This window comes from Oncorhynchus gorbuscha, linkage group LG05, assembly GCF_021184085.1.
Source record: "Oncorhynchus gorbuscha isolate QuinsamMale2020 ecotype Even-year linkage group LG05, OgorEven_v1.0, whole genome shotgun sequence".
Taxonomy (NCBI): domain Eukaryota; kingdom Metazoa; phylum Chordata; class Actinopteri; order Salmoniformes; family Salmonidae; genus Oncorhynchus; species Oncorhynchus gorbuscha.
In genome coordinates, this window is record NC_060177.1 from 86,566,509 (window position 1) to 86,710,687 (window position 144,179).

A 144,179-nucleotide genomic window follows, 5' to 3' on the forward strand; every position below is an offset into this window, starting at 1 on the left:
AGGTACACATTGGAGCAAGACAGTCCCTTTTTGCAAATACGCACCGCATCGATTATATGCAACGCAGGACACGCTAGATAAACTAGTACTATCAACCACAATGTGTAGTTAACTAGTGATTATGATTGATTGATTGTTTTTTTATAAGATAAGTTTAATGCTAGCTAGAAATTTACCTTGGCTTCCTACTGCATTCGCGTAACAGTCAGTCTCCTCGTGGAGTGCAATGTAATCAGGTGGTTAGAGCGTTGGACTAGTGAACTGTAAGGTTGCAAGATTGAATCGCCGAGCTGACAAGGTAAAAATCTGTTGTTCTGCCCCTGAACAAGGCAGTTAACCCACTGTTCCTAGAGCGTCATTGAAAATAAGAATGTGTTCTTAACTGACTTGTTTAGTTAAATAAAGGTGAAAAAAAATATATATATATATATATTGTCCAAGTCGGTGTCCAAAAATACCGATTTCTGATTGTTATGAAAACTTTCCATTCCGATGAATCGGTCGACCTCTAGTCTGGATACTGTAACGTAGAGACATTTTGTCCCCTCAGAGGGGGAAGGGCGTACGGACCCTAAGGCATCGTCTTGGCAGTTATTTCAAAACGTATAGGTTCATTATAATTTCGACATACTTAATATCTACTTTTACATGTTGAAGAGTGGCCTGGAGTGTTTTTTTTAGCCACAAATAATAATCACCCCCCACACAAAAAAATTAAAAATATCAAACCTCCCGCGGGCTATATGTTGCCCACCCCTGGCCAATGGGGAGTGAGGATTGAGTGGGGTCTATTTAGAGGGCTTATTATTGTGTATTCAATGTGGCCACAACGTATACAGATCAGAATGGTGTGAGCCGGAGTTCTTACCTGACATTCCAAGCAGTGGTGAAGTCTGGGTTGAGCAGCAGCAGAGTGCAGGTGATGTCTATCAGAGCTTGAAGAGGGAGAGACAGGGCAGTAGATCAACAGATGATTTTCAGTAAAAGTAAAGTCATTTATAATGCCCATTTTGTTAGGTACAATAAATTCTGTCTGTCCAAAATGGTAACGAAAGGATTTCCCCACATCCCCAAAAAGCTCATTTATACGAAGTAGACTGAGTTCATCCTTCCTCTAGAAACCAACATGTTTTAGGTATAGGCCAGAGCTGTGTTCGAATACTCATACTAACCCTACTATTTGTGGGGTAAATTGAGTATATAGTATTGCTTATTGGTCATAGTGTTGGTAGGCCAAAAGTTCCCGAATGTCGTACTACATTCGCCAAAATACGAAGAATACAAGCAGCGGACACTATTTTCGTGCTTTTAGGACCCATAATGCAATTCTTCGGAAAATGGGTGTGGCTTCACATCATTTTCAGATTTGAAGAAAATTGTGTTAAATATGCAGCCGAAGTCCAACGAGAGCCCCTACAAATTCATTGCTTTAACTAATTATGACAAATGTTAAGAAAACGTTGGGCAATGTAATAAAGTAATTACTTTTCAAATAAGTTACCTTACACGTTATGTTGGCTGACAATTTGTTAGCAAAGCTATCCTTACGAACCACAGAGCATTACAGCAGTATGTACCAGTATGTTAGCTAGCTACCTAACGTTAGTTGACTACTAATACATGGAACTTGCCAATATATTAACTATAGGCTAACTACCCAACTTTTATTTACTTGATTATTCCTGTTATTCTTAGCTAAGTGGTATAGTCGTTGGGCGTTCTCAATGGACATTCGGGTGCTTTCGTAAATTCGCTCTGGCTGTCTGACTTGCCAAGTTAAATAAAGTGTACCAGAGTGCAGAATAACTGATGAATTTACGAAGGCTCAACACCCATTGAATATGGCCTGTGACAGTAAACGTCGGCAAAAAGTGTCATTAAATTGTTGCCAGCAGCAGTTACAGTCACCAACGTTCTGGATAACATGAAAACAGCCTAACCAGCTCTGCTTGGGCGGGTAAAATGGTCAGAGTGGGGTGTTCTCTTATTTGTCTGGAAGTAGCTAGTAAGTTAGCTTGGGTGTCGTTGTGAGGTCAAAACGTTGGAATCAACCCTACTCCTCGGCTAGAGCATCCAGTTTGCACCCTGGACGCTCCCAAAGCGAAACACTATGAATTTACAAATGGACAATCTGACAATACTCTGAATTGACGAACGCCCAGAGTGCACTCTGGCACTCCAGATTGAATTGAAGAACACACCCGAAGTCATAAAATGTCTAGCTAGTAATTTGTTATGCTAACATGCTAGCAAGAGGTTGCATAGCAACAGCATCAACTTCCGGTAGACCGGCAAAGCGCTAGTACTCTCAACTGAAAGGATACCGTTTGTTTACAGTATACTAAAATGAAGTAATAGTTTGTGGTATATATTCATTAAGTATGTGGTATACAGTATGTTAGTATGGGTATTCAAACACAGCTCAGGACTTCAGAGTACAGTAAGCCTTGCAATCTACAGTGAGGAGTCTCCAAGCCAGCAGCTGTACAAAAGGTTACTTTCCCTGTCCTATGAAAACGTGTTGATGCCATCACCAACCGTTGAGCCCTTGAGCAAGGAACTTAACCTCAAACTGTTCCAGAGGGCCTCCCGAGAGGTGCAGTGGTCTAAAGCACTGCATCGTAGTGCTAGCTGTGCCACTAGAGATCCTGGTTCGAGTCACAGCCGGCCGAGACCGGGAGACTCATGGGGCGGCGCACAATTGGCCCAGCATCGTCCGGGTGAGGGTTTGTCCGGCCGGGATGTCCTTGTCCCATCACGCCCTAGTGACTCCTGTGGCAAGCCGGGTGCATACACGCTTGACACGGTCACCAGGTGTACGGTGTTTCCTCCGACACATTGGTGCGGCTGGCTTCCGGGTAAAGCAGGCATTGTGTCAAGAAGAAGCAGGGTCGTATTTCGGGGGGGACGCACGGCTCTCGACCTTCGCCTCTCCCGAGTCCGTACGGGTGTTGCAGCGATGAGACAAGACTGTAACTACCAATTAGATAGCACAAAATTGGGGAGAAAAAGTGGAAAAAATAAATAAAAATAATCACTGAAAAACTGTCCCAGAGGGTAGAGCTGCACCATGCCTGACCTGTGCTTCCAACCCCTCGGGGAAAATGTGTGTGTATCTTGGGGTGTTGAACTAAATAAAAAAAATTTAAAAAGACATTTCTGAGGACAGTAAGGAAACTGGACAATAAAGTTCTTACCTTCCCTATCCAGCCACTGTTTGCGCTGCCTGTAGAGCAGTAGCTTGTTGTGGACGTAGGGTAGCAGGTATTTGACACACCAGCTCTCCACCCCCAGCTTGTTCTCTACCAGCACGATGGGGCTGCGGTTATACCTGACCTCTGGACACGGGATCAGACCTATCTCATCACTGAGGGAGGGAGGGAGAAAGGTGAGTGAAAACCTGCATGCTAATTGCTAACACTACAAGGGCACAACACTCCACTCTCGTTGGGATAGGCAGAAAACAAATGTTTTCAGGGATACAGTATTTCAACGTAACTTCCATTTCCCCTGAAAAACTGGATGTAGAGGGGGGGCTCTGCTCAGGCGTCGTTTTACGGCTGCAACGTTAAGTTAGACAGACACACAGTAATAACAACCTCCAGCCCAGTCTAATGAGGGCTTTATTGACTGTCTGGTGTAGGGTTGTATTTAGCCCAAATGGGTCTCTAGTTGAAAGAGCTTTTATATGCACAACTAACACTGGTCTGGATGGGAGACAAGCCTTGTAGAGAGCAACCTAGTTCGCACACATGCATCTCCAGAGAGTCTACGCCGTGAGCACACAGCAAAACTGCAGAACGCACACACAGAGTCCCTTTTGCATTAGGGTCATGTATAGTAGAGGTCGACCGATTAATCGGAATGGCCGATCAATTAGGGCCATATTTCAAGTTTTCATAACAATCGGAAATCGGTCATTTTGGACGCCGATTTTCTTTACAACTTTATTTAATCTTTATTTAACGAGGCAAGTCAGTTAAGAACACATTCATATTTTCAATGACGGCCTAGGAACGGTGGGTTAACTGCCTTGTTCAGGGGCAGAACAACAGAATAACCTTGTCAGGTCGGGGATTCAATCTTGCAACCTTACGGTTAACTAGTCCAACGCTCTAACCACCTGCCTCATGAGGAGACTGCCTGTTACACGATTGCAGTAAGAAGCCAAGGTAAGTTGCTAGCTAGCATTAAACTTATCTTATAAAAAAACAATCAATCATAATCACTAGTTATAACTACACATGGTTGATGATATTACTAGTTTATCTAGCGTGTCCTGCGTTGCATATAATCGATGCAGTGCACATTCGCGAAAAAGGACTGTCGTTGCTCCAACGTGTACCTAGCCATGAAGACCAATGCCTTTCTTAAAATCAATACACAGAAGTATGTATTTTTAAACCTGCATATTTAGCTAAAAGAAATCCAGGTTAGCAGGCAATATTAACCAGGTGAAATTGTGTCACTGTCCATTGCACGCAGAGTCAGGGTATATGCAACAGTTTGGGCAGCCTGGCTCATTGCGAACCAATTTGCCAGAATTTTACGTAATTATGACATAACATTGAAGGTTGTGCAATGTAACAGAATTATTTAGACTGATGGATGCCACCCGTTAGATAAAATATGGAACCGTTCCGTATTTCACTGAAAAAATAAACGTCTGGTTTTCGAGATGATAGTTTCCAAATTTGACCATAATGACCTAAGGCTCATATTTCTGTGTGTTATGTTATAATTAAGTCTATGATTTTATAGAGCAGTCTGACAGTGATGGTAAGCACCAGCAGGCTCATAAGCATTCATTCAAACAGCACTTTCGTGCATTTTGCCAGCAGAGCTGCTGTTTATGACTTCAAGCCTATCAACTCCCGAGATGAGGCTGGTGCAACGATGTGATGTAAAATGGCTAGCTAGTCAGCGGGGTGCGCGCTAATAGCGTTTCAAACCCCACTCGCTCTGAGACTTTGAGTAGTTGTTCCCCTTGCTCTGCATGGGTAATGCTGCTTCGAGGGTGGATGTTGTCGTTGTGTTCCTGGTTCGAGCCCAGGTAGGAGCGAAGAGAGGTACGGAAGCTATACTGTTACACTGGCAATACTAAAGTACCTATAAGAACATCCAAAGGTATATGAAATACAAAATGGTATAGAGAGAAATAGTCCTATAATTCCTATAATAACTACAACCTAAAACTTCTTACCTGGGAATAGTGAAGACTCATGTTAAAAGGAACCACCAGCTTTCATATGTTCTCATGTTTTGAGCAAGGAACATAAACGTCAGCTTTCTTACATGGCACATATTGCACTTTTACTTTCTTCTCCAAACACTTTGTTTTTGTTATTTAAACCAAATTGAACATGTTTCATTATTTATTTGAGGCTAAATTGATTTTGTTGATGTATCATATTAGGTTAAAATTGTGCTCATAAAAGTAAGTACTCTTAAAAGTGCTCATTCAGTATTGTTGTAATTGTCATTATTACAAAAAAAAAAATATATATATATATATATTTTATTTATTTTTTTTTATAATCGGCCGATTAATTGGTATCGGCCTTTTTTTTGGTCCTCCAATAATCGGTATTTCGAAAAATCATAATCGGTCGACCTGTAATGTATAGTACGAAAAATGTCACAAATAGAACTGAAGTGATTTCTAATTCTATATGCTAGAGAGGAATGTTCTACACAGCTATATCTGAATGTTCCACAATGTTATGCTGAATACAGCCCAGCTCTGGCACAGGCAGAGGGACACAGAACAAGGGTGGAATTTTAACTTTTGAGGGTGTGTGTGCATAGTCTAGCTATGCATCAACATGAGTCAGGTGAATGGTATCAAACGCACACAGTCTCAAAGCACTGCACTCAGTGGAGCTGAGCACAGCCCAGGTCACTTCCAATAACCCCAGAGGGTTGGAGAAGTCTATGCAACATTATACACACTAACACTACAAATCAAGCTTAGATGTTTTTTTGCCTCTTAACCTTATCATATAAAGTAGAAATGTAGGTTATCAATCAGAGAAGTTCAGGCATGGTCTGACATCGTTCTACTTTTGATAATTATTTGGTGGTTGCTATGGTACTTGATATTTGTTCTATTTCATGGGTCTCAAGAGAAGACAAACTAGGTGCACACTGCCCACAAAATATAGTGGAAACTGAGCTGCACTTCCTAACCTCCTGCCAAATGCATGAGCATATTAGATACACATATTTCCCTCAAATTACACAGACCTACAAAGAATTCGAAAAACAAACCCAATTTTGATAAAACTCCCATATTTATTTGGTGAAATACCACAGTGTGCCATCACAGCAGCAATATTTGTGATCCGTTGCCACAAAAGGGCAATCAGTTAAGAACAAACACCATTGTTTATTTATATTACAATGGCAACCTACCCGAAACACGGGTCTGAGTGACGCCTCTAGCACGGAGATGCAGTGCCTTAGACCGCTGTGCCACTCGGGAACTTATTGTAAATACAAACCAGATTTATTTCTGTACTTTAATTCTTTGCACATCGATACAACACTGTATATAGATATAATATGACACCTGAAATGTCTTTATTCTATTGGAACTTTTGTGTAACTGTTCAATTTGATTGTTTATCTATTTTACTTGCTTTGGCAATGTTAACATATGTTTCGCGTCACAGCCAGGGTCTGGATAAACTAACTTAACTGTATCAAATGGAAAGTTATTTTTCCACATTTCATTGTGCGGCATACAGCATTCTCTCGCTTTCTTTTAAATATGTGTATAGGCTTGTTTATAATGAGCTCTGAGCAGACTGTTAAAACAAACACAAACAAAAGAAAAGGTCTGGGATGTTCAGCATTAAAGTAAAAGCATCCACACCCTGTTCTTAAATGAGAATGTAGCCCAGTTCTAATTTAGAACACTCACTCAAGGACGTTTTACACAGAAGCCAGTTACATTCCAGTTCTATTCTGCATTCTACATCTGGGTTCCCCAACTGGTGGCCAGCAGGTGATTTTATTGTCCCCCAAGTTTTCTGAGCAAAGAAAATTTTAAAAAGACATGTTACTATTTAAAATAATAATAATTAAAAACATTGTTGGACATAAGACTAAAAACACCACGAAATCAGCTCCAAGTGATTTTGATTGTGGAAATATGTTCCCAACAGAACTGAGGAAACACTGACAAAGCTACCCTGCTATGACATGTTAGAGTCGCCAGCCGAGGAAGATGTGACTCTTCCAACAATATTTGGCCGACTGGTTAAGTTACTTGTATGTGGTGAAAAGCGCTTTCTGATCACATGATTTGTGCATACCATTCCAGAAATAGGAACAACAACAAGGCTGTGTTATCCGTTTCTGCTAATCGAGCTAGTTAGCTATGGCCAATCGCCTAGCTAACATTATTTGGCTAACGAATAGCTATTGTAGATAGCTAACGAGGTAAATGGCAAACAAATTCAGCAGCAAAGTCAAATATATTTCCACAGCGATTTGTGGCTCAATGTAAGCAAAGACACTAGTTAGCTACCTTGCTATTTTTGCAAGCCTATACTGCCCTGGCTAGCCTTGTATCCTGCTAGCTAGTTAACGGTAGCTGACCAACAATCTGTGATGACTAACGCTAGCTAGCTTGCTAATGTAATGATATTGCTTGTTAGCACACCACGCAATGATTCACTTGATGCTATAGTGTAGCTAGCTTATCTTCGATAAAGTGGATATACTTACATATTCGGGTTTCTCTTGAAGGCGTTATTGATATCTTTTACAACTCTCTGAACCAATACCTCCACCTCGTTCTCCGTCTCTGCCATTTTTGTACACTGATGACGTCAACGGATTATCTCAAATTCATCCGGGTCATTAAAAATGAACACACTTGGCTAGGCAAAGTGCGCATGTGTAAAACAGGTTTCACCATGGTAACGTTGTTGCAACATTTGTAAAAAATTGAAAAGCCACTTCGCCTACAATGTTTTTACAGTCCACAGTAATTAATTAATTCATTGGTACATTAATTAATTAATTAATTAATTCATTCATTCATACAATTTGCGGGACTATGCTACACTCTTCCATCGATCGAATGTTTTACTGCTGTGGAATGTTACTCACGTTCTTATCGAACTGTCCCGTTCTATGACGTCACAGTAATTGGAATTGAATTTGGAAGCCTCTGAATTTTGTTCGCTGAGAATCCTGAGTGCAAAAGGCTTCATTCAGTTCAGTGGAAGTTTTATTGGTGAATCACGGTTCAGTCTTCAAACTCAGTCACCATGTCTGATACCAAGATGTATTACAGCAGACCAACTCTTATTTCCAATTGGTAAGTAGACAAGCCAACTATTCATTCTAAAATATCTCTCAACATCACAGCTATCTGCAGATCACATGAATGATGTACATATTATTTCCATCTAGGCATAAAAACAGAGAGGCCGAACCCAAAGACTATGACTTCACTCTGTGTCCAGATGGAAAGAAGAAACTCAGTAAATCTACCTACAAACACTTTGGAACCTACATGGATGCTGTGAGCAATACCTCTCATATGTGAAACAATAGGATATTATATATCAAGGCTTTTTATTTGATCTTGGTTGTTCATGAATCAGTTGGCCTTTAAAAAAAATATATATATATTGTTGTTGTTGTTGCTGCTGTAACATAATCTCTTTACCGAAGTTCCCTTTGGGGGAAAAAAACCCAATATATTCTAAGAGTTCTATTCTATTCTATGCTATTCTATTCTATTCTGTTTAACCTCCAGGATTGGAGCACAAGCACAGAAACACAAATGTCACAGTATCTACTGAAGAGAGATTATGAGCCCAAGAAGATTCTCAAGTTTATGGTAGAGGCTGACCACTTCCAGTCTGCAGACTTTGACAAACGTACCGTCAGGTAGGATGTAACTGTAGAACTGTAGCATGGTGCCATCAGGTACAGTAGCTGGCTATAGGAGGACTGTAGCATGGTGCGATCAGGTACAGTAGCTGGCTATAGGAGGACTGTAGCATAGTTCCATCAGGTACAGTAGCTGGCTATAGGACGACTGTAGCATAGTTCCATCAGGTACAGTAGCTGGCTATAGGAGGACTGTAGCATGGTGCCATCAGGTACAGTAGCTGGCTATAGGAGGACTGTAGCATAGTGTCGTCAGGTACAGTAGCTGGCTATAGTAGGACTGTAGCATAGTGTCGTCAGGTACAATAGCTGGCTATAGGAGGACTGTAGCATAGTGCCATCAGGTATAGTAGCTGGCTATAGGAGGACTGTAGCATAGTGTCGTCAGGTACAGTAGCTGGCTATAGGAACACAAAAAACACAAGCACTAAAAACTAAATCTACTTTGTCATTCTCACTGACCATTCAGGAGCACATTCTCACTGACCATTCAGGAGCACATTCTCACTGACCATTCAGGAGCACATTCTCACTGACCAATTAGGAGCACATTCTCACTGACCATTAAGGATTATATTTTCACTGACCAATTAGGAGCACATTCTCACTGACCATTAAGGATTATATTTTCACTGACCAATTAGGAGCACATTCTCACTGACCATTCAGGAGCACATTCTCACTGACCAATTAGGAGCACATTCTCACTGACCAATTAGGAGCACATTCTCACTGACCAATTAGGAGCACATTCTCACTGACCAATCAGGAGCACATTCTCACTGACCATTAGGATTATATTTTCACTGACCAATTAGGAGCACATTCTCACTGACCATTCAGGAGAACATTCTCACTGACCAATTAGGAGCACATTCTCACTGACCAATTAGGAGCACATTCTTCTCCTTCATGGGGAAACTCATAGCAAGGCTGCACCTTGTTTTTACGCTCACAGACTCTTTATTAAATTTATTTCAAATAACCTTTGTTTCCCGAGATTGAACTTCATGTGTGGTAAAGGATTGGTACGTACAAGACACATAACACTGAGTACAAAAACTTTATATACATGTATGCCGTTACAGGCTATACACCAGTGGAGGCTGCTAAGGGGAGGACGGCTCATAATAATATCTGGAACGGAGCGAATGGAATGGTATTTGATACCATTCCACCTTTTCCGCTCGAGCCATCACCACGAGCCCGTCCTCCCAAATTAAGGTGCCACCAGCCTCCTGTGCTAGACACATACAGTATATTCTTGATGTTGCAGTAGAATGTTGAGATGCTATGTATGCTATGTGCAGAGATTTACAAATGACATTTAGGTGTATACAATGTGTTGATCCAGTGTTGTTTTACTGCAGAGACACAGCAGGACATGTGACCGGTGTGACCAATAGCATCCTGCCACATCATCGCCCCGGGCATGACAAGATGTAAGAGGCTGTTCTCTGTTCTTCTTGCTTCTACACACACTCAGTAACCAGTTTTCTCGAGTACTAGAGGACAGTGAGAACGGTGAACTCACACTGTGTGAACTGTCGACTCCAAATGGTGTCGCTACTACTCTCTGCCAAAAGAGGGCGATATGACTGTTTGGTCGTTGAGGCCCCATTCTCCTTGTTGAATAAATCACATTATTTTTCAACAACAACAACAACAATCTCAAATGTTGATATTGACAGGTTTCAAATATGATAACAGCAGAGAACACAGTGTTATAAGCAAAGTTGGAGAGGTTTTGAACATCCTTTGTTTAGAGGGCAGGAGCAAACACTTGACTTTTTGCACCAATGGAATCCCTTTGTTTCCAACTTAAAGCGGTCAAATAGGCCTGTAGTTAACATTCATTTCAAACACAACTGCATAAGACATGGAGAGGAAACAGTGATGTATTCCTGATGTCGCCGTCCATCCTTACTGTGTGGGAGGCTACAGGGCTACAGCTCACGGCAACATTTGAAGTGTGTCTCACACACCACTCTGTTTTTAGAAGGCTTGGCAACACTTAACACAACATTCACTTAACAACATTTGAATCATGCCAAGAGACCTTTCATGAACATCTGTCTGTATTTTTTGGTGTTGGCTATAAATAATCTCCCATTCACACACAGTCTGGGCATAGTGGCAATTTTATTTTACATTTATTTTATTAGGGAGTCATACTGAGACCAATGTCTCTTTTACAGATGAGCCCTGAATTACATAAATGACTGAACATACACACATCAATATAAATAAAACATGTAAGCAGAAATAAAACAACAATACACTCAGTTGTTTATCAAATCAAACTTGATTTAAAGTTCATTTCAAATCAGAATAGACTTTACAGTAGAACAACAAATTGAAGGAGACAAGATGCATTAGTAATGGGCAGCACATGTAACAGATGATAAACACCATGTTGACTAGAGCCTGGGAGTTTGCCTCTGGGGGTCTGCCTAAAGAGAGTTATTCAGCAGTAGATTCTTTCAGGTTTTCCTGTGAGGGTACCCGTAGACCGATGGAGACTGCTGAGGGGAGGACAGCTCATAACAACAGCTGGAACGGAGCAAATGAAATGGCATCATGTGTTTGATGTATTTGATACTGTTCCACTGATTCCCTTCCAGCCATGAGCCCGTCCTCCCCAATTAAAGTGCCACCAACCTCCTGTGCTTTAGACCTAATAGGATGTAAATGAAATCATATCAATCAAATGAAATGTTATTGTTCACATACACATGGTTAGCAGATGTTAATGTGAGTGTAGCAAAATACTTGTGCTTCTAGTTCTTACAGTGCAGTAATATCTAACAAGTAATCTAACAATTTCACAACAACTACCTTATACACACAATGTACGGTGATGGAATAAGAATGTGTACATATATATATATGGATGCACGATGGCCATGCGGCATAGGCAAAATGCAGTAGATGGTATAAAATACAGTATAAACATATGAGATGAGTAATGTAAGATATGTAAACATTATTCAAGTGTCATTATTTAAAGTGACTAGTGATACCATTATTAAATACATTTATTAAAGTTGCCTCTCTATGTTAGTGATGGCTTTTTAACAGTCTGATAGCCTTGAGATAGAAGCTGTTTTTCAGTCTCTCAGTCCCAGCTTTGATGCACCTGTACTGACCTTGCATTCTTAATGATAGCGGGGTGAACAGGCAGTGGCACGGGTGTCCTTGATGATCTTTTTGGCCTTCCTGTGACATCGGGTGCTGTAGGTATCCTGGAGGGCAGGTAGTTTGCCAACGGTGCCCGCGGCCCGCCAGAAAGTCCAGGACCCAGTTGCACAGGGCGAGGTCGAGACCCAGGGTCTCAAGCTTAATGATGAGTTTGGAGGGTACTATGGTGTTTACTGTTGAGCTGTAGTAAATGAACAGACAGCATTCTTTCATACAGTTGAAGTCGGAAGTTTACATCCACTTAGGTTGGAGTCATTAAAACTCATTTTTCAACCACTCCACAAATTTCTTGTTAACAAACTATAGTTTTGGGAAGTCGGTTAGGACATGTACTTTGTGCATAACACAAGTAATTTTCCCAACAATTGTTTACAGACATATTATTTCACATATAATTCACTGTATCACAATTCCAGTGGGTCAGAAGTTTACATACACTAAGTTGACTGTGCCTTTAAACAGCTTGTAAAATTCCAGAAAATAATGTTACGGCTTTAAAAGCTTCTGATAGGCTAATTGACATAATTTGAGTCAATTGGAGGTGTACCTGTGGATGTATTTCAAGACCTACCTTCAAACTCAGTGCCTCATTGCTTTACATCATGGGAAAATCAAAAGAAATCAGCCAAGACCTCAGAAAAAAACCTCCACAAGTCTGGTTCATCCTTGAGAGCAATTTCCAAACTCCTGAAGGTACCACATTCACCTGTACAAACAATAGTACGCAAGTATAAACACCATGGGACCACGCAGCAGTCATACCGCTCAGGAAGGAGACACGTTCTGTCTCCGAGAGATGAACATACTTTGGTGCAAAAGTGCAAGTCCTTCCCAGAACAACAGCAAAGGACCTTGTGAAGATGCTGGCGGAAAGTATCCATATCCACAGTAAAACGAGTCCTCTATCGACATAACCTAAAAGACCACTCAGCAAGGAAGAAGACACTGCTCCAAAACCGCCATTTAAAAAAGCCAGACTACGGTTTGCAACTTCACATGGGGACAAAGATTGTACTTTTTGGAGAAATGTCCTCTGGTCTGATGAAGCAAAAATAGAACTGTTTAGCCATAATGACCATCGTTATGTTTGGAGGGAAAAGGGGGAGGCTTGCAAGCTGAAGAACACCATCCCAACCACGAAGCGTGTGAAAGGAATGAGGCCTACAAACCTGACTCAGTTACACCAGCTCTGTCAAGAGGAATGGGCCAAAATTCACCTAAGTTAAAACCAAGTTAAACAATTTAAAGGCAATGCTACCAAATACTAATTGAGTGTATGTAAACGTCTGACCCACTGGGAATGTGATGAAAAATGTGCTGAAATAAATCATTCTCTCCACTATTATTCTGACATTTCACATTCTTAAAATAAAGTGTTGACCTAAGACAGGGCATTTCTACGAGGATTAAATGTCAGGAATTGTGAAAAACTGAGTTTAAATGTATTTGGCTAAGGTGTATGTAAACTTCCGACTTCAACTGTAGGTATTCCTCTTGCCTAGACGGGATAGGGCAGTGTGGTGGCGATTGCATCGTCTGTGGACCTATTGGGGTGGTAAGCAAATTGGGGTGGGTAAAGGGTGTCAGTTAGGGTGGAGGTGATATGGTCCTTGAATAGTCTCTCAAAGCACTTCATGATGACAGAAGTGAGTACTTCGGGCGATAGTCATTTAGTTCTGTTACCTTAGCTTTCTTGGGAACAGGAACAATGTTGGCCATCTTGAAACATGTGGGGACAGCAGACTGGGATAGGGATTGATTGAATATGTTCGTAAACACACCAGCCAGCTGGTCTGCGCATGCTCTGAGGACGCGGCTAGGGATGCCGTCTGAGCCGGCAACCTTGTGAGGGTTAACACGTTTAAATGTTTTACTCACGTCGGCCACGTTGAAGGAGAGCCCGCAGTCTTTGGTAGCGGGTCGTGTCGATGGCACTGTAGCGTCCTAAAAGCGCGCAAAGAAGTTGTTTCATTTGTCTGCGAGCGAGATGATGTCCATGACGCGGCTGGTTTTATTTTTGTAATCCGTAATTGTCTGTAGACCCTGTAGACTATACTTTGTCTATATACAGACGCTTTGCTTGTTTGATTGCATTGCGGAGGGAATAACTCAACTGTATTCGGTCATGTTTCCAGTTGCCTTGCCCTGATTAAATACGGTGGTTCGTGCTTTCAATTTTGCGCGAATGCTGCCATCAATCCACAGTTTCTGGTTAGGGCAGGTTTTAATAGTTACAGTGGGTACAACATCTCCGATGCACATCCTAATAAACATACTCATCGAGTCAGCGTATACGTCAATGTTATTGTCTGAGGCTACCTGGAACATATCCCAGTCCACATGATCGAAGCAATCTTAAAGTGTGGAATCCGATTGGTCAGACCAGCGTTGAATAGACCTAAGCACGGGCGCGACCTGTTTTAGTTTCTACCTATAGGAGGGGAGCAACAAGATGGAGTCGTGGTCAGATTTGTCGAAGGGAGGGCGGGGGAGGGCCTTGTATGCATCGCGGAAGTAAGAGTTGCAGTGGTCCAAATTTGCTTTGTTAACATACCCAGGTACAATAAACGCAGCCTCGGGATATATGTTTTTCAGTTTACATAGAGTGCAATGAAGTACTTTCAGGACCGTCTAGGTGTCTGCTTGGGGGTGGGGGGGGGTATACACGGCTGTGACTATAATCAAAGAAAATTCTCTTGGAAGATAATTCGGTCGGCATTTGTTTGTAAGGAATTCTAGGTCAGGTGAACAAAAAATCTTGAGTTCCTGTATGTTGTTGTGATTACACCATGAGTCGTTAATCATGAGGCATACACCCCCGCCCTTCTTCTTACCAAAGAGATGTTTGTTTCTGTCGGCGCAATGCATGAAGAAACCCGGTGGCTGCTCTGACAACATATCCTGAGCGAGCCATGTTTCCGTGAAACAGAGAATGCTACAATCTCTGATGTCTCTCTGGAAGGCAACTCGTGCCCTAATTTCATCCACCTTGTTGTATAGAGACTGGACTTTGCAGAGTAATATGCTCGGAAGCGGTGGACGGTGTGCTCGTGCTGTATGATGTAATGAGTCCTTTCACTCTGCAACTTTCAAACCTGTTTTAAAGTGTCGGTCTCCAATTCCAGGAAGTTGGACTCCACATATGCAGTGGATTACCTGCCCCCATGGGACTCCAGCAAAGAGGCGGTGAGTTTGAGTGTCAAACATAATCAGTGGACACCCCGTTCAAAACTCAAAAACACCTTTTCAAACGGACATCACCATTTCATAGTCTTCTGCTATTATTATTCGATTACTATTCCTTACTTCTTCGCCTCCTGTACATACCGTTTCCACTCATCTGACACACATCAACCATGTGATGAAATATACATTTTCGTGTACCGTCATGCATAGAATTTTATTAGCCGTCCCAGAAGCACTCGTGATAGGCTGCTCTGTCAGCAGTGGCAGGTTTCTAGTGTTATGTGTTTAATGTGTGGTTTTATTTTTTTCCTCAGTATAACTGTTCCCAGATGTGTAATATAGTGTCTAATGCTCTACAGGAGGACTAGTCTCTAGGATTCTGAGCTCTGGGCTTACCCTGCAGGGAGCTGCATACGTTTCATATTCAACTTTTCATTCCATTATTATTTTTTTTTACTTCTCATTTTCAACAGGAAATAAAAACAAAGTATGGATTATAGTGCAATAGGTTTCCCATGTGGAGAGATTGTTGTGTGGATTTCTGATTCCCCTATTTTGTATACTTTTGTGAACTTTTTTTTTTGAGATGAATACATTTGAGGACATGTGTGTGCTGATTTCTGTTATCAATGTCCACCTGTTGCAGAGGTTGGCTACCTGTTCTTAGAAGACTATACCGTTGTTCAAGAATCTTGACAATACTTTGAAAAGGGACCAAATCTGAAACTTTTATGTTTTAAGCTTTGATAAATGTAACTCCATAGAACCATGTTGAGGCCCACATTATTAAGCTAGTTTGCGATCAAAGCACAACATTTCCACAACTCTTTGTCTTGGGCAAAGAACTAGTGATAGACTCAAACCTTGTCACATTTATACCCCAGGGTTTTACACTGGTGCCTGGTCTACCCACAGGGATTTACACCTGTGACTGGCCTACCCCCAGGGTTTTACACTGGTGCCTGGCTTAAAGCCTCGATCCTGTGAAAAAGCAGCATCTACATCCACACATTGTGTCTCCCCCTCCAGAGGACCATGAAGGGCCGACCAGCAGACAGCATTCCTGACTACAGGAAGCCCCAGTCCCAGTTCACAGACACCGCCGACTACCGTCGCGGGGGAAGGAACACCTGGCAGGATGAGAGCGGGGTCTATGGTACACTGGGGGCCACATCCAGGGCCCAGGCTCAGCCATCCAACCCTATCTGCCCCTAGAACCCTCACCCTCCCTGGGGAACCACCACAGCATGGCCTCCTTAACCTGGTTCTCACTGACCAAGACTATTCTTCTCACTACAGACTTTACTGTAGCAACTTTTTACCTCAGTATTTCTCTGTCTTTCACCTCGAGCTATTGCTGTTTTGTCATCGTTACATGAATAAAGCAAGTATTGCATGTCCAACATTTATGTTTTCCTACAACAGTGTTTCATAGGAGTGGTGTCAGTGGAAATGGATACACTGCTGTGCTCAGTATTGGTGTTGCATCCCTCAGTGTTCAGTCTTTTAGCATCTGGTGTCTCTCTGTGAGGTTTATAATATGTATCTCCTGTGTTTTCCCCTCCCATCTCCCAGGGCTAGGGTCGTCCAGTCATTTATAATGTGTATCTCCCAGGGCTAGGGTCGTCCAGTCATTTATAATGTGTATCTCCCAGGGCTAGGGTCGTCCAGTCATTTATAATGTGTATCTCCCAGGGCTAGGGTCATCCAGTCATTTATAATGTGTATCTCCCAGGGCTAGGGTCGTCCAGTCATTTATAATGTGTATCTCCCAGGGCTAGGGTCGTCCAGTCATTTATAATGTGTATCTCCCAGGGCTAGGGTCGTCCAGTCATTTATAATGTGTATCTCCCAGTGCCAGGGTCGTCCAGTCATTTATAATGTGTATCTCCCAGGGCTAGGGTCGTCCAGTCATTTATAATGTGTATCTCCCAGGGCTAGGGTCGTCCAGTCATTTATAATGTGTATCTCCCAGGGCTAGGGTCGTCCAGTCATTTATAATGTGTATCTCCCAGTGCCAGGGTCGTCCAGTCATTTATAATGTGTATCTCCCAGGGCTAGGGTCGTCCAGTCATTTATAATGTGTATCTCCCAGGGCTAGGGTCGTCCAGTCATTTATAATGTGTATCTCCCAGGGCTAGGGTCGCACCGGTTCCGGTTGGAGCGAGTGGTCGCATCTGCACGTCGCTCCAACGGGTAGTATAACTTTTTCATTATATTTCATTATATCACAACGGTTTGATTTGTCTTATCTTAGCAATTTCTTCTCAGCTAGCTACATAGCCGTCTTTGTATCAAAGATAATTGCGTAATTATCGTATTTCGCCGTCCTAACGTAGTCTTCACTAGCCAGCTAGCTAACGTCCACTGATTAGCTGCACTGGAGAAACTATTACACTCAACTGAACGACTTGATTAGTTTAGTGTTAGCTAGCTACATAGCTGTCTTTGCTGTCTTCGTATCATCGTATCCAAGATAATTGTGTTGTTTAGGTTTAGAGTGTGTAGTCTTAGAGTGATTATCTTAATTTACCGAGGTTAGCTAGCCAGCTATTTGTCGTCCTTAACGTAGGTGACTCTGCTAGCTAGCCAACAGCTAGCCAACGCTAGCCAACGTCTTCTGTATAGAACTCAACTACCCGGTCGCACTCACAGGTAGTATCACATTTTCACTTCATTTCATTACAGTACAACGGTTTGATTTGTTTGATCGTAGCTAGCTACTTAGCTAGCTACATAGCCGTCTTTGTATCAAAGATAATTGTGTAGTCTAGAGCGATTTTCTAGGTTCGCTAGCCATCTATTGTCGTTCTTTTAACGCAACGTAACGTAAACAACACTGCTAGCTAGCCTGCTAGCCCCGAATAGCAACACTGCAGAAACTATTACACTCAACGGAACGACTTGATTAGTGTAGTGTCAACAACGCACCCACTGCCAGCTGGCCTACTTCAGCAGTACTGTATCATTTTAATCATTTTAGTCAATAAGATTCTTGCTACGTAGCTTAACTTTCTGAACATTCGAGACGTGTAGTCCACTTGTCATTCCAATCTCCTTTGCATTAGCGTAGCCTCTTCTGTAGCCTGTCAACTATGTGTCTGTTTATCCCTGTTCTCTCCTCTCTGCACAGACCATACAAACGCTCCTCACCGCGTGGCCGCGGCCACCCTACTCTGGTGGTCCCAGCGCGCACGACCCACGTGGAGTTCCAGGTCTCAGGTAGCCTCTGGCACTGCCAATCTGCGGTCAACAAGGCAGAGTTCATCTCAGCCTATGCCTCCCTCCAGTCCCTCGACTTCTTGGCACTGACGGAAACATGGATCACCACAGACAACACTGCTACTCCTACTGCTCTCTCTTCGTCCGCCCACGTGTTCTCGCACACCCCGAGAGCGTCTGGTCAGCGGGGTGGTGGCACCGGGATCCTCATCTCTCCCAAGTGGTCATTCTCTCTTTCTCCCCTTACCCATCTGTCTATCGCCTCCTTTGAATTCCATGCTGTCACAGTTACTAGCCCTTTCAAGCTTAACATCCTTATCATTTATCGCCCTCCAGGTTCCCTCGGAGAGTTCATCAATGAGCTTGATGCCTTGATAAGCTCCTTTCCTGAGGACGGCTCACCTCTCACAGTTCTGGGCGACTTTAACCTCCCCACGTCTACCTTTGACTCTTTCCTCTCTGCCTCCTTCTTTCCACTCCTCTCCTCTTTTGACCTCACCCTCTCACCTTCCCCCCTACTCACAAGGCAGGCAATACGCTCGACCTCATCTTTACTAGATGCTGTTCTTCCACTAACCTCATTGCAACTCCCCTCCAAGTCTCCGACCACTGCCTTGTATCCTTTTCCCTCTCGCTCTCATCCAACACCTCCCACACTGCCCCTACTCGGATGGTATCGCGCCGTCCCAACCTTCGCTCTCTCTCCCCGCTACTCTCTCCTCTTCCATCCTATCATCTCTTCCCTCTGCTCAAACCTTCTCCCACCTATCTCCTGATTCTGCCTCCTCAACCCTCCTCTCCTCCCTCTCTGCATCCCTTGACTCTCTATGTCCCCTATCCTCCAGGCCGGCTCGGTCCTCCCCTCCCGCTCCGTGGCTCGATGACTCATTGCGAGCTCACAGAACAGGGCTCCGGGCAGCCGAGCGGAAATGGAGGAAAACTCGCCTCCCTGCGGACCTGGCATCCTTTCACTCCCTCCTCTCTACATTTTCCTCCTCTGTCTCTGCTGCTAAAGCCACTTTCTACCACGCTAAATTCCAAGCATCTGCCTCTAACCCTAGGAAGCTCTTTGCCACCTTCTCCTCCCTCCTGAATCCTCCGCCCCCCCCCCTCCTCCCTCTCTGCAGATGACTTCGTCAACCATTTTGAAAAGAAGGTCGACGACATCCGATCCTCGTTTGCTAAGTCAAACGACACCGCTGGTTCTGCTCACACTGCCCTACCCTGTGCTCTGACCTCTTTCTCCCTCTCTCTCCAGATGAAATCTCGCGTCTTGTGACGGCCGGCCGCCCAACAACCTGCCCGCTTGACCCTATCCCCTCCTCTCTTCTCCAGACCATTTCCGGAGACCTTCTCCCTTACCTCACCTCGCTCATCAACTCATCCCTGACCGTTGGCTACGTCCCTTCCGTCTTCAAGAGAGCGAGAGTTGCACCCCTTCTGAAAAAACCTACACTCGATCCCTCCGATGTCAACAATTACAGACCAGTATCCCTTCTTTCTTTTCTCTCCAAAACTCTTGAACGTGCCGTCCTTGGCCAGCTCTCCCGCTATCTCTCTCTGAATGACCTTCTTGATCCAAATCAGTCAGGTTTCAAGACTAGTCATTCAACTGAGACTGCTCTCCTCTGTATCACGGAGGCGCTCCGCACTGCTAAAGCTAACTCTCTCTCCTCTGCTCTCATCCTTCTAGATCTATCGGCTGCCTTCGATACTGTGAACCATCAGATCCTCCTCTCCACCCTCTCCGAGTTGGGCATCTCCGGCGCGGCCCACGCTTGGATTGCGTCCTACCTGACAGGTCGCTCCTACCAGGTGGCGTGGCGAGAATCTGTCTCCTCACCACGCGCTCTCACCACTGGTGTCCCCAGGGCTCTGTTCTTGGCCCTCTCCTATTCTCGCTATACACCAAGTCACTTGGCTCTGTCATAACCTCACATGGTCTCTCTTATCATTGCTATGCAGACGACACACAATTAATCTTCTCCTTTCCCCTTCTGATGACCAGGTGGCGAATCGCATCTCTGCATGTCTGGCAGACATATCAGTGTGGATGACGGATCACCACCTCAAGCTGAACCTCGGCAAGACGGAGCTGCTCTTCCTCCCGGGGAAGGACTGCCCGTTCCATGATCTCGCCATCACGGTTGACAACTCCATTGTGTCCTCCTCCCAGAGCGCCAAGAACCTTGGCGTGATCCTGGACAACACCCTGTCGTTCTCAACTAACATCAAGGCGGTGGCCCGTTCCTGTAGGTTCATGCTCTACAACATCCGCAGAGTACGACCCTGCCTCACACAGGAAGCGGCGCAGGTCCTAATCCAGGCACTTGTCATCTCCCGTCTGGATTACTGCAACTCGCTGTTGGCTGGGCTCCCTGCCTGTGCCATTAAACCCCTTCAACTCATCCAGAACGCCGCAGCCCGTCTGGTGTTCAACCTTCCCAAGTTCTTTCACGTCACCCCGCTCCTCCGTTCTCTCCACTGGCTTCCAGTTGAAGCTCGCATCCGCTACAAGACCATGGTGCTTGCCTACGGAGCTGTGAGGGGAACGGCACCTCAGTACCTCCAGGCTCTGATCAGGCCCTACACCCAAACAAGGGCACTGCGTTCATCCACCTCTGGCCTGCTCGCCTCCCTACCACTGAGGAAGTGCAGCTCCCGCTCAGCCCAGTCAAAACTGTTCGCTGCCCTGGCCCCCCAATGGTGGAACAAACTCCCTCACGACGCCAGGACAGCGGAGTCAATCACCACCTTCCGGAGACACCTGAAACCCCACCTCTTTAAGGAATACCTAGGATAGGTTAAGTAATCCCTCTCACCCCACCCCCCTAAGTTTTAGATGCACTATTGTTAAGTGACTGTCCCACTGGATGTCATAAGGTGAATGCACCAATTTGTAAGTCACTCTGGATAAGAGCGTCTGCTAAATGACTTAAATGTAAAAAAAAAAAAATAATGTTAAATGTCCAGTCATTTATAATGTGTATCTCCCAGGGCTAGGGTCGTCCAGTCATTTATAATGTGTATCTCCCAAGGCTAGGGTCGTCCAGTCATTTATAATGTGTATCTCCCAGGGCTAGGGTCGTCCAGTCATTTATAATGTGTATCTCCCAGGGCTAGGGTCGTCCAGTCATTTATAATGTGTATCTCCCAGGGCTAGGGTCGTCCAGTCATTTATAATGTGTATCTCCCAGGGCTAGGGTCTATTACGCACGCCTCTATGAAGAGGGAACGCAACACCCTGCTACAACTAAACTCTCCCTGAAGTGAAAAAGGTATGGACTGTAGGTGCAAGTAAGAATGACAACAGACAGAATGTGATACAGTTTACAAGGACTTTATTCCTTTACTCGGTAATATGGGGAAAAGGGTCTGGACCGAACCAAAGCAAAGAAAGTAAATCTCAAAGCCCCCCTCTCCAATCTTACCTGCCTACCCACTACTTACCTAATTTAGCACCACCTGGTGCCCTAACCAAAATACAGGTGGTGGTCCGCCCAGGTCTTACCTATTGTGCCTAGACAGTGAATATACTACGGGTATATGTATGCCTGCGGGCCTCTTGCCTAAGCACTCCCTAGGTCCCTTCCCCCCTGGGAACAAATGAAACAGAATATTAAACAATTTCAAACAAACTAAGAAACAAAGGACATCAAATAAGCTCTATCTGAGCAACAAACTCACAGAACATACCAACTCTCAGCAATGAACTCCCAGCAAAATCAACCTCTTATCAAAATCTCTCTGCAATGACCTCCCAGCAAAACTCTCTCTAGCAAAATCTCTCTCAGCAATCCCTACCTCCAAAATCTCTCGCAAATCTCTCTAGCAAAATCTCTGCAATGACCTCCCAGCAAAACTCTCCCTCCTGAACAGAACACTGGCTTTTATATAGCTTCAGAATGAATGTGTAACTGGAGACAGCTGTGTCTTGACGAGGGGGCGGGGTCAGCTCTCCAATTAGCCCTGGAGTCGACCAATCAGCTGCTTGAGGGATTTCAGGAAGCCATTTCCTGAAATAAACACATGCACAAACACAAACTACAACACATAAACTGGGGAACGTAACAGGGTCGTCCAGTCATTTATAATGTGTATCTCCCAGGGCTAGGGTAGTCCAGTCATTTATAATGTGTATCTCCCAGGGCTAGGGTCGTCCAGTCATTTATAATGTGTATCTCCCAGGGCTAGGGTCGTCCAGTCATTTATAATGTGTATCTCCCAGGGCTAGGGTCGTCCAGTCATTTATAATGTGTATCTCCTAGGGCTAGGGTCGTCCAGTCATTTATAATGTGTATCTCCTAGGGCTAGGGTCGTCCAGTCATTTATAATGTGTATCTCCCAGGGCTAGGGTCGTCCAGTCATTTATAATGTGTATCTCCCAGGGCCAGGGTCGTCCAGTCATTTATAATGTGTATCTCCCAGGGCTAGGGTCGTCCAGTCATTTATAATGTGTATCTCCCAGGGCTAGGGTCGTCCAGTCATTTATAATGTGTATCTCCCAGGGCTAGGGTCGTCCAGTCATTTATAATGTGTATCTCCCAGGGCTAGGGTCGTCCAGTCATTTATAATGTGTATCTCCCAGGGCTAGGGTCGTCCAGTCATTTATAATGTGTATCTCCCAGTGCCAGGGTCGTCCAGTCATTTATAATGTGTATCTCCCAGGGCCAGGGTCGTCCAGTCATTTATAATGTGTATCTCCCAGGGCTAGGGTCGTCCAGTCATTTATAATGTGTATCTCCCAGGGCTAGGGTCGTCCAGTCATTTATAATGTGTATCTCCCAGTGCCAGGGTCGTCCAGTCATTTATAATGTGTATCTCCCAGGGCCAGGGTCGTCCAGTCATTTATAATGTGTATCTCCCAGGGCTAGGGTCGTCCAGTCATTTATAATGTGTATCTCCCAGGGCTAGGGTCGTCCAGTCATTTATAATGTGTATCTCCCAGGGCTAGGGTCGTCCAGTCATTTATAATGTGTATCTCCCAGGGCTAGGGTCGTCCAGTCATTTATAATGTGTATCTCCCAGGGCTAGGGTCGTCCAGTCATTTATAATGTGTATCTCCCAGGGCTAGGGTCGTCCAGTCATTTATAATGTGTATCTCCCAGGGCTAGGGTCGTCCAGTCATTTATAATGTGTATCTCCCAGGGCTAGGGTCGTCCAGTCATTTATAATGTGTATCTCCTAGGGCTAGAGTTGTCCAAGTAATTTCTTTCTTTTGTTATTTCTACATCCCATCCTATTACCTCATTGTTCTAAGTTCCTCCAACAAGAGCCGTGTTCGTTTTCTCTCAGCAGGGGCAGAAAAGAACAAACCAATAATTCAACAATAACAGTCCAAGCAGGATTGAATGCCTCGAGGTGTGACGCTTTCAGACTCCTCTGGGTCTCTCTTCAACTTTTAAAACATTCTTATTGAATTACACAGGTTGTTAGGCTGAAAGTGAGCGAACTACCCTACCTCCCTCCTGGGGTTCGACCTGCATGTGACCTGGAAACAAACCCTTCTGTCGACCCTTAAAGTGTGTGTGTGTGTGTGTGTGTGTGTGTGTGTGTGTGTGTGTGTGTGTGTGTGTGTGTGTGTGTGTGTGTGTGTGTGTGTGTGTGTGTGTGTGTGTGTGTGTGTGTGTGTGTGTGTGTGTGTGTGTGAGCCTGTTCACATGTCCCTATACCACATGAACATGCTTTGTGTAAATTGTATTTACATGAAATTGTGAACACCCCCCCCCCCCCCTCCTCCCCATGGGATCTGAACCATTTCCGTTGGCCTGTAAAGCGCATGTGTGTGTGGGTGTCTGCTTACTGTGACCCTACCTGTCATGTTTGTCATTTATTATCATGTCTTGTCCCTGTGCTCCCCATGCTATTCGTTTCCCTCTGCTGGTCTTATTTGGTTCTTTCCCTCCTATCCCTCTCTCTCCCCCTCCCTCTCTCACTCTCTCGCTCTCTCTTCTCTCTATCGTTCCGTTCCTGCTCCCAGCTGTTCCTATTCCCCTAATCATCATTTAGTCTTCCCACACCTGTTCCCGATCCTTTCCCTGATTAGACTCCCTATTTATTCCTTTGTGATCCGTTCCTGTTCCGTCGGTTCCTTATATTGTATTCACCATGCTGTGATTGCGTTTCGCCCTGTCCTGTCGTGTTTTTTGCCGTGATTGTGTATCACCCTGTTCTGTCGTGTTTTGTGCCTTCATCAGACGCTGCGTGTGAGCAGGTGTCTCAGTCGACTACGGCCTGCGCCTACCCGAAGCGACCTGCAGTCTGTGGCCGCTTCTCCAGTTGTTTTCCCTCTACAAATCTAGAGGATGTCAGTTATTCCGTTTTGAACATTATTAAACTCTGCTTCTGTTAAGTCGCTTTTGGGTCCTCTTTTACCAGCATGACAGAAGGAACCGACCAAGGAATGGACCCAGCGACTTCAGACGCTCGTTACACTGCCGTCGAGATCCAAGGAGCCATGCTCGGCAGACACGAGCAGGAATTGTCTGCTGCTCGCCATGCCGTGGAGAACCTGGCCGCTCAGGTTTCCGACCTCTCTGGACAGTTCCAGAGTCTACGTCTCGTGCCACCTGTTACTCCCTGGCCTGCCGAGCCTCCAGAACCCAGGGTTAATAACCCACCTTGCTACTCCGGGCAGCCCACTGAGTGCCGCTCCTTTCTCACGCAGTGTGAGATTGTGTTCTCTCTCCAACCCAACACATACTCTAGAGAGAGAGCTCGGGTTGCTTACGTCATTTCACTCCTTACTGGCCGGGCTCGAGAATGGGGCACAGCTATCTGGGAGGCAAGGGCTGATTGCTCTATCAAATTCCAGAACTTTAAAGAGGAGATGATTCGGGTTTTTGACCGTTCAGTTTTTGGTGGGGAGGCTTCTAGGGCCCTGGCTTCCTTATGCCAAGGTGAACGGTCCATAACGGATTATTCCATTGAGTTTCGCACTCTTGCTGCCTCTAGTGAGTGGAACGAGCCGGCGCTGCTCGCTCGTTTTCTGGAGGGACTCCACGCAGTGGTTAAGGATGAGATTCTCTCCCGGGAGGTTCCTTCAGATGTGGACTCTTTGATTGCTCTCGCCATCCGCATAGAACGACGGGTAGATCTTCGTCACCGGGCTCGTGGAAGAGAGCTCGCATCAACGGTGTTTCCCTGCTCCGCATCGCAACCATCTCCCTCCTCTGGCTTTGAGACTGAGCCCATGCAGCTGGGAGGGATTCGCATCTCGAATAAGGAGAGGGAACGGAGGATCACCAACCGCCTGTGCCTCTATTGCGGAGTTGCTGGACATTTTGTTAATTCATGTCCAGTAAGAGGCCAGAGCCCATCAGTAAGCGGAGGGCTACTGGTGAGCGCTACTACTCAGTCCTCTTCATCTAGATCTTGTACTACTATGTCGGTCCATCTACGCTGGACCGGTTCGGGTGCTACATGCAGTGCCTTGATTGACTCTGGGGCTGAGGGTTGTTTCATGGACGAAGCATGGGTTCGGAAACATAACATTCCTTTCAGACCGTTAGACAAGCCTACGCCCATGTTTGCCTTAGATGGTAGTCATCTTCCCAGTATCAAATTTGAGACACTACCTTTAACTCTCACAGTATCTGGTAACCACAGTGAGACTATTTTTTTTTGATTTTCCGTTCACCGTTTACACCTGTTGTTTTGGGTCATCCCTGGCTAGTATGTCATAATCCTTCTATTAATTGGTCTAGTAATTCTATCCTATCCTGGAACGTTTCTTGTCATGTGAAGTGTTTAATGTCTGCCATCCCTCCCGTTTCTTCTCTCCCTACTTCTCAGGAGGAACCTGGCGATTTGACAGGAGTGCCGGAGGAATATCATGATCTGCGCACGGTCTTCAGTCGGTCCCGAGCCAACTCCCTTCCTCCTCACCGGTCGTATGATTGTAGTATTGATCTCCTTCCAGGGACCACGCCTCCTCGAGGTAGACTATACTCTCTGTCGGCTCCCGAACGTAAGGCTCTCGAGGATTATTTGTCTGTGTCTCTTGACGCCGGTACCATAGTGCCTTCTTCTTCTCCGGCCGGGCGGGGTTCTTTTTGTTAAGAAGAAGGACGGTACTCTGCGCCCCTGCGTGGATTATCGAGGGCTGAATGACATAACGGTTAAGAATCGTTATCCGCTTCCCCTTATGTCATCAGCCTTCGAGATTCTGCAGGGAGCCAGGTGCTTTACTAAGTTGGACCTTCGTAACGCTTACCATCTCGTGCGCATCAGAGAGGGGGACGAGTGGAAAACGGCGTTTAACACTCCGTTAGGGCATTTTGAGTACCGGGTTCTGCCGTTCGGTCTCGCCAATGCGCCAGCTGTTTTTCAGGCATTAGTTAATGATGTTCTGAGAGACATGCTGAACATTTTTGTTTTTGTCTATCTTGACGATATCCTGATTTTTCTCCGTCACTCGAGATTCATGTTCAGCACGTTCGACGTGTTCTACAGCGCCTTTTAGAGAATTGTCTCTACGTAAAGGCTGAGAAGTGCTCTTTTCATGTCTCCTCCGTTACTTTTCTCGGTTCCGTTATTTCCGCTGAAGGCATTCAGATGGATTCCGCTAAGGTCCAAGCTGTCAGTGATTGGCCCGTTCCAAGGTCACGTGTCGAGTTGCAGCGCTTTTTAGGTTTCGCTAATTTCTATCGGCGTTTCATTCGTAATTTCGGTCAAGTTGCTGCCCCTCTCACAGCTCTTACTTCTGTCAAGACGTGTTTTAAGTGGTCCGGTTCCGCCCAGGGAGCTTTTGATCTTCTAAAAGAACGTTTTACGTCCGCTCCTATCCTCGTTACTCCTGACGTCACTAGACAATTCATTGTCGAGGTTGACGCTTCAGAGGTAGGCGTGGGAGCCATTCTATCCCAGCGCTTCCAGTCTGACGATAAGGTTCATCCTTGCGCTTATTTTTCTCATCGCCTGTCGCCATCTGAGCGCAACTATGATGTGGGTAACCGTGAACTGCTCGCCATCCGCTTAGCCCTAGGCGAATGGCGACAGTGGTTGGAGGGGGCGACCGTTCCTTTTGTCGTTTGGACAGACCATAAGAACCTTGAGTACATCCGTTCTGCCAAACGACTTAATGCCCGTCAAGCTCGTTGGGCGTTGTTTTTCGCTCGTTTCGAGTTTGTGATTTCTTACCGTCCGGGTAGCAAGAACACCAAGCCTGATGCCTTATCCCGTCTGTTTAGTTCTTCTGTGGCTTCTACTGATCTCGAGGGATTCTTCCTTATGGGCGTGTTGTCGGGTTGACAGTCTGGGGAATTGAAAGACAGGTTAAGCAAGCACTCACGCACACTGCGTCGCCGCGCGCTTGTCCTAGTAACCTCCTTTTCGTTCCTGTTTCCACTCGTCTGGCTGTTCTTCAGTGGGCTCACTCTGCCAAGTTAGCTGGTCATCCCGGTGTTCGAGGCACTCTTGCGTCTATTCGCCAGCGCTTTTGGTGGCCGACTCAGGAGCGTGACACGCGCCGTTTCGTGGCTGCGTGTTCAGACTGCGCGCAGAAGAAGTCTGGTAATTTTTTTCTGCTTCTGCTCCTGGTCTTGCTGGGTCTCAGTCTGTTCCCTGCCATCGCATCTCTCCTGTTCTTGTCCCTGCCCTTGCTGTGTCTCAGTCTGTCCCTAGTTCTCATTTTTTTTAGAGTAGTACCCTAGTTTCCCTTTTTATCGTTTTCGTTACGGTCCTGAGGAGAGGAGTTGGGTTCTTTCTCGGGACGTGCTGGACCGTTTGATCTATGATTTCCTCCGTTGCTGCCAGTGTTCCTCCTCGAGAGCGCCAGGAGGCGCTCGGTGAGTGGGGGGGTACTGTCATGTTTGTCATTTATTATCATGTCTTGTCCCTGTGCTCCCCATGCTATTCGTTTCCCTCTGCTGGTCTTATTTGGTTCTTTCCCTCCTATCCCTCTCTCTCCCCCTCCCTCTCTCACTCTCTCGCTCTCTCTTCTCTCTATCGTTCCGTTCCTGCTCCCAGCTGTTCCTATTCCCCTAATCATCATTTAGTCTTCCCACACCTGTTCCCGATCCTTTCCCCTGATTAGACTCCCTATTTATTCCTTTGTGATCCGTTCCTGTTCCGTCGGTTCCTTATATTGTATTCACCATGCTGTGATTGCGTTTCGCCCTGTCCTGTCGTGTTTTTTGCCGTGATTGTGTATCACCCTGTTCTGTCGTGTTTTGTGCCTTCATCAGACGCTGCGTGTGAGCAGGTGTCTCAGTCGACTACGGCCTGCGCCTACCCGAAGCGACCTGCAGTCTGTGGCCGCTTCTCCAGTTGTTTTCCCCTCTACAAATCTAGAGGATGTCAGTTATTCCGTTTTGAACATTATTAAACTCTGCTTCTGTTAAGTCGCTTTTGGGTCCTCTTTTACCAGCATGACACTACCTAGCCGACACCTTGGACATGAGAGAAAACACAACACATCCTGCCGTGTCTTCTTCTTGTCTTCTTCCAATGTGCAGTCAGTGGAACTGTGCTCGTTATACTGTCTCTGTATAATGTCTATACTGTACATCTCTGCTGCTGGGTGAAAAACGACAGTCGGAATTGTTCACGTTAAAATAAAACGTTTTGAGGGGACAAATCGGTGTGTGGGTCTCCTTTATGCATTTAGAAAAGCAGTGGATGAGTGATAGTGTAACTAGAGAGAGAGAGAGAGACAGAGAGAGAGAGAGAGAGAGAGAGACAGAGAGAGAGAGGGAGAGAGAGAGAGGGAGAGAGAGACAGAGAGAGAGGGAGAGAGAGACAGAGAGAGAGAGAGAGAGACAGAGAGAGAGAGAGAGAGAGACCGAGAGAGACAGAGAGAGAGAGAGAGACAGAGAGAGAGAGAGAAGGGGGAGAGAGACAGAGAGACAGAGAGAGAAGGGGGAGAGACTGCATGCAGAATTCTGCAAAACAATCCTCTGTGTACAACATAAAACACCAAATAATGCATACAGAGCAGAATTAGGACGATACCCACTAATTATCTAAATCCAGAAAAGAGACGTTCAATTCTACAACTACCTAAAAGGAAGCGATTCACAAACCTTCCATAACAAAGCCATCGCCTACAGAGAGATGAACTTCGAGAAGAGTCCCCTAATAAGCTGGTCCACAATTAGACCCAACCAAATCATGAGAAAACAAAAAGATAATTACTTGACACAGTGGAAAGAATTAACAAAAAAACAGAGCAAACCAGAATGCTATTTGGCCCTAAACAGAGAGTACACAGTGGCAGAATACCTGACAACTGTGACTGACGCAAACTTAAGGAAAGCTTTGACTATGTACAGACTAAGTGAGCATAGCCTTGCCATTGAGAAAGGCCGCCGTAGGCAGACATGGCTCTCAAGAGAAAACACTGCCCATAAAATGAGGTGGAATCTGAGCTGCACTTCCTAGCCTGCCAAATGTATGACCATATTAGAGACACAGTTTTCCCTCAGATTACACAGACCCACAAATAATTTGAAAACAAATCCAATTTTGATAAACTCCCATATCTACTGGGTGAATTACCACAGTGTGCCATCACTGCAGCAAGATTTGTGACCTGTTGTTGCCACAAGACAAAGGCAACCAGTGAAGAACAAACACCATTGTTATCAGGTTTCAGGTAAGACCCAGATGCAGACAGTGTCGAAGAAACAACAGTTTATTTCTAGTACAGGGGCAGTCAGGGTCAGGGTCAGGGACAGGGCAGGCAGAAAGGTCAAAACCGGAAAGGACTAGAAAACAGGCGCAAGACCAGACAGGCGCAAATGCTGGTAGGTTTCATGAAACAAACTGAACTGGCAACAGACGAACACAGGTACAAATACACTGGGGATGATGGGGAAGATGGGGATGATTGGGAAGATGGGGATGATGGGGATGATTGGGAAGATGGGGATGATGGGGATGATTGGGATGATGGGGATGATTGGGAAGATGGGGATGATTGGGAAGATGGGGAAGATTGGGAAGATGGGGATTGATTGGGAAGATGGGGATGATGGGGATGATTGGGAAGATGGGGATGATGGGGAAGATGGTGAAGATGGGGAAGATGGGCAACAACTGTAGGGGGGTGGAGACAAGCACAAAGACAGGTGAATCAGATCAGGGTGTGACAATTGTAAATACAACCCATGTTTATTTTCCCTTTTGCACTTTAACTATTTGCACATCGTTACAATACTGGACATAATATGATATTCGAAATGTCTTTATTCTTTTGTAAATTTGTGAGTGTAATGTGTACTGTTAATTTTTTATTGTTTATTTAACTTTTGTTTATTATCTACTTCACTTGCTTTGGCCATGTAAACATATGTCTCCCATACCACAGCCCCTTACATGGCATATATTATATTATTATTATATTAAATTGAATTGATAGAGAGAGAGAGACAGGCAGACAGGCAGACAGGTAGAGAGAGAGAGAGAGAGAGAGGGAGAGGGAGAGACAGGCAGACAGGCATATAGGAGAGAGAGAGAGAGAGAGAGAGAGAGAGAGAGAGGGAGAGGGAGAGAGAGAGAGAGACAGGCAGACAGGCATATAGAGAGAGAGAGAGAGAGAGAGAGGGAGAGGGAGAGAGAGAGAGAGACAGGCAGACAGGCATATCTACAGTATATTGATCTGATAAACACGTTTTCCATCGACCGCTTTTGGAGTTCTCACCCAACGCAACGTTGTCTTTAACTCCTGGGGTGAGTGACATCATGTCCCCATGGTAACAGGGCTGTGAATGTGATGTAATTGTGGAGAGGGACATCCACAGAACACAAGCCTGAACTTATATCATCACTCCCCTAGAGCTGTGATAAGAGTATTTTGAGGCTTGTGTCTGTTAAACACATCATGAAAAACACAACGGTCAGTTTGGTTGACAGAAACATTCTGTGCTGGACGTGTAATACGTTTGTCTCTACGAGTTACTATGAGAAACGGTTCACTTTGAAGCTGAAGCACTCAGTTGAAAGCTTAATAAGGGCTTCACTATACATTCAGTAATTGAATACATACTGTATTGAACTTCCATGTTGTTAATAATATTTGTTGGTCTGATGTGATTAATAAGGAGCATCCAGACTTGATGAATTTATTAAATTACTTCTTCCAATTATTGATAAACATGCACCTGTTAAGAAACTGACTGTTAGAAATGTTGAGGCTCCATGGATGGATGAGGAATTGAAAGACTATCTGGATGAAAGAGATGGGGGCAACAGGAAGTGGATGGATGAGGAATTGAAAGACTTTCTGGATGAAAGAGATGGGGGCAACAGGAAGTGGATGGATGAGGAATTGAAAGACTGTCTGGATGAAAGAGATGGGGGCAACAGGAAGTGGATGGATGAGGAATTGAAAGACTGTCTGGATGAAAGAGATGGGGGCAACAGGAAGTGGATGGATGAGGAATTGAAAGACTGTCTGGATGAAAGAGATGAGGCAACAGGAAGTGGCTAATAAGTCTGGCTGCACATCTGACTGGCTGACTTACTGCAAATTGAGAAATGTTGTGGCTAAACTCAACATCAACAAGAAGAAACTATATTATGAAGCCAAGATCAATGATATAGAGAAGTAAGGAAGAAAACTTCTGAGTACTTTAAATTATATTATGGGCAGAAAGACAAATGTAACTTTTATTGAATCAGATGCCTTATTCATCACACAACCATTTGATGTTGCCAATTATTTTAATGCTTACTTAATTGGCAAAGTGGGCAAACAGGCAGGAAAACAAGAAACAGTGAGCCATCGTACTCGCGCATTAAAAAAAACTAAGAATGAAAGGAAAGCAGTGCAAGTTTGAATTTTGTGAAGTTAGTGTGGGAGAGGTGGAACAATTATTGTTATTGATCAATAATGACAATCCTCCTGGCATTGACAACTTAGATGGAAAACTACTGAGGATGGTAGCTGACTATAGCCACTCCTATCTGTCATATAAACTCAGCGAATAAAGAAATGTCCTTTATTTTCAGCAAACTTAACATGTGTAAATATTTGTATGAACATAACAAGATTCAACAACTGAGACATAAACTGAACAAGTTCCACAGACATGTGACTAACAAATGGATTAATGTGTCCCTGAACAAAGGGTGAGTCAAAAGTAACAGTCAGTATCTGGTGTGGCCACCAGCTGCATTAAGTACTGCAGTGCATCTCCTCCTCATGGACTGCACCAGATTTGCCAGTTCTTGCTGTGAGATGTTACCCTACTCTCGAACCAAGGCACCTGCAGGTCCCCGGACATTTCTGGGGGGAATGGCCCTAACCCTCACCCTCCGATCCAACAGGTCCCAGACGTGCTCAATGCGATTGAGATCTGGGCTCTTCGCTGGCCACGGCAGAACACTGACATTCCTGTCTTGCAGGAAATTACGCACAGAACGAGCAGTATGGCTGGTGGCATTGTCATGCTGGAGGGTCATGTCAGGATGAACCTGCAGGAAGGGTACCACATGAGGGAGGAGGATATCTTCCCTGTAACACACAGCGTTGAGATTGCCTGCAATGACAACAAACTCAGTCCGATGATGCTGTGACACACCGCCCCAGACCATGACGAACCCTCCACCTCCAAATCGATCCTGCTCCAGAGTACAGGCCTTGGTGTAACACTCATTCCTTTGACGATAAACGCAAATCCGACCATCATCCCCGGTGAGACAAAACCGCGACTCATCGGTGAATAGCACTTTTTGCCAGTCCTGTCTGGTCCAGCGATGGTGGGTTTGTGCCCATAGGCGATGTTGTTGCCGGTGATGTCTGATGAGGACCTGCCTTACAACAGGCCTACAAGCCTTCAGTCCAGTTTCTCTCAGCCTATTGCAGACAATCTGAGCACTGATGGAGGCATTGTGCGTTCATGGTGTAACTCAGGTAGTTGTTGATGCCATCCTGTACCTGCCCCGTGGGTGTGGTGTTCGGATGTACCAATCCTGTGCAGGTGTTGTTACACGTGCTCTGCCACTGTGAGGATGATCAGCTGTCCGTCCTGTCTCCCTGTAGCGCTGTCTCACAGTACTGACATTGCAATTTATTGCCCTGGCCACATCTGCAGTCCTCATGCCTCCTTGCAGTATGCCTAAGGCACATTCACACAGATGAGCAGGGACCCTGGGAATCGTTATTTTGGTGTTTTTCAGAGTCACTAGAAAGGCACCTTCAGTGTCCTGCGTTTTCATAACTGTGACCTTAATTGCCTGCCGTTTGTAAGCTGTTAGTGTCTTAACAACCATACACAGATGCATGTTCATTCATTGTTTAAGCATGGGAAACAGTGTTTAAACCCTTTCCAATGAAGATCTGTGAAGTTATTTGTATTTTTACGAATTATCTCTGAAAGACACGATCCTGAAAAAGGGACGTTTCTTTTTTTGCTGAGTTTATTTAATCTCAGCCTTAGAGGAACTTTTTTGTCCTCAGGCCTGGAAGGAAGCAAAAGTCATTTGTGTTTTGACCAAATACAACGCAACTCTGTAAACAAATTAACAACAGACTCTCAGCATGCTTATAGAGAAAGGCACTCAACATGTACCCTATTGACACAAATGACTGATGATTGGTTGAAAGAAATTAATAATAAATAGATTGTGGGAGCACTTCCGAGATTAAATTTCCGTGAAGCCTTTCATATTATTGACCATAACAGGTTGTTAAGAAAATCTGTGTTATGACTTTTCAAACTCTGCCATATCGTGGATTCAGAGCTACCTATCTAAAAGATCTCAGAGGGTTTTCTTTAAATGGAAGCTTCCGCAAGGCAAATCTCTAGGCCCTCTACTCTTTTCTATGTTTACCAATGACCTGCTGCTGGCATTAAACAAAACATGTGTCCATGTATGTAGGCATCAACAACCAACAACAACCAGCTAATGAAGTCACTAAAACCCTTAACAAAGAGTTGCAGTCTGTTTTGGAATGGGTGGCCAGTAATAAACTGGTCCTGAATATCTCTACAGCTAAGAGCGTTGTATTTAGTACAAATCATTCCCTAAGTTCTAGACCTCAGCTGAATCTGGTAATGAATGGTGTGGCTGTTGAACAAGTTGAGGAGACTAAATTACTTGGTGTTACCTTAGATCGTAAACTGTCATTGTCAAAACACCTGTCTATATAAGGTCCAACAGTTGACAGTGCATGTCAGAACAAAAACCAAGCCATGAGGTTGAAGGAATTGTCCGTAAAGCTCAGAGACAGGATTGTGTCGAGAAACAGATCTGGGGGAGGGTACCAAAACATGTCTGTAGTATTGAAGGTCCCCAAGAACACAGTGGCCTCCATCATTCTTAAATGGAAGAACTTTGGAACCACCAAGATTCTTCCTAGAGCTGGCCGTCCGGCCAAACTGACCAATCGGGGGAGAAGGGCCTTGGTCATGGAGGTGACAAAGAAACCGATGGTCACTTTGACAGAGCTCCAGAGTTCCTCTGGGGAGATGGGAGCATCTTCCAGAAGGACAACCATCTCTGCAGCACTCCACCAATCAGGCCTTTATGGTAGAGTCAGACAGAAGCCACTCCTCAGTAAAAGGCACATGACAGCCTGCTTGGAGTTTGCCAAAAGGCACCTAAAGACTCTCGGACCTAGAGAAACAAGAATCTCTGGTCTGATGAAACCAATATTGAACTATTTGGCCTGAATGCCAAGCGTCACATCTGGAGGAAACCTGGCACCATCCCTACGGTGAAGCATGGTGGAGGCAGCATCATGCTGTGGGGATGTTTTTCAGCGGCAGGGACTGGAAGACTAGTCAGGATCGAGGGAAAGATTAATGGAACAAAGTACAGAGAGATCCTTGATAAAAACCTGCTCTAGAGTGCTCAGGACCTCAGCCTTCCACCAGGACAACAACTCTAAGCACACAGCCAAGACAACACAGGAGTGGCTTCGGGACAAGTCTCTGAATGTCCTTGAGTGGTCCAGCCAGAGCCTCTAGTTTTGTCTTATCTTGATTATTGTCCAGTTGTGTGGTCGAGTGCTGCAAGGAAATACCTAGTTAAACTTCAGCTGGCCCAGAACAGAGCAGCACATCTTGCTCTTGATGTAATCAGAGATCTGATATAAATACTATGCAGGCGAATCTCTCTTGGCTAAGAGTTTAGGAGAGACTGACTGCATCACTTCTTTTTATAAGAAATATTGATGTGTTAAAAATTCCAAATGGTTTGCATAGTCAACTTACACACAGCTCTGACACACACACTTATCCCATCAAACATACCACCAGGGGTCTTTTCACATTCCCCAAATCCAGAACAAATTTAAGAAAGCGTACAGTATTATATAGAGCCATTGCATGGAACTCCCTTTAATCTCATATTGCTCAAATGAAAGGCGAACTTGGTTTAAAAAACAGATAAAGCAACACCTCATGGCTCAAGGCCTCTCCCTTATTTGACCTAGATAGTTTGTGTGTATGTATTGATATGAAGGCTACACGCGTGCCTTTTTTAAATTGATGTAGTTCTGTCCTTGAGATGTTCTTGTCTATTAATGTTCTGTGTTATGTCATGTTTCATGTTTCATGTTGGACCCCAGGAAGAGTAGCTGCTGCTTTCACAGCAGCTAATGTGGATCCTAATGAAATACCAAATCAGTGTAGGTGAAGGGGAGGAGACGGGTCCTTCTGTAGCTCAGTTGGTAGAGCATGGCGCTTGTAACGCCAGGGTAGTGGGTTCGATCCCCGGGACCACCCATACGTAGAATGTATGCACACATGACTGTAAGTCGCTTTGGATAAAAGCATCTGCTAAATGGCATATATTATTATTATTATATTAGAAGGATTTTTAAGCGTTGAGACAATTGAGACATGGATTGTGCATGTGGGCCATTCAGAGGGTGAATAGGCTAAACAAAAGATTTAAGGGAACGGGGGTATTGTAGTAGGTGCCAGGCGCACCGGTTTGTGTCAAAAACTGCTGTGTTTTTCACGCTCAACAGTTTTCCCGTGTGTATCAAGAATGATCCACCAACCAATGGACATCCAGCCAACTTGACACAACTGTGGGAAGCAATGGAGTCAACATGGGCCAGCATCCCTGTGGAACACTTGACACCTTGTAGAGTCCATGACCTGATGAATTGAGGATGTTCTGAGGGCAAAGGGGGAGATGCAACTCAACATTAGGAAGGTGTTCTTCTCTGGATAATTAGTTAATTCATTATAATTATTATTACAAAGCATGTAGACACTTTAAACTATTATAGTAATCGGTGCATGAAACCGTGCTCACTACTGTTTCCCCCAATTCCACAGAAATCACATTCAACAGATGTGTATTACTTCATTGTGCAATAATTCATTTAACTTTGGTCTGGACAGTTGTTCCGAAGACGTAAACTAACAAGATTCAGTTCAACTCTTTTCTGCACCAACCGTTTCCATTAATGCAGATGGAGAGAAAATAAACTTATGTCTGGGAAAAGTCACTCAGTCTGAAACTAACTACAGACACACACGCATGCACATTCACACACACACAGTACAGTGGAAAACTTGCAAAACACAGAAGCCTGCCCTGGACCAGCTCTGGACCAATCAGAGTATTATGAATAATACAGTAGTTCCTGTGAGCCCTTTATTCTGTCTTCTAACCACTACTCATGCCTCCACCTGTAGAGACTCACTGTCTGTCTTTCTGACTGTCTGTCTGTCTGTCTCCCCGTCTGTCATCCCGTCCGTCCGTCTCCCTGTCTGTCTGTCTCCCTGTCAGTCTCCCTGTCAGTCTCCCTCCCTGTCTGTCTGTCTCCCTGTCTGTCTGTCTCCCTGTCTGTCTGTCTCCCTGTCTGTCTGTCTGTCTGTCTGTCTGTCTGTCTGTCTGTCTGTCTGTCTGTCTGTCTGTCTGTCTGTCTGTCTGTCTGTCTGTCTGTCTGTCTGTCTGTCTGTCTGTCTGTCTCCCTGTCTGTCTGTCTGTCTGTCTCCCTGTCTGTCTGTCTCCCTGTCTGTTTGTCTCCCTGTCTGTTTGTCTCCCTGTCTGTTTGTCTCCCTGTTGTTCTGTCTGTCTGTCTGTCCTGAGGAATAAAAGTGAGATTGGATTGTTGGCATGGCATTTTGGCATACCCACAAACCCTTGCTAAAGATCCAAAGCAAGGGTACATATTCAGTGCCTTCGGTAAGTAATTTTCCACATTTTGTTACGTTACAGCCTTATTCTAAAATTGATTAAATAGTTATTATTATTCCCTCATCAATCTACACACAATACCCTATAATGACATCACAATACCTTATAATGACATCACAATACCTTATAATGACATCACAATACCCTATAATGACATCACAATACCTTATAATGACAAAGCAGAAACAGGTTTTTAGACATTTCTGCTTATATATTTTTTTTAATGACTTAAATAATACATTTACATTAGTATTCAGACCCTTTACTCAGTACTTTGTTGAAGCACCTTTGGTAGCGATTACAGCCTGGAGTCTTCTTGGGTATGACACTACAAGCTTGGCACACCTTTATTTGGGGAGTTTCTCCTATTCTTCTCTGCAGATCATCTCAAGCTCTGTCAGGTTGGATGGGGAGCGTTGCTGCACAGCTATTTTCAGATCTCTTCAGAGATGTTTGATGGGGTTCATATCCGGGCTCTGGCTGCGCCACTCAAGGACATTCAGAGACTTGTCCCGAAGCCACTCCTGCTTTGTCTTGGCTGTGTGCTTAGGATCGTTGTCCTGTTTAAAGGTGAACCTTCGCCCCAGTCTGAGGTCTGGAGCAAGTTTTCATCAAGGATCTCTCTGTACTTTGCTCCGTTCATCTTTCCCTCGATTCTGACTAGTCTCCCAGTCCCTGCCGCTGAAAAACATCCCCACCACCATGCTTCACCGTAGGGATGGTGCCAGGTTTCCTCCAGATGTGACACTTGGCATTCAGGCCAAATAGTTAAATATTGGTTTCATCAGACTAGAGAAGCTTGTTTCTCATGGTCTGTGAGACTTTAGGTGCCTTCTGGCAAACTCCAAGCGGACTGTCATGTGCCTTTTACTGTGGAGTGGCTTCCGTCTGTCATAAAGGCCTGATTGGTGGAGTGCTGCAGAAATGGTTGTCCTTCTGGAAGGATCTCACAACTCCACAGAGGAACCCCACAGAGGAACTCTAGAGCTCTGTCAGAGTGCCCATTTGGTTCTTGGTCACTTCCCTCACCCGATTGCTCAGTTTGGCCGGGCAGCCAGCTCTAAGAAGAGTCTTGGTGGTTCCAATCTTCTTCCATTTAAGAAAGATGGAGGTCACTGTGTTCTTGGGGACCTTCAATGCGGCAGACATTTTTGATACCCTTCCCCAGATCTGTGCCTCGACACAATCCTGTCTCGGAGCACTACAGACAATTCCATTCACCTCATGGCTTGGTTTTTCTTGTCATGTTTTGTCATATATTGTCATGTCTTGTCCTTGTGCTTCCCCTTCTGTTCGTTTCCCCCTGCTGGTCTTATTAGGTTCTTTCCCTCTTTCTATCCCTCTCTCTCCCCCTCCCCTCTCTCCTCTCTCTCTCTCTCTATCGTTCCGTTCCTGCTCCCAGCTGTTCCTCATTCTCCTAACTACCTCATTTACTCTTTCACACCTGTCCCCTATTTTGCCCTCTGATTAGAGTCCCTATTTCTCCCTCTGTTTTCCGCTTCTGTCCTTGTCGGATCCTTGCTTGATGTTCGCTGTTCTGTGTCCTTGTTCCGCTCTGTCGTGTTTTACCTTCTTCAGATGCTGCGTGTGAGCAGGTGTCAATGTCAGCTACGGCCGGTGCCTTCCCGAAACGATCTGCAGTCTGTGGTCGCGTCTCCAGTCATTCCTCTCTACTGTCGAGTGGATTTCAGTTTTCCTGTGTTTGCATTTGCCTTGATAATATCCAGGATTATCGCTTTTGTCTAAGACTGGAATAAAGACTCTGTTTCCGTTAAGTCGCTTTTGGGTCCTCATTCACCTGCATAACATTTCTCTCTGACATGCACTGTCAACTGTGCGACCTTATATATAGACAGGTGTGTGCCTTTCCAAATCATGTCCAATCAATTGAATTTACAACAGGTGGACTATAATCAAGTTGTTGAAACATCTCAAGGATGATCAATGGAAACAGGATGCACTCGAGCTCAATTTCAAGTCTCATAGCAAAGGGTCTGAATACTTACAGTACCAGTCAAAAGTTTGGACACACCCACACAAGGGTTTTTCTTCTTTATTTTTTACTACTTTCTACATTGTAGAATAACATCAAAACTATGAAATAACACATATGGAATCATGTAGTAACCAAAAAAGTGTTATTATATTTTAGATTCTTCAAAGTAGCCACCCTTTGCCCTGAGGACAGCTTTGCACACTTTTTGCATTCTCTCAACCAGCTTCACATGGAATGCTTTTCCAACAGTATTGAAGGAGTTCCCACATACGCTGAGCACTTGCTGGCTGCTTTTCCTTCACTCTGCGGTTCAACTCATCCCAAACCATCTCAATTGGGTTGAGTTCGGGGCATTGTGGAGGTCAGGTCATCTGATGCAGCACTCCATCACTCTCCTTCTTGGTCAAATAGCTCTTACACAGCCTGGAGGTGTGTTGGGTTATTGTTCTGTCTATCTTTCTCTTTATCCCAACTCTCTCAATTCAATTCAAGGTGCTTTTTAAAAATTCTCTCTCTCTCTCTCTCTTTATCCCAACTCTCTCTCTTTATCCCAACTCTCTCAATTCAATTCAATTCAAGGGGCTTTTTTTAAACTCTCTCTCTCTTTCTCTATATCCCAACTCTCTCTCTCTATCTTTTCTCCAACTCTCTCTCCCTCTATCTTTCTCCCAACTCTCTCTCTCTTTCTCTTTATCCCAACTCTCTCTCTATCTTTCTCTTTATCCCAACTCTCTCTCTTTCTCTTTATCCCAACTCTCTCTATCTTTCTCTTTATCCCAACTCTCTCTCTATCTTTCTCTTTATCCCAACTCTCTCTCTTTCTCTTTATCCCAACACTCTCTCCGTCTATCTTTCTCTTTATCCCAACTCTCTCAATTCAATTCAATTCAATTCAAGGGGCTTTTTTAAAACTCTCTCTCTCCATCTTTCTCTTTATCCCAACTCTCTCTCTATCTTTCTCTTTATCCCAACTCTCTCTCTCTCTCTCTCTCTCTATCTTTATCCCAACTCTCTCTATCTTTCTCTTTATCCCAACGCTCTCTCTCTATCTTTCTCTTTATCCCAACTCTCCCTCTCTCTCTCTTTCTCCCAACTCTCTCTCTCTCCCATATAAAAGGGTTTCCTCCACTGTTGTGCCTGAGCATCCACTGAGCCATTGGGTCCTGGAGACCAAATATCGTCCTTGCATGATGCCTGGCTCAGCTGCCACGGGGCATAACTACCCACAGGCTCTCCGTCATGCTGCTGTGAAGCCCTGACAGTTAGAGGTCAGGAAACAAAGTTGCTTCAGGGAGCATCTGCAAGACATTTGAGCATAAATATAGCAGTGCAATAATCTTCTTTACCCTCAGCACATCTCAGAGTTAGCGAGTCACTGAAATCGTGTTCTGACTGTCTCTTTTTCCATCCGACAGAGTTTAACCGTCTTTATTGGCCTGACAGAACACATTCACAGCCAATGTAACGTTGCCATACACGCAGCAATAAAAACAACTCAAATCATTAATTTGGGATTTTAACAGATAGTAAACAAAACAGCAATTAAGGATACACAGCCATGGAATTACAGTATGTGTGAAATCTTTGTTTATCAAAGATGATTATTTATTCTCTGCTCACACTGCAGACATCCCTCCCAGCTGTCTGTCTCTGTGTCCTACTCCTCTCAAAGCCTATAGAAAATCTTGTCACAGGATGGAATTTCACTGGATATTTGTGGTTGTCAGATTATTTCTCTCAATTTCTTAATTAAAGACTGTGGATTTTGAATGACTATTTTGATGGATATTGTGACTGCTTTTTTTCATTTTTTTCTGGATGAATAGATGTAATACAAATTCTGTGTCTGTCTCAACCCCTACACATCTCTCTCTCTCTCTGCTACATACAGATCTCTCTCTCTCTCTCTCTGCTACATACAGATCTCTCTCTCTCTCTCTCTCTCTCTCTACTACATACACATTAATCTGTCTCTTCCCATCTCTCTCTCTCTCTCTCTGCTACATACTCATTAATCTGTCTCAACCTCTCTGTCTCTCTCTCTCTCTCTCTCTCTCTCTCTCTCTCTCTCTCTCTCTCTCTCTCTCTCTCTCTCTCTCTCTCTCTCTCTCTCTCTCTCTCTCTCTCTCTCTCTCTCTCTCTCTCTCTCTCTCTCTCTCTCTCTCTCTCTCTCTCTCTCTCTCTCTCTCTCTCTCTCTCTCTCTCTCTCTCTCTCTCTCTCTCATACACATTAATCTGTCTCGACCCCTACACATCTCTCTCTCTCTCTGCTACACACTCATTAATCTGTCTCGACCCCTACACATCTCTCTCTCTCTCTCTCTGCTACATACAGATCTCTCTCTCTCTCTTACACACATTAATCTGTCTCATCCCATCTCTCTCTCTCTCTCTGCTACATACACATGAATCTGTCTCAACCCCTACACATCTCTACACATCTCTCTCTCTCTCTCCTACACACTCATTAATCTGTCTCTATCTCAATTCAAAGGGCTTTATTGGCATGGGAAACATATGCCAAAGCAAATGAAATATATAATAAGAGAAATAAACAATCTCTCTCCGCCTCCATTAGTCTCTTCCTTTCTATCTCCCTCTTTCCCTCTTTCAATCTCCATCCCTCCAGCTGTGTGTGTGGAACTGATCTGTAGTCAGGCTGAGGATCAGAGTGGAACTGATCTGTAGTCAGGCTGAGGATCAGAGTGGAACTGATCTGTAGTCAGAAATCAGGCTGAGGATCAGAGTGGAACTGATCTGTAGTCAGAAATCAGGCTGAGGATCAGAGTAGAACTGATCTGTAGTCAGGCTGAGGATCAGAGTAGAACTGATCTGTAGTCAGGCTGAGGATCAGAGTGGAACTGATCTGTAGTCAGGCTGAGGATCAGAGTGGAACTGATCTGTAGTCAGGCTGAGGATCAGAGTAGAACTGATCTGTAGTCAGGCTGAGGATCAGAGTAGAACTGATCTGTAGTCAGGCTGAGGATCAGAGTAGAACTGATCTGTAGTCAGAAATCAGGCTGAGGATCAGAGTGGAACTGATCTGTAGTCAGGCTGAGGATCAGAGTAGAACTGATCTGTAGTCAGAAATCTGGCTGAGGATCAGAGTGGAACTGATCTGTAGTCAGGCTGAGGATCAGAGTGGAACAGAGTGGAACTGATCTGTAGTCAGGCTGAGGATCAGAGTGGAACTGATCTGTAGTCAGGCTGAGGATCAGAGTGGAACTGATCTGTAGTCAGGCTGAGGATCAGAGTAGAACTGATCTGTAGTCAGAAATCAGGCTGAGGATCAGAGTAGAACTGATCTGTAGTCAGGCTGAGGATCAGAGTAGAACTGATCTGTAGTCAGGCTGAGGATCAGAGTGGAACTGATCTGTAGTCAGGCTGAGGATCAGAGTAGAACTGATCTGTAGTCAGGCTGAGGATCAGAGTGGAACTGATCTGTAGTCAGGCTGAGGATCAGAGTAGAACTGATCTGTAGTCAGAAATCAGGCTGAGGATCAGAGTGGAACTGATCTGTAGTCAGGCTGAGGATCAGAGTGGAACTGATCTGTAGTCAGGCTGAGGATCAGTGGACGTGCATACATCTGGTCTGCAGATCCTCTGCCCACACACACACACACACACACACACACACACACACACACACACACACACACACACACACACACACACACACACACACACACACACACACACACACACACACACACACACACGTCAATCGATAGTATGAGCGACTTCTTCAAGAAAGCCAAAGAAACTAAAACTATTGCAGCCAGCCAAACGTACATGAGAGAGAGAGTTGTGTTAATGTTTCCACTGCTCTGCCGGGACTGTACTCTATGTCCACTGAGGGAAGAGGTCAGGTCAGCCACTAATGATAAAAGCACCAAAGCCTCAGAGAGAGAAAGAAAGAGAGAGAACTCTAATAGAAACAGGGGCACACGTTTCCACTCACTGAAAGAAGTGTGTGGTTTGGGGGATTTGACCCCTTCATCTCAACAACACCTCAGCTTTACGTAGAGACTGAGTGTCTCTGGGGCCCTACACCATGTTTACATTATGAGAGGGAGACAGAGAGAAGACCAAGCTGACATTGAGAGAGGAGACAGAGAGGAGACCAAGCTGACATTGAGAGAGGAGACAGAGAGAAGACCAAGCTGACATTGAGAGAGGAGACAGAGAGAAGACCAAGCTGACATTGAGAGAGGAGACAGAGAGGAGACCAAGCTGACATTGAGAGAGAAAGAGACAGAGAGTCCACTGAGGGAGACCAAGCTGACATTGAGAGAGGAGACAGAGAGGAGACCAAGCTGACATTGAGAGAGGAGACAGAGAGGAGACCAAGCTAACATTGAGAGAGGAGACAGAGAGGAGACCAAGCTAACATTGAGAGAGGAGACAGAGAGGAGACCAAGCTGACATTGAGAGAGGAGACAGAGAGGAGACCAAGCTGACAATGAGAGAGGAGACAGAGAGGAGACAGAGAGGAGACCAAGCTGACAATGAGAGAGGAGACCAAGCTAACATTGAGAGAGGAGACAGAGAGGAGACCGAGCTGACAATGAGAGAGGAGACAAAGAGGAGACCAAGCTGACAATGAGAGAGGAGACAGAGAGGAGACCAAGCTGACATTAAGAGAGGAAACAGAGAGGAGACCAAGCTGACATTGAGAGAGGAGACCAAGCTAACATTGAGAGAGGAGACAGAGAGGAGACCAAGCTGACATTGAGAGAGGAGACAGAGAGGAGACCAAGCTGACATTGAGAGAGGAGACAGAGAGGAGACAGAGAGGAGACCAAGCTGACATTGAGAGAGGAGACAGAGAGGAGACAGAGAGGAGACCAAGCTGACATTGAGAGAGGAGACAGAGAGAAGACCAAGCTGACATTGAGAGAGGAGACAGAGAGAAGACCAAGCTGACATTGAGAGAGGAGACAGAGAGGAGACCAAGCTGACATTGAGAGAGGAGACAGAGAGGAGACCAAGCTGACATTGAGAGAGGAGACAGAGAGGAGACCAAGCTGACATTGAGAGAGGAGACAGAGAGGAGACCAAGCTAACATTGAGAGAGGAGACAGAGAGGAGACCAAGCTAACATTGAGAGAGGAGACAGAGAGGAGACCAAGCTGACATTGAGAGAGGAGACAGAGAGGAGACCAAGCTGACATTGAGAGAGGAGACAGAGAGGAGACCAAGCTGACATTGAGAGAGGAGACAGAGAGGAGACCAAGCTGACATTGAGAGATGAGACAGAGGAGACCAAGCTGACATTGAGAGAGGAGACAGAGAGGAGACCAAGCTGACATTGAGAGAGGAGACAGAGAGGAGACCAAGCTAACAATGAGAGAGGAAACAGAGAGGAGACAGAGAGGAGACAGAGAGGAGACCAAGCTGACATTTAGAGAGGAGACAGAGAGGAGACCAAGCTGACATTGAGAGAGGAGACAGAGAGGAGACCAAGCTGACATTGAGAGAGGAGACAGAGAGGAGACCAAGCTGACATTGAGAGAGGAGACAGAGAGGAGACCAAGCTGACATTGAGAGAGGAGACAGAGAGGAGACCAAGCTGACATTGAGAGAGGAGACAGAGAGGAGACCAAGCTGACATTGAGAGAGGAGACAGAGAGGAGACCAAGCTGACATTGAGAGATGAGACAGAGGAGACCAAGCTGACATTGAGAGAGGAGACAGAGAGGAGACCAAGCTGACATTGAGAGAGGAGACAGAGAGGAGACCAAGCTGACAATGAGAGAGGAAACAGAGAGGAGACAGAGAGGAGACCAAGCTGACAATGAGAGAGAAGACAAAGAGGAGACCAAGCTGACAATGAGAGAGAAGACAAAGAGGAGACCAAGCTGACAATGAGAGAGAAGACAAAGAGGAGACCAAGCCGACAATGAGAGAGGAGACCAAGCTGACATTGAGAGAGGAGACAGAGAGGAGACAGAGAGGAGACAGAGAGGAGACAGAGAGGAGACCAAGCTGACAATGAGAGAGGAGACAGAGAGGAGACAGAGAGGAGACCAAGCTGACAATGAGAAAGGAGACAAAGAGGAGACCAAGCTGACAATGAGAGAGGAGACAGAGAGGAGACCAAGCTGACATTGAGAGAGGAGACAGAGAGGAGACCAAGCTGACATTGAGAGAGGAGACAGAGAGGAGACCAAGCTGACATTGAGAGAGGAGACAGAGAGGAGACCAAGCTGACATTGAGAGAGGAGACAGAGAGGAGACCAAGCTGACATTGAGAGAGGAGACAGAGAGGAGACCAAGCTGACATTGAGAGAGGAGACAGAGAGGAGACCAAGCTGACATTGAGAGAGGAGACAGAGAGGAGACCAAGCTGACATTGAGAGAGGAGACAGAGAGGAGACCAAGCTGACATTGAGAGAGGAGACAGAGAGGAGACCAAGCTGACATTGAGAGAGGAGACAGAGAGGAGACCAAGCTGACATTGAGAGAGGAGACAGAGAGGAGACCAAGCTGACATTGAGAGAGGAGACAGAGAGGAGACCAAGCTGACATTGAGAGAGGAGACAAAGAGGAGACCAAGCTGACAATGAGAGAGGAGACAAAGAGGAGACCAAGCCGACAATGAGAGAGGAGACAGAGAGGAGACCAAGCTGACATTGAGAGAGGAGACAGAGAGGAGACCAAGCTGACATTGAGAGAGGAGACAGAGAGGAGACCAAGCTGACATTGAGAGAGGAGACAGAGGAGATCAAGCTGACATTGAGAGAGGAGACAGAGAGGAGACCAAGCTGACATTGAGAGAGGAGACAGAGAGGAGACCAAGCTGACAATGAGAGAGGAAACAGAGAGGAGACAGAGAGGAGACCAAGCTGACAAAGAGAGAGAAGACAAAGAGGAGACCAAGCCGACAATGAGAGAGGAGACAAAGAGGAGACCAAGCCGACAATGAGAGAGGAGACCAAGCTGACATTGAGAGAGGAGACAGAGAGGAGACAGAGAGGAGACCAAGCTGACAATGAGAGAGGAGACAGAGAGGAGACAGAGAGGAGACCAAGCTGACAATGAGAAAGGAGACAAAGAGGAGACCAAGCTGACAATGAGAGAGGAGACAGAGAGGAGACCAAGCTGACATTGAGAGAGGAGACAGAGAGGAGACCAAGCTGACATTGAGAGGAGACAGAGAGGAGACCAAGCTGACATTGAGAGAGGAGACAGAGAGGAGACCAAGCTGACATTGAGAGATGAGACAGAGGAGACCAAGCTGACATTGAGAGAGGAGACAGAGAGGAGACCAAGCTGACATTGAGAGAGGAGACAGAGAGGAGACCAAGCTGACAATGAGAGAGGAAACAGAGAGGAGACAGAGAGGAGACAGAGAGGAGACCAAGCTGACATTTAGAGAGGAGACAGAGAGGAGACCAAGCTGACATTGAGAGAGGAGACAGAGAGGAGACCAAGCTGACATTGAGAGAGGAGACAGAGAGGAGACCAAGCTGACATTGAGAGAGGAGACAGAGAGGAGACCAAGCTGACATTGAGAGAGGAGACAGAGAGGAGACCAAGCTGACATTGAGAGAGGAGACAGAGAGGAGACCAAGCTGACATTGAGAGAGGAGACAGAGAGGAGACCAAGCTGACATTGAGAGAGGAGACAGAGAGGAGACCAAGCTGACATTGAGAGAGGAGACAGAGAGGAGACCAAGCTGACATTGAGAGAGGAGACAGAGAGGAGACCAAGCTGACATTGAGAGAGGAGACAGAGAGGAGACCAAACTGACAATGAGAGAGGAAACAGAGAGGAGACAGAGAGGAGACAGAGAGGAGACCAAGCTGACATTTAGAGAGGAGACAGAGAGGAGACCAAGCTGACATTGAGAGAGGAGACAGAGAGGAGACCAAGCTGACATTGAGAGAGGAGACAGAGAGGAGACCAAGCTGACATTGAGAGAGGAGACAGAGAGGAGACCAAGCTGACATTGAGAGAGGAGACAGAGAGGAGACCAAGCTGACATTGAGAGATGAGACAGAGGAGACCAAGCTGACATTGAGAGAGGAGACAGAGAGGAGACCAAGCTGACATTGAGAGAGGAGACAGAGAGGAGACCAAGCTGACAATGAGAGAGGAAACAGAGAGGAGACAGAGAGGAGACCAAGCTGACAATGAGAGAGAAGACAAAGAGGAGACCAAGCTGACAATGAGAGAGGAGACAAAGAGTAGACCAAGCCGACAATGAGAGAGGAGACCAAGCTGACATTGAGAGAGGAGACAGAGAGGAGACAGAGAGGAGACAGAGAGGAGACAGAGAGGAGACCAAGCTGACAATGAGAGAGGAGACAGAGAGGAGACAGAGAGGAGACCAAGCTGACAATGAGAAAGGCGACAAAGAGGAGACCAAGCTGACAATGAGAGAGGAGACAGAGAGGAGACCAAGCTGACATTGAGAGAGGAGACAGAGAGGAGACCAAGCTGACATTGAGAGAGGAGACAGAGAGGAGACCAAGCTGACATTGAGAGAGGAGACAGAGAGGAGACCAAGCTGACATTGAGAGAGGAGACAGAGAGGAGACCAAGCTGACATTGAGAGAGGAGACAGAGAGGAGACCAAGCTGACAATGAGAGAGGAGACAGAGAGGAGACCAAGCTGACATTGAGAGAGGAGACCAAGCTAACATTGAGAGAGGAGACAGAGAGGAGACCAAGCTGACAATGAGAGGAGACCAAGCTGACATTGAGAGAGGAGACAGAGAGGAGACAGAGAGGAGACAGATAGGAGACCAAGCTGACAATGAGAGAGGAGACAAAGAGGAAACCAAGCTGACAATGAGAGAGGAGACCAAGCTGACATTGAGAGAGGAGACAGAGAGGAGACCAAGCTGACATTGAGAGAGGAGACAGAGAGGAGACCAAGCTGACATTGAGAGAGGAGACAGAGAGGAGACCAAGCTGACAATGAGAGAGGAGACAGAGAGGAGACAGAGAGGAGACAGAGAGGAGACCAAGCTGACAATGAGAGAGGAGACAGAGAGGAGACCAAGCTGACATTGAGAGAGGAGACAGAGAGGAGACCAAGCTGACAATGAGAGAGGAGACAGAGAGGAGACCAAGCTGACATTAAGAGAGGAAACAGAGAGGAGACCAAGCTGACAATGAGAGAGGAGACAGAGAGGAGACATATGGTATCAGTACCGAGACAATACTTCTTTATACATCAAACAGGAGGTATGGATGGACGGAGGAACAAGAGGTTTTCCTGTTCTCCACTAGAAGGACGTGGAATGTTCATTTCCTGTCTGGTCTAGTGGAAACACTATGTCCCAAATGACACTCTATTTCTACATAGAGCTGCTACTGTGAGGATTCCAAACGCTATTTCTACATAGAGCTGCCACTGTGAGGATTCCAAACTCTATTTCTACATAGAGCTGCCACTGTGAGGATTCCAAACTCTATTTTCTACATAGAGCTGCCACTGTGAGGATTCCAAACTCTATTTTCTATATAGAGCTGCCACGGTGAGGATTCCAAACTCTATTGTCTATATAGAGCTGCCACTGTGAGGAATCCAAACTCTATTTTCTATATAGAGCTGCCACTGTGAGGAATCCAAACTCTATTGTCTATATAGAGCTGCCACTGTGAGGATCCCAAACTCTATTGTCTACATAGAGCTGCCACTGTGAGGATTCCCAACTCTATTGTCTACATAGAGCTGCCACTGTGAGGATTCCAAACTCTATTTCTACATAGAGCTGCCACTGTGAGGATTCCAAACTCTATTTTCAATATAGAGCTGCCACTGTGAGGATCCCAAACTCTATTTTCTATATAGAGCTGCCACTGTGAGGATCCCAAACTCTATTGTCTACATAGAGCTGCCACTGTGAGGATTCCAAACTCTATTGTCTACATAGAGCTGCCACTGTGAGGATTCCAAACTCTATTTCTACATAGAGCTGCCACTGTGAGGATTCCAAACTCGATTTTCTACATAGAGCTGCCACTGTGAGGATTCCAAACTCTATTTCTACATAGAGCTGCCACTGTGAGGATTCCAAACTCTATTTTCTACATAGAGCTGCCACTGTGAGGATTCCAAACTATATTTTCTATATAGAGCTGCCACTGTGAGGATTCCAAACTCTATTGTCTATATAGAGCTGCCACTGTGAGGATTCCAAACTCTATTTTCTACATAGAGCTGCCACTGTGAGGATTCCAAACTCTATTATCTATATAGAGCTGCCACTGTGAGGATCCCAAACTCTGTTCCCTGCCTTACAATAAAAAGCAGATGTTTGACAGACGAGACTCCAACAAGCGGACAGCAGGACAAAGGCAACGGTGGTGAGATGCTGTTTATTTCTGTTTCATGGGGATTCTTGTAAGATAAGAAGAGGACTCATCTCACGAATAGCAGCAAGGTGGATTACATGAAGACAAAACGGCACTCCTCTCCTCATGACACACTAAGTCCAGATCACTTTAACCCAGGGGCAGGATGGACCCTTCCCAAATAGGAAACTCACCCTACATACATACGCACACATGCATGTGCAGGCAGCCACATAAACACACACACACAACCATCACTTAGAATACTCCACACACACTGGTGGTACATAACTGAGTGAGTGAGTGAGTGAGTGAGTGAGTGAGTGAGTGAGTGAGTGAGTGAGTGAGTGAGTGAGTGAGTGAGTGAGTGAGTGAGTGAATTCATAATAATGATATATCAGCTGCTCAGACTCCTGCTTACCCTGTTATAACAACCTGGCTCAGTTTCACCAGTAAAACTAACCACAGTGCTGCTTCACAAAGTTCCATGACCTCATCCCAGACAGACACATTTACCTCTAACTGGGACAGTACTGTGTACTACAGACAGACACATTACCTCTAACTGGGACAGTACTGTGTACTACAGACAGACACATTACCTCTAACTGGGACAGTACTGGGTACTACAGACAGACACATTACCTCTCTCTAACTGGGACAGTACTGGGTACTACACACAGACACATTACCTCTCTCTAACTGGGACAGTACTGGGTACTACAGACAGACACATTACCTCTCTCTAACTGGGACAGTACTGGGTACTACAGACAGACACATTACCTCTCTCTAACTGGGACAGTACTGGGTACTACAGACAGACACATTACCTCTAACTGGGACAGTACTGGGTACTACAGACAGACACATTACCTCTAACTGGGACAGTACTGGATACTACAGACAGACACATTACCTCTCTCTAACTGGGACAGTACTGGGTACTACAGACAGACACATTACCTCTCTCTGACTGGGACAGTACTGTGTACTACAGACAGACACATTACCTCTAACTGGGACAGTACTGGGTACTACAGACAGACACATTACCTCTCTCTGACTGGGACAGTACTGTGTACTACAGACAGACACATTACCTCTCTCTAACTGGGACAGTACTGTGTACTACAGACAGACACATTACCTCTCTCTAACTGGGACAGTACTGGGTACTACAGACATACACATTACCTCTCTCTGACTGGGACAGTACTGTGTACTACAGACAGACACATTACCTCTCTCTAACTGGGACAGTACTGGGTACTACAGACAGACACATTACCTCTCTCTAACTGGGACAGTACTGGGTACTACAGACAGACACATTACCTCTCTCTGACTGGGACAGTACTGTGTACTACAGACAGACACATTACCTCTAACTGGGACAGTACTGTGTACTACAGACAGACACATTACCTCTCTCTGACTGGGACAGTACTGGGTACTACAGACAGACACATTACCTCTCTCTGACTGGGGCAGTACTGGGTACTACAGACAGACACATTACCTCTCTCTAACTGGGACAGTACTGGGTACTACAGACAGACACATTACCTCTCTCTAACTGGGACAGTACTGGGTACTACAGACAGACACATTACCTCTCTCTAACTGGGACAGTACTGTGTACTACAGACAGACACATTACCTCTCTCTAACTGGGACAGTACTGGGTACTACAGACAGACACATTACCTCTCTCTAACTGGGACAGTACTGGGTACTACAGACAGACACATTACCTCTAACTGGGACAGTACTGGGTACTACAGACAGACACATTACCTCTCTCTAACTGGGACAGTACTGGGTACTACCGACAGACACATTACCTCTAACTGGGACAGTACTGTGTACTACAGACAGACACATTACCTCTAACTGGGACAGTACTGTGTACTACAGACAGACACATTACCTCTCTCTAACTGGGACAGTACTGGGTACTACAGACAGACACATTACCTCTCTCTAACTGGGACAGTACTGGGTACTACAGACAGACACATTACCTCTCTCTAACTGGGACAGTACTGGGTACTACAGACAGACAGACACATTACCTCTAACTGGGACAGCACTGGGTACTACAGACAGACACATTACCTCTCTCTAACTGGGACAGCACTGTGTACTACAGACACATTACCTCTCTCTAACTGGGACAGCACTGTGTACTACAGACAGACAGACAGACAGACACATTACCCCTCTCTAACTGGGACAGCACTGGGTACTACAGACAGACAGACAGACAGACAGACAGACAGACACATTACCCCTCTCTAACTGGGACAGCACTTGGTACCTCAGGCAGTGGTGGTAACTACGACAACACATACTGTACAACAACAGTTAGATGTACAGAGTGACACATGGATATGTACACAGAGACAGACATATAGACAGGCGGACAGACAGGCAGACTGAAAGACAGACATATAGACAGGCGGACAGACAGGCAGACTGAAAGACAGACATATAGACAGGCGGACAGACAGGCAGACTGAAAGACAGACATATAGACAGGCAGACAGACAGGCAGACTGAAAGACAGACATATAGACAGGCGAACAGACAGGCAGACTGAAAGACAGACATATAGACAGGCGGATAGACAGGCAGACTGAAAGACAGACATATAGACAGGCGGACAGACAGGCAGACTGAAAGACAGACATATAGACAGGCGGACAGACAGGCAGACTGAAAGACAGACATATAGACAGGCGGACAGACAGGCAGACTGAAAGACAGACAGACAGACAGACAGACAGACAGACAGACAGACAGACAGACAGACAGACAGACAGACAGACAGACAGACAGACGGACGGACGGACGGACGGACGGACGGACGGACAAACAGACAGACACTGATTGATCACTTGTTTCTTACAAAGACAAACGAACAGACAATGAAGCCTAAATGAAGAAGGACCACAGATGTTTCAGATGCTCACAGACAGTACAGGAACAAGGCAGAAGTGAGTGTAAACTAAAGAAAGTATGGAGGAGAAATAAAACATAGACCCACAGCCGAGGCATAACATTTTCCTGGGTTAATACCAATGTCTCTCTCTGTGAGCAACCTGCCCAGAAAATATTTTCAGTTTCCAGAAACCAAAAAGCCTTGAAGAAGGACCTACAGTAGCTCTGTCTGTTAGTGAGTGAACAATATACTGTACAATTACAGTCTAGACTAGAACAGGACTCAAATAACAACATGGGATAATATATGTTTACATTTTTAAATTGCAAAAGTGAACTGGACAAATGTTTTCCAAATAAGTTACAAATAGCCTTGTTATCAAATCAAAATATATTGGTCACATATACATATTTAACAGATGTTATTGCAGTTGAGGCAAAATGCTTGTTTTCCCAGCTCCAACAGTGCTGTAGAATCTAACAATGGACAACAGTACACACATCCTAAAAGTAAAATGGAGTTCAGAAATATATAAATATATGGACAAGCAATGTCAGAGTGGCATTGACTAAAATACAGTAGAATAGAATACAGTATATACATGAGATGAGTAAAGCAGTATGTAAACATTATTAAAGTGACCAGTGTTCCATTATTAAAGTGACCAGTGTTCCATTATTAAAGTGACCAGTGTTCCATTATTAAAGTGACCAGTGTTCCATTATTAAAGTGACCAGTGTTCCATTACTAAAGTGACCAGTGTTCCATTATTAAAGTGACCAGTGTTCCATTATTAAAGTGACCAGTGTTCCATTATTAAAGTGACTAGTGTTCCATTATTAAAGTGACTAGTGTTCCATTATTAAAGTGACCAGTGTTCCATTATTAAAGTGACCAGTGTTCCATTATTAAAGTGACTAGTGTTCCATTATTAAAGTGACTAGTGTTCCATTATTAAAGTGACTAGTGTTCCATTATTAAAGTGACCAGTGTTCCATTATTAAAGTGACTAGTGTTCCATTACTAAAGTGAGCAGTGTTCCATTATTAAAGTGACCAGTGTTCCATTACTAAAGTGACCAGTGTTCCATTATTAGTGACCAGTGTTCCATTATTAAAGTGACCAGTGTTCCATTACTAAAGTGACCAGTGTTCCATTATTAAAGTGACCAGTGATTCCATGTCTATGTAAATAGGGCAGCAGCCTCTAAGGTGCAGGGTTGAGTAACCGGGTGGAGGTCGGTTAGTGAAGGCTGTTTAACAGTCTGATGGCCTTGAGATAGAAGTTGTTTTTCAGTCTCTCGGTCCCAGCTTTGATGCACCTGTACTGACCTCGTCTTCTGGATGATAGCGGGGTGAACAGGCAGTGGCTCAGGTGGTTGATGTCCTTCCTGTGACATCAGGTGATGCAGGTGTCCTGGAGGGCAGGTAGTTTGCCCTCCAGGACACCTGGAGTGTTTACATATTCAATTTCTAAATTATTTACATTTTTACTTACACTTGTATGTTGAAGTTTTAAGTTTTGGCAGACTTTTCTTAGCGGATGAACAATAATTACGAATTGAATTATGGAGCGTTTCAGGCCCCGAAGTTAACATAATTGTACACACGCAAACGCCATTAAAAACGAGGGCCGAGGGGCTTAAATTGCAAACTTCCCTTGTTTGGCTAATCACTTGGCCCGAAGACAAATATGGCTGCGGGGATTCCCCTCGGGGCATAGACCTGAGGGTTTAGGGCCGAGGGCAATCTACTTTAAGTTTCAAACGAATCCACAGTTACCGTGTATTACATCAATGTTATTCTCACGAGCTCCCCGGAACATATCCTAAGCAATTACTTGGAATTAAACTAATACATAATATGAGACTACATGTAACTACGTTGTATCTATGCAAGTTAATGAAGTGTAACATAAAGAATGGCTACTTCCGAAAGGAGGGAGTTATTTGATGTGGAATGCCTGTGATTTCATCCACAGTGTTAGGGACAGAAAGAGTTGCAGGAGGCGGAGTAGCCTACACAGATTCCCCGTGGCGATGAGTCCACTAGCTGTTAGAATCTGGACTGCATTACAGTCAGGCGCTTCCTCACTCTCCTCCTCTCCCGCCCCGAGTGCCAAGCGTCTTTCCAGTTGGATTAAACCATGTAAACGGACCGGTAACAGCTGAGCGACTGCTCGTGCCCTGCTGCTGTGAGAGTTGGTGGTTGAACTGTAGACGAGCTTGGCAGTACAGAAGATAGATCGCGTCGTTTTGTGGTGGTTTCCCCCTCTGGAATCTACGAGTGAGAAGTTCATGAGTCTCGCTGCAGCCTCAATATGAACAGCATTTACCATCTCGTTTTTCTGGGTAAGTTGCAGCCTTTTTTTAAAATTATTTTTAAAAACATTATTTTCAAAGTTAATCAAAGAAGCTGCACCGTTATTTTTCGGACACTCAAACGTTGGCTGTGTCCACGCCACATTGCCTATTTGATTTCCTCTTCAAGTTCTGATTCCGTTAGTTTTTACTTTTTCTTTCTGGGCGCAGTAGACGCTCATGACAGTTTAAATGAATGATTAATTGTAGTGCAGCATGCTTTGCCTTGAAAGAACCACTGACTGTGTGCATGATATAAAACAGAAGCCCACACCTTTTGCAGCAAGCCAATGGCCTACGCGTACCAAAAGCTACATAGCAGTAAATATTGTTCTTCCTCTCCTTGTCCTCCAGTCCCTGTGCTTGTTGGGGCGCAGCAGCTGTTACCCGGATCCTGTAGCTTTGATACCGGTACATGCGATTACACCTCCGACCTTGCCTATGCCAGATGGACCAGGAACGAGGAAGGTTGGACAACGCACTGCACTTACTCTGTAATCAACGCTGTAACACAAAATGCAAATATAGAACGGAAGGATATCTACATTGACATTAACATGTTTTGAGATTTTGCAGGGCTACTTTTCCATTAGCAGGACTATATACAGGCTAGATGGTAAAGATGGTCAGAGCAGCATGTATATACATTGTGTCTGTCCATACTGTTTTTGACCATGACCCTGTCTCTTTATGCATAACTGGTTACATTAGGAGGGCCTCTTTAAGAGGGTTGGGGGGGGGGGGGGGCAGAGAGAGAGAGAGAGAGAGAAGTGGAGGGGGCAGAGAGAGAGAGAGAGAAGTGGAGGGGGCAGAGAGAGAGAGAGAGAAGTGGGGGGGGGGGGCAGAGAGTGGAGGGGGGCAGAGAGAGAGAGAGAAGTGGGGGGGGCAGAGAGAGCGAGGAGGGGGCAGGAGAGAGAGAGAGAGAGAAGTGGGGGGGCAGAAAGAGCGAGAGAAGTGGGGGGGGCAGGGAGAAGTGGGGGGGGGCAGAGAGAGAGAGAAGTGGGGGGCAGAGAGAGAGAGAGAGAGAGAGAGAGAGATGTGGGGGGGGGGCAGAGAGAGTGGGGGCAGAGAGAGAGAGAGAAGTGGAGGGGGCAGGGAGAGAGAGAGAGAGAAGTGGGGGGGCAGAGAGAGCGAGAGAAGTGGGGGGGGGGGCAGGGAGAGCAGAGAGAGAGAGAGAGAAGTGGGGGGGCAGAGAGAGAGAGAGAGAGAGAGATGAAGTGGGGGGGCAGGGAGAGCAGAGAGAGAGAGAGAGTGGAGGGAGAAGTGGGGGGAGAGAGAGAGTGGGGGGAGAGAGAGAGAGAGAGAGAGTGGGGGGGGGGCAGAGAGAGAGAGAGAGAGAGAGATGGGGGGGCAGAGGGGGGCAGGGAGAGCAGAGAGAGAGAGAAGTGGGGGGGGGGGGGAGAGAAGTGGAGTGGGGGGGGCAGAGAGAGAGAGAGAGAGAGAGAAGTGGGGGGGAGGGGGCCAGAGAGAGAGAGAAGTGGGGGGCAGGGGGCAGAGAGAGAGAGAGAGAGAGGGGGGGTGGGGCAGAGAGAGCAGGGAGAGCGAGAGAGAGAGAGAGAGAGAAGTGGAGTGGGGGGGGGGCAGAGAGAGAGGGAGAGAGAGAAGTGGGGGGGGGGGGGGGGGGGGGGGCAGAGAGAGCGAGAGAGAAGTGGAGGGGGCAGAGAGAGAGAGAGAGAAGTGGGGGGGGGGCAGGGAGAGCGAGAGAGAGAGAAGTGGGGGGGGGAGAGAGAGAGAGAGAGAAGAGGGGGGGCAGAGAGAGAGAGAGAGTGGGGGGAGGGCAGAGAGAGAGAGAGAGATGTGGGGGGGCAGAGAGAGAGAGAGAGAAGAGAGGGGGCATAGAGAGAGAGAGCAGAGAGAGAGAGAGAGTGGTACAGAGAGAGGGGGGAGAGAGAGAGATGGGAGAGAGGTGGGGGGCAGAGAGAGAGAGTGGGACAGAGAGAGGGGGCAGAGAGAGAGAGAGAGAAGTGGGGGGCAGAGAGAGCGAGTGGTACAGAGAGAGTGGGGGGCAGAGAGAGAGAGAGAGGGGGGGCAGAGAGAGAGAGAGTGGGGGGCAGAGAGAGAGAGAGAGAGGGGGGCAGAGAGAGCGAGTGGTACAGAGAGAAGTGGGGGGGGGGCAGAGAGAGAGAGGGGGCAGAGAGGGAGAGAGGTGGGGGGCAGAGAGAGAGAGTGGGACAGAGAGAGGGGGCAGAGAGAGAGATAGAGAAGTGGGGGGGGCAGAGAGAGAGTGGTACAGAGAGAGTGGGGGGGGGCAGAGAGAGAGAGTGGTACAGAGGGGGGCAGAGAGAGAGATAGAGAAGTGGGGGGCAGAGAGAGAGAGAGAGAGAGCTGGGAGAGAAGTGGGGGCAGAGAGAGAGAGTGGTACAGAGAGGGGGGGCAGAGAGAGAGAGAGAAGAGAGGGACAGAGAGAGGGGGGAGAGAGAGAGAGAAGTAGAGAGAGAGAGAGAAGTGGGGGGGGAAGAGAGAGAGAGTGGTACAGAGAGAGGGGGCAGAGCAGAGAGATAGAGAAGTGGGGGGGGGCAGAGAGAGAGTGGGGGCAGAGAGAGAGAGTGGTACAGAGAGAGAGTGGGGGGCAGAGAGAGAGAGTGGTACAGAGAGAAGGGGGCAGAGAGAGAGATAGAGAAGTGGGGGCAGAGAGAGAGCTGGGAGAGAAGTGGGGGCAGAGAGAGAGCTGGGAGAGAAGTGGGGGCAGAGAGAGAGCTGGCAGAGAGAAGTGGGGGCAGAGAGAGAGCTGGGAGAGAAGTGGGGGCAGAGAGAGAGCTGGGAGAGAAGTGGGGGCAGAGAGAGAGCTGGGAGAGAAGTGGGGGGCAGGGGGCAGAGAGAGAGCTGGGAGAGAAGTGGGGGCAGAGAGAGAGCTGGGAGAGAAGTGGGGGCAGAGAGAGAGCTGGGAGAGAAGTGGGGGCAGAGAGAGAGCTGGGAGAGAAGTGGGGGCAGAGAGAGAGCTGGGAGAGAAGTGGGGGCAGAGAGAGAGCTGGGAGAGAAGTGGGGGCAGAGAGAGAGCTGGGGGGGAGAGAGAGCTGGGAGAGAAGTGGGGGCAGAGAGAGCTGGGAGAGAAGTGGGGGCAGAGAGAGAGCTGGGAGAGAAGTGGGGGCAGAGAGAGAGCTGGGAGAGAGGTGGGGGCAGAGAGCTGGGAGAGCTGGGGGGGAGAGAGAGTGGGGGCAGAGAGGGGGGCAGAGAGAGAGAGTGGTGCAGAGAGAGGGGGCAGAGAGAGAGCTGGGAGAGAGGTGGGGGCAGAGAGAGAGCTGGGAGAGAGGTGGGGGGCAGAGAGAGAGAGTGGTACAGAGAGAGAGGGGGGGCAGAGAGAGATGGGAGAGATATGGGGGCAGAGAGAGAGCTGGGAGAGAGGTGGGGGGCAGTGAGAGAGAGTGGTGCAGAGAGAGGGGGGCAGAGATAGAGATGGGAGAGAGATGGGGGCAGAGAGAGAGATGGGAGAGAGGTGGGGGGCAGAGAGAGAGAGAGTGGTACAGAGAGAGGTGGGGGCAGAGAGAGAGAGTGGGACAGAGAGAGGTGGGGGGCAGAGAGAGAGATGGGAGAGAGGTGGGGGGCAGAGAGAGAGAGTGGGACAGAGAGAGGGGGGGCAGAGAGAGAGAGCTAGAGAGAGATGGGGAAGACACAGAGATTAATATGTGTAGAGGGTGAGACAGACTCAGAATTGAATTTATGTCTATTCATCCTGTTGGCCTATAGGGAGCTGCATATTGTTCCATACAAACTTTCATCAAAAGTTTAGACTGCAAAAAGTAGGACCAGTCCATTATTTGAGGGACACTGATTGGAGGGAGACCAGCAAGTAGCACTTCTGGCACTGTGCTACTTTTCATAAATGTCTTTCAACCCAGAGGAAGTAATGGCCAGCTATCAATGGAAAGGTTTGCTAATGGTCTCTAAGGCGAATTACTGAGTTAGTTCAGCCAAACAGAAAAAACTGTCTGGTGAAAGAGAGAGGGTGGGTATACAGTGAGTAAGTGAGAGAGAGAGGGAATAGAGGGTGGGAATAGAGCGAGAGAGGGGGGATAGAGAGGGGGGGATAGAGAGAGAGGGGGAGAGAGAGGGGGGATAGAGAGAGGGGGGGATAGAGAGAGAGGGGGGGGAGAGAGAGGGGGGGGGGATAGAGAGAGGGGGGCAATAGAGAGAGAGAGAGGGGGGCAATAGAGAGAGGGGGGAAGAGAGAGAGGGGGGGCAATAGAGAGAGGGGGAATAGAGAGAGAGAGAGGGCAATAGAGAGAGAGGGGGAATAGAGAGAGGGAGAGAGAGAGAGGGGGAAATAGAGAGAGGGAGAGAGAGGGGGGAAATAGAGAGAGGAGAGAGAGAGAGGGGGGAATAGAGAGAGAGAGAGAGAGAGAGAGAGAGAGAGAGGGGGGGAATAGAGAGAGGGGGGAATAGAGAGAGGAGGGGGGAATAGAGAGAGGGGGAATAGAGAGGGGGGAATAGAGAGAGGGGGAATAGAGAGAGGGGGAATAGAGAGAGGGGGAATAGAGAGAGGGGGGAATAGAGAGGGGGGGGATAGAGAGAGAGAGAGGGGGGGATAGAGAGAGGGGGATAGAGAGAGAGGGGGAATAGAGAGATGGGGGGGAATAGAGAGAGAGGGGGAGAGAGAGAGAGAGAGAGAGAGGGGGGGAATAGAGAGAGGGGGAATAGAGAGAGAGGGGGAATAGAGAGAGAGGGGGAATAGAGAGAGAGAGGGGGAATAGAGAGAGAGGGGGAATAGAGAGAGAGGGGGGTAGAGAGAGAGAGGGGGTGTTAAAGAAACAGTTGAGGTGAGAGATGTGCTGTATGTCACCACCAGCTCCTGATGCCAAGCCACACATTTTCTACAGTAAGACTTCACTCCCAGCAGGCTTTCTGTTTCCCACTGGACAACTCTAACATTACATTCAATTAGTCTCTGGGCTCTCTCTCTCTCTCTGCAGCTCTTGAGGACAGAAGCAGCCTCCAACAACAAGGGCTCCTGGTTTATAATAATCTGTCTCTGGTGTTGACGTTACTCCCTCTAAAAAGAAGTGTTAGTGTTGTAGCCTAGCGTCTCTGTGCCATCGCTGCTTGCCAAACCAGATGGCCTGACTGACACTATAGGCTACATGTGCCATTTGGGATGCAGTTATAGTGTGTCTGCAGCCAGCTTCACTCTAGGAAGTGCTGGGTGGCCCCATCTGTCAACCCTGCCAGGAGACATCCAGCAGGGTTCAGGCTTTGAAGTGGTTGAACAACAGAAACCTTCACTTCACCCTGAACGGTTGAGGCATTACAAGTCCCTGGCTGACAGAGAACAGAGCAGACCATGTAGCTGAGATAATGACTGCCAAACATGGATCTATACAGTCCCCTGACGGCGAACCGACACAACCTTGGCGAAGTCGGACTCAGTGGCTTGTGAATCGTGGTGGGCCGGCCAGCGGTTTCGTTCCTCCCACTGGGTCGGTAAATACAACCATAAAACCAAAAGACTGGGCCACGACGGCTGTGTTTTCTGTTTGGTTTCCACAGCAACACTGGATCAGACAGGAGACAGGCCCGGCTTACCAAAAAATAAAAATAAACCAGGTCACTCCAGATACTGACTGGTTTTCTGATCCACGACCCTACCTTTTTCTTTTTAAGGTTTCTGTGACCAACAGATGCATATCTGTATTCCAAGTCATGTGAAATCCATAGATTAGGGCCTAATGAATTTATTTCAATTGACTGATTTCCTTATATGAACTGTAACTCAGTAACATCTTAGAAACTGTTCCATGTTGTGTTTATAGTTTGTTCAGTGTAGGTTTAATGTATGGAATCACTTGGGAGTTTCAGGATTTTGAGTAAACTTCTCCTATAAGATGCTTTTTGGGAAACCGGACCATGAGTGTTAAACTGAGACAGAGAATAATTTGTGTCCCTCTGGGTGGTCAGTCTGTGAAATGAGGACAAAGATGAAGTAAAAATCATCCTTTTTTCATCTTTCTGTATTTACTCTTTCTTCATACGACTGGCCTATCATCCACTTGGCTTCACATCACAACCATTAACTCAGATGATATCCATCTTGGACTACCACCGTCTTTTCTCCTTTGTTTTTGGTTTGCGCCGAGCCTGGCCCCTGTCTAATACAGCGTTGTTGTGGAATCACATGGGAGTTTATCGATTTTGGGCTTAATTTCTCCTTTTCAATTTCTCCTCCTCTGTTCCGCGGGTGACGTGGAGGTAAACCCAGGCCCTGCATGTCCCCAGGCACCCTCATTTGTTGACTTCTGTGATCGAAAAAGCCTTGGTTTCATGCATGTCAACATCAGAAGCCTCCTCCCTAAGTTTGTTTTACTCACTGCTTTAGCACACTCTGCTAACCCTGATGTCCTTGCCGTGTCTGAATCCTGGCTCAGGAAGGACACCAAAAATTCAGAGATTTCCATACCCAACTATAACATCTTCCGTCAAGATAGAACTGCCAAAGGGGGAGGAGTTGCAATCTACTGCAGAGATAGCCTGCAAAGTAATGTCATACTTTCCAGGTCCATACCCAAACAGTTCGAACTACTAATTTTGAAAATTACTCTCTCCAGAAATAAGTCTCTCACTGTTGCCACCTGCCACCGACCCCCCCTCAGCTCCCAGCTGTGCCCTGGACACCATTTGTGAATTGATTGCCCCCCATCTAATGTCCCGAGATGGCATAGCAGTTCAGACGTCTTTTGTCCTCGTCTTGTCGTGTCCTGTATATATATATATATATATTTACAACTTTTTTCACATTTTATTTTTATTTTCCATCAACTCATCTTCAAAACACTCTCCTGCAACCCGCCTCACCAATTTATATTTATAAATAAGTATTATTTACCTCAAATCTGCAATCCTCCAAGAAGCTAGCCAGAAGCTAGCCAGGAGCTAGCCAGGAGCTAATCAGAAGCTAGTTCAGAAGCTAGTTAGCTTCTTTACTGGCAAATCGTTAGTATTCAGCTAACCACGGTTTGTGGTCATCAGCTATCCTTTAGCTCGAAAATCTATCGCCAGTTTTGTACGGCGCAGCGCAGCGCGTCTCGGAACGGAACATACCGGACCAATTTTTCTCTCCATGTCCTTGGATTTCAACTGCTCTCTAGACATTCATTCCCGGATCTCACAGCTAGCTAGCTGCTATCCGTGTGTCTATCTACTCTCGTCGATTCCGGAGCAAACATCAATTACTCCGGAGCTAGCCAGCTCCGTCAATCACTCCTGAGCTCCGTCAATCACTCCTGTGCTGCAGTCACCTATCCGGACCCGTTTTACTGCCTACGCAGAGCCCCACCGGGCCTTCACAACTGGACTGCCGACGTTATCTACCCGAAGGAGATCCGGCTGGCTCCTCCGTCTCGACGTTACCTGAACGCCCATCTGCGGCCTGCTAACCGTTAGCTGTCTTACCGGCTGCTCTCAGAATAGACAATCAGACAATTTATTTATTTTTATTATTATTATGTTTCTTCTTGGGCCTCTATAACTATATCTATTGGTTTTTTTTGTTTGTTTTTTGTGTGATTTGGACTAATCCCCTCTACCACACGGAACCCCACTAATCTACTGACGGAACGCAAGAGGTGGCTAACAACAGACCTCCATCCTATGCTAGCTTGCTACTGATGTCCTGGCTAGCTGTCTAAATCGCCGTGACCCCCAAACCAACCTCTCCACTCACTGGCCCCTTTTGATCACTCGACTAAGGATGCCTCTCCTTAATGTCAATATGTCTTGTCCATTGCTGTTCTGGTTAGTGTTTATTGGCTTATTTCACTGTAGAGCCTGTAGTCCTGCTCACTATACCTTATCCAATTTATTAGTTCCACCACCCACACATGCAATGACATCTCCTGGTTTCAATGATGTTTCTAGAGACAATATCTCTCTCTTCATCACTCAATACCTAGGTCTACCTCCACTGTATTCACATCCTACCATACCTTTGTCTGTACATTATACCTTGATGCTATTTTATCGCCCCCAGAAACCTCCTTTTACTCTCTGTTCCAGACGTTATAGACGACCAATTCTTATTGCTTTTAGCCGTACCCTTATTCTTCTCCTCCTATGTTCCTCTGGCGATGTGGAGGTGAATCCAGGCCCTGCAGTGCCTAGCTCCACTCCTATTCCCCAGGCGCTCTCTTTTGATGACTTCTGTAACCATAATAGCCTTGGTTTCATGCATGTTAACATTAGAAGCCTCCTTCCTAAGTTTGTTCTATTCACTGCTTTAGCACACTCTGCCAACCCGGATGTTCTAGCTGTGTCTGAATCCTGTCTTAGGAAGACCACCAAAAATTCTGAAATTTTTATTCCAAACTACAACATTTTCAGACAAGATAGAACTGCCAAAGGGGGCGGTGTTGCAATCTACTGCAAAGATAGCCTGCAGAGTTCTGTCCTACTATCCAGGTCTGTACCCAAACAATTTGAACTTCTACTTTTAAAAATCCACCTCTCTAAAAACAAGTCTCTCACCGTTGCCGCCTGCTATAGACCACCCTCTGCCCCCAGCTGTGCTCTGGACATCATATGTGAACTGATTGCCCCCTTGTGCTGCTAGGCGACCTAAACTGGAACATGCTTAACACCCCAGCCATCCTACAATCTAAACTTGATGCCCTCAATCTCACTCAAATTATCAATGAACCTACCAGGTACCCCCCCAAAGCCTTAAACACGGGCACCCTCATAGATATCATCCTAACCAACTTCCCCTCTAAATACACATCTGCTGTCTTCAACCAAGATCTCAGCGATCACTGCCTCATTGCCTGCATCCATAATGGGTCAGCGGTCAAACGACCTCCACTCATCACTGTAAAACACTCCCTGAAACACTTCAGCGAGCAGGCCTTTCTAATTGACCTGGCCTGGCTATCCTGGAAGGATATAGACCTGATCCCGTCAGTAGAAGATGCCTGGATATTTTTTTTAAATGCCTTCCTAACCATCTTAAATAAGCATGCCCCTTTCAAAAAATGTAGAACCAGGAACAGATATAGCCCTTGGTTCTCTCCAGACCTGACTGCCCTTAACCAACACAAAAACATCCTATGGCGTTCTGCATTAGCATCGAACAGCCCCCGTGATATGCAGTTGTTCAGGGAAGCTAGAAACCGTTATACACAGGCAGTTAGAAAAGCCAAGGCTAGCCTTTTCAAGCATAAATTTGCTTCCTGCAACACTAACTCAAAAAAGTTCTGGGACACTGTAAAGTCCATGGAGAATAAGAACACCTCCTCCCAGCTGCCCACTGCACTGAAGATAGGAAACACTGTCACCACTGATAAATCCACCATAATTGAGAATTTCAATAAGCATTTTTCTACGGCTGGCCATGCTTTCCACCTGGCTACTCCTACCCCGGTCAACAGCACTGCACCCCCAACAGCAACTTGCCCAAGCCTTCCCCATTTCTCCTTCTCCCAAATCCATTCAGCTGATGTTCTGAAAGAGCTGAAAAATCTGGACCCCTACAAATCAGCCGGGCTAGACAACCTGGACCCTTTCTTTCTAAAATTATCTGCCGAAATTGTTGCCAGCCCTATTACTAGCCTGTTCAACCTCTCTTTCGTGTCGTCTGAGATTCCCAAAGATTGGAAAGCAGCTGCGGTCAACCCCCTCTTCAAAGGGGGGGACACTCTTGACCCAAACTGCTACAGACCTATATCTATCCTACCATGCCTTTCTAAGGTCTTCGAAAGCCAAGTCAACAAACAGATTACCGACCATTTCGAATCTCACCATACCTTCTCTGCTATGCAATCTGGTTTCAGAGCTGGTCATGGGTGCACCTCAGCCACGCTCAAGGTCCTAAACGCTATCTTAACCGCCATCGATAAGAAACATTACTGTGCAGCCGTATTCATTGATCTGGCCAAGGCTTTCGACTCTGTCAACCAACCACCACATCCTCATCGGCAGACTCGACAGCCTTGGTTTCTCAAATGATTGCCTCGCCTGGTTCACCAACTACTTCTCTGATAGAGTTCAGTGTGTCAAATCGGAGGGCATGCTGTCCGGTCCTCTGGCAGTCTCTATGGGGGTGCCACAGGGTTCAATTCTCGGGCCGACTATTTTCTCTGTATATATCAATAATGTTGCTCTTGCTGCGGGCGATTCCCTGATCCACCTCTACGCAGACGACACCATTCTATATACTTTCGGCCCGTCATTGGACACTGTGCTATCTAACCTCCAAACGAGCTTCAATGCCATACAACAGTCCTTCCGTGGCCTCCAACTGCTCTTAAACGCTAGTAAAACCAAATGCATGCTTTTCAACCGATCGCTGCCTGCACCCGCATGCCCGACTAGCATCACCACCCTGGATGGTTCCGACCTTGAATATGTGGACATCTATAAGTACCTAGGTGTCTGGCTAGACTGCAAACTCTCCTTCCAGACTCATATCAAACATCTCCAATCGAAAATCAAATCAAGAGTCGGCATTCTATTCCGCAACAAAGCCTCCTTCACTCACGCCGCCAAGCTTACCCTAGTAAAACTGACTATCCTACCGATCCTCGACTTCGGCGACGTCATCTACAAAATCGCTTCCAACACTCTACTCAGCAAACGGGATGCAGTCTATCACAGTGCCATCCGTTTTGTCACTAAAGCACCTTATACCACCCACCACTGCGACTTGTATTCTCTAGTCGGCTGGCCCTCGCTACATATTCGCCGCCAGACCCACTGGCTCCAGGTCATCTACAAGTCCATGCTAGGTAAAGCTCCACCTTATCTCAGTTCACTGGTCACGATGGCAACACCCATCCGTAGCACGCGCTCCAGCAGGTGTATCTCACTGATCATCCCTAAAGCCAATACCTCATTTGGCCGCTTTTCGTTCCAATACTTTAGTGCCTGTGACTGGAACGAACTGCAAAAATCGCTGAAGTTGGAGACTTTTATCTCCCTCACCAACTTCAAACATCAGCTATCTGAGCAGCTAACCAATCGCTGCAGCTGTACATAGTCTATTGATAAATAGCCCACCCATTTTCACCTACCTCATCCCCATACTGTTTTTATTTATTTACTTTTCTGCTCTTTTGCACACCAATATCTCTACCTGTACATGACCATCTGATCATTTATCACTCCAGTGTTAATCTGCAAAATTGTAATTGTTTGCCTACCTCCTCATGCCTTTTGCACACATTGTATATAGACTCCCCCTTTTTTTCTACTGTGTTATTGACTTGTTAATTGTTTACTCCATGTGTAACTCTGTGTTGTCTGCTCACACTGCTATACTTTATCTTGGCCAGGTCGCAGTTGCAAATGAGAACTTGTTCTCAACTAGCCTACCTGGTTAAATAAAGGTGAAAAAAATAAATATATATATTTTTAAAAAGTTCATCTTTAGAACATTCGTAGGAGCATCGTTAGATTTCCGAGCTGCACTTGAAAAGACTTGTTGTTTACCGACCAATCGTAGAACAGCTAAGTTCGTTGTCAGACGTATTGACACATGCTCCAACGACGCACTTAGCGAACATTCTCTCTGCGTTATGGGAAGTTCCGAACATGGTCTGTAGGTGGGTTGGTGTCCGTTCCTGTTGATCCTTCAGGTGTTTAAGTTTTTAGGAAGATTAGAAAGAGACAGAGAGACAGAGAGACAGAGAGACAGAGAGACAGAGAGACAGAGAGGACTCATGGGAGCTGGTAGAACATAGCCACTCTAGTATGGTGGTGGAAAATGGTGTTTCACAAAGAAAGTACCCATATTTTCAACATTTATTTCAGCCCTCTCACCATTAAATCTAGATAAGGAGGAAATGAATGCCTTTGCAGCCTAAATTGAGAAGGTTTCCACGGGGAGTACGAGTTTATTGCCGTCAGCATACAATGTGTTTGGACAGAACGATGAAAACACTCAATATCGCCATCCGCCGGCCTTTGAGCTAAGGTGTACCTATTGTGTAGACTCACACAGTTCAAATCCCAGTTCAAATCACCGTTATAATCATAGTTCAAATCACAGTTATAATCACAGTTAGACTTACTGAGTCTCTGGCTTTTAGATGAACGTTATCCTACTTTACACAGACAAAGTACAGTACAGTTCATTGAACTTCCGGCGCCGACAGAGATGGCCGACTCGCTTCGCGTTCCTAGGAAACTATGCATTATTTTCGCTTTGGATAAAAGCGTCTGCTAAATGGCATATATTATTATTATTATTATTTTGTTTTTTTTACGTGTTATTTCTTACATTTCTTAGCTAGCTACCATGCAAGCCACCACCACACATAATAACATCAAAGTGCTAGCTATAACAGCTATCATCATCAGGTGGTGGTTAGCCATGTACCTAACTTAGCTGCAAGGATAGTTTGCTAACGTACGCAAGTTAGAGTACTAGTTAGTATAACTAGCTAACTGCTAAAGCCATCCGTAGCTACATTTTTCATAGTTAAATCAAGTTTGAGGCAGAGTTTTTGTAGACTGCCACCCCTGCCGTTCTTGGTAAGCAAGGCTAGCGCACCGCTTTGATTTTTTTTTAAATTAAAAACTTTTCTTTCTTTCATACGTCTTTCTCTCTTTCAAATTTTTCTCTCTTTCATACGTCTTCAACTAAACTAGCTAGCTAGCTAAATTCCTGCCTTTTTGAAAAATCTTCCAGCCATCATCGTTCAGTTTGTATACACAGGTTAATTTGATTGGCCTGCGTTGGTGTGACGCGTGAAAATTGATTTGATTGGTCACTGACCAAGCACAATGAGCAGTTTTCTTGGAGGGGCTTTCGCAAACTTGACGTACTTATTATTATTATTACTATTATTATTATTATTATTTCTATTATTATTATTATTAGTATTATAATTATTATTAGTATTATTAGCAAAATTGTACTCTGTAACAGATGGTTTGAAAAAGGTAGCGAAGTACAATACTGAAGTAAAATGAATGACTTTGAAAAAAAAAAAAAACTACATGTACTCAGAAAATCTACTCAATTACAGAAAAAGCCCATTTATGCGTGATCCAAAAATGTGGTTGGAGGGTGTGACGCAAACATGTTTTTCCTTTCTATTCTATGAATGCCCTGACTTCTGCAGAGGACGTATCACCATAAATGCTGCACGGCCAATACGGACAACAGATTGACCATGGAGCGGCTTTTACGAGAGAATTTGTAATTCGTTACTTCCACTCCATACAGGAGTCGGGAGGTTAACAGGGGTCAGGAGGTTAAGCAGACATCTAAGGTCTATCAAAAAAGGCAGAGATATTATAGATCACTCAAACCCACAGAGGCACAGAGGCCCCTTTACACACCCAAATAACTCTGCTAAACCAATCACCCAGACACAGACCCTTTGTTTTGTTAAACCCATAGAGACAAAGCTCTCCATTACTCACCAGGGTTACGCTCACCAGGACAACTCACCTGGACCTTAGCCAATCACCTAGACGCTCATCCTGCATGTCAGGAGGACCTCCATTGGTCAAAGTTCATCTCAGGCTTTTGAGGTCAGGGGTTATCCCATGGCTTTGTCTCACTATAAACTTAATTAAAGCGTGTTAAGTCACGACCTGTTTATAATGGGATTTGGAGGCATACTCTACATTAGGGTTAGCTTGCTGCTACTAACTCCTATACGACATGCATACATGGGCATCACTCTCCTTAGTCAGTCCATTTTACATACGTACATACATACATACATACAGTTGGATTTCAACAGATGGACTGCAATGTTTTAAAGTTCAGTATAATAGATGAATAGGTTAGGGCCCCAGCATGCAACAGCTCTATAACTGAATTCCCTTTGCTCTTTGAGGTTCATAGGTTGCGCGTGGCTCAGTTGGTATAGCATGTCACTTGCAGCGTCAGGCTTGTGGGTCCGATTCCCATGGAGGACCAGTAGATGTATACACTCCCTACTCTGAAGGAGCTCTGGATAAGAGTTTCTGCTAAATGCTAAAAATGTAAATAGGTTGTCCACATCCAGTGTTGTCTGTGTTGTGTGTTTAAATATGCCCTGCTTATACCTTTAACATGTATCTGGGTAGGAGCGTTGTGCCAGTAACTGAAATGTTGCTGGATCAAATCCCTGAGCTGACAAGATAAAAAATGTGTCCTTCTACCCCTGAGCAAGGCAGTTAACCCACTGTGCCGATGGCATGGATGTCGATTAAGCCCCCCTGCACCACTCTGATTCAGAGATTCTGTTGTACAACTGACTAGGTACCCCCCTTTCAGTTGTACAACTGACTAGGTATCCCCCTTTCTGATGTACAACTGACTAGGTATCCCCCTTTCCTTTCTGTTGTATAACTGACTGGGTATTCCCCTTTCTGTTGTATAACTGACTAGGTATCCCCCTTTCTGTTCTGTTGTATAACTGACTAGGTATCCCCCTTTCTGTTGTACAACTGACTAGGTATCCCCCTTTCCTTTCTGTTGTATAACTGACTAGGTATCCCCTTTCCTTTCTGTTGTATAACTGACTAGGTATCCCCCTTTCTGTTGTATAACTGACTAGGTATCCCCCTTTCTGTTGTACAACTGACTAGGTATCCCCCTTTCTGTTGTTTAACTGACTAGGTATCCCCCTTTCTGTTGTATAACTGACTAGGTATCCCCCTTTCCTTTCTGTTGTATAACTGACTAGGTATCCCCCTTTCTGTTGTATAACTGACTAGGTATCCCCCTTTCTGTTGTACAACTGACTAGGTATCCCCCTTTACTTTCTGTTGTACAACTGACTAGGTATCCCCCTTTCTGTTGTACAACTGACTAGGTATCCCCCTTTCCTTTCTGTTGTATAACTGACTAGGTATCCCCCTTTCTGTTGTACAACTGACTAGGTATCCCCCTTTCCTTTCTGTTGTATAACTGACTAGGTATCCCCCTTTCTGTTGTACAACTGACTAGGTATCCCCTTTCCTTTCTGTTGTATAACTGACTAGGTATCCCCCTTTCTGTTGTACAACTGACTAGGTATCCCCCTTTCTGTTCTGTTGTATAACTGACTAGGTATCCCCCTTTCTGTTGTACAACTGACTAGGTATCCCCTTTCTGTTGTACAACTGACTAGGTATCCCCTTTCTGTTGTATAACTGACTAGGTATCCCCTTTCTGTTGTATAACTGACTAGGTATCCCCTTTCTGTTGTACAACTGACTAGGTATCCCCCTTTCTGTTGTACAACTGACTAGGTATCCCCCTTTCTGTTGTACAACTGACTAGGTATCCCCCTTTCTGTTGTACAACTGACTAGGTATCCCCCTTTCTGTTGTACAACTGACTAGGTATCCCCCTTTCCTTTCTGTTGTATAACTGACTAGGTATCCCCCTTTCTGTTGTATAACTGACTAGGTATCCCCCTTTCTGTTGTACAACTGACTAGGTATCCCCCTTTCCTTTCTGTTGTATAACTGACTAGGTATCCCCCTTTCTGTTGTATAACTGACTAGGTATCCCCCTTTCTGTTTTACAACTGACTAGGTATCCCCCTTTCTGTTCTGTTGTATAACTGACTAGGTATCCCCCTTTCTGTTGTATAACTGACTAGGTATCCCCCTTTCTGTTGTTTAACTGACTAGGTATCCCCCTTTCTGTTGTATAACTGACTAAGTATCCCCTTTCTGTTGTACAACTGACTAGGTATCCCCCTTTCCTTTCTGTTGTATAACTGACTAGGTATCCCCTTTCTGTTGTATAACTGACTAGGTATCCCCCTTTCCTTTCTGTTGTATAACTGACTAGGTATCCCCTTTCTGTTGTATAACTGACTAGGTATCCCCCTTTCCTTTCTGTTGTATAACTGACTAGGTATCCCCCTTTCTGTTGTACAACTGACTAGGTATCCCCCTTTCCTTTCTGTTGTATAACTGACTAGGTATCCCCCTTTCCTTTCTGTTGTATAACTGACTAGGTATCCCCTTTCTGTTGTATAACTGACTAGGTATCCCCCTTTCCTTTCTGTTGTATAACTGACTAGGTATCCCCCTTTCTGTTGTACAACTGACTAGGTATCCCCCTTTCCTTTCTGTTGTATAACTGACTAGGTATCCCCCTTTCTGTTGTATAACTGACTAGGTATCCCCCTTTCTGTTTTACAACTGACTAGGTATCCCCCTTTCTGTTCTGTTGTATAACTGACTAGGTATCCCCCTTTCTGTTGTATAACTGACTAGGTATCCCCTTTCTGTTGTATAACTGACTAGGTATCCCCCTTTCTGTTGTACAACTGACTAGGTATCCCCTTTCCTTTCTGTTGTATAACTGACTAGGTATCCCCCTTTCCTTTCTGTTGTATAACTGACTAGGTATCCCCCTTTCTGTTTGTACAACTGACTAGGTATCCCCTTTCCTTTCTGTTGTATAACTGACTAGGTATCCCCCTTTCTGTTGTATAACTGACTAGGTATCCCCCTTTCCTTTCTGTTGTATAACTGACTAGGTATCCCCCTTTCTGTTGTACAACTGACTAGGTATCCCCTTTCTGTTCTGTTGTATAACTGACTAGGTATCCCCTTTCTGTTGTACAACTGACTAGGTATCCCCTTTCTGTTGTATAACTGACTAGGTATCCCCCTTTCTGTTGTATAACTGACTAGGTATCCCCCTTTCTGTTGTATAACTGACTAAGTATCCCCCTTTCCTTTCTGTTGTATAACTGACTAGGTATCCCCTTTCTGTTGTATAACTGACTAGGTATCCCCCTTTCTGTTGTATAACTGACTAGGTATCCCCCTTTCTGTTGTACAACTGACTAGGTATCCCCCTTTCTGTTGTACAACTGACTAGGTATCCCCCTTTCCTTTCTGTTGTATAACTGACTAGGTATCCCCCTTTCTGTTGTATAACTGACTAGGTATCCCCCTTTCTGTTGTACAACTGACTAGGTATCCCCCTTTCTGTTTTACAACTGACTAGGTATCCCCCTTTCTGTTCTGTTGTATAACTGACTAGGTATCCCCCTTTCTGTTGTATAACTGACTAGGTATCCCCTTTCTGTTGTATAACTGACTAGGTATCCCCCTTTCTGTTGTATAACTGACTAGGTATCCCCCTTTCCTTTCTGTTGTATAACTGACTAGGTATCCCCTTTCTGTTGTATAACTGACTAGGTATCCCCCTTTCCTTTCTGTTGTATAACTGACTAGGTATCCCCCTTTCTGTTGTACAACTGACTAGGTATCCCCCTTTCCTTTCTGTTGTATAACTGACTAGGTATCCCCCTTTCTGTTGTATAACTGACTAAGTATCCCCCTTTCCTTTCTGTTGTATAACTGACTAGGTATCCCCCTTTCTGTTGTACAACTGACTAGGTATCCCCCTTTCCTTTCTGTTGTATAACTGACTAGGTATCCCCCTTTCTGTAGTATAACTGACTAGGTATCCCCCTTTCTGTTTTACAACTGACTAGGTATCCCCCTTTCTGTTCTGTTGTATAACTGACTAGGTATCCCCCTTTCTGTTGTATAACTGACTAGGTATCCCCTTTCTGTTGTATAACTGACTAGGTATCCCCCTTTCTGTTGTATAACTGACTAGGTATCCCCCTTTCCTTTCTGTTGTATAACTGACTAGGTATCCCCCTTTCTGTTGTATAACTGACTAGGTATCCCCCTTTCCTTTCTGTTGTATAACTGACTAGGTATCCCCCTTTCCTTTCTGTTGTATCCCCCTTTCCTTTCTGTTGTATAACTGACTAGGTATCCCCCCCCCTTTCTGTTGTATAACTGACTAGGTATCCCCCCCTTTCTGTTGTATAACTGACTAGGTATCCCCCTTTCCTTTCTGTTGTATAACTGACTAGGTATCCCCCTTTCCTTTCTGTTGTATAACTGACTAGGTATCCCCCTTTCCTTTCTGTTGTATAACTGACTAGGTATCCCCCTTTCTGTTGTATAACTGACTAGGTATCCCCCTTTCTCTTGTATAACTGACTAGGTATCCCCCTTTCCTTTCTGTTGTATAACTGACTAGGTATCCCCCTTTCTGTTGTATAACTGACTAGGTATCCCCCTTTCCTTTCTGTTGTATAACTGACTAGGTATCCCCCTTTCTGTTTGTTATGCAGGTGAATGAGGACCCAAAAGCGACTTGGCGAAAACAGAGTCTTTAATCCAGTAAAGTAAATATTCAATACTCCTAGACAATTCGGAGCGGTAAATAAAGCATAAAGAACAATTCCACTCGTAATGACGAGAACAGACTGGAGACTCGATCATGAACTGCAGGTTGCCTCGGGAAGGCACTTGACCGTAGCAGACTCAGACACCTGCTCACCACACAGCATCTGAGGGAAACACGACACGACAGGGCGATACAAAGACACAGCACGGTGAACAATATACAAGGATCCGACAGGACAGAAACGGAAAACAAGGGGAGAAATAGGGACTCTAATCAGGGGAAAAGATAGGGAACAGGTGTGGGAAGACTAAATGATTGATTAGGGAATAGGAACAGCTGGGAGCAGGAACGGAACGATAGAGAGAAGAGAGAGAGAGAGGGAGAGAGAAAAAGGGGAACGAACCTAAAAAAGACCAGCAGGGGGAAAACGAACAGAAGGAAAAGCAAAATGACAAGACAATCTAAGACAAAACATGACAGTACCCCCACTCACCGAGCGCCTCCTGGCGCACTCGAGGAGGAATCCTGGCGGCAACGGAGGAAATCATCAATCAGTGAACGGTCCAGCACGTCCGAGACGGAACCCAACTCCTCTCCTCAGGACCGTAACCCTCCCAATCCACTAAGTATTGGTGACCCCGTCCCCGAGAACGCATGTCCATGATCCTACGTACCTTGTAAATAGGTGCGCTCTCGACAAGGACGGGAGGGGGGGAGGGAAGACGAACGGGGGTGCGAAGAAAGGCCTTGACACAGGAGACATGGAAGACAGGATGGACGCGACGAAGATGTCGCGGAAGAAGCAGTCGCACAGCGACAGGATTGACGACCTGGGAGACACGGAACGGACCAATGAACCGCGGAGTCAACTTACGAGAGGCTGTCGTAAGAGGAAGGTTGCGAGTGGAAAGCCACACTCTCTGGCCGCAACAATACCTAGGACTCTTAATCCTACGTTTATTGGCGGCTCTCACAGTCTGTGCTCTGTAACGGCAAAGTGCAGACCTCACCCTCCTCCAGGTGCGCTCACAACGTTGGACAAACGCTTGAGCGGAGGGAACGCTGGACTCGGCAAGCTGGGATGAGAACAGAGGAGGCTGGTAACCCAGACTACTCTAAAACGGAGATAACCCGGTAGCAGACGAAGGAAGCGAGTTGTGAGCGTATTCTGCCCAGGGGAGCTGTTCTGCCCAAGACGCAGGGTTTCTGAAAGAAAGGCTGCGTAGTATGCGACCAATCGTCTGATTGGCCCTCTCTGCTTGACCGTTAGACTGGGGATGAAACCCGGAAGAGAGACTGACGGACGCACCAATCAAACGACAGAACTCCCTCCAAAACTGTGACGTGAATTGCGGACCTCTGTCTGAAACGGCGTCTAACGGGAGGCCATGAATTCTGAACACATTCTCGATGATGATTTGTGCCGTCTCCTTAGCGGAAGGAAGTTTAGCGAGGGGAATGAAATGTGCCGCCTTAGAGAACCTATCGACAACCGTAAGAATCACAGTCTTCCCCGCAGACAAAGGCAGACCGGTAATGAAGTCTAGGCGATGTGAGACCATGGTCGAGAAGGAATGGGGAGCGGTCTGAGACGACCGGCAGGAGGAGAGTTACCTGACTTAGTCTGCGCGCAGTCCGAACAAGCAGCCACGAAACGGCGCGTGTCACGCTCCTGAGTCGGCCACCAAAAGCGCTGGCGAATAGAAGCAAGAGTGCCTCGAACACCGGGATGACCAGCTAACTTGGCAGAGTGAGCCCACTGAAGAACAGCCAGACGAGTGGAAACAGGAACGAAAAGAAGGTTACTAGGACAAGCGCGCGGCGACGCAGTGTGCGTGAGTGCTTGCTTAACCTGTCTTTCAATTCCCCAGACTGTCAACCCGACAACACGCCCATAAGGAAGAATCCCCTCGGGATCAGTAGAAGCCACAGAAGAACTAAAAAAGACGGGATAAGGCATCAGGCTTGGTGTTCTTGCTACCCGGACGGTAAGAAATCACAAACTCGAAACGAGCGAAAAACAACGCCCAACGAGCTTGACGAGCATTAAGTCGTTTGGCAGAACGGATGTACTCAAGGTTCTTATGGTCTGTCCAAACGACAAAAGGAACGGTCGCCCCCTCCAACCACTGTCGCCATTCGCCTAGGGCTAAGCGGATGGCGAGCAGTTCGCGGTTACCCACATCATAGTTGCGTTCAGATGGCGACAGGCGATGAGAAAAATAAGCGCAAGGATGAACCTTATCGTCAGACTGGAAGCGCTGGGATAGAATGGCTCCCACGCCTACCTCTGAAGCGTCAACCTCGACAATGAATTGTCTAGTGACGTCAGGAGTAACGAGGATAGGAGTGGACGTAAAACGTTCTTTTAGAAGATCAAAAGCTCCCTGGGCGGAACCGGACCACTTAAAACACGTCTTGACAGAAGTAAGAGCTGTGAGAGGGGCAGCAACTTGACCGAAATTACGAATGAAACGCCGATAGAAATTAGCGAAACCTAGAAAGCGCTGCAACTCGACACGTGACCTTGGAACGGGCCAATCACTGACAGCTTGGACCTTAGCGGAATCCATCTGAATGCCTTCAGCGGAAATAACAGAACCGAGAAAAGTAACGGAGGAGACATGAAAAGAGCACTTCTCAGCCTTCACGTAGAGACAATTCTCTAAAAGGCGCTGGAGAACACGTCGAACGTGCTGAACATGAATCTCGAGTGACGGTGAAAAAATCAGGATATCGTCAAGATAGACAAAAACAAAGATGTTCAGCATGTCTCTCAGAACATCATTAACTAATGCCTGAAAAACAGCTGGCGCATTGGCGAGACCAAACGGCAGAACCCGGTACTCAAAATGCCCTAACGGAGTGTTAAACGCCGTTTTCCACTCGTCCCCCTCTCTGATGCGCACGAGATGGTAAGCGTTACGAAGGTCCAACTTAGTAAAGCACCTGGCTCCCTGCAGAATCTCGAAGGCTGATGACATAAGGGAAGCGGATAATGATTCTTAACCGTTATGTCATTCAGCCCTCGATAATCCACGCAGGGGCGCAGAGTACCGTCCTTTTTCTTAACAAAAAAAAACCCCGCCCCGGCCGGAGAGGAAGAAGGCACTATGGTACCGGCGTCAAGAGACACAGACAAATAATCCTCGAGAGCCTTACGTTCGGGAGCCGACAGAGAGTATAGTCTACCCCGAGGAGGAGTGGTCCCCGGAAGGAGATCAATACTACAATCATACGACCGGTGAGGAGGAAGGGAGTTGGCTCGGGACCGACTGAAGACCGTGCGCAGATCATGATATTCCTCCGGCACTCCTGTCAAATCGCCAGGTTCCTCCTGAGAAGTGGGGACAGAAGAAACGGGAGGGATGGCAGACATTAAACACTTCACATGACAAGAAACGTTCCAGGATAGGATAGAATTACTAGACCAATTAATAGAAGGATTATGACATACTAGCCAGGGATGACCCAAAACAACAGGTGTAAAAGGTGAACGAAAAATCAAAAAAGAAATAGTCTCACTGTGGTTACCAGATACTGTGAGGGTTAAAGGTAGTGTCTCAAATCTGATACTGGGAAGATGACTACCATCTAAGGCGAACATGGGCGTAGGCTTGTCTAACTCTCTGAAAGGAATGTCATGTTTCCGAGCCCATGCTTCGTCCATGAAACAACCCTCAGCCCCAGAGTCTATCAAGGCACTGCATGTAGCACCCAAACCGGTCCAGCGTAGATGGACCGACAAAGTAGTACAGGATCTAGATGGAGAGACCTGAGTAGTAGCGCTCACCAGTAGCCCTCCGCTTACTGATGAGCTCTGGCTTTTACTGGACATGAATTGACAAAATGTCCAGCAAGTCCGCAATAGAGACACAGGCGGTTGGTGATCCTCCGTTCCCTCTCCTTAGTCGAGATGCGAATACCTCCCAGCTGCATGGGCTCAGTCTCTGAGCCAGAGGAGGGAGATGGTTGCGATGCGGAGCAGGGAAACACTGTTGACGCGAGCTCTCTTCCACGAGCCTGGTGACGAAGATCTACCCGTCGTTCTATGCGGATGGCGAGAGCAATCAAAGAGTCCACACTTGAAGGAATCTCCCGGGAGAGAATCTCATCTTTAACCACTGCGTGGAGTCCCTCCAGAAAACGAGCGAGCAGCGCCGGCTCGTTCCAGTCACTAGAGGCAGCAAGAGTGCGAAACTCAATAGAGTAATCCGTTATGGATCGATCACCTTGGCATAGGGAAGCCAGGGCCCTAGAAGCCTCCCTACCAAAAACTGAACGGTCAAAAACCCGAATCATCTCCTCTTTAAAGTTCTGGTAATTGTTAGAGCAATCAGCCCTTGCCTCCCAGATAGCTGTGCCCCACTCTCGAGCCCGGCCAGTAAGGAGTGAAATGACGTAAGCAACCCGAGCTCTCTCTCTAGAGTATGTGTTGGGTTGGAGAGAGAACACAATATCACACTGGGTGAGAAAGGAGCGGCACTCCGTGGGCTGCCCGGAGTAGCAAGGTGGGTTATTAACCCTAGGTTCCGGAGGCTCGGCAGACCAGGAAGTAACAGGTGGCACGAGACGAAGACTCTGGAACTGTCCAGAGAGGTCGGAAACCTGAGCGGCCAGGTTCTCCACGGCATGGCGAGCAGCAGACAATTCCTGCTCGTGTCTGCCGAGCATGGCTCCTTGGATCTCGACGGCAGTGTTACGAGCGTCTGTAGTCGCTGGGTCCATTCTTTGGTCGGATCCTTCTGTTATGCAGGTGAATGAGGACCCAAAAGCGACTTGGCGAAAACAGGGTCTTTAATCCAGTAAAGTAAATATTCAATACTCCTAGACAATTCGGAGCGGTAAATAAAGCATAAAGAACAATTCCACTCGTAATGACGAGAACAGACTGGAGACTCGATCATGAACTGCAGGTTGCCTCGGGAAGGCACTTGACCGTAGCAGACTCAGACACCTGCTCACCACGCAGCATCTGAGGGAAACACGACACGACAGGGCGATACAAAGACACAGCACAGTGAACAATATACAAGGATCCGACAGGACAGAAACGGAAAACAAGGGGAGAAATAGGGACTCTAATCAGGGGAAAAGATAGGGAACAGGTGTGGGAAGACTAAATGATTGATTAGGGGAATAGGAACAGCTGGGAGCAGGAACGGAACGATAGAGAGAAGAGGGAGAGAGAAAAAGGGGAACGAACCTAAAAAGACCAGCAGGGGGAAAACGAACAGAAGGAAAAGCAAAATGACAAGACAATCTAAGACAAAACATGACACTGTTGTACAACTGACTAGGTATCCCCCTTTCTGTTGTACAACTGACTAGGTATCCCCCTTTCTGTTGTACAACTGACTAGGTATCCCCCTTTCTGTTGTACAACTGACTAGGTATCCCCCTTTCCTTTCTGTTGTATAACTGACTAGGTATCCCCCTTTCCTTTGTACCACTTGTATCACATTACAAATGACCTTTCTCACCCTCATATTAAGGAGCTCAGGGCCAGAGGCAGTTTTTCTGCAGAAAATTAGTACTAAATGGATAGTTCACCGAAATGACTAAATTACATATTGGTTTCCTCACCCTGTAAGCAGTCTATTGACAAGGTTTGACAGCAACCCATGCTTTGGTTTAGTTTCCCTAGCACTAGCGTTTTATCATTTGTGGCACAAATCACATCCAAGTCCTGGTAGCGATATTAGCATTTCTCGCTCATCTTGTCCAAATCATCCGAAAGTATCTCAAATGTATTGTGAAGCCCAGCAAAAGTCACTTAGATGAGTCGAACATGATGTGCCAAAATGCTAATATCGGTACCATGATTTGGATGTGATTTGTGCCGCAAATGCAACAAAATCATTGTTTCGATATTACCATTTTTCGTGCATCATGTTCAAGTGACTTTTTAGATACTTTTGTATGAATATTATGTGCTAAAATGGCTAATATTGGGGACCATGATTTTGTGGCATTTGTAGTCCGTAGGTAAGCAGGTCACGTAGGTTATACACATCACGTCCATCACAGCCAGCTCTGGTCAGACAGTCTAGGATGAGACTCCAAGCCAACCAAACAGACGTGTTTATCTTAAAGATTTAGACATTCAATCCATTGATTATTTCCATATTTGAAACTGTTTTATTTAGATGTTAGAATATGACAAACGTTTTGTTTTTAAATGAAAAGTTTTGCGCTGAAACCAAAGATGTTTATTATTCCAAGAGATTCCATCCTTCTGTTATCCAGCTTGAACACTGCAGTGCACAGTGCAATATCTCTTCATTTACTCTTTGGCTTTAACATGTGGAGCTGTTTACAGTCTCGAGGATCACTCTGGGGTCTTTTCTGATGAGACCAGTATAACTCAGTCAGGAGTGTTGATGTTAGGGGAAGGGTCTAAGACTGTGTGCCAAATGACAACCCATTCCCTAATCAATCGTAGTGCACTCTGTAGGGAATAGGGTTTCATCAGGAGTGTTGGTTAGGAGACTGTTTTTGAGACAGGGGAAGAGCTTACCTCAGGAGTGTTGATGTTAGGAGACTGTCTTTGGGACAGGGGAAGAGTCTAACTCAGGAGTGTTGGTGTTATATTAGAGGGTAGCGGGACAGGGGAAGAGCATTGTTTTGGTTACAGGAGAGGGGGAGAGAGAGAGGGGTTGAAATAGGGAGAAGAACAGGGGAAAGGATGGGCTTTGAAAGATGGGCTTTGAAAAAGGGGGGAGGACAGAACAGCGAGGGAGAGAGATGAGCCACATGGTATCTGGAAGGAATCATGTCCACTGTCTGTCTGTCAGAGCATATCGTTTCGTCCAGGTCGTAAAAGTGGACAGAGTAACGGACACCATTATAATAATATACAGCAGACAACAACTGTCTCCATGCCAACTTGGTGTTTATAACAGATTACAGCAGGACCGTACAGCCATCTCCATATTGTTTATCTACAGTTGGCGCTTATTGAACATGTGGCTTGTCTGATCTGCTTCCTCTACAGAGACCAGAAGAATCCAGTCCATACTCATGGTTTATGATGCACAGCCTGCCATTGCTCAATAACGTTTGGGTTTAACCAAGGAGTTGACTCTCCAGCGAGATTTATCTTGTTATCTATTAGCTGTCTTTAAACAGTTTAAAAAAAGAGGATGATTTTTCATCCTAAGCCATGGGATTTGAATCATATCTGTGCTCTCTCTCTCTTTCCTCTCTCCCTCCCTACCACCCACGGTGCAGTGCAGGGGAAAAGGTGACTAAGGGTCATTAAGTTTTTTTTGTTTCCAGACTCTATTGCTTTGGTTTTTGTCAGACCTCCTTTTTCCCTTTGCACAGAGGTTTTTTTTTCTCCCATTGTCCTCCTTGGTTTGGTGACCAACAGTTTAATGTTTTTGACTCCATGTCCTTGATGCTGTATGAGTTTAATGGCTGATTAGATCTGATTAACTCTGATTGAAGTCAGCTTCTTTCATATGCTGATGTCAGGTTTTGGTGTGTTTGTATGGTATTTTTGACTTTTTTGTTTAGACTAGGTGATGCACTGTATAACTACACAACATGACCTCACACACACACACACACACACACACACACACACACACACACACACACACACACACACACACACACACACACACACACACACACACACACACACACACACACACACACACACACACACACACACACACACACCCTCCTCCCCTACATCTTCAGCAGAGTAATATCCCCTTTTGACTCTGTATCAAACCAAAATATTTTGATAATATTAAGTAATGATTTACGACATCAATATCAAGCTACACTATTTATTTATTCCTTTGTCATTCTTCACAGGGCGTTTCATCACGGCAGACTCATCCTTCATCGACGGGAGGGAGAAGGCTGTCCTGGTGAGCCCAGTGTTAGAGCTGCTGGACTGGAGCTGTCTGAGGCTGGTGTACCAGATTACTGGAGACGGCTCCCTGCAGCTGCACCTCAGACCGGACGGAGACAACTTTGACTACACACTGTGGAGCGCAGACAAGCCCTCGGACAGCTGGCTCATCGCAAGCATTGACCTGAGAAACACCTCCAACGCATACCAGGTACCCACGCACGCACGCACACACACGCACACCTAGCAGGTAAGCTTGCAGACTACACCCCAAAACACCCACCCTCTATATTCTGTAACTGGGGTTCAGCCTCTATATTCTAAAAGCTAAGGTAACTGAGCTAAACGACTACCGCCCCGTAGCACTCACTTCCGTCATCATGAAGTGCTTTGAGAGACTAGTCAAGGACCATATCACCTCCACCCTACCTGACACCCTAGACCCACTCCAATTTGCTTACCGCCCAAATAGGTCCACAGACGATGCAATCTCAACCACACTGCACACTGCCCTAACCCACCTGGACAAGAGGAATACCTATGTGAGAATGCTGTTCATCGACTACAGCTCGGCATTCAACACCATAGTACCCTCCAAGCTCGACATCAAGCTCGAGACCCTGGGTCTCGACCCCGCCCTGTGCAACTGGGTACTGGACTTCCTGACGGGCCGCCCCCAGGTGGTGAGGGTAGGCAACAACATCTCCTCCCCGCTGATCCTCAACACGGGGGCCCCACAAGGGTGCGTTCTGAGCCCTCTCCTGTACTCCCTGTTCACCCACGACTGCGTGGCCACGCACGCCTCCAACTCAATCATCAAGTTTGCGGACGACACAACAGTGGTAGGCTTGATTACCAACAACGACGAGACGGCCTACAGGGAGGAGGTGAGGGCCCTCGGAGTGTGGTGTCAGGAAAATAACCTCACACTCAACGTCAACAAAACTAAGGAGATGATTGTGGACTTCAGGAAACAGCAGAGGGAACACCCCCTATCCACATCGATGGAACAGTAGTGGAGAGGGTAGCTAGTTTTAAGTTCCTCGGCATACACATCACAGACAAACTGAATTGGTCCACTCACACTGACAGCGTCGTGAAGAAGGCGCAGCAGCGCCTATTCAACCTCAGGAGGCTGAAGAAATTCGGCTTGTCACCAAAAGCACTCACAAACTTCTACAGATGCACAATCGAGAGCATCCTGGCGGGCTGTATCACCACCTGGTACGGCAACTGCTCCGCCCTCAACCGTAAGGCTCTCCAGAGGGTAGTGAGGACTGCACAACGCATCACCGGGGGCAAACTACCTGCCCTCCAGGACACCTACACCACCCGTTGTTACAGGAAGGCCATAAAGATCATCAAGGACATCAACCACCGAACCACTGCCTGTTCACCCCGCTATCATCCAGAAGGCGAGGTCAGTACAGGTGCATCAAAGCTGGGACCGAGAGACTGAAAAACAGCTTCTATCTCAAGGCCATCAGACTGTTAAACAGCCACCACTAACATTGAGTGGCTGCTGCCAACACACTGTCATTGACACTGACCCAACTCCAGCCATTTTAATAATGGGAATTGATGGGAAATGATGTATATCACTAGCCACTTTAAACAATGCTACCTTATATAATGTTACTTACCCTACATTATTCATCTCATATGCATATGTATATACTGTACTCTACATCATCGACTGCATCCTTATGTAACACATGTATCACTAGCCACTTTAACTATGCCACTTTGTTTACTTTGTCTACACACTCATCTCATATGTATATACTGTACTCGATACCATCTACTGTATGCTGCTCTGTACCATCACTCATTCATATATCCTTATGTACATGTTCCTTATCCCCTTACACTGTGTATAAGACAGTAGTTTTGGAATTGTTAGTTAGATTACTTGTTGGTTATCACTGCATTGTCGGAACTAGAAGCACAAGCATTTCGCTACACTCGCATTAACATCTGCTAACCATGTGTATGTGACAAATAAAATTTGATTTGATTTGATTTATCTGGGGTTCAGCCTCTATATTATATAACTGCAGTTCAGCCTCTATATTAAAAAACTGGGGTTCAGGCTTTATATTATATAGCTGGGGTTCAGGCTTTATATTATATAGCTGGGGTTCAGACTCTAAATTATATAACTGGGGTTCAGACTCTAAATTATATAACTGTGGTTCAGACTATATTCTAATGCTGAGGTTCAGCCTCTATATTCTAATGCTGAGGTTCAGCCTCTATATTCTAATGCTGAGGTTCAGCCTCTATATTCTAATGCTGAGGTTCAGCCTCTATATTCTAATGCTGAGGTTCAGCCTCTATATTCTAATGCTGAGGTTCAGCCTCTATATTCTAATGCTGAGGTTCAGCCTCTATATTCTCTATATTCTAAAGCTGAGGTTCAGCCTCTATATTCTAAAGCTGAGGTTCAGCCTCTATATTCTAAAGCTGAGGTTCAGCCTCTATATTCTAAAGCTGAGGTTCAGCCTCTATATTCTAAAGCTGAGGTTCAGCCTCTATATTCTAAAGCTGAGGTTCAGCCTCTATATTCTAAAGCTGAGGTTCAGCTATATTCTAAAGCTGAGGTTCTATATTCTAAAGCTGAGGTTCAGCCTCTATATTCTAAAGCTGAGGTTCAGCCTCTATATTCTAAAGCTGAGGTTCAGCCTCTATATTCTAAAGCTGAGGTTCAGCCTCTATATTCTAAAGCTGAGGTTCAGCCTCTATATTCTAAAGCTGAGGTTCAGCCTCTATATTCTAAAGCTGAGGTTCAGCCTCTATATTCTAAAGCTGAGGTTCAGCCTCTATATTCTAAAGCTGAGGTTCACACTCTCTATTCTAAAACTGGGTTTCAGCCTCTCTATTCTATAACTGGGTTTCAGCCTCTATATTCTATAACTGGGGTTCATCCTCTATATTCTATAACTGGGGTTCATCCTCTATATTCTATAACTGGGGTTCATCCTCTATATTCTATAACTGGGGTTCAGCCTCTATATTCTATAACTGGGGTTCAGCCTCTATATTCTATAACTGGGATTCAGACTCTATATTCTATAACTGGGGTTCAGCCTCTATATTCTATAACTGGGGTTCAGCCTCTATATTCTATAACTGGGGTTCAGCCTCTATATTCTATAACTGGGATTCAGACTCTATATTCTATAACTGGGATTCAGACTCTATATTCTATAACTGGGATTCAGACTCTATATTCTATAACTGGGGTTCAGACTCTATATTCTATAACAGTATATCCCCTCCCCCTTTTTCTCGTTCTCTTTCGATCTCTCTATTTGTCCTAGCTTTTGCTGGAGGGTCGACCCAGTGAGGAAGCAGGCAACAGTGTGGCGATCTTCGAAATTCACATCGTGCCTGGCTACTGCATAGGTCAGTTCCCAGGGTAGGAGACTGCTAAGACAACTGTTAAGCCTCACAACAGTTCCAAGGGTAGGAGAATGCTAAGACAACTGTTATGCCTCACAACAGTTCTCAGGGTAGGAGAATGCTAAGACAACTGTTATACCTCACAACAGTTCTCAGGGTAGGAGAATGCTAAGACAACTGTTAAGCCTCACAACCTCACAACAGTTCCAAGGGTAGGAGAATGCTAAGACAACTGTTCTCAGGGTAGGAGAATGCTAAGACAACTGTTAAGCCTCACAACAGTTCTCAGGGTAGGAGAATGTTAAGACAACTGTTAAGCCTCACAACAGTTCCAAGGGTAGGAGAATGCTAAGACAACTGTTAAGCCTCACAACAGTTCTCAGGGTAGGAGAATGCTAAGACAACTGTTAAGCCTCACAACAGTTCTCAGGGTAGGAGAATGCTAAGACAACTGTTAAGCCACACAACGTGTGGTTGATGTCTGTTTATGTTTAGAAAACATAATATTGAAGTAAAAAATATGTCTTATACGTGGCATGTGCAGATTTCATGACTTTTATACCAAGAGATATAACGGTTATTGTTGTTGTTGTTGTTGTCAGAGTGTAACTTTGAGGAGCACCACCTGTGTGGCTACAGTAACCACTGGAACCCTAATGTCAACTGGTATGTTGGAGGGAGTCTAGCCAGAGACCCCCAGTCCAACCTGCCTGATGACCACACCATCAACAACCAGAGAGGTACACACACACACACACACACACACACACACACACACACACACACACACACACACACACACACACACACACACACACACACACACACACACACACACACACACACACACACACACACACACACACACACCATGAGCAACCAGAGAGACACACACACACACCATGAGCAACCAGAGAGGTGTACACACACACACACACACACACACACACACACACACACACACACACACACACACACACACACACACACACACACACACACACACACACACACACACACACACACACACACCATGAACAACCATAGAGGTACACACACACCATGAACAACCATAGAGGTACACACACACACACACACACCATGAACAGCCATAGAGGTACACACACACACATGAACAGCCAGAGAGGTACACACACACACACACACACACACCATGAACAGCCATAAGGTACACACACACACCATGAACAACCATAGAGGTACACACACACACACACACACACACCATGAACAGCCATAGAGGTACACACACACACCATGAACAGCCAGAGAGGTACACACACACACACACACACACACCATGAACAGCCATAGAGGTACACACACACACCATGAACAGCCAGAGAGGTACACACACACACCATGAACAACCAGAGAGGTACACACACACACACACACACACACACACACACACACACACACACACACACACACACACACACACACACACACACACACACACACACACACACACACACACACCATGAACAACCAGAGAGATACACACACACAAAGATCACCCCAGGGGCCTGACCTGAGTTCTGTTCATTGGTGTATGTTTACTAGTTTTTGTTCTATACAATACGATAACCCAATATTGCTGTGATGTTTCTACACCTCATCTCTCTCACCTCTCTCACCTCTCTCCAGGTCACTACATGTATGTGGACTCAGTCTATGCCAAGCGGTTCCAGGAAGTGGCCAAGCTGACGTCTCCCATGACGACCACACCGGTGTCAGGCTGCCTGTCATTCTACTACCAGCGGGACCAGGAGAGAGGGAACATCTTCTCAGTGTTCACTAGAGACACGCTGGGACACTACGAGGAGATCTGGAGGCCTGAGGTCTATGCTACAACTTCCTGGAGGCTGGTCAATGTGGATATTAAGGCCCCACACCCCCTGGAGGTCAGTACTGGCCCTACACGCCTTAGAGTTCAAGGGTCAGAGTGCAAGGACAGACAGACAGACAGACACGAGCACGCAGGCAGACACACACACACACACACTAGAGATCTTTGGTCTGTGCAGTATTCTTCCCTGTGGATTCTCTGGACAGATATAAATAGCCAGAAGGGAGAAGGGTGTTATTAATTACTGTTGTCATAGCGCCAGAGACTGAGTTGTGTTCCTTCAAGGGTAGAACACTAGAAAGAAGATCCAGGGAAGAGTTTGTATGACTCTTCTCCTCCTCCTCCTCCTCCCACTTCTCCTCCTCCTAGTCCTCCCCCTTCTCCTCCTCCCAGTCCTCCCACTTCTCCTCCTCCTAGTCCTCCCCCTTCTCTTCTTCCTCTCTCCTCCAACTCCTAGTCCTCCCCCTTCTCCTCCTCCCAGTCCTCCCCTTCTCCTCCTCCTAGTCCTCCCCCTTCTCTTCTTCTCCTCTCCTCCACCTCCTAGTCCTCCCACTTCTCCTCCTCCTCCTCCCAATCCTCCCACTTCTCCTCCTCCTCCTCCTCCTCCTCCCAATCCTCCCACTTCTCCTCCTCCTAGTCCTCCCCCTTCTCTTCTTCTCCTCTCCTCCACCTCCTAGTCCTCCCCCTTCTCCTCCTCCCAGTCCTCCCCTTCTCCTCCTCTTCTTCTCCTCTCCTCCTCACAGTCATCCCGCTTCTCCTCCTCTGCTCCTCCTCTCTTCCTCCTCCCCCTTCTCCTCTCCTCCTAGTCCTCCCTCTCCTTTGCTCCTCCTCTCTTCCTCTTCCCCCTTCTCCTCTCCTCCTCTTCTCTTCCTCCTCCCCCTTCTCAACCACATTTCACACAGACAGCCCTCCCCTTCTCCTCCTCTCCTCCTCCTCCTCCTCTCTTCCTCCTCCCCCTCTCCTCCTCCCCCTCTCATCCTCCTCCCCTTCTCAACCACATTTCACACAGACAGCCCTCCCCCTTCTCCTCCTCTCTTCCTCCTCCCCCTTCTCCTCCTCCTCCTCTCATCCTGCTCCCCCTTCTCAACCACATTTCACACAGACAGCCCTCCCCCTTCTCCTCCTCTCTTCCTCCTCCCCCTTCTCCTCCTCCTCCTCTATTCCTCCTTCCCCTTCTCAACCACATTTCACACAGACAGCCCTTCCCCTTCACCTCCTCTCCTATGAATCTCTTGTTGGAAGAGAATAGATTGAAAAGACAGGAAATGTTTGGTCTCGATCTCTGTTGCTGCTGTAATGTTATAATGTATCTTATAGCATCTTATAGCAGACTGGTGACTTCTTGTCAGATTTTGTTGTAAAGTGAATTCTGTGCATTCTGAAAGTATTCAGACCCCTTGACTTTTTCCATATCAATCTACACACAATACCCCACAATGTAAAAGCAAAAACAGGTTTTTAGAAATGTATGTAAAAAAAAAATATATATATATATATATATATATATATATATATATATATATATATATTACATTTACATAGAATCTTAACTCCGTACTTTGTTGAAGCACCTTTGGCAGCAATTAAAGCATCACAGCTTCTTGGGTTTGATGTTACAAGCTTGGCACAACTGTATTTGGGGAGTTGAGATCCTCTCAAGCTCTGTCAGGTTGGATGGGGAGCGTTGCTGCACAGCTATTTTCAGGTCTCTCCAGAGATGTTTGATGGGGTTCAAATCCAGGCTCTGGCTGGGCCACTGAAAGACATTCAGAGACTTGTCCCGTAGCCACTCCTGCTTTGTCTTGGCTGTGTGCTTAGGATCGTTGTCGTGTTGGAAGGTCAAGATGACGCCAGATGACGCCAGAGGGGAGGGCTACCGTCTTATTGGCTCTTATCCAACGTGCTATTTTGTTTGTTTTTTCACTTTGTTCGTAACTTGTTTTGTAAATAGTGTTGCTGCTACGGTCTCTTATGACCGAAAAGAGCTTCTGGACATCAGAACTGTGATTACTCACCTCAGATTAGAAGAACAGGTTTTCTTCAATGAGTCGGAGAGGAGGGAGATACTACAGACACCCGACCAGGCCCAGATCCCCATCAATCGACTGGAGAAGGACATTGAGATTTTGCGGGGAAAGATCAGGGTGCCTTGTGAGGATCAGGGGACGAGTGGCTAATCTGCATCTGCCTTCCGTAGTGCTAGCTGATGTTCAATCTCTGGGAAATAAATGGGATAAACTGAAAGCAAGTATATCCTAAAAATGGGACATTAAACACAGTAATATCTTATGTGTCACCTAGTCGTGGCTGAACCACGACATTAAGAACATACAGCTGGCAGGTTATACACTCTATCGGCAGGATAGAACAGCAGCCTCTGGTAAAGACACATGGCATTGACCTATGCATATACAGTTGAAGTTGGAAGTTTACATACACCTTAGCCAAATACATTTAAACTCCGTTTTTCACAATTCCTGACATTTAATCCTAGGAAACATTCCCTGTCTTAGGTCAGTTAGTATCACAAATGTGATTAAGAATGTGAAATGTCAGAGTAATAGTAGAGAGTGATTTATTTAAGCTTTTATTTCTTTCACCACATTCCCAGTGGGTCAGAAGTTTACATACACTCAATTAGTATTTGGTAGCATTGCCTTTAATTTGTTTAACTTGGGTCAACATTTTGGGTCAACCTTCCACAAGCTTCCCACAATAAGTTGGGTGAGTTTTGGCCCATTCCTCCTGACAGAGCTGGTGTAACTGAGTCAGGATTGTAAGGCCTCCATGCTCGCACATACTTTTTCAGTTCTGGCCACAACTTTTATATGGGATTGAGTTCAGGGCTTTGTGATGGCCACTCCAATACCTTGACTTTGTTGTCCTTAAGCCATTTTGCCACAACTTTGGAAGTATGCTTGGGGTCATTGTCCATTTGGAAGACCCATTTGCGACCAAGCTTTAACTTCCTGACTGATTTCTTAAGATGTTGCTTCAATATATCCACATTTGTTTCCTTCCTCACAATGTCATCTATTTTGTGAAGTGCACCTGTCCCTCCTGCAGCAAAGCACCCCCAAAACATGATGCTGCCACCCCTGTGCTTCACGGTTGGGATGGTGCTCTTCGGCTTGCAAGCCTCCCCCTTTTTCCTCCAAACATAACAATGATCATTATGGCCAAACAGTTTGGACAAATGTCCAGAGGACATTTGTCCAAAAATACGATCTTTGTCCCCATGTGCAGTTGCAAACCGTAGTCTGGCTTTTTTAAGGCGGTTTTGGAGCAGTGGCTTCTTTCTTGCTGAGTGGTCTTTCAGGTTATACCGATATAGGACTCGTTTTACTGTGGATATAGATACTTTTGTACCTGTTTCCTCCAGCATCTTCACAAGGTCCTTTGCTGTTGTTCTGTGATTGATTTGCACTTTTCGCACCAAGGTACATTCATCTCTAGGAAACAGAACGCATCTCTTTCCTGAGCGGTATGACGGCTGCGTGGTCCCATGGGGTTTATACTTGCGTACTATTGTTTGTACAGATGAACGTGGTACCTTCAGGTGTTTGGCAATTGCTCCCAAGGATGAACCAGACTTGTGGAGGTTTTTTTCTGAGGTCTTGGCTGATTTCTTTAGATTTTCCCATGATGTCACACACAGAGGCACTAATTTTGAAGGTAATCCTTGAAATACATCCACAGGTACACCTCCAATTGACTCAAAATGATCTCTATTAACCTGTCAGAAGCTTCTAAAGCCATGGCATCGTTTTCTAGAATTTTCCAAGCTGTTTAAAGGCAGTCAACTTAGTGTATGTAAACTTCTGACTCACTGGAATTGTGATACAGTGAGTTATAATTGAAATAATCTGTCTGTAAACAATTGTTTGAAAAATTACTTCTGTCATGCACAAAGTATATGTCCTAACCGACTTGTTAACAAGAAATGTGTGGAGTGTTTGTAAAACGAGTTTGAATGACTCCAACCTAAGTGTACGTAACTTCTGACTTTAACTATATGTAAACAACAGCTGGTGCACGATTTCTAAGGAAGTCTCAATGTTTTGCTCCCCAGAGTACCTCATGATAAGCTGTAGACCACACTATCTACCTAGAGTGTTTTCATTTGTATTTTTTGTAGATGTTGACATACCACCACAGACCGATGCTGGCACTAAAACCGCACTCAATGAGCTGTATACAAGAAATCGTTCATCCAGAGGCAGCGCTCCTAGTGGTCGGGAATTTAATGCAGGGAAAGTAAAATCAGTTTTATCTCATTTCTATCAGCACGTTAAATGTGCAACCAGAGGGAAAAACATTCTAACCCACCATTACTCCACACACAGAGACACTTACAAAGCTCTCTCACTCGCCTTCCATTTGGCAAATCTGACCATAATTCTATCCTCTTGATTCCTGCTTACAAGCAAAAATTAAAGCAGGATTCACCAATGACATGTTCTATAAAAAAGTGCTCAAATGAAGCAGATGCTAAACTACATGAGTGTTTAGCTAGCACGGACTGGAATATGTTCTGGGATTCTTCCGATGCCATTACACCACATCAGTCACTGGCTTTATCAATAAGTGCATCGAGGAAGTCGTCCCCACAGTGACTGAACGTACCTACCCCAAACAGAAGCCATGGACTACAGGCAGCATTCGCGCACTGAACTAAAGGGTAGAGCTGCTGCTTTCAAGGAGCGGGACTCTAACCCGGAAACTTATAAGAAATATCGCTATGCCCTCCGACGAACCATCAAACAGGCAAAGCGTCAATACAGGACTAAGATCGAATCGTACTATACCGGCTCCGATGCTCGTCAAATGTGACAGGGCTTGCAAACTATGACAGACTACGAAGGGAAGCACAGCCGCGAGCTAAGCACAGCCGCGAGCTGCCCAGTGACACAAGCCTACCAGACGAGCTAAATAACTTCAATGCTCGGCTTCGAGGCAAGTAACACTGAAACATGCATGAGAGCATCAGCTGTTCCGGACGACTGTGTGATCACGCTCTCCACAGTCGATGTGAGTAAGAACTTTAAACAGGTCAACATTCACAAGGCCGCAGGGCTAGACGGATTACCAGGACGTGTACTCCGAGCATGTGCTGACAAACTGGCAAGTGTCTTCACTGACATTTTCAACCTCTCCCTGTCTGAGTCTGTAATACGAACATGTTTCAAGCAGACCACCATAGTCCCTGTGCCCAAGAAAACGAAGGTAACCTGCTGTCGTGCCTTTGCTATCATTAACTGAAGACTTACAGTTTTACGCGATTAGACTGATTAATCAGGTAACTGTAATTACTAGGAAGTCGGGGCACCAAGGAAAAATATTCAGATTACAAAGTTATCATTTCCTAAAATAACTTTTCAGATATTTTATCTGATCAATTAGTCTTCAAAATAATGAATTATTTACTTTACCTCACGTTAGTCTCATTCCAAACGTCGTAAATTGTTGGTTATCTGCACGAACCTCGTCTTCACAATGAGTCATCCATACATCAATTTTCTTAAATCATTTATTTATTACTAACTAAGTAATTCACAGAAATGCATAAACAAACAAACAAGGTAAATGTGGTTACAAGAAATGATAGTGACATTCATTAGTTTCGTTATAAAATGGATGTTTCAGCAGTTGTCGTTCTTTGCATTCAATGATACCGAATTCCTAGCTGCAGACTAGTAATTAATATCAAAGACTTGTTCTTATTCTGTCGGTATCGATAGTCTAAGAGTTTAACCACGTGGTATGGTTAAAATATTCAGCAATGGGATACAACCTTTGTACTCTCCTAATGGAGAAAAACATGGTCTGCAACCTTTAGCCATCTCGTAATTGAGATAAGCTCGGTCTGCTGATCGAAAACCCGAGTGGGGGTTTTATTCGGGAGGGCCGAAAAAGGGCTGTCCCAGGAGGTCTGACCCTAACTGGGCTCAGGGGCGGTCCTCTGATTTAGTTCAAATCAAAAGGGAATTGTATTTTTCTTCATTAAACAGTCCAAAATCATATTACACAATTATACAAACAGTATCATACTCACTCATCATCTTATACAACAATTCAATGTAAACCTCATATCTGAGGCTATTATAAACAGCGTTATGGTAATGTGGCCACACCGTCTCCCATGAACTTCCCAAGTTGTGACAAACGGACCAGTTCGTAGCTGGATTCTTTACCGATCTTTTATACTTTCTCCGGAACATGAAATTTGTTCTCAAGTTCTGTGAGGTGGAAGAAATTCCTTTGTGCTCCATGAAAATCTACTTTCTCTATACTGTGTGTCCATGAGGAGATCCTCAGGAATTTACGACGTCTCTCTGACCACAACCTAGTTGGAGGCAGGGAGAGGGGGGTGGGGCTTGCTATAAACAGAGGCCAACGTCATGACACTGCCTAAATAACTACCGACCGGTAGCACTCACGTCTGTAGCCACGAAATGCTTTGAAAGGCTGGTCATGGCTCACATCAACACCATTATCCCAGAAACCCTAGACCCACTCCAATTTGCATACCGCACCAACAGATCCACAGATGATGCAATCTCTATTGCACTCCACACTGCCCTTTCACACCTGGACAAAAGGAACACCTATGTTAACATTCTATTAATTGACTACAGCTCATTGTTCAACACCATAGTGCCCTCAAAGCTCATCAGTAAGCTAAGGACCCTGGGACTGAACACCTCCCTCTGCAACTGGACCCTGGACTTCCAGACAGGCCGCCCCCAGGTGGTAAGGGTAGGTAACAACACATCTGCCATGCTGATCATTCTCAACACGGGGGCCCCTCAGGGGTGCGTGCTCAGTCCCCTCCTGTACTCCCTGTTCACTCATGACTGCACGGCCAGGCACGACTCCAACACCATCATTAAGTTTGCTGATGACACAACAGCGGTAGGCCTGATCACTGACAACGTTGAGACAGCCTATAGGGAGGATGTCAGAGATGGATGATTGTGGACTACAGGAAAAGGAGGATCGAGCACGCCCCCATTCTCATTGACGGGGCTGTATTGGAGCAGGTTGAGAGTTTCAAGTTCCTTGGCGTCCACACCACCAACAACCTAAATGGTCCAAGCACGCCAAGACAGTCGTGAAGAGGGCACGACAAAACCTATTCCCTCTCTGGAGACTGAAAAGATGTGGCATGGGTCCTCAGATCCTGTAAAGGTTCTACAGCTGCACCATCGAGAGCATCCTGACCAGATGCATCACTGCCTGGTATGGCAACTGCTCGGCCTCCGACCGCAAGACACTACAGAGGATAGTGCATATGGCCCAGTACATCACCAGGGCCAAGCTTCCTGCCATCCAGGACCTCTATACCAGGCGGTGTCAGAGAAAGGCCCTAAACAGGTCTCTAGACTCCAGCCACCTTAGTCATAGACTGTTCTCTCTGCTACCGCACGACAAACGGTACTGGAGCGCCAAGTCTAGGTTCAAGAGGCTTCGAAACAGACTCCTGAACAGCTAATCAAATGGCCACCCAGACTATTTGCATTGCCCCCTTCCCCTTCTATGCTGCTGCTACTCTCTATTATTATCTATGCATAGTCACTTTAATAACCTACATGTGCATATTACCTCAATTACCTCGACACCGGTTCCCCAGAGCATTTACTCTCTACCGGTACTCCCTGTGTATAGCCCCGCCATTGTTATATGCTGCTGCTCTTTAACTATTTGTTATTCTTGTCTCTTACTTCTTTGTAGGTATTTTCTTAACTGCATTGTTGGTTAAGGTCTTGTAAGTAAGCATTTCACTGTAAGGGCTACACCTGTTGTATTTGGTGACAAATACAATTTGAACCAGTCTGAGTGTTCTGGAGCAGGTTTTCATCAAGGATCTCTCAGTACTTTGCTCCGTTCATCTTTGCCTCGATCCTGACTAGTCTCCCAGTCCCTGCCGCTGAAAAACATCCCCACACCATGATGCTGCCACCACCGTGCTTCACCGTAGGGATGGTGCCAGGTTTCCTCCAGATGAGACGCTTGGCATTCAGGCCAAAGTGTTCAATCTTGATTTCATCAGACCAGAGAATATTGTTTCTCATGGTCTGAGAGTCTTTAGGTGCCTTTTGGCAAACTCCAAGCGTGCTGTCGTGCCTTTTACTGAGGAGTGGCTTCCGTCTGGCCACCTTACCATAAAGCTCTGATTGGTGGAGTACCGCAGAGATGGTTCTCCTTCTGGAAGGTTCTCCCATCTCCACAGAGGAACTCTGGAGCTCTGTCAGAGTGACCATCGGGTTCCCGGTCACCTCCCTGACCAAAGCCCTTCTCCCACGATTGCTCAGTTTGGCGGGGAGGCCAGTTCTGGGAAGAGTCTTGGTGGTTCCAAACTTCTTTCATTTAAAAATGAGGGAGGCCACTGTGTTTTTGGGGACCTTCAATGCTGCAGAAATGTTTTGGTACCCTTCCCCAGATGTGTGCTTTGACACGATCCTGTCTCGGAGCTCTACGGACAATTCCTTTGACCTCAGGGCTTGGTTTTTGCTCTGACATGCACTGTCAACAGTGGGACCTGATATAGACAGGTGTGTGCCTTTCCAAATCATGTCCAATCAATTGAATTGACCACAGAAGGACTCCAATCAAGTTATAGACACATCTCAAGGATGATCAATGGAAACAGGATGCACCCGAGGTCAATTGCAAGTCTCATAGGAAACGGTCTGAATAGTTATGGAAATAAGGTTATTTCCGTTTTTTTTATTTTATAAATGTGCAAAAATTTCTAAAACCTGTTTTTGCTTTGTCATTATGGGGTATTTTGTGTAGTTTGCTGAGGACATTTTTTTCTTTAATCCATTTTAGAATAAGGCTGTAATGTAACAAAATGTTGAAAAAGTCAAGGTGTCTGAATACTTTCCGAAGGCACGGTATGTCAATTTTTCATAGAATTTAGATGTAATATTTTTTTTGACATAATATTGATTTACATTGTGGACTGAAGCCTGGAGCTGTTTGTTTTCTGTCTTTAAAGTCTTTTTAATTACATTTTAGTTTTATAACCCAGCCCTAGCCTGTGGTTGACCAATTAGAAGTCCTTACAGTACAACTGGGCCAATGACCAAATAACAAGTATCCTATTTCAGGCTCACTGTATAGACAAATCCATCCCATGTCTCTGACCCATTTATCAATAATTCCCTTTTACAGAAATCCACTATTTCCATTGATGGTTAATTCTATTGACTTCTTGACCTCTCGCACTCTGTCTCTGTGTTTATCTTCGACATATTCTTAAAGTGGCATGTATTTATGGATACCAAGAGAAGCCAGGCTTCCCCAAAAGATTGACCAAGAAAAAATAAAAATAATAATAATTTATCTTCGGTCTCTTTGTGTTCCATAATTTTTCCTTCAATTCACAAGATGCTGAATGTACAGTATCTCACCGGAGAAAGTATCTGAGTGAGCGAAACAGCGCCCCTCTCTATAAGTGTAGGCCATCTACAGTATCTGATGCTGTCTGTTCCAAAACCGTATGACATTATTGCCAGCCGTAGAATTGATTGCAAGAGAAGCCAGCGAGTATTTGACCTCCCTTGATTAAAACAAGTATGAAATAATAGCCAATCAGCTTTCATGTAAACTGAGTGAGCTCAACTATGAATGGTCATGGCGCACCAAAAAAAAGTGTCATGGAAAGCCAGTTTGGATTTGGCTTCATTCCTAACAAATTGCATCGAGAGCGTGCGTCATTGACAGAAACAACTTGAATTGTTGCATCTCGTTGTGTTGACGTCCTCCGTTGGCTAGCTAGCTAAAATTGGCCCTTTCCTAAATTAGCCATGGATGGAGATAGGGATTTGGACTTGTGGTTTTACTTAATTCTCCGTACAATGATTATAACGGTGATTCTAACGTTAATTCTGATCCAACCATTAATTAATACGTTGTGCCCCTGAGAGACCTGAGAGGATGGAAGTTCAATATGTAGCTAGATGTAGAAGGCTAATGTTAACTAGCTAACTTTGTCCATGAAAGGAAGTTAGGATAGCGAGCAAGCAATTTAGCCAGGTAGCCTAGGACGACAAAAAATAGAAACATGTACTGTATGACAGAGTGATCAACCATTTAGTCAACACGAAAGAGAGGAGGATGGCATTGGCGTTTTCAACTATTTTTCTTACTTACACGAACACACACGCACACACACAGAAATCAAAACCATGGACAGCCTCATCACAGCCTCATCATATTCAAATTCATTCTGCCACTGAGTCTTCTTATTGCCCCGGCCTTTAAGGCTGTATATCACTGTTGCAAGGCATATGAACGAACAGGTTGTAGAGCAAATAACACAATAATCACGACACAGGTTGTAATATGGCTTTTTTGGGGGGTTCCACAGCAAAAAAAAAATGTCTCTACTAATGTGTGTGTATGTATTCAGTTCCAGTATAAAGAAGTCTGAGGTAACAAGCGCCTCGGCTCGAACTCCTCCCACATAGAAGAGTGTTTTAACACACACACAGGAAACAACCACCCACAAAACACAACAGAAAGAGAGCTGCTCTGTTCTGTTACATAACATAATACAATGTCTTTACCATTTCAGTCAACTCATTTAAGGTTTTGAATAGGACTTACGTTTAGAATTGATAAAAGCTCCATTGACCTGAGAGGCATGTTTTAAATGAAGTTCTGTTGGACAAGTCTGGTCGTTTTAGTGTGGTGTTTGGCTAACTGTTGATGAGCTAACTGTTGATGAGCTAACTGTTGATGAGCTAACTGTTTGAGCTAACTGTTTGAGCTAACTGTTGATGAGCTATTTATTGCGCTAACTGTTGCGTTAACTGTTGAGTTAACTGTTGATGAGTTAACTGTTGATGAGTTAACTGTTGATGAGTTAACTGTTGATGAGTTAACTGTTGATGAGCTAACTGTTGATGAGCTAACTGTTGATGAGCTAACTGTTGATGAGCTATTTATTGCGCTAACTGTTGAGCTAACTGTTGGTGAGCTAACTGTTGGTGAGCTAACTGTTGGTGAGCTAACTGTTGATGAGCTAACTGTTGATGAGCTAACTGTTAATGAGCTATTTATTGCGCTAACTGTTGAGCTAACTGTTGATGAGCTAACTGTTGATGAGCTATTTATTGCGCTAACTGTTGGTGAGCTAACTGTTGGTGAGCTAACTGTTGATGAGCTAACTGTTGATGAGCTAACTGTAGATGAGCTAACTGTTGGTGAGCTAACTGTTGAGTTTACACTGTATGGTTATCTTCTGATCATCTATCTATTGGTTATATCTTGGTTTTGTCTGTGTTTTCCAGGTGGTTTATGAAGTAGCCTTTAACAGTGCCCGTGGAGGATACGTGGCCATTGATGACATCTCCTTCTCTCCAGAGTTCTGCCACACAGAGACAGGTGAGAGGGTACATTATTACTATGATCAACACAGTGGGGCGGAGAATCCTAGATAATCTCCACTGAGCATGCTTTTTAGTCCAGGACTACAGGCTTAATCTGTGTCTGGGAAACTGGCCCAGTGTGTTTCAGCAACAGTAGCTACTAGCTACATTACACCATCACCACAGAGCCCCGGAGTACCACATATAGTCCCTACTCTACCGTCCAACCCATTCTCATTTTCCTCAAGTGTTCCAGACAACATGATTCATCCAACGAGGTGGGAGAGAAGGGTGTGTGCCCTTTGAAGAAAAGGATTGGAATTGATTAGATTATGATTGGAACATTAACCGCGGATGTGAAAATTATCCTTCTTTTGATTCCACTATCCTCTGAAGTTGAACTAGTCTCTCTCTCTCTCTCTTCTCTTTCTGTATCTTTCTCGCTCTCCTTCTCTCTGTCCCCCAGTCTAAATTCCAGAAAGAACCTCTCAGTAGCCAGTGTTCTCTCTGTCCCCCAGTCCAAATTCCAGAGAGAACCTCTCAGTAGCCAGTGTTCTCTCTGTCCCCCAGTCCAAATTCCAGAGAGAACCTCTCAGTAGCCAGTGTTCTCTCTGTCCCCCAGTCTAAATTCCAGAGAGAACCTCTCAGTAGCCAGTGTTCTCTATGTCCTCCAGTCTAAATTCCAGAGAGAACTTCTCAGTAGTCAGTGTTCTCTCTGTCCCCCAGTCTAAATTCCAGAGAGAACCTCTCAGTAGCAAGTGTTCTCTCTGTCCCCCAGTCTAAATTCCAGAGAGAACCTCTCAGTAGCAAGTGTTCTCTCTGTCCCCCAGTCTAAATTCCAGAGAGAACCTCTCAGTAGCCAGTGTTCTCTCTGTCCCCCAGTCTAAATTCTAGAGAGAACCTCTCAGTAGTCAGTGTTCTCTCTGTCCCCCAGTCTAAATTCCAGAGAGAACCTCTCAGTAGCCAGTGTTCTCTCTGTCCCCCAGTCTAAATTCCAGAGAGAACCTCTCAGTAGCCAGTGTTCTCTCTGTCCCCCAGTCTAAATTCCAGAGAGAACTTCTCAGTTGCCAGTGTTCTCTCTGTCCCCCAGTCTAAATTCCAGAGAGAACCTCTCAGTAGCCAGTGTTCTCTCACCCTCAGCAACATGTGTTGTCAGTCAGCCCTGGGCTTAGGATACAGCATGGTACAAGTATTTTAAACACAGTTCTGATATCATAACCACATCAATACATACAATCTATAGCTTGTTTGTAATGTATGGACACTTTTTTATTAAGTATCCTGCTGTGTCCTGAAAAAGACCTTGCAGCAGAAACTTTGACAATTAAAAGTTTCCATGTTGTCTCTTTTTTGTATTTCTAAAGCTCCCTAAGGTGTAGTATCATTTTCTAAACCTCCCTAAGGTGTCGTTTCTAAAGCTCCCTAAGGTGTGGTATCATTTTCTAAAGTTCCTAAGGTGTAGTACCATTTTCTAAAGCTCCCTAAGGTATAGTATCATTTTCTAAAGCTCCCTAAGGTATAGTATCATTTTCTAAAGCTCCCTAAGGTGTAGTATCATTTTCTAAAGCTCCCTAACGTATCTTTCTAATGCTCCCTAAGGTATCGTTCTAAAGCTCCCTAAGGTGTAGTATCATTTTCTAAAGCTCCCTAAGGTATCGTTTCTAAAGCTCCATAAGGTGTAGTATCATTTCTAAAGCTCCCTAAGGTTTAGTATAATTGTCTGAAGCTCCCTAAGGTATCGTTTCTAAAGATCCCTAAGCTGTAGTATAATTTCTAAAGCTCCCTAAGGTGTAGTATCATTTTCTAAAGCTCCCTAAGGTTTAGTATAATTGTCTGAAGCTCCCTAAAGTGTAGTATAATTTTCCAAAGCTCCCTAAGGTATCGTTTCTAAAGCTCCCTAAGGTGTAGTATCATTTTCTAAAGCTCCCTAAGGTATAGTATCATTTTCTAAAGCTCCCTAAGGTATAGTATCATTTTCTAAAGCTCCCTAAGGTGTAGTATCATTTCTAAAGCTCCATAAGGTGTAGTATCATTTTCTAAAGCTCCCTAAGGTATCGTTTCTAAAGCTCCCTAAGGTATCGTTTCTAAAGCTCCCTAAGGTATCGTTTCTAAAGCTCCCTAAGGTGGAGTATCATTTTCTAAAGCTCCCTAAGGTATCGTTTCTAAAGCTCCCTAAGGTATCGTTTCTAAAGCTCCCTAAGGTATCATTTCTAAAGCTCCCTAATGTATCGTTCTAAAGCTCCCTATTTTCTAAAGTGACCTAGCTGGCAACTATTCATGTATCGTTCTAAAGCTCCCTAAGGTATCGTTTCTAAAGCTCCCTAAGGTGTAGTATCATTTTCTAAAGCTCCCTAAGGTGTAGTATCATTTTCTAAAGCTCCCTAAGGTATCGTTTCTAAAGCTCCCTAAGGTGTAGTTTCTAAAGCTCCCTAAGGTGTAGTATAATTTTCTAAAGCTCCCTAAGGTATCGTTCTAAAGCTCCCTAAGGTGTAGTATCATTTTCTAAAGCTCCCTAAGGTAGTATCATTTCTAAAGCTCCATAAGGTGTAGTATCATTTTCTAAAGCTCCCTAAGGTATCGTTTCTAAAGCTCCCTAAGGTGTAGTATCATTTTCTAAAGCTCCCTAAGGTATAGTATCATTTTCTAAAGCTCCCTAAGGTGTAATTTCTAAAGCTTCCTAAGGTGTAGTATCATTTTCTAAAGCTCCCTAAGGTATCGTTTCTAAAGCTCCCTAAGGTGTAGTATCATTTTCTAAAGCTCCCTAAGGTATCGTTTCTAAAGCTCCCTAAGGTATCGTTTCTAAAGCTCCCTAAGGTATCGTTCTAAAGCTCCCTAAGGTGTAGTTTCTAAAGCTCCCTAAGGTGTAGTTTCTAAAGCTCCCTAAGGTGTAGTATCATTTTCTAAAGCTCCCTAAGGTATCGTTCTAAAGCTCCCTAAGGTATCGTTTCTAAAGCTCCCTAAGGTGTAGTTTCTAAAGCTCCCTAAGGTGTAGTATCATTTTCTAAAGCTCCCTAAGGTATCGTTTCTAAAGCTCCCTAAGGTGTAGTATCATTTTCTAAAGCTCCCTACGGTATTGTTTCTAAAACGGTATCGTTCTAAAGCTCCCTAAGGTGTAGTTTCTAAAGCTCCCTAAGGTGTAGTATCATTTTTTCTAAGGTATCGTTCTAAAGCTCCCTAAGGTGTCGTTTCTAAAGCTCCCTAAGGTGTAGTATCATTTTCTAAAGCTCCCTAAGGTGTAGTATCATTTTCTAAAGTGACCATAGCTGGCAACATTTATTCAATGGCCTGTTTTTGTCCTTGGTCTAGATTATTTGCAATGTTTCAAACCCATGGAATTAAGTGGTACCATTGTTCACTTCTACCCTCATAGAATCGTTTCTAAAGCTCCCGAAGGTGTAGTATCATTTTCTAAAGTTCCCTAAGGTATAGTGTCATTTTCTAAAGCTCCCTAAGGTATAGTATCATTTTCTAAAGCTCCCTAAGGTATAGTATCATTTTCTAAAGCTCATTTTCTAAAGCTCCATAAGGTGTAGTATCATTTTCTAAAGCTCCCTAAGGTATCGTTTCTAAAGCTCCCTAAGGTGTAGTATCATTTCTAAAGCTCCCTAAGGTGTAGTATCATTTCTAAAGCTCCCTAAGGTTTAGTATAATTGTCTGAAGCTCCCTAAAGTGTAGTATAATTTTCCAAAGCTCCCTAAGGTATCGTTTCTAAAGCTCCCTACGTAAACAACACTGCTAGCTAGCCAGCTAGCCCCCGAATAGCAACACTGCAGAAACTATTACACTCAACGGAACGACTTGATTAGTGTAGTGTCAACAACGCACCCACTGCCAGCTGGCCTACTTCAGCAGTACTGTATCATTTTAATCATTTTAGTCAATAAGATTCTTGCTACGTACGTAACTTTCTGAACATTCGAGCGTGTAGTCCACTTGTCATTCCAATCTCCTTTGCATTAGCGTAGCCTTTCTAAAGCCTGTCAACTATGTGTCTGTTTATCCCTGTTCTTTTCTAACAGACCATACAAACGCTTCTAACGCTGGCCGCGGCCACCCTACTCTGGTGGTCCCAGCGCACGACCCACGTGGAGTTCCAGGTCTCCGGTAGCCTCTGGAACTGCCAATCCGGTCAACAAGGCAGAGTTCATCTCAGCCTATGCCTCCCTCCAGTCCCTCCCTGGCAACGGAAACATGGATCACCACAGACAACACTGCTTCCTACTGCTCCCTACGTGTATCTCGCACACCCCTAAGGTGTAGTAGCGTTTCGGGGTGGTAAAGCTCCCAAGTGGTCATTTTCTCTCTTTTAAAGCCCCTTACCCATCTGTATAATTTAAAGCTCCCTCTATCGCCTCCTTTGAATTCCATGCTGTCACAGTTACTAGCCCTTTCTAAAGCTTAACATCCTTATCATTTATCGCCCTCCAGGTTCCCTAAGGAGAGTTCATCAATGAGCTTGATCTGAAAGCTCCTTTCCTGAGGAGGCTCACCTCTCACAGTTCTAAACCTCCCCACCTACCTTTGACTCTTTCTCTCTGCCTCCTTCTTTCCACTAGGTCCTAGTTTGACCTCAAAGCTTCCCCCCTCACAAGGCAGGCAATACGTATCATCTTTACTAGATGCTGTTCTTCCACTAACCTCATTGCAACTCCCCTCCAAGCTCCTAACTGCCTTGTATCCATTTTCTCGCTCATCCAACACCTCCCACACTGCCCCTATCGGATTTCTAAAGCTCCCAAGGTGTAATCTTCCCCGCTACTCTCTCCTCTTCCATCCTATCATCTCTTCCCTCCGCTCAAACCTTCTCCCACCTATCTCCTGATTCTGCCTCCTCAACCCTCCTCTCCTCCCTCTCTGCATCCCTTGACTCTCTATGTCCCCTATCCTCCAGGCCGGTCGGTCCTCCCCTAAAGCTCCGTGGCTCGATGACTCATTGCGAGCTCACAGAACAGGGCTCCAGGCAGCCGAGCGGAAATTCTAAAGCTCTCCCTGCGGACCTGGCATCCTTTCACTCCCTCCTCTCTACATTTTCCTCCTCTGTCTCTGCTCTAAAGCCACTTTCTACCACGCTAAATTCCAAATCTGCCCTAACCCTAGGAAGCTCTTTGCCACCTTCTCCTCCCTCCTGAATCCTCCGCCCCTCCCCCCTCCTTCCTCTCTGCAGATTCGTCAACCATTTTGAAAAAAGGTCCGACATCCGATCCTCGTTTCTAAAGTCAAACGACACCGCTGGTTCTGCTCACACTGCCCTACCCTGTGCTCTGACCTCTTTCTCCCTCTCTCTCCAGATGAAATCTTGCGTCTTCTGAAAGCTCCCAACAACCTGCCCGTGACCCTATCCCCTCCTCTCTTCTCCAGACCATTTCCGGAGACCTTTCCCTAAACCTCACCTCGCTCATCAACTCATCCCTGACCGCTGGCTACGTCCCTTCCGTCTTCAAAGGTGTAGTATCATTTGAAAAAAGCTCCGATCCCTCCGATGTCAACAATTACAGACCAGTATCCCTTCTTTCTTTTTCTCCAAAAGCTCGTCCTTGGCCAGCTCTAGTATCATTTTCTGAAACCTTCTTGATCCAAATCAGTCAGGTTTCAAGACTAGTCATTCAACTGAGACTGCTCTCCTCTGTATCACGGTGCGCTCCGCACTGCTAAAGCTAACTCTCTCTCCTCTGCTCTCATCCTTCTAGATCTATGGCTGTTTTTGTACTGTGAACCATCAGATCCTCCTCTCCACCCTCTCCGAAGTTGGGCATCTCCGGCGTGGCCCACGCTTGGATTGCGTCCTACCATTTTCGCTCCTACCAGGTGGCGTAGAATCTGTCTCCTCACCACGCGCTCTCACCACTGGTGTCCCCCAGGCTCTGTTCTTGGCCCTCTCCCTATTCTCGCTATACACCAAGTCACTTGGCTCTGTCATAACCTCACATGGTCTCTTATCATTTATGCAGAAGCACACAATTAATCTTTCCTTTCCCCCTTCTGATGACCAGGTGGCGTATCATCTCTGCATGTCTGGCAGACATATCAGTGTGATGAGGATCATTTTCTAAAGCTCCCGGCAAGACGGAGCTGCTCTTCCTCCCGGGGAAGACTGCCCGTTCCATGGTGCCATCACGGTTGACAACTCCATTGTGTTTCCCAGAGCGCCAAGGTGGCGTGATCCTGGACAACACCCTGTTTCTCAACCAACATCAAGGCAATGGCCCGTTCCTGTAGGTTCATGCTCTACAACATCCGCAGATAACCCTGCCTCACACAGGAAGCGCAGGTCCTAATCCAGGCACTTGTCATCTCCCGTCTGGATTACTGCAACTCGCTGTTGGCTGGGCTCCCTGCCTGTGCCATTAAACCCCTTCAACTCATCCAGAACGCCGCAGCCCGTCTGGTGTTCAACCTTCCCAAGTTCTCTTCTACCCTGCTCCTCCGGTCTCCACTGGCTTCCAGTTGAAGCTCGCATCCGCTACAAGACCATGGTGCTTGCCTACGGAGCTGTGAGGGGAACGGCACCTCATACCTCCAGGCTCTGATCAGGCCCTACACCCAAACAAGGGCACTGCGTTCATCCACCTCTGGCCTGCTCGCTCCCTACCACTGAGGAAGTACAGCTCCCGCTCAGCCCAGTCAAAACTGTTCGCTGCCCTGGCCCCCCAATGGTGGAACAAACTCCCTAAAGACGCCAGGACAGCGGAGTCAATCACCACCTTCCGGAGACACCTGAAACCCCACCTCTTTAAGGAATACCTAGGATAGGATAAGTAATCCCTCTAAAGCCCCTAAGTTTTAGATGCACTATTGTTAAGTGACTGTCCCACTGGATGTCATAAGGTGAATGCACCAATTTGTAAGTCGCTCTGGATAAGAGCGTCTGCTAAATGACTTAAATGTAAATGTAAATGTAATGTAATGTGTGGTATCATTTACTAAAGCTCCCTAAGGTATCGTTCTAAAGCTCCCTAACGTATCTTTCTAATGCTCCCTAAGGTGTTGTTCCAAAGCTCCCTAAGGTATCGTTTCTAAAGCTCCCTAAGGTGGAGTATCATTTTCTAAAGCTCCCTAAGGTATCGTTTCTAAAGCTCCCTAAGGTATCGTTCTAAAGCTCCCTAAGGTATCGTTCTAAAGCTCCCTAAGGTATCGTTCTAAAGCTCCCTAATGTATCATTCTAAAGCTCCCTAAGGTATCGTTTCTAAAGCTCCCTAAGGTGTAGTATCATTTTCTAAAGCTCCCTAAGGTGTAGTATCATTTTCTAAAGCTCCCTAAGGTATCGTTTCTAAAGCTCCCTAAGGTGTAGTTTCTAAAGCTCCCTAAGGTGTAGTATAATTTTCTAAAGCTCCCTAAGGTATCGTTCTAAAGCTCCCTAAGGTGTAGTATCATTTTCTAAAGCTCCCTAAGGTATCGTTCTAAAGCTCCCTAAGGTATCGTTCTAAAGCTCCCTAAGGTATCGTATCATTTTCTAAAGCTCCCTAAGGTATAGTATCATTTTCTAAAGCTCCCTAAGGTGTAGTATCATTTTCTAAAGCTCCCTAAGGTATCGTTTCTAAAGCTCCCTAAGGTGTAGTATCATTTTCTAAAGCTCCCTAAGGTATCGTTTCTAAAGCTCCCGTTTCTAAAGCTCCCTAAGGTGTAGTTTCTAAAGCTCCCTAAGGTGTAGTATCATTTTCTAAAGCTCCCTAAGGTATCGTTCTAAAGCTCCCTAAGGTGTAGTTTCTAAAGCTCCCTAAGGTGTAGTTTCTAAAGCTCCCTAAGGTGTAGTTTCTAAAGCTCCCTAAGGTGTAGTATCATTTTCTAAAGCTCCCTAAGGTATCGTTCTAAAGCTCCCTAAGGTATCGTTTCTAAAGCTCCCTAAGGTGTAGTTTCTAAAGCTCCCTAAGGTGTAGTATCATTTTCTAAAGCTCCCTAAGGTATCGTTTCTAAAGCTCCCTAAGGTGTAGTATCATTTTCTAAAGCTCCCTACGGTATCGTTTCTAAAGCTCCCTACGGTATCGTTCTAAAGCTCCCTAAGGTGTAGTTTCTAAAGCTCCCTAAGGTGTAGTATCATTTTCTAAAGCTCCCTAAGGTATCGTTCTAAAGCTCCCTAAGGTATCGTTTCTAAAGCTCCCTAAGGTGTAGTATCATTTTCTAAAGCTCCCTAAGGTATAGTATCATTTTCTAAAGCTCCATAAGGTGTAGTATCATTTTCTAAAGTGACCATAGCTGGCAACATTTATTCAATGGCCTGTTTTTGTCCTTGGTCTAGATTATTTGCAATGTTTCAAACCCATGGAATTAAGTGGTACCATTGTTCACTTCTACCCTCATAGAATGACCACAGTGTGACAGCTGCTTGCTTTGTTTCAGAGCCTGTGGTTGACCCGTCCATAGCTAACTGTGACTTTGAGGAGGGTCTGTGTCAGTACTACCAGGAAAGAGTGGAGAGCAAGGTGTGGAACAGAGTATCAGTGAAGCCCAACGCCTACAGAATAGGAGATCACACCACAGGGACTGGTGAGTTACACAACTCTTATGGATCCGTCCCAAATTACACCCTATTCCCCATTATAGTAGACTACTTTTGACCAGTGTCCATAGGGCCTTGGCCAAAAGTTGTGCACTCTATAGGGAATAGGTTGCTATTTGGGATGCACCCGATAACGCCTAACATAAAGCCTGTAAGACTTGTCACAAGCATTTACGAGCCCTTTATGTTTTATCGTAGGGCTGAATCCTAACATCCGCTGAAGTTGCATTTGAACTTAGGTTTCCCATTAACATTGATACATAACTAAGTGAAAAATGTACTTGGAAGTTATGTTTCGTCCCATAATGATTATTTAGAGTCAGTTGGAAATCAAATCTAATTTATTCATTGCATGCGCTGAATACAACCGGTGTAGACTTTACCATGAAATGCTTACAAACGAGACTGACTGAGTTAACAAGTAAGAAATTAGCAAATAAAAAAATAAAATACTAACACATAAAAAATAAACACATTAAAATAACAATAAGGAGGCTATATACAAGGAGTAGCAGTACCGAGTCATTGTGTAGGGTTATGAGGTAGTTGAGGTAATATGAACATGTAGGTAGGGGTTAAAGTGATGTCCTGTATCGAGAGACGTAACATATCAAATCCTAAATCTCCCTTCCAGGCTCGTTCCTCCTGGCGAACACACGATTCACGTCGCGGCCGGGTTACGTGGGTCGTCTCCACGGTCCTTTCCTCCCCGGCAACCATAAGTACTGTCTGCGTTTCCACTACGCCCTTCACGGCTTCAGGAAAGTGGAAAACGCTCTGGTTCTCTACATCTACGACCAGCACAACGTGGCTCAGGAGAAGGTCTGGAGCCTGGCTGATACCACCAGAGATGTCTGGACAGGGGTGGACATCACATATATGAAGCCCATGGTTACCAAGGTAACAACGCATGCGTACACAGAAGGGAGGGAGGGATAATAGTTGAGGTTTTTTTTCTCTGCGACAGCCGGGTAATATCTGTGACTTTCTCCCAGGTAGTGTTCGTCAGCATCTGTAAAAACTTCTGGGACTGTGGCCAAGTGGCTCTCGATGACATCACAGTGACCATTGGGGACTGTAGAATAACAGCAGGTAAGACAGCAGGGCCTGGGCTTGTATACGTCAGGTCTTTGACCTTGCCATTATTATGTCAAGGAAACTGCACATGGGATTGAATCCCGCCTTGTGATATCCACTGCACATAGGATTGAATCATGCCTTGTGGTATCCACTGCACATGGGATTGAATCATGCCTTGTGGTATCCACTGCACATGGGATTGAATCCCGCCTTGTGATATTCACAGCACATAGGATTGAATCCCGCCTTGTGGTATCCACTGCACATAGGATTGAATCATGCCTTGTGGTATCCACTGCACATAGGATTGAATCATGCCTTGTGATATCCACTGCACATAGGATGAATCCCGCCTTGTGGTATCCACTGCACATAGGATTGAATCATGCCTTGTGATATCCACTGCACATAGGATGAATCCCGCCTTGTGGTTTCCACTGCACATAGGATTGAATCATGCCTTGTGGTATCCACTGCACATAGGGTTGAATCATGCCTTGTGGTTTCCACTGCACATGCAACTGTGAACTATTTCTCCCATTGACATCAATACTTCTAAACAGAACTGAAACAGAGAGATACCCAGTGTCTAGGGTCATCTGATTAACAGATCTGGATGTCCTCCATTGTTGAGTTTTGTAGAAGTAAACAGTCTATTTCTAAGTTTAAGTTGGTGTTTTTCTCTAGCCGTGCTTGCCAAGCCCAAAGCTCTTTAGTTTCCATCCAAAGTGAAGTGTTTATTAAAACACTTGACTATTTATGTTCGCTCCGCTGGCTCAGAGAGCTAGTTTGGCTAGGTTACACATCATATGGTTACATATCGAAACGTAGTTCTATTTTTATTTATTTAACCTTTATTTAACCAGGCAAGTCAGTTAAGAACAAATTCTTATTTACAATGGCGGCCTACCCCGGCCAAGCTCTAACCTGGATGACGTTGGGTCCAATTGTGCGCCGCACTATGGGAATCCTAATCACGACCGGTTGTGATACAGCCTGGAATCGAACTGGGGTCTGTAGTGATGCCTTTAGCACTGAGATGCAATGCCTTAGACCGCTGCGCCACTCGGGAGCCACTCTAGGAGTGTGCTACTTAACAGTGGCATCCTGCTACTCTGGTAGCAGTCCAGGACTTGTAGTTTAGCCAGGTATCCCTCACTACATAACCTGATCTGAAGAAGTGTCACAGGCTGGATATGATCTTGGGTCCCCCACTGGAGAAACCAACATCTTAACTTAAGGAAATCCTTAACTTAAGGAAATTCCCTCTTGGGCCAAGGGTTGACACTGATTATAAAGTCGCAGGCAGGGTTATCCTGGCCCTGGCCTTGCTCAAGCCAGAGTAGCTAGTAGCATGAGAAAATATTTCATGCTGAAATAAAATCAACTACAACTCTCCTCTTTTCCTCCTACACAGGCCTCGGCTGTGGATATGTGGTTTTTGATGCCAGCTGCTGGGAGACTGGGCTGGGTCCTTCAGTTAAACTGTTACTATTTACAAGCTCTTAGGCTGCGTTTACACAGGCAGCCCAATTCGGATCTTTTACCACTAATTGGTCTTTTGACCAATCAGATCAGGTCCTTTGCCCATAACAGTAAACGCAGCCTTAGACGATCAGCCATTGTGGAAAACATCTGGTCTCGCCGTCTATGGTGGTATATGGTAATTACATGGGCAGTGACGACTTCTTTGCTTTGACAGCAGTTCCTCTGTGCCATTTTGGGCTTCGTTCTCATGCCGCTGTGGTGAAAACTATGAGGCCTTTGGAACGGTTTAGATGGGATATGATAATATTACTGCCAACCTTTCAAAGACTTTCACAAATGAATTGTCTTTGATTGTAATTCTAATTTATTTCACATATGCATAACAGAAATACATTTCAAAGCACTTGTAAAGGTTTTGTTGTAATGTTGTCATTCTTAAAACTATTAAGACAACAGTTATCTTCAAAGCGGAAATGGATTTAAACTCTTTTAGTCCCAAAGTAAACTGCCATTCAGCAGGGCTGCGATTATGTTGCTAATGACTTTCATAACTGCTGCTGCTGATTCTGCTGCTGATGACCCTGGTAGTGAAGAGAAATACAGCCAACCCACTCAGACATCATTTCAATATCTAGTTTTGATTTACATTTGGTTGTGTAACGGTTTTCGTCGTCGGATGAGGAGGAGGAGTCGGACCAAAGCGCAGCGTGGGAAGTGTTTGTGTTTTTTTTTTTTATTGAACTGAAATGACCACTAATACAAATAACAAGAGACTAAATGAAACCGAAACAGTCCCGTAAGGTGCAAACACTAAACAGAAAATAACTACCCACAAAAACACTTGTGGGAAAAAGCTACCTAAGTATGGTTCCCAATCAGAGACGACGATAGACAGCTGTCCCTGATTGAGAATCATACCCGGCCAAAACAAAGAAATACAAAAACATAGTTTTTCTAACATAGAATGCCCACCCCAAATCACACCGTGACCAAACCAAAATAGAGACATAAAAAGCTCTAAGGTCAGGGCAGGTTGAGATGTCGACTCACATGAATTCAACGTGAAATATATATATATTTTTTTACCATGTCATTGGATTTAGGTTAAAAGTTGGGTGAAAAAAATACTAAATTCCTTTACCTTGATGACTTTTTGCAAATCCAATTAGTTTTCCACGTTGATTCAATGTCATCAGATATAATTGTTGTTGTTGAAATTACGTGGAGACAATGTTGATGCAACCGGTTCTTGCCCAGTGGGAAGGGAGTTATTCTTTATCTCATTATGAAATCACGTGTCATCATTCAAACATCACTGCCAACTGCCAACCTCCAGGGAGTCCGAACACTGTTGATTACCATGTATCTACATTTAATCAAGCTTTGCTGTCAGATTCCTTAAAACAAGTGTGTGTGTGTGTGTGTGTGTGTGTGTGTGTGTGTGTGTGTGTGTGTGTGTGTGTGTGTGTGTGTGTGTGTGTGTGTGTGTGTGTGTGTGTGTGTGTGTGTGTGTGTGTGTGTGTGTGTGTGTGTGTGTGTGTGTGTGTGTGTGTGTGTGTGTTCCAGGGCCGCTGAGACCTCTGCCTGGCCAGTGTAACTTTGAGACAGGGGACTGTGGCTATAGCCAGGAGAAGGTGACAGACAAAGGGGATTGGCTCCGGGTGCGAGGGCAAACCCCCACTTCCTACACCGGGCCCCGAGGAGACCACACTACAGGGGTGGGTGAGTCACCAGTTCGTTCATTCATCCATTCACCCAGCATCAGTTATACACACACACACGTAATGCTGATGATATGAGGTACTGTATGTCAGCAATGTGTTTGTATGACCCCTGATATCTTCCTCCTCCTGACTGTTTACATTCCACCACTAACCTGTCATATCTCATATCTCTCTTCAGGGTACTTCATGTATGTCGAGGCTTCTCTGATGCGTCCTGGTCACACAGCCCGTCTGCTGTCTTCTGACCTGAGGGGCTCCGCGGGGCCACAGTGTCTGGTCTTCTACTACCACATGTACGGCTCTGGGACCGGCTTGCTGAGCGTACTCCTGCGCCGCGGCGATAGCGAGCAGGACACGTTGCTATGGAGACGTCGCGGCGAGCAGAGCATCTCCTGGATGAGGGCAACGGTGGACTATGAGTGTGACCGCAGACACCAGGTAGAGAGACACACAGAGACAGAGAGACACACACAGAGACAGAGAGACACACACAGAGACAGAGAGACGCACACAGAGACAGAGAGACGCACACAGAGACAGAGAGACGCACACAGAGACAGAGAGACGCACACAGAGACAGAGAGACGCACACAGAGACAGAGAGACGCACACAGAGACAGAGAGACGCACACAGAGACAGAGAGACGCACACAGAGACAGAGAGACGCACACAGAGACAGAGAGACGCACACAGAGACAGAGAGACGCACACAGAGAGACAGAGACGCACACACACAGAGACAGAGACGCACACACACAGAGACAGAGACGCACACACACAGAGACAGAGACGCACACACACAGAGACAGAGACACACACACAGAGACAGAGACACACACACAGAGACAGAGAGACAGAGACACACACACAGAGAGACAGAGACACACACACAGAGAGACAGAGACACACACACAGAGAGACAGAGACACACACACAGAGAGACAGAGACACACACACAGAGAGACAGAGACACACACACAGAGAGACAGAGACACACACACGGAGAGACGGAGACACACACACAGAGAGACAGAGACAGAGACGGAAAGACACACAGAGAGACAGAGACACACACACAGAGAGACAGAGACACACACACAGAGAGACGGAGAGAGACACACACACAGAGAGACAGAGACAGAGACACACAGAGACAGAGAGACAGAGACAGAGACACACACAGAGAGACAGAGACACACACACGGAGAGAGACAGAGACGGAGAGACACAGAGACGAGAGACAGAGACAGAGACGGAGAGACGCACAGAGACGGAGAGACACAGAGACGGAGAGACACAGAGACGGAGAGAGACAGAGACACACACAGAGAGACGAGAGACACAGAGACACACAGCACAGAGACGGAGAGACACAGAGACACACAGAGACGGAGAGACGCACACAGAGAGACGGAGACACACACGGAGAGACGCACAGAGACGGAGAGACGCACAGAGACGGAGAGACGCACAGAGACGGAGAGACGCACAGAGACGGAGAGACGCACAGAGACGGAGAGACGCACAGAGACGGAGAGACGCACAGAGACGGAGAGACGCACAGAGACGGAGAGACGCACAGAGACGGAGAGACGCACAGAGACGGAGAGACGCACAGAGACAGAGACGCACAGAGACAGACGGAGAGACGACAGAGACGGACAGAGACAGAGACGGAGAGACGCACAGAGACGGAGAGCAGAGACAGAGACAGAGACGGAGAGACGCAGAGACAGAGACAGAGAGAGAGACGCACAGAGACAGAGACGCACAGAGACGGAGAGACGACAGAGACGGAGAGACGCACAGAGACGGAGAGACGCACAGAGACGGAGAGACGCACAGAGACGGAGAGACGCACAGAGACTGAGAGACGCACAGAGACGGAGAGACGCACAGAGACAGAGAGACAGAGACGGAGAGCACAGAGACAGAGAGACGCACAGAGACAGAGCACAGAGACAGAGACAGAGACGGAGAGACGCACAGAGACAGAGAGACGCACAGAGACAGAGAGACGCACAGAGACAGAGAGACGCACAGAGACAGAGAGACGCACAGAGACAGAGAGACGCACAGAGACAGAGAGACGCACAGAGACAGAGAGACGCACAGAGACAGAGAGACAGTGGATGGAAACTGGGTTTAAACTGGATGGAAACTGGGTTTAAACTGGATGGAAACTGGGTTTAAACTGGATGGAAACTGGGTTTAAACTGGATGGAAACGGGGTTTATACTGTGGATGGAAACGGGGTTTAAACTGGATGGAAACGGGGTTTAAACTGTGGATGGAAACGGGGTTTAAACTGTGGATGGAAACGGGGTTTAAACTGTGGATGGAAACGGGGTTTAAACTGTGGATGGAAACGGGGTTTAAACTGTGGATGGAAACGGGGTTTAAACTGTGGATGGAAACGGGGTTTAAACTTTGGATGGAAACGGGGTTTAAACTGTGGATGGAAACGGGTTTAAACTGTGGATGGAAACGGGTTTAAACTGTGGATGGAAACGGGGTTTAAACTGTGGATGGAAACAGGGTTTGTGATGATGATTTTCTTTGCCTTTCTTTCCAGATTATATTCGAAGCGATCCGAGGACCATCAATAAGAAGTGATATCGCTGTTGATGACATTGTGTTTAAAAAAGGACCGTGCACAGCAGGTAGGTTCTCTGGCCAGGCCGTCATCGTAAATAAGAATTTGTTCTTTAATTGACTCGCCTGAATAGATAAAGGGGGAATCAGAACTTGAGAACACACATTACACAGTTAACACATTATACTCTATCTGGGGAAACTTCAACCAGTTTAGTATGACATCATAATGACAGGCTAAATCAGCAGCAAAGTTGTACTCTGATACTGTAATCACTGAGCTATTTCTGTTTTGTGATAGAATAGCTTAATGCTGTGTAGACAGGGGCTGGTGTGGTCTGTACAGTACGTGATAGAATAGCTTAATGCTGTGTAGGCAGGGGCTGGTGTGGTCTGTACAGCACGTGATAGAATAGCTTAATGCTGTGTAGACAGGGGCTGGTGTGGTCTGTACAGCACGTGATAGAATAGCTTAATGCTGTGTAGACAGGGGCTGGTGTGGTCTGTACAGCACGTGATAGAATAGCTTAATGCTGTGTAGACAGGGACTGGTGTGGTCTGTACAGTACGTGATAGAATAGCTTAATGCTGTGTAGACAGGGACTGGTGTGGTCTGTACAGTACGTGATAGAATAGCTTAATGCTGTGTAGACAGGGGCTGGTGTGGTCTGTACAGTACGTGATAGAATAGCTTAATGCTGTGTAGACAGGGACTGGTGTGGTCTGTACAGTACGTGATAGAATAGCTTAATGCTTATCTTATCAGGTATAGAAAAGACAGTTCTTTAGACATAGAAATATGAATAGAATCACCTCGTCCCCAGGTTACTCCATGAGAGGTGGCTGGGGACCAGATATACAATAGATAAGACACCAGGGATCAATTCCAATTTAATTTGAAATTCCAATTCCAATTTTTTTTTCTCATGAAGTAGAGAATTGACATGGAACTAAATTCATTTTTTTTTACATTTCTCAGTTAATAGAATTAATGAACATAGTATAAAACATGTACTGTCAGATTGGTAAGATTGGTTTTGAATCATTGCAACGTGTATTGCTATATTTCCAGTTTCTTAAGTTGTCTGAACAGTGGCATGATCCGCCTGAAAGCCTGATGGAATTGAATTCAAATTGGAGTTTGCAGAATTGTTGGGGATAATATTGAATTGGGAATTGAATTCTTCGAATTGACCTTACATTGGAATTAAGAGGAATTTAATTATTTCTGAATTCAAACACTGACCTAGAATTTTAATTGAAGTAAATTGAATACAGGGAGAGAGAATTGAATTCAAATATAATTTGTGGAATTGACCCCAATCATGATAGACACTGTTTTCGATTCCCTTCCAACATGAGATTGTTTCACAGGTGAATTTACAGGAGGCTGCTGAGTGGAGGACGGCTCATTATAATATCCGGAACGGAGCAAATGGAATGGCATCAAATTCATAGAAACCACTTGTTTGATGCATTTGATACCATTCCACAGATTCCGCTCCAGTCATTACCACGAGCCCGTCCTCTCCAAATAAGGTGCCACCAACCTCCTGTGGATGCATGTTAATCATTCTAATTTCTCTTCTAGATCCTGGAGACACAATTCCATATTCCGGCTTTTCAGAAAACTTCAACGAGATTGAGTACTGAGGGAAACACTGGATTGTCTGTGTGTCTGTGTGTGATAGAAGACTGGGTGGGGACAATGGTGAGATATTGTATGTACTGGAGTAACTCCTGCAAGACCATTTACCTAGAGTAGAGACATGCTAAGTGCCAGTCATTAGTTTTCCCACTGTTTCTTCTTCTTGTACAAGGTAGGAAAACATGTAGGCTTACAGACCTTTGTACAGTCAAAACTCTTTTTTTTTTGTAGAAAATCATTCAATATGTTCAAACGTAATATTTTCTGGATTTATGTCAATTTATTCTTACTCCCCTCGATTTATGTATTGTCAGTGCAGAATTATGTTGGATTGTTTATAAACTCAACGTTTTTACTGCACAGTTCATGTCTGACCCCTAGTGGTGGAAGATCATAACTGCAGAGAATTCACACGTCTCTATTCTGTCAAAAAAGAATACATGAAAAGTCTGTATACAAATGCAATAGTAAATATTCGACTAAACGTGTAAAGCACTGACCCACCTGTATATCGAATGTGTATCTAACATTTACACTATGCATTGCAAATGATATCTAACTCCTCACTGTGACAAAGGATTTGTGTCCAGCTTTAGGTCTGAAGTCAGAAGATAACCAGCGATTCATATATCAAAGTCTACTGGGATAGGCTACTCTTCTCTTTCTCAGGTTTCTTACTTTTCTTTTCTAAACGTGTTTTCCTACGTAGGGCTATGTTCTGCTGAAGTTTAGTATGTAAATGATGCTCTACAAATAAACATGCTCTACAAATAAACAAATAAACATAAATGCAGACACATTATTTGTTTTAATAGTGCAAATCAATATTTAATTTCAGTAAAGGTTCAGGTCATGGTTAAGGTTAGGGTTAAGGATTTGGTTAAGGTTAGGGTTAAGGATTTGGTTAAGGTTAGTGTCTGCTGGATTTTAGTTTTCTTTCAATTAAGTCCTAGACAACCAGGTGAGGGGAGTTTGGTTAATCAGTAAATTAATGGTTCAAAAGGTCAGGGATTGACTAGGTCAGACATTAAGGATTTGGAAGGTTTACGTGGTTAAGGTTACGGGTTAAGGCAAATCAATATTTAATTTAGGGTTAAGGATTTGGTTAAGGTTAGGGTTAAGGATTTGGTTAAGGTCTGGGTTAAGGTCAGGGTTAAGGATTTGGTTAAGGTTAGGGTTAAGGATTTGGTTAAGGATTTGGTTAAGGTTAGGGTTAAGGATTTGGTTTGGATTAAGGTTAGGGTTAAGGTTAGGGTTAAGGATTTGGTTAGGGTTAAGGTTAAGGATTTGGTTAAGGTCAGGGTTAAGGATTTGGTTAAGGTTAAGGTTAAGGTTAGGGTTAAGGTTAGGGTTAAGGATTTGGTTAAGGTTATGGTTAAGGATTTGGTTAAGGTTAGGGTTAAGGATTTGGTTAGGGTTAAAGTTAGGGTTAAGGATTTGGTTAAGGTCAGGGTTAAGGTCAGGGTTAAGGTCAGGGTTAAGGTCAGGGTTAAGGATTTGGTTAAGGTTAGGGTTAAGGATTTGGTTAGGGTTAAGGTTAGGGTTAAGGTTATGGTTAAGGTTAGGGTTAAGGTTAGGGTTAAAGTTAGGGTTAAGGTTAGGGTTAAGGTTAGGGTTAAGGTTAGGGTTAAGGATTTGGTTAAGGTTAGGGTTAAGGTTAGGGTTAAGGATTTGGTTAAGGTTAGGGTTAAGGTTAGGGTTAAGGATTTGGTTAGGGTTAAGGTTAGGGTTAAGGATTTGGTTAAGGTTAGGGTTAAGGATTTGGTTAAGGTTAGGGTTAAGGTTAGGGTTAAGGTTAGGGTTAAGGTTAGGGTTAAGGATTTGGTTAGGGTTAAGGTTAGGGTTAAGGATTTGGTTAAGGTTAGGGTTAAGGTTATGGTTAAGGATTTGGTTATGGTCAGGAAAAAAAAAATTTGGGAGGTTAAAACCAGGGAGCACACTCTAAAACCAGGGGCACTTAAAACCAGGGAGGCACTCTAAATGGTCAGGAAAAAAAAACCCAGGGAGCACACTCTAAAAACCAGGGAGCACACTCTAAAAACCAGGGAGCACTCTAAAAACCAGGGAGCGCACTCTAAAAACCAGGGAGCGCACTCTAAAAACCAGGGAGCGCACTCTAAAAACCAGGGAGCGCACTCTAAAAACCAGGGAGCGCACTCTAAAAACCAGGGAGCACTCTAAAAACCAGGGAGCGCACTCACCAGGGAGCGCACTCTAAAAACCAGGGAGCGCACTCTAAAAACCAGGGAGCGTACTCTAAAAACCAGGGAGCGCACTCTAAAAACCAGGGAGCGCACTCTAAAAACCAGGGAGCGCACTCTAAAAACCAGGGAGCGCACTCTAAAAACCAGGGAGCGCACTCTAAAAACCAGGGAGCGCACTCTAAAAACCAGGGAGCGCACTCTAAAAACCAGGGAGCGCACTCTAAAAACCAGGGAGCGCACTCTAAAAACCAGGGAGCGCACTCTAAAAACCAGGGAGCGCACTCTAAAAACCAGGGAGCGCACTCTAAAAACCAGGGAGCGCACTCTAAAAACCAGGGAGCGCACTCTAAAAACCAGGGAGCGCACTCTAAAAACCAGGGAGTGCACTCTAAAAACCAGGGAGCGCACTCTAAAAAGAAAAGAACTCTGGAGTATCCTTTAGGGGTTCTTCAAATTGAAACTGTGAGATTTGAATGGATCCTCGAAGAACCTTTTGAAGAAACTTTAAGGTTGAATATTTGAACTATCCCCCTATTATTAATAATAATCAGCATAACAATAATAACAATAAAATTTGATTTTAGTGACAAAGCAGAATTTAAAAAATCTAAATATGAGGTAAACTCCCAGCAGAGCCCCAAGTCCAATGGGTTTATCCTCTGGTGTGGTAATGTTAATGTGTTTATCCTCTGGAGTGGTAATGTTAATGGGTTTATCCTCTGGTGTGGTAATGTTAATGTGTTTATCCTCTGGTGTGGTAATGTTAATGGGTTTATCCTCTGGTGTGGTAATGTTAATGTGTTGATGTTCTCCGTATCCACAGCCAGAATGTTTTTGCAGTACATGGTGATCGAACAGGTCTCCTGTTATATTCATCAGAGTTGTAGGGAGGGTGATGTCTGTGAATCCCCCCAAAAATAGTCATTATATATTGGATTAACAGAACATGCATACAACAGTATTCATACCTTGGATTTTGTGGAAAATGTCAATGATAAAAGCTGTTTGGATAAGGGTCTCATACACATCCCTTGTCCATAATGTAGAGGCCTATGGGATATTCATTGAAGCAGACGTGGGTTATTTCTAGCTTTATTGCTGGGGGAAAAATGTCCACCTCTCTATTACAGATTCTGTTAATTTTCTAAAGGTAAAAATACTTCTAACAATAAAATTCTGTTACAACATTAATACACAGTCTATGACACTCTTAAAATGACATATAGCCAATCATGACCAAATTGTAGATAAAAATACAACATGTTTATTTTCAGATATTAATTTCAGCTACAAAATGAAATCATGCAAAAGAAACACAAATAAACAAAAACTTCCAGGTTTCCTTGGTCAACATGAATGTATGTAAAAACAGCCACAACAACGATGAAACATAATGTCTTCTACTCCAGAGGCTGCCCATTCATAACGGTGAACGCCAAGCGATTGTCTCCGAGTCAGAACAAAGGCACCAGGCAGGGATCTTCAGCCATATTAGTTCCAGCCTGGGGATTAGAGAATATGATTATAAAATGATGATCCAGCTTTGAAACACCCAAGTCTGCTTATCAAGGTCCTTTTGAGCAGCTGATTGCTACAACGTGGTTAGAGCAGGGCAGGAACAAAAACCTGCACTCTCAGTCGCTATCCTGGAGGATGGTTGGCCACCTTTGATATAAAATATTGCAACATTACAACCGAGTACTTTTGTCTTTGTGAAATGATTGTTGTTTTTGCTACCCTTGCACAAGCCTGCGCATCCACACACAAATTGTGGCCTTTCCTATTGCTCAGAACATGCTATTCTTCAATACAGTCTATTGCTGTGTGTGGGGATGTTAATCCGCATTGGGTTGAGTCCAGGCACTTTGTGCATGGTTTACAGCAGGGGTGGAAGCTGACAAGGTACAAATCTGTCGTTCTGCCCCTGAACAGGCAGTTAACCCACTGTTCCTAGGCCGTCAAAGAAAATAAGAATTTGTTCTTAACTGACTTTCCTAGTTAAATAAAGGAACAAAAAAATGTTGCGCTCTCTCTCCTCGGGTGATGGCCCACTTGCTCTGACACAGCACAAACAGACACGCACTGAAGGGTCATTATCATAATGGCTGATATGTACGTTTTTAAGTGATTTGTGATATTTAAAGTTTCCTCACATTCAAAATGTGCCAAAAATAGTCCTCTATCCATCCTTCTTCAAATGTTTTGATGCTCGCTGACTGTCTTAGTGTAACGGATGTGAAACCGCTCGTTAGTTAGTGGTGCGCGCTAAATAGCGTTTCAATCGGTGACTTCACTTGCTCTGAGACCTTGAAGTAGTAGTTCCCCTTGCTCTGCAAGGTCTGCGGCTTTTGTGGAGTGATGGGTAACGATGCTTCGTGGGTGACTGTTGTTGATGTGTGCAGAGGGTCCCGGGTATGGGCGAGGGGACGGTCTAAAGTTATACTGTTACATTAGCATTCATCTCAGTGATTATTAGCGAGCTGGACACAATCAATAAACTGTATGACTGTAGGTCCATGATCATTTATGCAAAGCTACGATTGTCTGCACTAGACAAGTAAACGGAATAGAAATACAAATTAGTTCACTAAGACAATTAATCACCTTATAAAAGAGGGTGCTTTTAACTGCTTGGAACGTAAAGCCTCTCCAAACAGGGCATTACTGCAGTGGCATAACTCTACACAATCACAATATTATCAAACATAAAGAAACACTGATAAAACAAACATGCCTTCTAACACCCTAATTAGGGCAGCATGGTTTTCAAATGGCTCTAAAAAGCCTAAAAAAATGACTAGGAGAACAATGACACCGCCACACACTATACACACACACTCTATATACAAACACACAACACTATACACACACAGCCTATACACACACACCCTATATACACACACCCTATACACACACACCCTATACACACACAGCATATACACACACACACCCTATACACACACAGCATATACACACACAGCATATACATACACACACACCCTATACACACACCCTATATACACACACACAACACTATACACACACACCCTATACACACACACACACCCTATATACACACACCCTATACACACACACACCCTATACACACACACCCTATACACACACACTATACATACACCTCCTACACACACACACACCCTATACATATGTAACGGATGTGAAACGGCCGCGGCTTTTGTGGAGCGATGGGTAACGATGCTTTGTGGGTGGCTGTTGTTGATGTGTGCAGAGGGTCCCTGGTTCGCGCCCGGGTATGGGCGAGGGGACGGTTTAAAATGATACTGTTACACATACACACCCTATACACACACACCCTATATATACACACACACACACACACACACACACTATACACACACACCCTATACACACACAACCTATACACACAAAGCCTATACACACACACCCTATATACACACACACACACACCCTACACACACACACACCCTACACACACACACCCAATACACACACAGCCTATAAACACACACCCTACACACACACACACCCTATACACACACACACCCTATACACACACACAGCCTATACACACACACACACCCATACCCACACACACACACACACACAGCCTATACACAATTATTTGAATACTTTAATGGATGTTTTGTGCACAAAGGTGATGACTAAAGTGTCTTATTAGGAATTTTCTCATTTGATTTCTCTATGTGGCCGTGTATGCAAATTCTCTTTCTGTGCCGGACGTCAGTTAAACTGCAGTACCGAAGCAAAACTGTAGGAGCAGTCGAAACCGTGCTTCAAGACCGGAACCCTGGCCCAAGTCAGCGGTACCTAACTATTACACATGAATTAATGTCCCCTGGGAACCACTGACCGAATTGGGTCCTGTCCTGTTATAAGTATATGTAGCATATCTGTTATATCCGCTTGAAGGCGCTAAATCCTAAGAAAAGACTGGTTAACAACATTCATGAATGGGATGTCATCATCAACATGTCATTCCAGAAAACTATTCAGTAGCTATATCAATGCAAAGCCTGCTAATAAGTCCTAATGTCTATTATGCCCTAATCAGAATAGTACCTGAAAATCATATTTTAACTACAATATCAATTTTGACGATTTTAGAGGGGAGGAACGAAAGCTCAAACATAAACACATTGAGTCCGATTTTAAACCGGGACAAAATGTAATGCGCGGTAAGGGGCGGTCTTTCAACGTCACTGCTTCTCATACAGCGAATGGGCCGAGAAACAAGATCATATCTGGTCCAGCGTTATCTTTGGCATGAGAGAGGGAGATTAGTAGCCTTTGTTGCATTTGTGATGCATTGAAAAGGGTGCCTTCTTTATGGACGATTGATTGCAATATATATATATATATATGCAAAGTAAGGAAGACATCACACGTGCGGGAGTTAGTTAGCGAGCTGATCTTCCCCAGCGGGTAGGTGAGCATGCATCACATCATCCAATGATGCTTCTTGGTCTGTCGTCGTCGTAGCTTGCGAGCTAGTCCACGAATATACAATTGAGCCGACTATTATCAATGTTAACATGTCTCTTGTATGCATAGGCTTTGCGAAAAGTGGGGTCTCATTGTGAATGGGCTTGTTGACAAGGCTAGCTAACAAAGCTAGTTAGCTAACGTTAGCTGCTAGCTCAATAATGGACGAAATGAGCCTAACGTTACTCCTTATGAATGATCTTACATGATCTGTTTAGACGCGAATTGGCTTTACCGGTAAAAATAAATAAATACTCAATTTAAACGTGAATCAATTCACAATTGCGGTACAGTTCAATAAACATAAAGCCATCTAACTTACTTTTATATCACATCAACATATTTGCGCGTATTTATTTTATTTTACGAGGCAAGTCAGTTATTAAGAACAAAAGCTTATTTTCAATGACAGCCCAGGAACAGGGGGTTTAACTGCCGGTTCAGTGTACCTCGTCAGCTCGGGGATTTGAACTTGCAACCTTCCGGTTACAAGTCCACCGCTCTAACCACTAGGCTACCTTGGAAATGTACACTTACTGTGGTGTTAAAGGAGCTACCGTAAATGTAATAATTATGTATTGTAATTCCTTAAATTGTATTTAATGTCTACAGTAATAGCGGAATGAGTGTTAAAACAATACCCCCCCCCCCCCCAATTAAAAAAAAATGTGTATTGGGCCCCCCACACAATTGCATTTATTAGCGCATTCTTTTTATTGGTCAACAAAACAAGGACCTGCTCTTGTTGTTACATTGACTGGGTCTGAGCTGCATGCTAACTGATTGTTGTTACATTGACTGGGTCTGAGCTGCATGCTAACTGATTGTTGTTACATTGACTGGGTCTGAGCTGCATGCTAACTGATTGTTGTTACATTGACTGGGTCTGAGCTGCATGCTAACTGATTGTTGTTACATTGACTGGGTCTAAGCTGCACGCTAACTGATTGTGCCACTCACTGCCTGTAACAGTAATCAGTTATTGTTGACATATTGTGCAATGTGTTTAGAAATTAAAAATACAAGCGATAGAACCCAAGGCTGCTGCAAAAAGTCGGGCAAGCCTTACCACCTACCATCAAAAGGACCAGCAGAATGTACAGGGCATTCGGAAACTACTTTTTCCACAATTTGATATGTTACAGCCTTATTCAAAAGTATATTACATCGTTCCCCCCTCATCAATCTACACACAATACCCAATAATGACACAGCAAAAACAGTTTTTTTGAAATGTTAGCAAATGTATATATAAAATGTAAAAAAAACTCATGACATTTACATAAGTATTCAGACCCGTTACTCAGTACTTTGTTGAAGAACCTTTGGCAGCGATTACAGGGGTGGCTTTGGGACAAATCTCTGAATTTCCTTGAGTGGCCCAGCCGGAGCCTGGACTTGAATCCGATCGAAGATCTTTGGAGTGACCTGAAAATAGCTGTGCAGCGACGCTCCCCATCCAACCTGACAGAGCTTGAGAGGACCTGTTGAGAAGAATGGGAGAAACTCCCCACATAAAGATGTGCCAAGCTTGTAGCCTAGAAGATTCTAGGCTGTAATTGCTGCCAAAGGTGTGAAAACAAAGTACTGAGTAAAGTGTCTGAATACTTATGTAAATGTGATAATTCATTTTTTTGCTAACATAAAAAAAAAAAATGTTTTTTTTTATTGGTGTTGTGTGTAGATTGAGGGGGGGGAACTACAATTTAATACAATTTAGAATACGGATGTAGTGTAGCAATGTGGAAAAAGTCAAGGGGACTGAATACTTTCCAAATGCACTGTGCAACCGTGTGTCAATATTTCATTTAACATTCTGGGTTGTAGAGACTCTTGTGGTATTTATTTTTAAGGCAGATTTATTTCTGACTGAATATCCATGGGGTAACCATGGTAACAGTCTAATGTTTAGGCAAAGGTACGCAGCTGTAAAACATGGAAATATGGCCATGTGGGGGACCCTAACCCTTTAGGCAGGGCTCCCCAAAGCCACAGATTAGGGCCTCATTCATTTTTCAATTTACTGATACCCTTATATGAACTGTAACTCAGTAAAATTGTTCAAAATGCTGCTTGTTGCGTTTAAAAAATATTTTTTTATAAAAAGGTTTTATTTTATTTTCATTCTAGAATCAAGTGTATTATGTTTGGAGAGAGCCAATCCTAAAAGTAGGGGTGTGTCCTGGCCAAATTCCCAATCTCGCCTTCATACCATCATGACCACCTAATCATCCCCAGCTTCCAGTTGGCTCATTCATCCCCTCTCCTCTCCCATGTAACTATTCAACAGGTAGTTGCTGTAAGATGAGAATGTGTTCTCAGTCAAGTTACCTGGTAAAATAAGGCTAAAATAAAGAATGTATAATACTGGGCTTGTCTCTTGGTAGCTGTCACTCAAATGCAAGGGGCTGGAGCTCATTGGCTACAATCTGAATTGCTAGGGGGCTGGCCCATGTGGGGTGAAATGTATGGGAAAAGGCACGGAGCAGCGTCCATACAAGTTGCTTTCAAATGAGGAACTTTCTGTGTAATTTAACTAAAACAGTAATTATGCTCATAGATTATGCATGTACAGTACCTTCAGAAAGTATTCACACCCCTTGACTTTATGCACATTTTGTTGTGTTACAAGGTGGGATTAAAATGCATTCAATTGTATTACTTTTTTTTGTCAACAATCTACATAATACTGTAATGTCAAAGTTAAAAAACTTTTTTTTATCTAACATTAGTGTTATTAGCAAGTTATTTGCACATTATTCTTAAAAAAAATATTCTAGCTCTGTCAAGTTGGTTGTTGATCATGGCTTGACAGCCATTTTCAATTCTTGCCATATATTTTAAAGCAGATTTAAGTCAAAACTGTAACTAGGCCACTCAGGAACATTCAATGTCGTCTTGGTAAGCTCCAGTGTAGATTTGGCCTTGTGTTTTAGGTTATTGACCCGCTAAAAGGTGAATTTGTTTTCCTCTAGCATTTTACCTGTGCTTAGCTCTATTCTGTTTCTTTTTATCCTGAAAAACTCCCTAGTTCTTGCCGATGACAAGCATACTCATAATAGATGCAGCCACCATCATGCTTGAATTTATGAAGTGGTACTCAGTGATGTGGTGTTGGATTTTTCTAGAACATAACGCTTTTTATTCAGGACATTAAGTTAATTTCTATTGCCACATGTTTTGTAGTTTTACTTTAGTTCCTCATTGCAAACAGGATGCATGTTTTGGAATATTTGTATTCTGTACAGGCTGTACAGGCTTCCTCCTGTGTCATTTAGGTTAGTATGGTGGAATGACTACAATGTTGTTGATCCATCCTCAGTTTTCTCCTTTCACAGCCATTCAACTTTAACTGTTTTAAAGTCACCATTGGCTTCATGGTGAAATCCCTGAGCGGTTTACTTTCTCTTTGTCAACTGTGTTAGGAAGGACGCCGGTGTCTTTGCAGTGACTGGGTGTATTGATTCATCATGCAAAGTGTAATTAATAACTTCACCGTGCTCAAAGGTATATTCAATGATGGCTTCTACCAACCTCCCTGGTCTTTGTGATTGAGTCTGTTTTGAAAGTCACTGCTCAACCGAGTGACCAAAGATAATTGTATGTGTGGTGTACAGAGATTATGTAGTCATTCAAAAACCCTTTTAAACACTTATTGAGTCCATACAACATATTATGTTACTTGTCAACCGATAAGTCTAAGACCTGTCTAAGCCGGGGGGGGGGGGGGGGGGTTCTACTAAGCTACATGGATGGTTTTTAAAGAAGTTCATACCAAGGATCATTTTGCTACTTGATATTGATATTGAAATATATAACAATGTTTTTTTTTGTACCATTTATTTGACCTTTCTGCTATTAGCCAATACAAACACATTGAATAACATATTTACAGTTAAAGGAAGTTGATTCTGAACTGTCTATCCTATATCTGAGAGATCAGGAAACAAACATAATATATATATATATATTTTTGTATTTATCCTTCTATTTTTTGCACTAAACAGTCATTTACTGAACAAAAATATAAACGCATATAAAGTGTTGAAGTGTTGGTCCCATGTTTCTTGCGCTGAAATAAAAGATCCCAGAAATGTTCCATACGAACAAAAATCTTATTTCTCTCAGATTTTGTCCACAAATTAGTTTACATCCATGTTAGTGAGTAGTTCTCATTTGCCAGAATAATCCATCCACCTGACAGGTGTGGCATATCAAGAAGCTGATTTTAAACAGCATGATCATTAAACAGGTGCACTTTTGTACGGGGACAAAAAGTTTCACAACACAATGCCACAGATTCCTCAAGTTTTGATGGAGCGTGCAATTGGTATGCTGACTGCAGGAATGTTCACCAGAGCTGTTGCCAGAAAATCTAATGTTAATTTCTCTACCACAAACCGCCTCCAACGTCGTTTTAGAGAATTTGGCAGTACTTCCAACCGGCCTCTCCAATACAGGTTTTTAAACCTGCAGGATCGTCTTGAGACCAGCCACCCGGAAATCTGGAGAAATTGAGGACTATTTCTGTCTGTAATAAAGCCCTTGTGTGGGGAAAAACTAATTCTGATTGGCTGGGCCTGGCTCCCCAGTGGGACCGCCTGGCTCCCCAGTGGGACCGCCTGGCTCCCCAGTGGGACCGCCTGGCTCCCCAGTGGGACCGCCTGGCTCCCCAGTGGGACCGCCTGGCTCCCAAGGCCTATTCTCACCCATGGCTGTGCCACTGCCCAGTCATGTGAAATCCATAGATTAGGGCCTAATGAATTGATTTAAATTGACACATTTCCTGAAATGAACTGTAACTCAGTAAAATCATTACTGCAATTATTACATGTTGTTTTTATATATTTTTTCAGTATACTTCCATGATTTTTTTCTCGACTTGTACAGGGGGGAACTTCAATAAGTCTTGAAGCCTGTGGGCGTCCCAGAGAAAAACACTGACATCATAAGAGTCTCAGCTTTCCATAGACGGGTCGTAATAGTTTTTAGGGCAAACCGTTCGGACGCTACCGACGACTTTGTGAGAAGACAGATTTTCGTGGTGTCTTATGGTCTGACACATCTCTCGATGTCACCTTTCACTGCAGATGCTGAAGTGTAACATCGGTGGATGGAGACACATCCAATTCAACACATCTCTAACTTAAACTGACAGGTTTAAATTTGACAAGAGTCTATTTATATCGCCTTTTAAGGGTTTAACCACATTTTTGCTCCTGAAGTTATTTATGCTTGACATAACAAAAGGGTTGAATATTTATTGACTAAAGACATTTCAGCTTTTCATTTGTTAAAATGTATATAAACATAATTCCACATTGTCATTTTAGGGTACTGTGTGTAGGCCATTGACAAAATCTCAATTAAATCCTTTTTATATTCGGGCACAACAAAATGTAGAGAAAGTATCCGGGGGGTTAATACTTTTAAGGCTCTGTATGTACTACACATGGACACTTCCAGCCCAAAGTGGGATGTTTTAAAGAATGCGTTCTTAGTCGCCAAAGTACCGCAGTATGTCTAACAAAACCTCCCCGGCCAGAAGATACTAGCATAATCCTCAACTAACCCTAACCTACCCTGCACATTTACTTGTTACCAGTACCCCCTGTATGTATCCTCGTTATTGTTATTTTTGAAACTTTATTTCGTAAATATTTTCTAAACCAACAATGCAGTTCAAGAAATATAGTTAAGGGCTTGTAAGTAAGCATTTCACTGTAAGGTCTACTACACCTGTTGTATTCGGTGCATGTGACGAATAAAAATGGATTGGATTTGATCTGACCTGTTTGATTAAGGATGAGGGAGAGGGAATGCAGTAGACGTCTATCTAGGACTAAATAGTGTTGATTGTCGCTATCTCTGTCATTCATTAAACCACTTTTATTCTCTTCAATAGCTATTGTTTCAACGTGATGAAATCAAATCAAACTTTATTTGTCACATGCGCCGAATACAACAAGTGTAGACTTTACCGTGAAATGTTGACTTACAAGCCCTTAACCAACAGTGCAGTTCAAGAAGAGTTAAGAAAATAGTTACCAAGTAGACTAAAATAAGAAGTAACACAATAAGAATAACAATAACGAGGCTATATTTCGGGGGCACCGGTACAGAGTCACTGAGCGGCGATACAGGTTAGTTGAGGTCATTTCTATATGTAGGTGGGGGTGAAATGTCTATGCACAGATAATAAATAGCGAGTAGCATCATTGTACAAAAGGGGGGAGGTTGAATGTCGGTGGCAATTTTATGAATTGTTCAGCGGTCTTATGGCTTGGGGGTAGAAGCTGTTGAGGAGCCTTTTGGTCCTAGACTTGGTGCTCCGGTACCTCTTGCCGTGCGGTTGCAGAGAGAAGTCTATAACTTGGGTGACTAGAGTCTCTGACAATTTTATGGGCTTTAATCTGACGCCACCCACCTATTATATAGGTCCTGGATGGCAGGAAGCTTGGCCCCAGTGATGTACTGGGCCGTTTGCACTACCCTCTGTAGCGCCTTTTGGTCAGATGCCGAGCAGTTGCCATACCAGGTGGTAATGCATCCGGATAGGATGCTCTTGATGGTGCAGCTGTAGAACCTTTTGAGGATCTGGGGACCAATAGCAAATATTTTCAGTCTCCTGAGGGGGGAAAAGGTTTTGTCGTGCCCTGTTCACGACTGTCTTGGTGTGTTTGGACCATGATAGTTCGTTGGTGATGTGGACACCAAGGAACTTGAAACTCTCCACCCGCTCCACTACAGCCCTGTCAATGTTAATGGGGGCCTGTTCGGCCCGCCTTTTCTTGTAGTCCACGATCAGCTCCTTTGTCTTGCTCACATTAAGGGAGAGGTTGTTGTCTTGGCACCACACTGCCAGTTTTCTGACCACCTCCCTGTAGGCTGTCTCATCGTTGTCAGTGATCAGGCCTACCACTGTTGTGTCGTCAGCAAACTTAATGATGGTGTTTGAGTTGTGTTTGGCCTCGCAGTCATTGGTGAACAAGGAATACGGGAGAGGACTAAGTACACACCCCTGAGGGACCCCAGTATTAAGGATCAGTGTGGCAGACGTGTTGTTGCCTACTCTTACCACCTGGGGGCGGCCCGTCAGGAAGTCCAGGATCTTGTTGCAGTGGGAGGCGTTTAGTCCTAGAGTCCTTATCTTAGTGTTGAGCTTTGTGGGCACTATGGTGTTGGATGCTGAGCTGTTGTCAATGAACAGCATTCTCACATTCTCACATAGGTGTTCCTTTTGTCAAGGTGAGAAAGGGCAGTGAGGAGTGCGATTGAGATTGTGGATCTGTTGGGGCGGTATGCAAATTGGAGTGGGTCTAGGGTGTCCGGGAGGGTGTTGTTGATGTGAGCCATGACCAGCCTTTCAAAGCACTTTATGGCTACCGACGTGAGTGCCACGGGGCGGTAATCATTTAGTCAGGTTACCTTCACTTCCTTGGGCACTGGAACTATGGTGGTCTGCTTGAAACATAGGTATTACAGATTCGGTCAGGGAGAGGTTGAAAATGTCAGCGAAGACACTTGACAGTTGGTCCGCACATGCTTTGTATACACGTCCTGGTAAACCGTCTGGCCTTGCGGCTTTGTGAATTTTGACCTGTTTTAAAGGTTTTGTTCACATCGGCTACCGAGAGCGTGATCACACAGTCATCCAGAACAGCTGGTGCTCTTGTGCATGCTTCAGTGTTGCATGCTTCGACGCAAGCATAAAAGGCATTTAGCTCGTCTGGTAGGCATGCGTCAATGGGAAGCTCGTGTCTGAGTTTCCCTTTTTGTAGTCCGTAATAGTTTTCAAGCCCTGCCACATCCGATGAGTGTCAGAGCCGGTGTAGTAGGATTCAATCTTAATCCTGTATTGACGCTTTGCTTGTTTGATTGTTTGTCTGAGGGCATAGCGGGATTTCTTATAAGCGTCCGGATTAGTCTCCCGCTCCTTGAAAGCGGCAGCTCTAGCCTTTAGCTCAATGCGAATGTTGCCTGTAATCCATGGCTTCTGGTTAGGGTATGTACGTACAGTCACTGTGGGGACGATCTCGTTGATGCACTTATTGATGAAGCCGATGACTGGGGTGGTATACTCTTCAATGCCATTGGATGAATCCCGGAACATATTCCAGTTTGTTCTAGTAAAACAGTCCTGTAGTTTAACATCCGCGTCATCTGACCACTTCCGTATTGAGCCAGTCACTGGTGCTTCCTGCTTTAGTTTTTACTTGTACGCAGGAATCAGGAGGATATAATTATGGTCAGATTTGCCAAATGGAGGGCGGGGGAGAGTTTTGTATGCATAAAGGTGGTCTAGGATTTATTTAATTTTTTCCTGGTTGCACATGTGACATGTTGGTAAAGATTTGTTCAAACTGATTTAAGTTTTCCTGCATTAATGTTCCCGGGCCGCTAGGAGTGTCTCTTCTGGGTGAGCATTTTCTTTGCTTATGGCCTTATAGAGTTGGTTGAGAGCGGTCTTAGTGCCAGCTTCGTTCTGGGGTGGTAAATAGACAGCTACGAATAATATAGATGAGATCTCTCTTGGTAGATAGTGTGGTCTACAGCTTTTCATAACGTACTCTACCTCAGGCGAGCAATACCTCAAGACTTTAATATTAGACATTGCGCACAAGCTGTTATTGACAAATAGACACACACCCCCACCCCCTGTTTTACCAGAGGTACATGGAAAATCCCGCTCGCTCTATATTGTCCGGTTCGTCGTTCAGACACGTCTCGGTGAAAAATAAAATGTTAGTTTTTGATTTCCCGTTGGTAGGATAATCTTAATTGTAGGTTATCAATTTAATTTTCCAATAATCAAATCAAATTAGTCACGTGCCGAATACAACCTAACAATGAAATGCTTACTTACGAGCCCCTAACCGATAGTGCAGTTTAAAAAATAAAATGATAAAAGTAACAAGTAATTAAAGATCTCAGCAGTAAAGAAGAATAACAATATATACAGGGATGTTTGCACTTTAGCATGAAGAGCGGATGGCAGTAGGAGTTTACTCGCTCGCCTACGGATTCTCACAAGGCTGCCCTCGGCGAAGAAGCACACTGTATTAAAAAAATAAAAATAAAGACATCTTGCCAGAAACTGTTTTGTAAGGTTGCGCAATTTATTACTTCACTACTGTGAAGAATTCTATTAATGGAAGTGTGTGTGAGATATCAGCTGATGTACGAAGGGCTATATAAATAAATGTGATGTGTGTGTGTGTGTGTGTGTGTGTGTGTGTGTGTGTGTGTGTGTGTGTGTGTGTGTGTGTGTGTGTGTGTGTGTGTGTGTGTGTGTGTGTGTGTGTGTGTGTGTGTGTGTGTGCTTTCTGAGTGTCCCTGATCTATTAAATGCTTTGTCATCTAATGACAATGTCAGTGTTGGTTAATAACATCACCTGTCCTGAGATTTTACTGAACTCTGTAATTACGTTCTCACAGAATGTTAGGGTTGTGTTGTGGGCTTTTCTCCCCCATCTCTCCTTTACATAGTTTACACCCCCTCCCACCCCTCCCCCATCTCCCCGTACACTATAAGATACTCTTGTCAGTCAAAACCTCTTTAAGAAGACTCAAAGTGCAACCTGTTTCTGAGGCGAAAGCTTCAGCTTTTATCAACGTTTTTTATTTGTCTGACAAGAAAGATCTTCTAAAGCTGGCAAGTTACTTTTTGATTTTCAACCTGTAAATCGTTTGTTCCTTATTATGCTATGTGGAGTTGGGGGAATTGTGGTTTTGTCGGATATAGAATATTACAAAGGTTTCTAAAGTGGGCTGAGAACTCTTAAGTGTGCTGGTGCTGGTGTATCATGTGTCTAGCCTACGTCTTCAGGATAGTGATGTTTTCAGCAAGATTTTGAGACAACTTTATAAACAAACTTTAAAATGTTCCGTCACTGTTCTTTTTAACTTTATTCATTTTTTAAACATTTTTACATTCATCAAATTGCTTTGATCAACTTTTATAACTTTTGTTATCGAGGTCAGACGGCATGTGGGTTTCTGTGCCAGGCTGACTTCACAGTTCAGAGAAGATTTTGTTCAGTCAAAAGTAGCGCCTACATTTAATGATTGACTTTCTCTCATAAATATATGGTTTATGTCATGGCATTTATATATATATATATATATACACAACTTATTGCTGATTTTAGAGAAAGTCATCTGTGTGTATATTGCATGCATAAACGCCAAGCTCATTTAAGTTGCTGTAGTGTCTAACTGTAACGCCGTCTCAGTTCCTTCCATTGACCCCCCTCCTAGATGTCCTGTCTGTGTGTTGTGATAGCCTACATTGAATAACCTCTAGCAGACCTGGGGCAGTGTGGTGTCAGGCAGACGGTGATGAAAGAGAACACCCGTCCTTTATTTGAGGTTATTATAGTAATACTGCACAGTTTCCTGCTGATTGTCTTCCACTTTCCCTGAGTTCTGAGTTTCCTGCTGACTCTGCAGATAAAGGTCATTTAACCTGATCCCAGAGCAGTTTGTGCTGTCGCTAGTTAAAGGTGCAATGCAGCATTTTTATTTTTTATCTCAATATCAAATCATTACTGGCTAACGAGAACCTTACTGTGATTCGTTGTAAATGAATATGGTAAAAAAAAATACATCTTCTCAGCTCTTTTACCATCTCAAAAATAATTTTTAGGATGATAGAAAGTTTTCCGTTTTTAAACTTTAAATGACTACAATCAGATATAAAGTATGTTGAAAATAGAGCTGTATATTTTTGAGAACTAACAACCACAAGATAAAAAAAAAATACAAATCTGAAATTCCAAAATGTACTTTCATGGCACCCACATTGATTTTGTTCTAGTGTTTAAGTCACTCAGAGGGCTTAAAGATGAAACAAATGAAATGATAAAACAGCAACATGTTTTCTATGCAGCCAAGAGGAGGGACCTCTTGTTAGGTCAGAGACTGTGCCACGCTAACTTAGCCACCGCTGCTGGAGAAAACAAATCATTGGTGCAACACTGTTTTGATAGCACTGCTGATTGCACTGTTATGTAATCGATGACGAGCTCTCTCGCTCTTTCACTCTTTGACAGATCAGGACTCGTATCCGCAAGGAGTAGGAGTGCTGATCTAGGATCTGTCCATAAATCCAGATCATCTGATTCCTTATGATTTAAAAGGCAAAACTGATCATAGATCAGTACTCCTGAGAGACTTTGTGGATTAGGGTCCAGGTTGCGATGTGGGAACAGTGATGGGGCACTGGTGACCTCGTCTCCATGTAGCCTATTGGTTCCCTGTCTCTTCTGTCTCCATCCATGTAGCCTATTGGTTCCCTGTCTCTTCTCTCTCCATCCATGTAGCCTATTGGTTCCCTGTCTCTTCTCTCTCCATCCATGTAGCCTATTGGTTCCCTGTCTCTTCTCTCTCCATCCATGTAGCCTATTGGTTCCCTGTCTCTTATGTCTCTCCATCCATGTAGCCTATTGGTTCCCTGTCTCTTCTGTCTCCATCCATGTAGCCTATTGGTTCCCTGTCTCTTCTCTCTCCATCCATGTAGCCTATTGGTTCCCTGTCTCTTCTCTCTCCATCCATGTAGCCTATTGGTTCCCTGTCTCTTCTGTCTCTCCATCCATGTAGCCTATTGGTTCCCTGTCTCTTCTCTCTCCATCCATGTAGCCTATTGGTTCCCTGTCTCTTCTGTCTCCATCCATGTAGCCTATTGGTTCCCTGTCTCTTCTCTCTCCATCCATGTAGCCTATTGGTTCCCTGTCTCTTCTGTCTCTCCATCCATGTAGCCTATTGGTTCCCTGTCTCTTCTGTCTCCATCCATGTAGCCTATTGGTTCCCTGTCTCTTCTCTCTCCATCCATGTAGCCTATTGGTTCCCTGTCTCTTCTCTCTCCATCCATGTAGCCTATTGGTTCCCTGTCTCTTCTGTCTCCATCCATGTAGCCTATTGGTTCCCTGTCTCTTCTGTCTCTCCATCCATGTAGCCTATTGGTTCCCTGTCTCTTCTCTCTCCATCCATGTAGCCTATTGGTTCCCTGTCTCTTCTCTCTCCATCCATGTAGCCTATTGGTTCCCTGTCTCTTCTCTCTCCATCCATGTAGCCTATTGGTTCCCTGTCTCTTCTGTCTCTCCATCCATGTAGCCTATTGGTTCCCTGTCTCTTCTGTCTCCATCCATGTAGCCTATTGGTTCCCTGTCTCTTCTCTCTCCATCCATGTAGCCTATTGGTTCCCTGTCTCTTCTCTCTCCATCCATGTAGCCTATTGGTTCCCTGTCTCTTCTGTCTCCATCCATGTAGCCTATTGGTTCCCTGTCTCTTCTCTCTCCATCCATGTAGCCTATTGGTTCTCTGTCTCTTCTCTCTCCATCCACGTAGCCTATTGGTTCCCTGTCTCTTCTGTCTCTCCATCCATGTAGCCTATTGGTTCCCTGTCTCTCCTGTCTCCATCCATGTAGCCTATTGGTTCCCTGTCTCTTCTCTCTCCATCCATGTAGCCTATTGGTTCCCTGTCTCTTCTGTCTCTCCATCCATGTAGCCTATTGGTTCCCTGTCTCTTCTGTCTCCATCCATGTAGCCTATTGGTTCCCTGTCTCTTCTCTCTCCATCCATGTAGCCTATTGGTTCCCTGTCTCTTCTCTCTCCATCCATGTAGCCTATTGGTTCTCTGTCTCTTCTCTCTCCATCCACGTAGCCTATTGGTTCCCTGTCTCTTCTGTCTCTCCATCCATGTAGCCTATTGGTTCCCTGTCTCTTCTGTCTCCATCCATGTAGCCTATTGGTTCCCTGTCTCTTCTGTCTCCATCCATGTAGCCTATTGGTTCCCTGTCTCTTCTGTCTCCATCCATGTAGCCTATTGGTTCCCTGTCTCTTCTCTCTCCATCCATGTAGCCTATTGGTTCCCTGTCTCTTCTCTCTCCATCCATGTAGCCTATTGGTTCCCTGTCTCTTCTCTCTCCATCCATGTAGCCTATTGGTTCTCTGTCTCTTCTGTCTCCATCCATGTAGCCTATTGGTTCCCTGTCTCTCCATCCATGTAGCCTATTGGTTCCCTGTCTCTTCTCTCTCCATCCATGTAGCCTATTGGTTCCCTGTCTCTTCTCTCTCCATCCATGTAGCCTATTGGTTCCCTGTCTCTCCATCCATGTAGCCTATTGGTTCCCTGTCTCTTCTGTCTCCATCCATGTAGCCTATTGGTTCCCTGTCTCTTCTGTCTCCATCCATGTAGCCTATTGGTTCCCTGTCTCTCCATCCATGTAGCCTATTGGTTCTCTGTCTCTCCATCCATGTAGCCTATTGGTTCTCTGTCTCTCCATCCATGTAGCCTATTGGTTCTCTGTCTCTCCATCCATGTAGCCTATTGGTTCCCTGTCTCTTCTGTCTCCATCCATGTAGCCTATTGGTTCCCTGTCTCTCCATCCATGTAGCCTATTGGTTCTCTGTCTCTCCATCCATGTAGCCTATTGGTTCCCTGTCTCTTCTGTCTCCATCCATGTAGCCTATTGGTTCCCTGTCTCTCCATCCATGTAGCCTATTGGTTCCCTGTCTCTCCATCCATGTAGCCTATTGGTTCTCTGTCTCTTCTCTCTCCATCCATGTAGCCTATTGGTTCTCTGTCTCTCCATCCATGTAGCCTATTGGTTCTCTGTCTCTCCATCCATGTAGCCTATTGGTTCTCTGTCTCTCGATCCATGTAGCCTATTGGTTCCCTGTCTCTTCTGTCTCCATCCATGTAGCCTATTGACTCTACTGGTACCCCCTGTATATAGTTCTCTGTCTCTCCATCCATGTAGCCTATTGGTTCTCTGTCTCTCCATCCATGTAGCCTATTGGTTCTCTGTCTCTCCATCCATGTAGCCTATTGGTTCCCTGTCTCTTCTGTCTCCATCCATGTAGCCTATTGGTTCCCTGTCTCTCCATCCATGTAGCCTATTGGTTCTCTGTCTCTCCATCCATGTAGCCTATTGGTTCTCTGTCTCTCGATCCATGTAGCCTATTGGTTCCCTGTCTCTTCTGTCTCCATCCATGTAGCCTATTGGTTCCCTGTCTCTCCATCCATGTAGCCTATTGGTTCCCTGTCTCTCCATCCATGTAGCCTATTGGTTCTCTGTCTCTCCATCCATGTAGCCTATTGGTTCTCTGTCTCTCCATCCATGTAGCCTATTGGTTCTCTGTCTCTTCTCTCTCCATCCATGTAGCCTATTGGTTCCCTGTCTCTTCTGTCTCCATCCATGTAGCCTATTGGTTCCCTGTCTCTCCATCCATGTAGCCTATTGGTTCCCTGTCTCTCCATCCATGTAGCCTATTGGTTCTCTGTCTCTTCTCTCTCCATCCATGTAGCCTATTGGTTCTCTGTCTCTACTCTCTCCATCCATGTAGCCTATTGGTTCCCTGTCTCTTCTGTCTCCATCCATGTAGCCTATTGGTTCCCTGTCTCTCCATCCATGTAGCCTATTGGTTCCCTGTCTCTCCATCCATGTAGCCTATTGGTTCTCTGTCTCTTCTCTCTCCATCCATGTAGCCTATTGGTTCCCTGTCTCTTCTCTCTCCATCCATGTAGCCTATTGGTTCTCTGTCTCTCCATCCATGTAGCCTATTGGTTCTCTGTCTCTCGATCCATGTAGCCTATTGGTTCCCTGTCTCTTCTGTCTCCATCCATGTAGCCTATTGGTTCCCTGTCTCTCCATCCATGTAGCCTATTGGTTCTCTGTCTCTTCTGTCTCCATCCATGTAGCCTATTGGTTCTCTGTCTCTTCTCTCTCCATCCATGTAGCCTATTGGTTCCCTGTCTCTTCTCTCTCCATCCATGTAGCCTATTGGTTCCCTGTCTCTTCTCTCTCCATCCATGTAGCCTATTGGTTCTCTGTCTCTTCTCTCTCCATCCATGTAGCCTATTGGTTCCCTGGTTTTTATATCTATCAAATCATTTCTAGGTAACAATTGAAGTACCTTACTGTGATTTTTGTTTTCAATAAAATGGTCAAAAATGAAGAGAAATATCTTCTTAGCAGAGAGGAATTTCTCAAGCAAGAATTTAGCTCGGACTGTCTGAGTGGTCTGGCTTGGGAAGGGGAAAACTGACAACCATCTGTTATTGGCAGAGAAGTTTTCTTCTTGGTCCAACTAATTTACTGGCTGGTGATGTCAGGCCAAAACTCCATCTCACCAAAACAGGCTGATATTTCAGGCGATCTTACACTAAAAGTGCATGATTTTTAAAAACAATTTCACAGTATAATTCTAATCTCATAGTTTAGAAATATACACCGAGTGTACAAAACATTAGGAACACTCTTTCCATGACAGTCTGACCAAGTGAATCCAGGTGAAAGCCATGAGCCCTTGTTGATGTCACTTGTTAAATCCACTTCCATCAGTGTAATCAGTCAGAGGAAGGCCCTAGAAATTGTCAAAGACTCCAGCCACCCTAGTCACAGACTGTTCTCTCTGCTACCGCACAACAAGCGGTACCGGGGCGCCAAGGCTAGATCCAAGAGGCTTCTAAACAGCTTCTACCCCCAAGCAGTGGTACCGGGGCGCCAAGGCTAGATCCAAGAAGCTTCTAAACAGCTTCTACCCCCAAGCCAGACTCCTGAACAGCTAAAAAAAATGGCCACCCAGACTATTTGCATTTACACGGCTGCTACTCTCTGTTATTATCTATGCATAGTCACTTTAATAACTCTACCTGCATGTACATATTACCTCAATTACCTTGACGAACTGGTGCCCCAGCACATTGACTCTACTGGTACCCCCTGTATATAGCCTCCACATTGACTCTACTGGTACCCCCTGTATATAGCCTCCACATTGACTCTACTGGTACCCCCTGTATATAGCCTCCACATTGACTCTACTGGTACCCCCTGTATATAGGCTCCACATTGACTCTACTGGTACCCCCTGTATATAGCCTCCACATTGACTCTACTGGTACCCCCTGTATATAGGCTCCACATTGACTCTACTGGTACCCCCCTGTATATAGGCTCCACATTGACTCTACTGGTACCCCCTGTATATAGCCTCCACATTGACTCTACTGGTACCCCCTGTATATAGCCTCCACATTGACTCTACTGGTACCCCCTGTATATAGGCTCCACATTGACTACTGGTACCCCCCTGTATATAGCCTCCACATTGACTCTACTGGTACCCCCCTGTATATAGCCTCCACATTGACTCTACTGGTACCCCCTGTATATAGCCTCCACATTGACTCTACTGGTACCCCCTGTATATAGCCTCCACATTGACTCTACTGGTACCCCCTGTATATAGCCTCCCATTGACTCTACTGGTACCCCCTCCACATTGACTCTACTGGTACCCCCTGTATATAGCCTCCACATTGACTCTACTGGTACCCCCTGTATATAGCCTCCACATTGACTCTACTGGTACCCCCTGTATATAGCCTCCACATTGACTCTACTGGTACCCCCTGTATATAGCCTCCACATTGACTCTACTGGTACCCCCTGTATATAGCCTCCACATTGACTCTACTGGTACCCCCTGTATATAGCCTCCACATTGACTCTACTGGTACCCCCTGTATATAGCCTCCACATTGACTCTACTGGTACCCCCTGTATATAGCCTCCACATTGACTCTACTGGTACCCCCTGTATATAGCCTCCACATTGACTCTACTGGTACCCCCTGTATATAGCCTCCACATTGACTCTACTGGTACCCCCTGTATATAGCCTCCACATTGACTCTACTGGTACCCCCTGTATATAGCCTCCACATTGACTCTACTGGTACCCCCTGTATATAGGCTCCACATTGACTCTACTGGTACCCCCTGTATATAGGCTCCACATTGACTCTACTGGTACCCCCTGTATATAGCCTCCACATTGACTCTACTGGTACCCCCTGTATATAGCCTCCACATTGACTCTACTGGTACCCCCTGTATATAGGCTCCACATTGACTCTACTGGTACCCCCTGTATATAGGCTCCACATTGACTCTACTGGTAGGCTCCCCCCTGTATATAGGCTCCACATTGACTCTACTGGTACCCCCTGTATATAGCCTCCACATTGACTCTACTGGTACCCCCTGTATATAGCCTCCACATTGACTCTACTGGTACCCCCTGTATATAGGCTCCACATTGACTCTACTGGTACCCCCTGTATATAGCCTCCACATTGACTCTACTGGTACCCCCTGTATATAGCCTCCACATTGACTCTACTGGTACCCCCTGTATATAGCCTCCACATTGACTCTACTGGTACCCCCTGTATATAGGCTCCACATTGACTCTACTGGTACCCCCTGTATATAGCCTCCACATTGACTCTACTGGTACCCCTGTATATAGCCTCCACATTGACTCTACTGGTACCCCCCTGTATTTAGCCTCCACATTGACTCTACTGGTACCCCCCTGTATATAGCCTCCACATTGACTCTACTGGTACCCCCTGTATATAGCCTCCACATTGACTCTACTGGTACCCCCTGTATATAGCCTCCACATTGACTCTACTGGTACCCCCTGTATATAGCCTCCACATTGACTCTACTGGTACCCCCTGTATATAGGCTCCACATTGACTCTGTACTGGTACATTGACCCCTGTATATAGCCTCCACATTGACTCTACTGGTACCCCCTGTATATAGCCTCCACATTGACTCTACTGGTACCCCCTGTATATAGCCTCCACATTGACTCTACTGGTACCCCCTGTATATAGCCTCCACATTGACTCTACTGGTACCCCCTGTATATAGCCTCCACATTGACTCTACTGGTACCCCCTGTATATAGGCTGTATATAGGCTCCACATTGACTCTACTGGTACCCCCTGTATATACATTGACTCTACTGTATATAGTGACCCCCTGTATATAGCCTCCACATTGACTCTACTGGTACCCCCTGTATATAGCCTCCACATTGACTCTACTGGTACCCCCTGTATATAGCCTCCACATTGACTCTACTGGTACCCCCCTTTATATAGGCTCGCTATTGTTATTTTACTGCAGCTTTAATTATTTTTTTACGTATCTATTTTTTTAAAACTCATTTTTCTAAACTGCATTGTTGGTTAAAGGCTTGTAAGCATTTCACTGTAAGGTTGTATTCGGCGCATGTGACTAATATTATTTTATTTTAAAGAAGGGTTTTCAAGCCTTGCTGCAATTGAGACATGTGTTGTGCCTATGTGCCATTCAGGGGGTGCTTTTGAACAGGGTATGGCACTAGGTGCCAGGGTCACCGGTTTGAGTATATCAAGAACAGCCACACTGCTGGGTTTTCACCCTCAACAGTTTCCTGTGTGAAGAATGGCCCACCACCCAAAGGACATCCCACAAACTTGACACGACTCTGGGAATCATTGGAGTCAACATGGGCCAGTATCCCTGTGGAACGTTTTCGACACCTTGTAGAGTCCATGCGCCAACCAATTGAGGCGGTAGCCTACAAAACGGACCTCCATGCGCAGCCTCCCATTCACAGATTACGTATTTGTTTCCCCCTGCCCCTCTTCACGCCCCTTTTGATAATGGGCCAATCTAAATCGACACTGATCTTACTTATTAGTAAAGACCAGATTACGGTGAGAATAGTCTGATGGGTGAAAATGTGATCACTTGATGAGAGAACAGCTGTGCAGCCTGAGGCGAGGAACAGAGAGAAATCTTTTTTTCCGCAACCTTCTAAAATCATCAATATCCTGTAGTCGCCATCATGCAGCCCATATATGCCTAGATTTCTTAGACATTCTAATGTTTGTATCATTCACAACTGAAGTTGCCAAATAAATAACTCTAAATATAGCATATAGGACCTGTTTCAAATGATCACTTCATATGTGCACTCGCTCCAGAATGGGGGAAAAAATATCCTTTCTATTTTATTCAGTTAAGGTATGTTCTTCTTACTATAATATAATATAAAAGAATGGCATGGGACCTATAAGCATATCCTGTCAGGTAAATGAATAATCCTACAGCCAATGGCATGGAACCTAGCCAGATAACATGCAATAGGACAAGTCATATTCTGTTCTTCTCAAGTGCATTTTCTTCATATCATAATGTTTCTTTAGACCTGACTAAAATAAATCATGAATTCATTTATTATAATGTAGATGTTCCAAAGGTGTCATTTTTTAATTTACCTTTTATTTTACTAGGCAAGTCAGTTAAGAACAAATTCTTATTTTCAATGACGGCCTAGGAACAGTGGGTTAACTGCCTGTTCAGGGGCAGAACGACAGATTTGTACCTTGTCAGCTTGGGGATTTGAACTTGCAACCTTCCGTTTACTAGTCCATCACTCTAACCACTAGGCTACCCTGCCGCCCAGTAATCAGAGGCTTGAATACAGCTGGAGACCTGGAAGTGCTGAACATGTTTATGTTAACAAACAGTCAAATACAGTGAGACCAGCAGTCTCTTATATGACACTAACCTGCTGACAAAATGTCATGACCACCACAGCCCTAACCACACTGTAACACTGTACTACACCACAGCCCTAACCACACTGTAACACTGTACTACACCACAGCCCTAACCACACTGTAACACTGTACTACACCACAGCCCTAACCACACTGTAACACTGTACTACACCACAGCCCTAACCACACTGTACTACACCACAGCCCTAACCACACTGTAACACTGTACTACACCACAGCCCTAACCACACTGTAACACTGTACTACACCACAGCCCTAACCACACTGTAACACTGTACTACACCACAGCCCTAACCACACTGTAACACTGTAACCACACCACAGCCCTAACCACACTGTAACACTGTACTACACCACAGCCCTAACCACACTGTAACACTGTACTACACCACAGCCCTAACCACACTGTAACACTGTACTACACCACAGCCCTAACCACACTGTAACACTGTACTACACCACAGCCCTAACCACACTGTAACACTGTACTACACCACAGCCCTAACCACACTGTAACACTGTACTACACCACAGCCCTAACCACACTGTACTACACCACAGCCCTAACCACACCACAGCCCTAACCACACTGTAACACTGTACTACACCACAGCCCTAACCACACTGTAACACTGTACTACACCACAGCCCTAACCACACTGTAACACAGCCCTAACCACACTGTACACCACAGCCCTAACCACACTGTAACAACACTGTACTACACCACAGCCCTAACCACACACTACACCACAGCCCTAACCACACTGTAACACTGTACCACACCACAGCCCTAACCACACTGTAACACTGTACTACACCACAGCCCTAACCACACTGTAACACTGTACTACACCACAGCCCTAACCACACTGTAACACTGTACTACACCACAGCCCTAACCACACTGTAACACTGTACTACACCACAGCCCTAACCACACTGTAACACTGTACTACACCACAGCCCTAACCACACTGTAACACTGTACTACACCACAGCCCTAACCACACTGTAACACTGTACTACACCACAGCCCTAACCACACTGTACTGTACTACACCACAGCCCTAACCACACTGTAACACACACCACAGCCCTAACCACACTGTAACACTGTACCACACCACAGCCCTAACCACACTGTAACACTGTACCACACCACAGCCCTAACCACACTGTAACACTGTACTACACCACAGCCCTAACCACACTGTAACACTGTACCACACCACAGCCCTAACCACACTGTAACACTGTACCACACCACAGCCCTAACCACACTGTAACACTGTACCACACCACAGCCCTAACCACACTGTAACACTGTACCACACCACAGCCCTAACCACACTGTAACACTGTACCACACCACAGCCCTAACCACACTGTAACACTGTACTACACCACAGCCCTAACCACACTGTAACACTGTACTACACCACAGCCCTAACCACACTGTAACACTGTACTACACCACAGCCCTAACCACACTGTAACACTGTACTACACCACAGCCCTAACCACACTGTAACACTGTACTACACCACAGCCCTAACCACACTGTAACACTGTACTACCACACTGTAACACAGCCCTAACCACTCTGTAACACTGCCCCTCATTGGCCACACCACAGCCCTATTGGCTCTTTACCACACTGTAACACTGCCCCTCATTGGCTCTTTACACCACTGCCCTCAACCACACTGTAACACTGTCCGTGGCCCTTTACACCTCTGCCCCTCAACCACACTGCCCCTCATTGTACTACCACCTCTGCCCTCATTGGCTCTTTACTCACACTGCCTCTCCGTGGCCCTTTACCTCTCTCTGCCCTCATTGGCTCTTTACTCTCTCTGCCCCTCATTGGCTCTTTACCTCTCTCTGCCTCTCCGTGGCCCTTTACCACTCTCTGCCCCTCATTGGCTCTTTACCTCTCTGCCCCTCAACACTACCTCTACCACACCACTCTTTAACCACACTGCCCCTCAACACTGCCCCTCATTGGCACACCACAGCCTCTGCCCCACACTGTGGCACTTTACCCTCTCCACCCCTCACCACACTCTGCCCCTCACACTACTCTACCTGCCACCTCATTGGCCCTAACCTCTCTCTGCCCCTCATTGGCTACTTACACCTCTCTCTGCCCTAACTCACACTGGCTCTTTAACTCTGCCCCTCATTACTTTACTCTGCCCCTCATTGGCTCTTTACTGTACTTTACCTCTCTCTGCCCCTCATTGGCTCTTTACTCTCTGCCCCTCATTGGCTCTTTACCTCTCTCTGCCCCTCATTGGCTCTTTAGCTCTCTCTGCCCCTCATTGGCTCTTTACCTCTCTCTGCCCCTCATTGGCTCTTTAGCTCTCTCTGCCCCTCATTGGCTCTTTACCTCTCTCTGCCCCTCATTGGCTCTTTACCTCTGCCCCTCATTGCTCTTTACCTCTCTCCCCTCATTGCTCTTTACCTCTCTCTGCCGTGGCCCTTTACCTCTCTCTGCCCCTCATTGGCTCTTTACCCTCTCTCTGCCCCTCATTGGCTCTTTACCTCTCTCTGCCCCTCATTGGCTCTTTACCTCTCTCTGCCCCTCATTGGCTCTCCGTGGCCCTTTACCTCTCTCTGCCCCTCATTGGCTCTTTACCTCTCTCTGCCCCTCATTGGCTCTTTACTCTCTGCCCCTCATTGGCTCTTTACCTCTCTCTGCCCCTCATTGGCCCTTTACCTCTCTCTGCCCCTCATTGGCTCTTTACCTCTCTCCCTCCTTTACCTCTCTCTCATTGGCTCTTTACCTCTCTCTGCCCCTCATTGGCTCTTTACTCTCTTCCCCTCATTGGCCTCTTCCCTCATTGGCCCTTTACCTCTCTCTGCCCCTCATTGGCACTTTACCTCTCTCTGCCCCTCATTGGCTCTTTACCTCTCTCTGCTGCCCCTCATTGGCTCTTTACCTCTCTCTGCCCCTCATTGGCCCTCACTTTACCTCTCTCTGCCCCTCATTGGCACTTTACCTCTCTCTGCCCCTCATTGGCACTTTACCTCTCTCTGCCCCTCATTGGCTCTTCCCCTCATTGGCTCTTTACCTCTCTGCCCCTCATTGGCACTTTACCGCTCTCTGCCCCTCATTGGCTCTTTACCTCTCTCTG

General features: G+C 45.2%; 4 protein-coding genes across 7 annotated transcripts in view; 3 read left to right on the forward strand and 1 right to left on the reverse strand.

Annotated features, from left to right (window-relative positions):
* The window catches only part of LOC124036614 (protein prenyltransferase alpha subunit repeat-containing protein 1-like), a 28,997-nt gene extending 21,135 nt beyond the window's left edge, over positions 1 to 7,862 (reverse strand). Inside the window, exons 1-3 of the mRNA XM_046351419.1 lie at positions 7,735 to 7,862; positions 3,198 to 3,367; positions 869 to 935 (exon numbers count right to left, since the gene is read on the reverse strand). Of these exons, the coding sequence (XP_046207375.1) occupies positions 869 to 935; positions 3,198 to 3,367; positions 7,735 to 7,820 (323 nt within the window). The 5' untranslated portion in view covers positions 7,821 to 7,862. The remainder of the gene's footprint in view (positions 1 to 868; positions 936 to 3,197; positions 3,368 to 7,734) is intronic.
* An 85-nt stretch (positions 7,863 to 7,947) lies between these two features.
* Positions 7,948 to 17,429, forward strand: LOC124035298 (protein C9orf135-like). The gene is made up of 6 exons (XM_046348759.1): positions 7,948 to 8,332; positions 8,428 to 8,539; positions 8,777 to 8,910; positions 10,284 to 10,355; positions 15,240 to 15,300; positions 16,330 to 17,429. Exons 1-6 carry the CDS (start codon positions 8,283 to 8,285, stop codon positions 16,513 to 16,515), a joined length of 615 nt encoding a protein of 204 aa, XP_046204715.1. The 5' UTR covers positions 7,948 to 8,282; the 3' UTR covers positions 16,516 to 17,429.
* A 37,503-nt stretch (positions 17,430 to 54,932) lies between these two features.
* Positions 54,933 to 115,681, forward strand: mamdc2a (MAM domain containing 2a). Its single transcript, XM_046351420.1, has 14 exons — positions 54,933 to 55,234; positions 55,598 to 55,711; positions 81,156 to 81,406; positions 84,519 to 84,603; positions 85,203 to 85,340; positions 86,272 to 86,528; positions 97,777 to 97,870; positions 106,189 to 106,335; positions 106,983 to 107,248; positions 107,344 to 107,440; positions 110,483 to 110,638; positions 110,819 to 111,078; positions 113,217 to 113,304; positions 114,828 to 115,681. Exons 1-14 carry the CDS (start codon positions 55,204 to 55,206, stop codon positions 114,887 to 114,889), a joined length of 2,046 nt encoding a protein of 681 aa, XP_046207376.1. The 5' UTR covers positions 54,933 to 55,203; the 3' UTR covers positions 114,890 to 115,681.
* A 5,656-nt stretch (positions 115,682 to 121,337) lies between these two features.
* Positions 121,338 to 144,179, forward strand: part of slc39a14 (solute carrier family 39 member 14) — a 53,534-nt gene continuing 30,692 nt past the window's right edge. For 3 of the 4 annotated variants that reach the window (XM_046351424.1, XM_046351423.1, XM_046351421.1), the window contains exon 1: positions 121,338 to 121,534. The gene's annotated coding sequence lies outside the window, so the exon portion shown is untranslated. Of the gene's footprint in view, positions 121,539 to 144,179 lie in introns of all 4 variants that reach the window. The other variant, XM_046351422.1, reaches the window with a different exon arrangement.

What these genes read in the sequence shown, in the direction of transcription:
- LOC124035298 (XM_046348759.1), top strand. Translation starts at nt 8,283, where the DNA reads ATGTCTGATACCAAGATGTATTACAGCAGACCAACTCTTATTTCCAAT. An exon ending in CCAACTCTTATTTCCAATTG is followed by an intron (nt 8,333 to 8,427) that starts GTAAGTAGACAA and finishes ATTTCCATCTAG; the next exon opens with GCATAAAAACAGAGAGGCCG. An exon ending in CGCCCCGGGCATGACAAGAT is followed by an intron (nt 10,356 to 15,239) that starts GTAAGAGGCTGT and finishes CTCCAATTCCAG; the next exon opens with GAAGTTGGACTCCACATATG.
- mamdc2a (XM_046351420.1), top strand. Translation starts at nt 55,204, where the DNA reads ATGAACAGCATTTACCATCTCGTTTTTCTGG. An exon ending in ATGGACCAGGAACGAGGAAG is followed by an intron (nt 55,712 to 81,155) that starts GTTGGACAACGC and finishes CATTCTTCACAG; the next exon opens with GGCGTTTCATCACGGCAGAC. An exon ending in GGACTGTAGAATAACAGCAG is followed by an intron (nt 107,441 to 110,482) that starts GTAAGACAGCAG and finishes TGTGTGTTCCAG; the next exon opens with GGCCGCTGAGACCTCTGCCT.